Source organism: Oryctolagus cuniculus, chromosome X (genome assembly GCF_051225735.1).
Source record: "Oryctolagus cuniculus isolate XC-2025 breed Fujian yellow rabbit chromosome X, ASM5122573v1, whole genome shotgun sequence".
NCBI lineage: Eukaryota > Metazoa > Chordata > Mammalia > Lagomorpha > Leporidae > Oryctolagus > Oryctolagus cuniculus.
The window spans coordinates 130849957-130971852 of record NC_142888.1 but is presented as its reverse complement, the minus strand read 5'-3'; the positions used below and the strand labels follow the sequence as shown (position 1 = coordinate 130971852).

Below are 121896 nucleotides of genomic sequence, written 5' to 3'. Positions count from 1 at the left end.
AAGACCTCCTGACTCACAACTTGAACCGCTACTATCACCTGCTCTGGGAAATGTGTGTGCACTTTGTAAACTGCTACCAGTGTCCCACCAGTGCCCTTTGCTGGGACAGGACTTTAGGGTCCCCAGTAGCCCCAAGGAAAACAGCTAAGTCTTCCCTCTGTGGAAGAAACCTGCTTTGGGAAAGAAAAGAGAGAAGTTTCGGTACCTCGTGGGTAATTCTCATGCAATCACGAGAATAATGAGAGAATGAAATCTTGATAGTTTCCTGTATCTCAATGAGCCTTGAAAATTGCATGCATTTTTAAAATGAAGGTAGTAGCTGTATTTTTTATTTTTTGCCGTCCCCTAGGACACAGTGGATAAAAATTAACAAGGACAGAGACGTTTGGTTAGTTAGTAGGTACCGAGCTTGTAGTTTGCACCTGGACCTATACTTTGCACATAGCCCTGTGTGCATAGCTTGGAATACACAAACAGGAGGAGCCACTGGTGAAAGTCAGAGCCAGTCCCAGTCCAATGGGTGAGAGACACCTATCATAGTAGCCGCAATGGTTGCTGGGACTGATGTGACAGGTGGTGGTCCTGTCGGCCTCTATTGAGCACGTACAAGCTGGACTGTGAGCAACTCTGCAACGCAACAGTTCTCAGTATGGTTTGAATTCTCTGTTCCCCCTCCAGTCATGACTCAGAGGAGAAACGTGCGGTGGACAGGGCACAACCCCTTTATTGCAGGAGTGGGGTGGAGGTGGAGATGGGGGTGGGCGTGGCCGTAGACGTTGCCGGGATGCATCTGCGAGTGGGCGGTGCTGAAGACCGTTGCTTACCCGACAATTTCTTTCCCGCCACAAACTCGCGGCTCATTCCGTACAGTGGCGGCGGCAGAGTGGCCACGCTGCACGGGCGCTGTGGCCTGGAGGCATTCCCAGAAGGTAAGGAGCTGGGTTTGGGCACAAAAGGGAACCAAGGTTACAACAGATTCCCTCCAATGATCCTGGTTGACCTCCATGAGGTCCCAGGGGCCAGTGGCCTTAGATTCCCCTGGAAGCAGAATCCTAGGGGTCCCTGATATTTCCAGTTATCATGAGTGGCCTCAGAACTTTAGGAGGGCCCATTCTACCCCAAACCTGCCCAGACGTAGCAGTAAGGACAACTGGTTCTGGCCCTTATCCTTGAGGGAAAGTGGCTTTGGCCATTCCTGTTCTAGCCTCTAGCTACCTCTGCTGACTAGATGTGTCCCTGCTCAGAGTAGTGGAAAGGGTGTGTGAGGTTAGGAGTGAATGGGACAGCCTGATGGGTACAGGAGGTTAAAGATAATGAGGTGGGGGAAAGGAGTACAGGGAAATGGAAGTGAGGAACTTGGGTGGGTGCAGGACGTGCACATGAATGGCGGAGTGTATGACACTCGGATGGACACAGAGTTTGGCGGTTCAGTGGCTCTTGGTGAAAGTGGCTTTTGGCGCCAGAAATGGCGCTTGCGCAAGACGCAGTTTGCCGGTTCAGTGGATCTTCAGAGGTTGGCTTTTGGCGCCAGGAATGGCGCTTGCGTGGACGCAGAGTTTGGCGCCAGAGGTGGGGCTTACGTGGACGCAGAGTTAGACGGCAGGGGTGGGGCTTGCGTGGACGCAGAGTGTTGCGCCGGGGTGGGACTTGCGTGGACGCAGAGTTTGACGGCAGGGGTGGGGCTTGCGTGGACGCAGAGTGTTGCGCCGGGGTGGGGCTTGCGTGGACGCAGAGTTTGACGGCAGAGGTGGGACTTGCATGGACGTAGAGTGTTGCACCAGAGATGGAACTTGCGTGGACGCAGAGTTTGACGGCAGGGGTGGGGCTTGCGTGGACGCAGAGTTTGGCACCAGAGGTGGGGCTTACGTGGACGCAGAGTTAGACGGCAGGGGTGGGGCTTGCGTGGACGCAGAGTGTTGCGCCGGGGTGGGACTTGCGTGGACGCAGAGTTTGACGGCAGGGGTGGGGCTTGCGTGGACGCAGAGTGTTGCGCCGGGGTGGGACTTGCGTGGACGCAGAGTTTGGCGCCAGAGGTGGGGCTTGCGTGGACGCAGAGTTTGACGGCAGGGGTGGAGCTTGTGTGGACGCAGAGTGTTGCGCCGGGGTGGGGCTTGCGTGGACGCAGAGTTTGACGGCAGAGGTGGGACTTGCATGGACGTAGAGTGTTGCACCAGAGATGGAACTTGCGTGGACGCAGAGTTTGACGGCAGGGGTGGGGCTTGCGTGGACGCAGATTAGACGGCAGGGGTGGGGCTTGCGTGGACGCAGATTAGACGGCAGAGGTGGGGCTTGCGTGGACGCAGAGTTTGACGGCAGAGGTGGGACTTGCATGGACGTAGAGTGTTGCACCAGAGATGGAGCTTGCATGGACGCAGAGTGTTGCGCCGGGGTGGGACTTGTGTGGACGCAGAGTTTGGCGCCAGAGGTGGGGCTTACGTGGACGCAGAGTTAGACGGCAGGGGTGGGGCTTGCATGGACGCAGAGTGTTGCGCCGGGGTGGGACTTGCGTGGACGCAGAGTTTGGCGCCAGAGGTGGGGCTTACGTGGACGCAGAGTTAGACGGCAGGGGTGGGGCTTGCGTGGACGCAGAGTGTTGCGCCGGGGTGGGACTTGCGTGGACGCAGAGTTTGACGGCAGGGGTGGGGCTTGCGTGGACACAGAGTGTTGCGCCGGGGTGGGGCTTGCGTGGACGCAGAGTTTGACGGCAGAGGTGGGACTTGCATGGACGTAGAGTGTTGCACCAGAGATGGAACTTGCGTGGACGCAGAGTTTGACGGCAGGGGTGGGGCTTGCGTGGACGCAGAGTTTGGCACCAGAGGTGGGGCTTACGTGGACGCAGAGTTAGACGGCAGGGGTGGGGCTTGCGTGGACGCAGAGTTTGGTGCAAGGAGTGGGGCTTGCGTGGACGCAGTTACATGGCAGGCGTGAGGCTTAGGTGGATGCAGAGCTTGGCCTTGGGGGTGTGGCTTGAGTGGAGGTGGGATTTGGGGCTTGGTGGGTGGGATTTTTCCCTGGGGGTGGAGCAGCAGTTTCTTGTATTCGTGAGCAGATTCAAAATTGGCACATCCTGAGCAGGGCATTTGGGACGTAACCACAGTGAAATACCTCTGCCTTGCTTTGGACAGATCCAGTGAAGGGATCCTGATCCATCTAACCTGGTTCGGGAACTGCCTGACAGGACAGAGCTGGAGAGCAAGCTGAGTGCCTGATTACATCAGAATCACAAACTCTACACGGCCAGTGGAATCCACACTGCCAAGTCGTCAAGTAAGTTATTTTGGAAGGTGAGCCTCTGTGACCCTGGCAAAGGACAAGGGGACAAAGGCTGCCTTCCAGGATCCACACACTCTGCAGGGTAGGGCCACACCTAGGGTGACAGTTGTCTGTTTCCTGCAGCGGGACAGTGGGAACCCTTCGTTGGGTCCCTTTTCTGCCCCTAATTCTAGCTGCTACACAATATGAAACCTTAAGCACTTGTTTTTTCAGCACTCAGTCCTTGCTGCTCACCTCACCCCCATCTCCCCTTCACTCTCCCAGCTCCCTTGCTGCTAGGACATTTCCATTGGCTGGAGGATAGTGACATCACCTGTTGCTCTTCAAGTGCCTTCACCTTACCACATGACACAGCCCTGTGCTAGAAACCCATGGTCCATGCTGTTCTCAGTAAGCATAGTAACACTGTAGTTTCTGCACCTACCATTCTCAGATTGCACAGAGCTCTGGCCACCTTTGTCTTCTGTGGGACATTTTCTGAGAAAGAGAACAGCTCCCAGTCTCCTGCCAGCCTTTACCCCAGCAAAGAGATTTCCAGGTCATCTAGACCCACACAAATCCTCTTCTGACAGGCAGCCTTTTTTTTTTTTTTTTACAAGCAGAGTTAGACAGTGAAAGAGACAGAGAGAAAGGTCTTCCTTTCTGTTGGTTAACCCCCCAAATGGCTGCTAAAACCGGCGCACTGCACCAATCCAAAGCCAGAAGCCAGGTGCTTCCTCCTGGTCTCCCATGCGGGTGCAGGGCTCAAGCACTTGAGCCATCCTCAACTGCCTTCCCGGGCCACAGCAGAGAGCTGGATTGGAAAAGGAGCGACCGGGACAGAATCCGACGCCCTGACCTGGACTAGAATCCGGGGTGTCGGCACCACAGGCAGAGGATTAGCCAAGTGAGCCACGGCACCGGCCACAGGCAGCCTTTGTCAGTGTCCCTAGGCATCAGTCCCTGCCTGCTGACAATGGCCTTTGTCCCACAGGCACCTGCAGCACCTACACGCAGCAGAGTTCCCAGACTTCTGAGGAGGAACCCACAGCAGGAGGAGGTCAGTAGGGAGGAGTAATGTAGGGGAGTTTTGGCTGGAGAGACCCTCCACACTGTCCCCTCTTCAAAGTGGTTATAAGAGCCCTGAGAAACAAGAACTACTCTGGGTAAGGGGAGGAAGGGGCAGAGGAAGGGCTCTAGGTGGTAGGTGGAGGGTGGGCATTAACAATGTTCTCATCCAATTTGCATTTCAGACTGTGGAAACCTGTGGCACTTCTGCCTTCCCACTTGACGTTGGCTCAGAATCCTTTGAGTCCTGGTAAAACCCAGAGCCCACATAGTGTGGGAGTAATGGCTGTGAGGCTGTTAGAGGATTGGTGCAAGGGCATGGATATGGACCCCAGGAAGGCCCTGTTGATTGTGGGCATCCCTGTGGAGTGCAATGAGGCTGAAATCCGAGAGACTGTGAAGGCAGGACTGTATCCCCTGAGTGCATATAGGGTGCAGGGCATACTGTTCAGGAGGGAAGACAATGCTAAGGCAGTATTCATCGAATTGATTGACACCATCAATTATGCTACCATACCCAGTCAGATTCCGGGACAAGGGGGCACATGGGAAGTGGTGGTCCATCCCCGCAACTCAGATGATGAGTTTCTCAGTAGGCTCAATTGTTTCCTGAAAGATGAGGGACGGAGAATGATAGATGTAGCCCAAACCTTGGGATATAGCAGCTTCCCCTTGGAGGGCATGGGGCCGAAGCCTTTGGCCCAAGTCCAAGAACCAGTTTTGCAGCCCCTGAAAGAAAGCATGTGGTACAGAAAGCTGAAAGTATTTTCGGGAAGCACTTTGCCAGGCCCAGGTGAAGAGAGCTTTGACACCTGGCTGGAGCAGGTCACTGAGATGATGCAGATGTGGCAGGTGTCAGAGGAGGAAAAGAGGCGGCGCTTGCTGGAGAGCCTCCGGGACCCTGCACTGTCAATCATGCGAGTGTTCCGGGACAGCAATGACTCTATGACTGTAGAGCAGTGTCTGGAGGCCCTGAAGCAGATCTTTGGGAGTAATGAAGACTTTAGATTCGCCCAGTTTCGGTTTCTTCAGACCTATCAGATGGTTGGGGAGAAGTTTTCAGCCTTTTTGCTGCGCTTAGAGCCACTGCTGCAGAAAGCAGTGCAGCATAGCCCTGTGTCGATGCAGAGCACAGACATGATCCGTCTCAAACACATCCTAGATCAGGGCAAGATGAACATTGGCCTGCGAGGCAAGCTGGAGCTCCTAGATCAGCAAGAGTGTCCTCCCACTTTCATGGAGTTAATGAAGCTTATTCGAGATGATGAGTGGGAGACCACCATGGTGGTGACAAAGGAGAAGCAGAAGCAAGGAGAAAGGGGCAGCAGGGCTTCTGGCAGACAGGCAGAAGCAGATTTAAGTACCCCTGTGTCTCTGGTCACCACACTGACAAGGTCTTTTAGTCAGAAGGGCACTCAAACCATGCAGGAAGAGGCTACCCCATTGCTAAAACGAAGGCGGCTGCGTCGCTGCCAAAGAACAGGGAAAGTAGGCCATAAGCAGATGCCACAGGATGCAGTAAGGGAGTCGGGAAACGAGTCGGGGGCTGGGGCCATGAGCCATCCCGAGCCCTAGGAAGCATAGGCTCAGACCCAGGCACTCCTTCCCATAGCAGGCAGAAGACACATATTACAAAAGGGAAGGGGGAACCTAGGAAAACAACAGAGGACCTCAGTGAGGCAGAGGGACAGGGTAGCCAGACCCAAGCTGAGACCCCTCATCTTCTAACATTTGATACAGACTGCACCAACCAAGACCCAACAGTGTGCAGCTCAGGGAGTACCATGAACAGGGCTCCCAGTGGTGGGACAGGTGAGCAGGAAGCAAGCACACTCAGCAGTTGGGGCAACCAACTTTATGGTAGGGACAGCAGTGATGAAGAAGTTGAAGTGCGTACACGTAGGGACTCTGGCCTGCAGCTTGCTCCAGTTGCTTGGTCACCCTCAAAAATCTACCCAGTGGGCTATGAGCTATGGGTGGTCAATGAACCCCAGGCTACATGGGCCCCAGATGAGCCTGCCCTGGAGCTGCCCCCACCAGAAGCTGGTGTTGGTGAGGAAGAGTTGCAAGGTAGAGAGTTAAGGCCTCGGAGGGGAGCCCGCAGGGTACAGCCTGTCTTAAGGATGGTCTACACTGCTCTAGGGGAGCCCCAGGAAGGCAGCACCCTTGAGACTCTGCGCAAGTAGCAGCTGCAAGTCAAAAGGCTTGTAGCATGGGCATCAGTGGGTATGCAGGGAAACTTCTGTTATAGGGGAGGGGGAGGAAGGAGAAGAGGAGGAAAAAGGACTCTGGCGGGGGGAGGGGAGGAGTGTTATTTTGTTCAGCTTTATTTGCACAGGGCCATTGGAGGCTTGCAGAGAGGAGACAGGGAGAACCCAGGCCTGGAATGGTGAGCCAAAACTCAGAGGCTGGCAGGCAACACCACAGCCTGACAACTCAGGCGGCCAGTTTGGAAATGCCCCTGAGGGCCTAGCACCTGAAGACCTCAGCCACCCTCCCGGGCCTGGGAGACACAGGGTGGGGTGGGGGGAGACCATATCAAGGGTGCCAGCTGCCTGGGGCTCCCCAGGGGGCCCCCGACCCATTCACCACCCCCAGGGCAGGCTGCTCCCTGTCCTGGGGAGCCCACCCTTACTTGTGTAGGCCCCGTAGTGACCCACGTGTCAAGTCAGCATCCCTTGCCGCACCGACCACCGTTCTGTGCAGGCCAGGAGGTGTGTGTGTGCCCAGGCTGGAGGTCCTGGCCTGTGCGGCCTGTGCCAAGGCCCTGCCCATCCCCATCGCGTGTGGTGAGCCCCGCCTCTGCTTTCTCGCTGCAGACGTAAGCCACTGCCGCTTGTTCTTGCAGAGTGTGTGTGTGTGTGTGTGTGTGTGCACTTACCTGAGCAGCTCCTCCCCAGAGACCCCGAGCCCAGTCCCAGGAGGCAGCAGGAAAGACAGCCGAGGGCGCAGCCAACCGATGCTCCCACTGTGATGGTGACCGCGATGGTGGGGAGAGGAGGAAGAACTGAACCGGCGATGGACTGGGGGCTGCGTGAGGCTCCACAGGGACTGTGCTCTGATGTTGCCCCCCGAGTTAGTTGTGACTCAGTTTCCCAGCCTGATGTGACATTCCCTGTAGTGTTTCCTGTGTCCCTTGACTTCCCGTGTGGGCCATGGGCAGGACCATGCCTAGCTGGTCAGGGGACCCCTGCAGTGACTGCGTCTTGTCCTGGCGAGGGGCAGATCCTGGGGCCCTCGGGTCGGAAGAACAAGACGGGAGGCCTCCGGTGTGCAGGGCAAATGAGGAACCCTGGAGGAGGGAGGCCCAGGACCCATGGCCTCCAGTGGCTGTCAGGAGTTGCCCTCTGTCATCGCCCCTTCTCTTCAATGGCTGCAGTGTTTCTGTTCAATAAAGCTTGTTTAATGTTCCAGCTGTCTTCCCTCTGCTGTGGGTGTCTCAGGGGGCGGTGGGCTGGGATGAGTGGACAACAGTGGCCACGTTAGCACTGGGGTACGTGCTGGGCAGCATCTGTGCCTCAGGGGCTGTGGGGTCCTCTGAGCTGGATGCAGCCTGGTGACTGCATGCTAGTGAGCGTGGGTACGGGCTGGTTCCATTCCAGGTGCCCTCGGGGTGCCCCAAGGAATCACTGGGTTAGCTGTTAATGGGTGAGCAAGGCACAGCAGGCAGGATCTGAGGCCTGGCATTCCTGGCAGTACTTTGAAGGGCTCAGGGCAACCACACCGGTCAGAAAAGCTTCATGTAGAAATCAAGGCTGGCAGACAGTCAATGATGTGCCCCAAAAGGGCCCAGGCACGAGGTCAGGTGCCCCTGCCATGGGAGGATTGGGGAGGAAGGACCGGGAGAGTCGCTGTCCTTTTTGAGTCCTGACTAGGAGGGTACCCCCTCTATACCCTCTATCCTGGCATCAGATGTTGGGCTGTGAGTGGGAGGTTGCAGATGGGCGTGGGGAGAGCAATGCTTACCCGGGACACCTGAACACTGGCTGGAGGGGCAGGAGTTTCCAGGGAGTGTCTTGTGGGTCACAGAGAAGAGCCCGGAACCAACCATCTTTAACCTTCCTGAGATTTCTGTGACCCTGCAGGCTTCTAGGGCCAGTCTCAAGATGCAGGTGTGTTTTTTATATATATTTATTTATTTTAAGGCAGAGTTAGAGAGATCCTCCATCTGCTGGTTCACTCCTCAAATGGTCTCAATGGCTAGATCTGGGGCAGATCTGAATCCAGGAGCCAGGAGCTTCTTCTGGATCTCCCATGTGGATGCAGGGACCCAAGCACTTGAGTAATCTGCTGCTTTCCCAGGCACATTAGCAGGGAGCTGGATCAGAAGTGGAGCAATTTGGAGTTGAACTGGCGCCCATATGGAATGCCAGCACTGTAGGTGGCAGCTTTGCCTGCTCGGCCACACTGCTGGTCCCCTCAATATGCAGTTTAACTGTTAATAAAAGCCTTGGGAGATGATGACTCTGGATTGGGCTCCTCCCTGCAGGAGTGGAGCAATTCCATTGACCTGAAAGTGGAGTGGCCTTCAGGGCTCCCTCTGGGCCCACAGGCATCCTCCAGACATTTTCAGGAACAGAGCCTCCGACCACTCCCATGGTACAGATGGCACAACCAGTCTGCAAAGCAGGTGAAGAGCCAGGCCCAGGTACTTGGCTCTGCCTGAGCAGCCTGCAGCGCTCCCCTGCCCCCCAGCACCTGGGCGGCCCATCCAACCGATAGGAGCTACAGACAGTAGGGCTGCGGGATGGAGGAGTACTAGGAGACAGTTTGCCCACAGGCAATGGGGATGTCAGTGTGTAGTAGTGAGTAGCAAGTCAAACGGGCCGTGCCTGCTCCTCCTTTGCTTAGCCTTGGCCCGTATTGCAGGTGCTTTGGGGTGTATCCCTTCAGGGCACCCTGCAGGAACATGGTGGCCACCAGTTGTTTGTGCTCTCCCTGCCTTTTCAGGAAAAGCACTATCCACAACATGTCTACCCCATGAGTCTCAGCAGAGCCATAGTGACTGGTGACTCCAAAATCCTTCCAGAATTTGGAGGCAGGAGCACAAGAAAGGGATTAAGAGAGGGGCTGATTGTTGCCAGAGCCTGCAGGTCTCATTGTCTCTCCCTGTTGAGAGTGTGCCTGTGTGTGCTGTGGTACCTGAGCAGGTGTGAGTGTGTGAGTGTTGCATAGGAACGTGTGTGCACGTGTGTGGGACCACGCATATTAGTATGAGTGTGTGAGTACAGCTGTGCGAGTGTGGGAGTGTGTCATAGAATGTATGTGAGCTTGTGTGTCACTGTGGGTGTGAGTGGGTGTACGATGAGCGTGGGTGGATGTGAGGGAGTGGGGCGGGCAGCTGAATGGGTGTACACACGTGAGAGGCTCACTTGGTGGGATCGCAGTCGCTGAAGGGGTGTCACGAGGAGGTCGGGAAGGAGGCAGCCAGTGGAACAGGCCTCTTCCTCCCCACCCCGGAGCAGGGGGACCTCCGGTCTTCCCCAGATGCTGGGCTCTGCGTGGGGCCCTGTCTTCTTCAACCCTGCCCGGGGCCCGTTCTCATCTGCAAAGCTCCTGCCTTACACTGTGTTCGACTACACGGCCCTCCACACGTACTGTGCGTGGGGCCGTGTGTGGCCTGGGACCACCAAGGGTCTCCCCTGGGCTCCCAGGGGCTGAGCTGTGTCTGACAGCGAGGCAGCTCCCTGGGACTGGAGAAGAAAGGTAGAGGAGCCCCTCAGGACCCAACTCTGGGACAGAAGCCAAGGTGAGAGGACCCAGAGGGTCCCCTTACCCAGCCTGTCCCCTGACCCTGGTGGACTGAAGTCTACTTTCTGGGTTTGTCCCTTGGCCTTCATTTGATAGCCATTTCTAGGTATGATGCTTAATTGAAAATAAACACAGTGTATGCTCATCTACCACCTTATGTCATCATGCAGGTGGACAAGAATAAGGCTAAGCTAGGGACAAGGCTGGGACTACCTGTACTTTTCCCACCAGCTCTAATCCTCAGTGGCCTTTCTGGGATCTTGGCCTCCACATGCTCCCAATTCTTGGAGCATGGGTGTGGGACGTTTATTTGCCACAGAGATGAAAATGTCCTGTGGCCATCACTTTGCAAGTCCACATGGCAGAGGAGACCTGGGTAGTCTGGATCAGGACAGGCCACGGGAATCAGCTCTGCTCCTGTGAGAGACAGGAGCATAGCCTAGCCAGAGACTCCCGGAGACCACCCCATTCCCAGCCCTCAATACTCACCACAGGGCAATGTGAACTCTCTTCTCTTACCTTTTCCTTTGCCTGCTCAAATAGAATCACCACTCCAGGCCCCTGTTTCTGTCACCTCAGAGTGGGCGGGACAAGGACCAAAGCCCAGGAATTTGCCAGCTACTTCCTAGGCCTGGGAATGTTGCTTAAACTGTTTAGTTTGTGTACTTTGTCATGACAGTCCTTGCAAATGAATATAGCCCTCCTTCTCCATAAGAGGAAAGACTCAGGGGGGCGGTGCTGTGGCACAGTGGGTAAAGCTGCAACCTGCAGTGCTGGCATCCCATATGGACGTAGGTTCGAGTCCCAGCTGCTCCACTTCCAATCCAGCTCTCTGCTATGGCCTGGGAAAGCAGTAGAAGATGGCCCAAGTCCTTGGGCCCCTGTACCTGTGTGGGAGACCCAGAAGAAGCTTCTGGATCTTCTCTCTCTCTTTCTCTCTGCTTCTCCTTCTCTCTCTGTGTAACTCTTTCAAATAAATAAATAAAATATTTTTTTAAAAAAGAGGTAAGATTCAGGAATGTTTTCCTTATTTACCTATGATGAATACATACATGGACCCACAAAATTCCCATTTATATTCGTCAGAGCAGAACCAAGAGGAAATGACATTTAGATACATAAAGATTGACAGACAGTGAGACAGACAGATTATGGGAAATCAGCACAGGCTATTTTGGAGACTAACAAGTCCAATTAAATGGCATTTTCAAGTTAGGGAAAGGTTTCTTTTAGGTCTTTCAGCCATGCATTAAGATTCCTAGAAACAGCTAATTAGGAGCTGCTACCATAGTCCTTGTCTCCTCAATTAGTAAAAGCTCCTCTTTCTCAGTTGCACTCGAGATAATAGCTGATGTCAGGCAAAGAAAGTAGCTGTGGAACCAAGTTCAATGACCCCCAAGTTCTCTGCTCAGTGGCAGAAGTCCTCTGAGTGTCACATCTTCTATCTTTGGATAATCCTTTTTTGTCTCTGGATTGGATCAAAAGTTGGATGCTTGGATAGTGTGCAGCTTTTATTTTTAGATTATATAAAACTTGGAAACATGGTTCACTTGATAGGAAAAATGACAATTTAACAGGATCCAGGCTGCCTTCATGAGCAAGATGATGTTGTACATCTAGAGGAGTGAGTTCTGGTGTACATCAGGGAAACCTTGAGCAGAGTCCTTGAGATGTGTATTCATGATTATTAACAAGGAAGGGTGAAAGGAACCATGAGTGTTTAAATGGAAGAACTGTTATCCAGGAGAGAATCAAAGTAGCAGTTTCATTTATTTTAGGGGCTGGCATTTAGGAGAGAGATTAGAGGCCACCAGGGGCAACAATCAAAGGCAAACAGGTTTAACCAAATTGAATTCATTTTCTGAAACAGGCTGTCCACAGACAGAATGGGTTTTTAAGGGACTGAGTTCCTGGTCATTGGAAGTGTGCAATAATGATTAGGTTTCCCATGTCTGTGATGATAATGAAGGTAAGGAAGGACCCAAAACACTACAATAGTCTTCATTAAGATTTGATGAGGAGCCTTTGCTGTGGTGTGGCAGGTGAGGCTGCCACCTGCAGTGCCGGCATCCCATATGGGCACCTGTTCAAGTCCTGGCTGCTCCACTTCTGATTCAGCTCTCTGCTGTGGCCTGGGCAGGCAGTGGAAGATGGACCAAGTCCTTGGGCCCCTGCACCCACATGAGAGACCCAGAGGAAGCTCCTGGCTCCTGGCTTCGGATCAGCTCGGCTCTGGCCATTGCAGTCATTTGGGGAGTAAACCAGCAGATGGAAAACTCTCTCTCTCTCTCTCTCTCTCTCTCTCTCTGGCTCTACCTCGCTCTGTAACTCTTTCAAATAAATAAAATAAATCTTTTAAAAAAGATTTGATGAGTCTAGTTTATGCCAGTGTGTCCTATAGTGTCTCCCACCACTCTCCAAGCCCAGACCAAGTGTGCTGCCTGCAAGTCATGGTGACGAAAGCCATGCACATGCTGAAAGGTGATGGCACAGGGGAAGGCACCATCCATTTCGAGCAGAAGGGAACACATAACAGGACTGGCTGAAGGCCTGCAAGGATTCTGTGTGCATCAGTTTGGAGATAATACACAAGGCTGTACCAGTGCAGGTTCTCACTTTAATCTTCTTTCCAAAAAACATGCTGGTGGCAGCGGGAGGCAAAGGACGAATAGAAGCATGTGGGTGACCTGGGCAATGTGATTACTGGCAGCAATGGTGTGGCTTATGTGTTAACTGATCTCACTCTCGGGAGACATGCCCATCAGTGGCTGCACTGGTGGCCCATGAGAAAGATGACTTGGACAAAGGTGGAAATAAAGTACAAAGTCCAGAAATGCTGAAGTTGTTTGACTTGTAGTGTAATTGGAATATTCCCTACCATCTGATGTGAGTTCTAGTAACTCATCTGTTAGCATGATAGTTGTAGAAACCTAATTTGATGAATATTAAACACTGTAATCTTAAAGTATAATTGTGGGGCCAGTGCACTTAAGCCACCCCCTGAAACATCAGTGTTCAAGTCCTGAGTCCCATCCGTTCTGCTTCCGATCCAATTCCCTGCTAATGGCCTGGGAAAGCAACAGAAAATGGCCCAAGTGCTTGGGCCCCTGCAACCCACATGAGAGACCCAGATGAAGCTCCTGGCTCCTGGTTTCCACCTGGCCCAGACCCTGCCATTGTGGCCATCTGGGAAGCGAATCAGTGGATGGAAACCACCCCCTTCTCTTTGCTTTTCAAATAAATAAATCTTTAACAACAAAAAAAGTATAATGTGAACTTCTTCAGCCTCTCTAAATATCTGTAATGAAAACTGATTAATAATCCGTTGGAAGATTTGTATGGTTTTATAAGACTCATATTCAATTAAAATACCTGTTTAAGGAGCCAGCAATGCCAGCATCCCATATGGATGCCAGTTTGAGACCTGGCTGCTCCACTTCCCATCCAGTTCCCTGTCGATGTGCCTGGGAAAGTAGCAAAAGATGGCCCAAGTTCTTGGGGCCCTGTGCCCATGTGGGAGACCCAGAAGCAGCTCCAGGCTCCTGGCTTCAGCCTGGCCCAACCCTGGCAGTTGCAGCGATTTGGGGGTAAGCCAACTGATGGAAGATATCTCCCTCTGTGTATGTGTGTCTCTCTCTGTCTCTGTCTCTCCTCTCTGTAATTCTGCCTTTCAAATAAATAAAAAATAAATCTTTAAAGTCTGTTTGAATGGTCTGTGTGCTTTCTCAGAATTACATATGAGTATTAAACTTATTTTCTGAATTCAATTTTCATTCAACCCTGTGAATAAACACCGCATATGGTGCTTTAAAAAGATCTGATGAGTCCAGAATCCATATTTCCTGTGCATACAGTTTCTAGATCTTGCTATTAAGTATGTATTTTCTTTTGTAGAGAATGGCTTTAATAGGAGCAAAGAAGTTTCACAGCTGAATACACCAAGCTATTATACTTTAAAAAAGGAAACGTCAATACTGATATGTATAATATCTTAACATTTATTATAACTGTGCACATTAATGTGGGTTAAGCAAGTATGATTAGAAACACCAAGCAATTAAAAAGGAGCAAAAATAATGCAACCATTGCTCTTCCTCAAGTCTGCTGAAACCTGAGCCCTTTTAGACACGTAAGAGGCTGTTTTGGATTAAAATCAATACTGATCTTCCAAGCTTTCTTACAATATTTTGCATGTTGGTTCTAAAAATCACTTAAAGGCAGATTATAGCTGTAAGATGGAGAAAGCAGCCTATCTTGGGTCTCTTTCTACATTGCAGTTCACCATGTGGGCCTGCATTGGAGCCTCATGTGCAGCATCTCTCGACAAAGAAATGACTTTTCTTTAACTCATTCATTCAATACTTATGTTTTAGTGCCAAATACCATGTTGGGCTAGACTTAGGGAATCCAGGCACACATTCAGTGTGGGTTCATGAAAGAGGATGCCTGGGGGAGGCCTGATCGGGCAGTATTACCTGTCAGGATTTAGGTATCCTCTGCACAGTGCTTGGCACACACCAAGCACAGAATCAGTGCTTGCTGTTGTGATTACTGCTCCAGGAGAGAACATGGGCTCTGAAGAGAGACAGCGATGGTTCTGTGCAAGGCATGAGCACCTCTCTGAGCCTCAGCATCCTCATCTGGATTGTTATGAGGATTAAAGGCATCCCTCTGTGATAATGTCTGGGATGGGATAAGGCTTCAAGAAATGGTACTTGCTTTTCTCCCTTCTTAATCTTTCAGGTACCTATATACCTTAAAACTTACTTGAGAAGATTTCTGAATAAAGCTCAGGGAGTAGGAATTCAGGATTAAAGGTATTGATCTGCTATCAAGAGTCAAACAGGAGATATCCCTTTGGTCAGTAGCCTCCTAAATTTATATCCAATCAAATGTAAATCTAGTTGTTCAAACTTCCCAATACATAGCCATACATCTGCAGGAAAAACTCAAATATGGTTAAAGGTGGGTAGGAGGAGGCCAATAAAATCCACCATATAACTCAATCAAAAGCAACTACTCTTTAAAAGTGTATGGAAATTTTAAAAATATACATATAGCAATATATATAAATATTATATATATATTGCAATAGACAAGACAAACATTAGACTAGGCCAATCCCTAGTATTTAATGCCTACAATTTACCCACCAGGGATTGTCAACTTATCCCTCAGAAGCATCAAGGGAGTCAGAACACACTGAACCCCTTCCTTTTGCCTATGCCTAACTTTTCAGGACACCTAAACTCACTAGAATGTCAATCTGTCTTAGAGAAACCAAGATGGAATTCCTGTTCCATCTTTTTTGATCAAACCTGAAATGAGACTGTGAATGTAAAGTGCTTTCTAAGCTAGAAAAAGGTACACACACGAGTAATGATTGTCAGTAAGATATGATACTGGACATAAGCTAGGGTAAAATTTATGAAGACATAAAATGGAGGGAGGAAGTGCAGAAAGAGGAATCAGCAACTTGGGGCAACTAGGGACAGCTAAACTTGTCCGGGAGTCATCAGCTTCTGATCAACCTGGAGGAGCTGCAAGAAAACAGGAAATGCTGTGAAACCACAAACACGCATCCAACCCAGCCATGGGTCACAACCACACACCTTGGGGTGGGTGACTGCCCAGTGGATCTTCTGAAGAGAAGGTGATCAGCATGTAGCAAGCGGAGAGTCTCTTCTTCACCCATTCCCATTGCTTCAAGGAAATACCCTGCTCTTGAGCAGACCCTGGGGGCAGTCCCCCTGGGTGTTGGCATGCCAACCTGTCTTCAGTACTTTTGAAAACATGTCCTAGAGGTTTGTTTTACTGAAGGTCTGAGTTCCAAGTCTTGCTTCAAGTCCTGATCTGAAGCTATGTGCGCAACAGTGGAGGTGGTCCAAAGACAGTAGCAGATAGCCTTAGATCTCAACCTGAAGACCTTGGATAAAGTCAGGAGTAGACCCTAAACCAACTAGCTGATTCCCCAGACCCTTTCTCTTTCTAAGTCTTTAATTCCTTGTCACAAAATGGGGCTACCCATAGAGACCTGACCAGCATCACTAGGCAGCTGGAGGGCTCAGCAGAGGCGCTAGGTGGAAGGTGCTTCTTGGGTGGAAGAAGCTATGATTTCTGCAACTTTACAGTGTCCCTGGCTGGGGAGGAGGTCTGTTCATGCCACCCAAGACTCCAAAGTATCAACAGGTATAGGGTATGAGACTTGAACAGCAAAGCTGAAACCGAGGCACATTTCTCCTCCCTAATGAGTCTCTTGGCTGCTTACCCACTGGGGTTAGAGCACCTACCTAGAAGAGCTTCTCATAACATTTCCCACAGTGAATGGTGTCACGGTGAATGAAGATCTGATCCAAGAAGTCACCCATCGGTTTGCTGCAAACTCCACACTGAGAAAGAAAGCAAGTTGGAGGTCAACATACAAATGAAAGCAACAGGGGCTGGAATTGTGGTATAATGGATTAAGCCATCCCCTGCAATGCCAGCATCCCATATTTGTGCCAGTTCAAGTCCCAGCTGCTAAACTTCCAATCTAGCTCCCTGCTGATGGCTTGGGAAAGAAGTGGAAAATGGCACAGGTCCTTGGGCCCCTACACACACATCAAAGACTCAGATGAAGCTCCTGACTCCTGGATTTGGTATGGCCAGCACTGGCCATTGCAGCCATTTGGGGAGAAAACCAGCAGATGGAAGATCTTTCTATCTCTCCCTTTCTTTCTTTCTAACTCTGCCTTCCAAATAATTAAAATAAACCTTTACCAAAAAAAAAATGGAAGCACCAATGGTGAGTGAATAAATTAAGAAGGTGTGCAGGCACATGCCATGAGCTGATGACACATCCTGGACCTTCCAAGTAAACTACCAAAAAAACAGCAAAAAAGGAATTAAAACCTAAACTTATAATTCAGATGAAATAAGCACACTTTAAAACTTCACAGAAACTAGCTGGCAAGATAACCAGGTAGTAGTTAAGAACACAGGTTTTTGAATGCAGCCTGGGATTGAGCTGTGACTCTACTACTTATTAGCTGGGTAAGCATGGGCACACTACTGAAACTCCCCCAGCTTCTGTTTTCTCATGTATAAACTGGGCATGCTAGCAGGTCAAAAATCTCAAGGTTATTATGAGGATTCAGTGACATGTCCATGTAGAGCACTCAGCAAGGCACCAGGTACAAAGTAAGTGGCTCAATAAATGTTGGCAGTCACTCTAGTTATAGAAAACATTCATTATTACTTTTAAGGTCCAAAGGAAGGTAATATGAAAGTTCTACTAGGGGCCGGCACTGTGGTGCAGTAGGTTTATCCTCTACCTGTGGCACCAGCATCCCATATGGGTGCCAGTTCTAGTCCTGACTGCTGTCTTCTGATCCAGCTCTCTGCTATGGCCTGGGAAAGCAGTGGAGGATGGCGCAGGTCCTTGGGCCCCTGCACACACATGGGAGACCTGGAAGAAACTCCTGGCTACTGGCTTCGGATCGGCGCAGCTTCAGCTGTTGTGGCCATTTGGGGAGTGAACCAACAGAAGGAAGACCTTTCTCCCTGTCTCTCCCTCTCACTGTCTGTAACTTTACCTCTCAAATAAAAATAAATAAAATCTTTAAAAAAAAAAGTCCTACTAAAGGGAAGGATATTTTAGCAATCCAGCTCCTCCAACCTCAGAACTCTTACACCTGTCTCTTCAGGAATGCCAGCAGTGGACACCCCCATACACACACACACACACACACACACACACACACCCAGCACTGGAGGCATGAACAATGTGGCCTGCAAACAGTCTTGGATAAGAGGAGCACATGAGCCCCTGTGTGTCTGGATCTCCAGCCCTCTCTGAGTGACAGGCTGAGCCTTCAGGCTTTGGGCTTTCATGGGGTGCCAAGAAGGCTGGAGAATGGCTGCTAGGCTCCACTGTGTCCCTTCTGGTCATTCTTGCCAGGTACCTTTCCATGGCAAGCTGCCTGGCTATTCCTCCTTTGCAATTCCTTTCTCCAGACAGTGTTTTTAAAAAATGTTTATTCATTTTTTAATGAATTTAAAAGGCAGAGCAAGTTGAGTGAGAAAGAGAGATGGGGTGGGTGGGGGGAGGAAGAGCTTCCATCTGCTGGTTTACTCTCCACATGCCCTCAACACTCAGGGCTGGGCCAGGCTGAAGCCAGGAACCAGGAACTCAACCCAGGTCTCCTACTTGGTGACAGGGACCCAATTATTTGAGTTATCACCTGCTGCCTCCCAGGGTGCAACTAGCAGTAAGGCACTCCAATATGGGCTGCAGCATTCTAAGCGGCACCTTAACCCACTACACTATGATACCCAACCCTCCTGGCACTTTTGTTTCTTACTGTAAATTAATGAGCTCTCCAACTCATGTACCATGTTTCTATCACGTAAGTTATTGTGAACCAAGACTTGAACTTGCACTTTGCTGACTGACCCATTTACAGTCACTTCTGGGTGCACAAAAATAAAAATATGGGCTTGAAAAGTATTTCACTTAGTGGAGAACAGGGACCCCAAAGGGTTTCTATGATGCTGCAGCCATGGATATTTTCTCTTTTTTCCTAAGATGATTGAAGACACAGTTTATACAGATGCCCTGGAGCAATGTGGTGGCCTTTCCTGGGAAGCAGCAGAGCGTAGCTGAGATACCACTGGTTTTGATGTCACAATCTTGGATGGACACCCTTGCTTCTGCAACAGCTCCAACTTTCTCATGTGAGCCCCAATAAGGCAAGTTTAAAATTCCCAACTCTGCAGCCTCCTATTTCCACATGTATAGATAGATGGGAGATCTGCCATGAGTAGGCAACAGCTCCCTTTGCCCAGCATCCAGAAAACAACCCCATGTATCCCTTCACCCCTGACTGTAGACTCCCTCACAAAGTCTTCCCAGGGCTACTGCCTGCTCTGAATGCACCCTCCCCAGATGCTTTGTAATGTGAGACCAGATGCACTTAGAGTAGCTTAGGTCTCAGGTGCCCCTCCTGCTGCTCAGTGTTTCATAGGAGTGCTCTGTAATTAAGGGTATAACTCAAAGTCTCCAAAAGATTCTAGGGCTTTTCATGGAAATCTAATCAGAAGAAAAGTGTTCTCTGTTACAGCACCTGTCATATCTTTAAGGAAAGAATATATCCTACTTGGAGTCCACAAATACAACTGGCCCTCAAATGAGTCCCTCTTGCCCCTGCTTTTTTTTTAAAAAAAAATATTTCTTTGAAAGGCAGAGTTAGAGAAGAGAATATAAGAACAGAGAGAGAGATCTTCCATCTGTGGTTCGCTCCCCAAATGTCTGTAACAGTTGAGACTGGGCCAGGCTGAAGTCAGAAGCAGGTGGTGGCTTATGCACTGCATCACAACACTGGCCCCAACCCTTTCCCCCCTTCTCATCACAGTGTTCTGCTGCTCTCTATGCCATCCCCTGTTGTCTCTCCCCTGCACTCTGCTGCACTCTCACTCCATCAAACTCACCTGGAAAGTTTCCACCATGGCAAATGCAAGTCTCTCTGCTTCACTCCCAGCCCAGACAAAGTCTGGGGAATAGCACACACCCCTGTTGCCCAGTCTCAGTAGGAATGCATGAGCATTCACACAAAGTGGGAACTGCACAGCTTTCATTTTCCTCTGCTCCACCCACATTCCCACTCTCCTCTCACTTATACTGACCAAGAAAACAGAAGCAGCTACTGAAGAAATTCTTCATTCTTTACCACCCAACCTGGAACCTTCACTGTATGTGATGCATACACTCAGCACTCCCCATCCCTGCCACATGTAAACCAGTACCCACATGTCTCCTACTTAAGGCCACTGTACTGTTTACCATTAGCCTTTCTCCTGCACCATCAATTTGCTCTCCGCTGTATTGTTCCCATCAGCATAAACAAGTGTTATAGCATCTCCTCCCCACTCCCTGCTTATTATGCTCTCCTAGAAGATCATCCAGACTTGCTCACTCCATTTCCACATGTCCCAGTATCTTGAGTCCACTCCAGCCAGGCTTTGGTCCCCATCACTCCACCAAGACAGTGTTTACTGAAAACAGGGACCACGATGCTGCAAAATTCAGTGGTCCATTCCCCATCTTCATCCTATTTATGTCTTGGCAACCTCAGGATGGTCACAGGGTGACCACTGCAGCCTTCTTAAGAAATCATGTCACTTGGCTTCTGCAGCATTACATTCTCCATTACTTCTCAGCCTCCTTTGTAGACTCCTCCTGCCATTCCCAACCTCAAAATGCTAGAAAGGACATAGGGTTTATTCTTAGCCCTCCTCTCCAAACACTCACACCCTAGATGAACTCATCTGCTCCCACAGCTTGGGAAAAATGTATATCCAGAGGAATCCCAGGCCTGGTCTTCCCCTGGGACGTCAAACTTACATGCATCTGGCCATGTGATCTCCACACTTGGCTCTCCCCAAGGCATTCTTTAGCTGTCTACACTTTCACTCTTGAAAACATGCCCAAATCTGCTCCCTTTCAGTTCCTTTCATGGCACTGAACAGCATCAGCATTCTTCCAGTTAATGGCTTAAGCCTCAAACCTTGGGATCTCCTATGATTCCACTCATTCTCTCATAATGTCAGCATTATTTTATATAAAAAAATCACCCAGCCACCATTTTGCCAACACTGCTGCCAATTCCTTAATCAAGTGACCATTTTCTGTAGTTTGATCTACCACAACAGCCTCCTCACGGGTGTCCCCCACTCCAGTCTCTCCTTATTAAGGGACTTTTTAATAAGCATGAATTGAATCTTGCTACTCTCCTATGCTCTAATAGGTTCCTATTCTTACTAACCCTCTGTAGTTTCCAGCTGCATTTACAGTAAAATCCAAGCTCTGTGTCCTCCAAAAGCTACATGATGATGTACCCCCAGCTATCTCTGAACTTATCTCCTACCAGCCATCTCCTCAATAAGGCCATTCCAGTCATGCAAAGTACAATAGTCTATGATTCTGCCTCGACCGTGTGCACTTGCTGGCCCTCAACTGGAACAGTCTTTCCCCAGAAAACAGCTTTTCTCTCCCTTGTGCTACTAAGCACATGGAATCACCAATGTTTATTCCCTCCCTTGAACTTGGGAATGCATTCAGCTCTCAGAACCGCGAAGCCTCTGCGATCATGCACAATTATATATGGAGACCAAGTCTTTTCCACAGTCTCCGAATCCCTGAGCCTGCTGAGCTCTGCAGCATGAGGTTCTAAGCAGGACTGACTTTGTTCCTTACCTTAAAACAGTATTCGTGGCAGCAGATGCCAAGATGTTCTAAGGTGATCTTTGGACAGTCTCGGATCTCACAGCTGCAGTAAGTACAGATCCCTCCAGATGTTCTGCAAAATGAAAACCAAGAACCCAACGGTCAGGCAGACAGATTTCTGCTATGATGCAGCCAGAGTTAGTTTTGCTGTCAGATCCCCAGTCTGCCATGTTTCTTGTAGTGTACAACTGGCAGCAGAGATTTTTTAAAAGATTTATTTTACTTATTTAAAAGACAGAGTTACAGAGAGACGTAGAGCCAGAGAGAGAGAGAGGTCTTCCATCTACTGGCTCACTCCTCAAATAGCCACAAGAGCCAGAGCTGAGCTGATCCGAAGCCAGGGCCAGGAGCTTCTTCTTGGTTTCCCATGCGGGTGCAGGAGCCTAAGGACCTGGGCCATCTTCTACTGCTTTCCCAGGCCATAGCAGAGAGCTGGATCTGAAATGGAGCAGCCGGGACTTGAACCAGCATCCATAAGAGGTGCTGGCTCTGCAGGCAGCGGCTTTAACCTGGTGCCCCACAGTGCTGGCCCCGGCAGCAGAGCTATTGATCAGACTCGTTCTCAGTCTGATGTAGACTTCTGCATTATTTCCAAAATCCATCATGAATCTTTGCTCCAGTCACTCTTTTTTTAAAGACTTATTTATTTGAAAGTCAGAATTACACTGAGAAAGAAGGACAGGTAGAGAGAGAAAGAAAGGTCTTCCATCCGCTGGTTCACTCCCCAATTGGCTGCAATGGCCGGAGCTGTGCCAATCTGAAGCCAGGAGCCTCCTCCAGGTCTCCCACGTGGGTGCAGGGGCCCAGGGACTTGGGCCATCCTTTCCTGCTTTCCCAGGACATAGCAGAGAGCTGGATCAGAAGAGAGCAGCCAGGACTCGAACCAATGCCCATATGAGATGCCAGCACTACAGGCGGCAGCTTTACCTGCTACACCAAAGCACCGGTCCTGCTCTAGTCACTATTATAGTACAAGGGAACACTCTGACATGGCCTTCATTCCAGGCAGCTTGTCTCTCCCTGCCCCTCCACCAGGGCCTGCTATCCTCTAGAGCAGGAATACCAATGCCTTCTCTCACAGGAGATATGCCATCATATGCCCTAGCTGACCCCGTCTTAATGGTCTTCTCTTCATGCCTAGAACCACAAAGCCCTGGCCCTTCTGTCCCTACATTCTTGGATCCACACTGCCCTTTGTCCACCCAAAGAGCCTGCTTGGATTTTATGTTGAAGTCCTGGGTTGACTATCTCTCCAGTTCTAGGATTCCTGCTTTTGTCCCTAGGAATCAATTCTGCTTTTCCTCTTCAGATAGGGTCTTCTCAAAGTGTCTGCTTGCCCTGATCCAAATCAAGGATACTACCTTCCAGATATGTGAATCTGTTTCTGACAGGAGCAGTGGTGGTGTAACCAACCTGATTACCATGGGGATCTTGGGTTCACCCTAACATCCTCATGCTGGCTTAGAGCTCCCTCAAAAGCAGCATTGCTAAAAGCTCCTGTGCTCAGGGTGAGCATTTGGTGCAGTGGTTAAGTTACTGCCTGGGACACCTGGAACCCATATTGCAGTGCCTGGTTCAAGTCCAAGTTCCTCTGTTTCTGATCCAGTTTTCTGCTAATGCATACCCTGGAAGGCAGCAGGTGATGGCTCAAATACTAGTGTGCCTGCCACCCACATGGGAAACTCAGATGGAGTTCATGGTTTGTGGCTTCAGCTTGGCCCATCCCCAGCTGTTGCAGCCATTTGGGGAGTGAAACCAGTGGGTGGAAGGTCTCAGTGTCTCCCTCTCCTTTCCTCTCCTCTCTTCACCCCCCCCTCTCCCCTCCCCTCCCCTCCTTTTCTCTCCTCCTCTCTCCCCTCCTTCTCTCTCCTCCTCTCTCCCTCCTCCTCTCTCCCTCCCTCCTTTTCTCTGCCTTTCAAATGAAAATTTTAAAAAATAAAGACTTTTAAAAAGACATCCTTCTGGGGCCGGCACTGTGGCATAGTGGGTAATACTGCCATCTATGGTGCTGCCAGTGCATATGGCCACCAGTTCGAGTCCTGGCTGCTTCACTTCCGATCCAGCTCTCTGCTATGGCCTGGGAAAGCAGTAGAGGATGGCCCAAGTGCTTGGACCCCTGCACCCATGTGGAGACCTGGAAGAAGGTCCTGGCTCCTGGCTTCAGATTGGTGCAGCTCCATCTGTTGTGGCCATTTGGTGAGTGAACTGGCAGATGGAAGATCTCTTCCCCTTCCCCTGTCTCTCCCTCTCTCTGTAACTGCCTTTCAAATAAATAAATAAATAAATCTTTAAGAAAGAAAAAGATATCCTCCCCAAAAGACTCCTGCACTCAGTGAAGATCTGTTTGTCTCAATATTTTACCACCACCCATCTGAGCTCACATTCTCTGTGCATACAATGTGTGTAAGTGCAGGTGACTGGTGTTGCCCTTAGAAAGTCCATTTCCTTCCTCCAAGCTCAGCAATCCATTAGTAATGCTTGATTCTGGATTTAGTAGTTGTGCCATGAGGACAGAGTCCCCAGGGTAAGTGATCTTGCATACACTAGAAGTGGATGCCTCTTTGCCTTTGCTCTAGTATAACTGGGTGGATCATGGTTGTCTGACCAATCTTGCCTTTCTGCTAAGACTTCATCTGGTGATATGACTTACTAAGTGATGTGTGACCTCCTGTAATCTGGTTGCTTCTTCAGTCATAATGGAAGGGACCTCCTTGGCCCCATCAGCTCACCTGCCTCTATATCTGAATGCCTTTGGAGAAGTCAGAGCCTTAACTAACTCCGGACTCATCTCATTCAGTGTAACTTGTGTGAATTAAGTCTCTCAAATGCTTTTCTCTCCTGTTCCAACAATTTTAAAATAGAAATCTGTGATGAGGTTCATCTCCTGGGGACAGAGTTATGGCACAGCAGGTTAAGCTGCCACCTGTGAAGATAGCATTGTATATGAGTGCTGGGGCGAGTCCCAGCTAATCCACTTCCAATCCAGCTCCCAGCATAAGCCCAGGCAGGCAGCAGAGGATAGCCTAAATGCTTGGGCCCCTACCACCCACATGGGAAACCTGGAGAAAGCTCTTGGCTCCTGGCTTTGGCCTGGACCAGCTCTGGCTGTTGAGGTCATTTAAGAAATAAACCAGGGAGTGCAAGATTCTCTCTCTCTCCTTTCAAATAGTGTATTTTTAAAAAATTGCAAACAGATCAGACACTGCAAAGTTATATACAAAAGCAAAGAGACTTAGCATGGCAATTTTCCTTAAGAAAGCAGATATACCTCTCAGAGTACAGAGTGCTGTCATATGGGGGTTTCTTCTCCATGTCAAATGAGTCATCAGTGCCGCTGATGCTGCAGGAGTGTGATGATGGGAGAGAGCAGAGTAGAAGATGAGAGTCATGCCTGAGGGCACACTTTTCTGTGTGCCACAAGGTGAGACATGATTCTATACCACGGAGTGGCACTTGGTGCATACGGAGTGATGCCAAGGAAACATAATTCTCATGGAGAAGAGCTCATCCTCAGCGGATGGACAAGACACATGGTGGTGAGGGAGATGACAGGGGCAGGGGACTAGGATTCCTAAAACTGTATTACCAGGAAGACCCTCAGTTTCCAGGGAAGGGTAATCAACCAGCTACAATCCCTGGGTCTCTGTTAGTGAAGCTGTCATTCTCCCAGTAGAAATGTAGCAGCTCCATAAGGTAGTCAGCAGAATTGCTACTACAAGGTTGGGTGACCTGCAAAGGTTACATTGGGAAGAAGGGGTGAGCCAGCATTTCAACCCAGGTCCCAGTTCCTCCTAAGAATTAAGCTTATAATTAAACTTTCAGGAAGATAAAGTAAAAGGGCAAAATATGAGCCAGTGTTGTGATGTGGCAGATATGGCAGTGGTTTACATCCCAGCTGCTCCACCTCCGATCAAGCTCTCTGTTGTGGCCTGGGAAAGCAGTGGAAGATGGCCCAAGTCCTTGGGTCCCTGAAACCGCATGGGAGACCAGGAGAAGGCTCCTGGCTCCTGGCTTTGGATAGGCCCAGCTCCAACTGCTGCAGCCATTTGGAGAGTGAACCAGTGGATGGAATCTCTCTCTCTCTCTCTCTCTCTCTCTCTCTCTCTCTCTGTAACTCTGTCTTTCCAATAAATAAATAAACCATAATAAAAAGGGAAAGGGAGGCAAAACACAACAGGCTAAGCAATCCCCACTACTCAACAAAGCAAGTCCACTTTTTTTAAATAATACATGTTTTGACTGAATGTTCAGTTCAATTGTAAAATGAATGGAATTGTCAGAGTCTAAGCATTAACTAAAATTTTTTTTAAAGATTTATGTATTTGAACGGCAGAGTGACAGAGAAGGAGAGACAGAGAGAGAGAGATTTCATCCACTGGTTCACTCCTCAAATGGCCACAATGGCCAGGGCTAGGCTAGCTGAAACCAGGAGCCAGGAACTCCATCTGAGTCTCCCACATGGGTAACACGGCCATCTTCTACTGCTTTCTCATGTGCATTAGTGAGGATCTAGATCAGAAGTGGAGCAGCTAGGACTTGAACAGGTACTCTGATGTGGAATGCTGGTGTTGCAAGGGCTGGCTTAACCTGCAGTTTCACAATGCTGGCCCTGTAAGCATTAAATATAACAAAGCGGTAGGACTGGGAGAAGAAAAACCTGAGGATGGATACAGCTCAGTTAAGCAGCTGTCAGACAGCTGCCATAGGTGTGCCAGAGGCTTCACAGAAATTATTTCTAATCTCAAAACCTAATCAAAGAAAAACTAGAGAGAGAAAATAGATGAGTTGGGGGAGGCTGATAAGAGGTATAGGGCTGTTGTAGGGGCAATGAAGTGTTCTGGAAATGGATACTGGTGGTGGTGGCACACCTATGTGAATATACCCAAAATCACCAAATGATATACTTTTAAGTGTGAAACGCAACTCAATAAAGCTGTTGAGAAAAACTACCTTAAAAGGTTATAGATGAGAAAACAGGCTTAGAGAAGTTGAGACTGTTGCCCCAACAGTGGGAGGTGTCAGCAAAAACATCAACTGAAGGACCTGTTTCAGTGTGGGTATCCAGTATACTTCCATCTGGCATGAAGCAGCAGATGGAGACGTGATCAGTAAGAAGCTACATGTGGGGTCAGTGTTGTGGTGCAGCAGGTTAAGCCACCACTTGTAATGCTGGCATTTCTTGCTGGAGTGCCAGTTGGAGTCCCAGCCACTACACTTCCAATCCAGCTCCCTGCTAATGTACCTGGGAAAGCAGCAGCTTTGGCATGGCCCAGCCCCGATTGTTGCTTGCATTTGGGCAATGAACCAATGGATGGAAGATCTCTTTCTCTGCCCCTCATTCTCTATCACTCTGCTTTTGAAATAAATGAATCAGTGAATGAATGAATGAATTTAAAAGAAAAAGAAATTACTGTGGCCAGTGTTGTGGCATAGCAGATAAAGCTGCTGCCTGTGAATGGGCATATGATATGGGCACCGGTTCAAATCCTAGCTGCTCCACTTCCAATCTAGCTCCCTGATAATGCACCTGGGAAAGCAGCAGAAGATGGCCCAAGTGCTTGGAACCCTGAACCTGTGTGGGAGACCCAGAGGAAGCTCCTAACTCCTGGCTTTGGATTAGCCCAGCTCCGGCTGTTTCAGCCATTTGGAGAGTGAACCAATGGATGGAAGATCTCCCTCTCTCTCTCTCTCTCTCTCTCTCTCTGAACTCTTCCTTTTAATATTTCCTGAATTGATGTTTCCCTTTTCTCACCATGGAGAACAAAGCTGGTGGTGTGTTTGCCTCCCATTTCCTGGTATAAATGGCATCTTGGGGGCTGGCATTGTGGCATAATGGGTACAGCCACCATCTACAACACTGGCATCCCATATAGGTGAGATTCATGTCCTGGCTGCTCCACTTCTGATCCAGCTTCCTGTTAATGCACCTGGGAAGGCACCTGAGGATGACCCAAGGGCTTGGGCCCTTCTAGCCACATGGAAGGCCTGGAGGAAGCTCTCGTATCCTGGCTTCAGCCTGGCCCAGCCCTAGCTGTTGCGGCCATTTGGGGAGTAAACCAGTAGATGAAAGACTCTCTTTCTCTCTCTCTCTCTCTCTCTCTCTCTCTCTCTCTCTCTCTAACTCTGCCTTTCAAATAAATAAAATAAACTTTAAAAAAAAGAAAAGAAGTTACATGTGTATCAGGAATTGTTGTCACATGTGTGTTGAAACAAGACTGCCCAGCATGATGGAAAGAGTAGGGGTTGACAAGAGGATCCCTGTGATCTGCAGTGGGATGTATTAACAGTTTTCTTTTTTAAAAAAATGTATTCCCATCACTTTTTAAAAAATATTTACTTATTTATTTGAAAATCAGAGACATAGAGAAGGAGAGAGAGAGAAAGAGAGACCGAGAAAGACCGAGAGAGATCTTCCATACACTGGTTCACTCCCCAAGTGACCAAAACAGCCAGAGCTGGGCCAGACTGAAAGACTGGAGCTTCTTCTGGGTCTTCGACATGGGTTCAGGGGCCCAAGCACTTGGGCCATCTCCCACTGCTGTCCAAGGTGCATTAGCAGGGAGCTGGATTGGAAGTGGAGCAGCCGGGACTTGAACTGGAATCCTTATGGGATGCTGGCACCACAGGAGGGGGCCTAACCTATGCCACAGTGCTGGCCCCTAATTAACAGCTCTTGAAAAAAATGATGCTCTTGGAATTTCACAACAGACAGCGACAGGGGATGGTGTTGTGTCACCATGGGTAAAGCTGCCACCTGCAACATCGGCATCCCATGTGGACACCAGTTTGTGTCCCAGCTGTTCCACTTCTGATGCAGCTCCCCATTACTAGTCTGAGAAAAGCAGCGGAGGATGGCTTAAGTACATGGGTTCCTGCCACCTACTTGGGAGACCCAGATGAAACTCCTAGCTCCTGGCTTCAGCCTGGCCAAGCCGTGGCCATTGCAGCCATCTAGGGAGTGAACCAGAGGATAGAAGATTCATTCTCCTCCCCACCCCCTCTTATTCTCCCTCTCCTTCTTTCTGTAACACTGCTTTTCACATATTTTTTTTAATCTTAAAAAAAAAGACAGCAGCAAAGACAAGCAGAAAAGGATTCCATGGGAAATGGGGTACAGGATGACTTAACCATGAAAGAAGAACTCAAAAGTACCCAGTTAGGTAGAAACAGCTGAAAATGCATAAATCACATCAGCATGCAATTATGTTACCCAATCATTCAACAAACAATGATCTACAACCTGTCTTAAACCAAGACCTGGATTAGATACTGGTGACAAAGGAATGGGGACAAGATGGAGCCTGCCAGGAGAAGGCCATGACCTGGATGTCTCTGGGGCTTTCTCTTACCTGCCATAGTGGGAAGATGCTGGCTTTCTGGAAGACACTTCACTAGCATTCATGTACTCCTTCACAAAGACAATTCCTTGGCTGTGGAAGGAGCACAGCAGAACAAAAAGAGGTACGCTAGAAGAATCCAGGGGACTGGCCTTGGCCCAGAGGAAGGGTCCAGGACTAAGAGGACCCCAGCCTGCTATGAAGTAACTGAGGATACTCTGGCAAGGCCTACAGCAGAGGTATCTGTAGTGTTTTGAGCCCTAGAAAAAGGGGGAGTTCAGACTGGAGGCATTAAGACTGCACTTATATGGCCCTTGGCCAAAAGGCTGCCAAGGAGTTGAGCAAGGCATTACAAGGAAGCTGAGTCATTGACCTCCAGAAAGGACACAGGAAAGCCCCTGTGCCCAGGGAACATCTTCCAGGGTGCCAGGTATCCCTTCTTACGTGGTTGAGCTGGAGTCCAATTCACTGGGGGGAGCTGGAACATAAATGTGAGGCTGTTCAGAAGTGGCAGTGACAGTAACAGTGACCATGCAACTTGAAGGGCTTCTCACCCTGTAAAGAATGGAGAGGAGGTGAACTGGTTAACATGGAGAGCTGGGGGCTGGCGCCATGGCTCACTTGGTTAATCCTCCACCTGCAGCGCTGGCATCCCATGTGGGTGCCAGGTTCTAGTCCCAGCTGCTCCTCTTCCAGTCCAGCTCTCTGCTGTGGCCTGGGAAGGCAGTGGAGGGTGGCCCAAGTGCTTGGGCCCCTGCACCCATGTGGGAGACCAGGAAGAAGCACCTGGCTCCTGGCTTTGGATCAGCACAGCGCCAGCTGTAGTGGCCATTTGGGGAGTGAACCAACGGAGGGAAGACCTTTCTCTCTGTCTCTGTCTCTCTCTCTTACTGTCTAACTCTATCTGTAAACAAATGAAAAAAAAAACATGGAGAGCTGACATCTTCCAGGGTTTTCGGGGTCTAATCCCAAGCCTGCCCTTTCAAAGCATTTAAAATGCCAGGACCAGCCCTGTGGCGTAGAAGGTTAAGCCTCCGCCTGTGATGCTGGCATCCTATATCAGCACTGGTATGCATCTCAACTGTTCCACTCCCGATAAAGCTCCCTGCTAATGCACCTGGGAAAGCGACGCATGGAGGTTCAGCAAAACCATGAGACCTGTCAGTTTCCTGCCTCTGCTGATAGTGGATGCCTTCCAGAATATGCTGCATCTGATTTCTCTTCTCCTCAACACAAAAATTCATTTGACCCTCTGCCTGTTTGCCTTGTCTTCTTCAGAGAGTCTTCTGCACGATGGGAGTCAGGGCAGCAATGGAGTATGGCCCAAATGCTTGAACCCCTGCACCCTGGTGGGAGTCTTGGAAGAAGCTCCTGACTTCTGGCTTCGACTGGCTCAACCCTGGCTGTTGTAGCCATTTGGAGAGTGACCAGTGGATGGAAGTCCTCTCTGTCTCTCCTTCTCTAAGTCTGTCATTCAAATAAATAAAGTAATTTTTAAAAAGAAGAATGCCAGTGTTTTATAATAATGCCTGCAAATCACTCAGAGATCAACTCATGGAATACCTTGTTTCACAGGCAAGAAAACCTAGGCTGGGGGTGGGGTGGAGACATGGTCCGGGGCCTCATGTCAGACTCTGATCTTCCAGTATCTGCCGAGAACTCTTGACTGCGGCCAGGAGCCTTGGCCTCTGTGACTCCCTCCGAGTGGAGTCAAGGAGCTTTCAGAGATGTGACAGGAGGGGGAAGAATTACAAGACACAGCTTGGCTCACCTCCTCACTGGATAGGACAGTGCCTTACTAAGACCCCCCACCATCACCGACGCAGCCCTGACTCCCATCCTGCAGAGGACTCTCTGAAGAAGACAAGGCAAACAGGCAGAGGGTCAAATGAATTTTTGTGTTGAGGAGAAGAGAAATCAGATGCAGCATATTCTGGAAGGCATCCACTACCAGTAGAGGCAGGAAACTGACAGGTCTCATGGTTTTGCTGACCCTCCATGCTTTGGTCACAATGCATGGCCCTTGGCATGGAATCTGATTTTTGAGGCATCTAACAAGGCCTTTCTTTGGCTAAGCCCTTTACAGGCTCTCACTGTGCCTCCCCCACTCGCAAACCCTATACCCACTGCTGCAGTTGCCCACTGCACTTGAGGGCATTCTGTTGGGCACCAGCACTGACCACCCTGTGTAACTTCCAGCTCACATCTGTCCAACCTCTAGTAGTCTTGGGCTACCACTATGGACACACAACACAGGCCTGGGCTGATTTGAGCTTCTCTCCAACATGCTGCCACTCAGGTCTGTACATAGTTGCCTTCCTCTGGTGCAGGCTCTGAGGTATAACTCCCTTGTTAAATAATCCAGTGCCCAAGACCCCATCTAGCATAAGAGTGGGGAGGGGGGCCGGCACTGTGGCGTAGTGGTTAAAGCCCTGGCCTGCAGTGCTGGCATCCCAAATGGGCGCCGGTTTGAGTCAGCTGCTCCACTTCCAATCCAGCTCTCTGCTGTGGCCTGGGAAAGCAGTAGAAGATGGCCCAGGTCCTTGGGCCCCTGCACCCATGTGGGAGACCTGGAAGAAGTTCCTGGCTCCTAGCTTCGGATCAGTGCAGCTCTGGCCGTTGCAGCCATGTGGGGAGTGAACCAGTGGATGGAAGATTCTCTCTCTCTGCCTCACCTTCTTTCTCTGTGTAACTCTGACGTTCAAATAAATAAATCTTTAAAAATAAGAGTTGGGAGGGAAAAGAACAATAATGACCTAGAACCTGACTAGTTGCCCTGCTCACAGTCTTAATCTACGTCCTCTCATTTGCAACTCAAGCTCAAGCCATACTAACTGATGTGAAGATCGCCTGGATGTGCCGAGCTCTGTCATGCCTTTACAGACTTGCCACTGTGGGCTGGGTGAGACAGCCTGCCTCAATATACTCTATCGCCATTTGTCTATTCCCCTATCACCCTGGGATTCAGGAAAGCACCATGGAGATGGAGAAGGGTCCCCTGGGAAGCTGGAAAGACAGATGGAACATGAAATGCAGAGCCAAGGAATGAAAGGATTGAGTATGAGAGGAAGGCAATTAGACCGTCTGCTGACCGAACACCTAGCAAGGATCAGGCATCCTTGGATCCATGTCCAGCAGAATAGTCAAAGGGAGAGAAGAATTAAAAGGGCGAGGTAAAAACAGATCTCAGGATGATCCTGCCCCCTCCCAGGACTACCATGGGAGTAACAGGAGCCCTCCAACAGTCCCCATCCCTTGTACAATAACATCTCACCTCCTTCCCAATTGCCTTCTCTCCCTAACCTTCCAGACCCTACAAAACCCAGCTCCTGGCCCCTCCTCAACTCATTTCCTATCTGCCAACCAACCTAGCTACATTACCCTGTGCCTGGGTGCCCCTCTATCAGAGTACCAACTTATTTTGGTTGTAAGGCAGTTTCCATAGCCCAGCAATTGACAGCACAGGCTCTGGGCTCTGACTGCCCAGGGACTAATCCTTGTTAAGCCATTTCCTGGAACCAAGAGATATTAAGAGGCTAGAGGTCACAGCAAGGCAGGTAAGGGGACAAGAAAAAAACAGTCACAAGGTGCCAGAAATGAGGGAATCTGGAAAATGATAAGTTCTGAAGGCACAAAAGCCAATGGATGGCCTCCTAGGGATGAATGCTGAGTCTGGGAGACAGATATGATCCAACAATTCCAACTTTCCATGGACTTTTAGAAACAAAAATTGACAGAATGCTTCAAGATGGTGTATAATCTTATACTAGATTGATTGTAAAAATACACGTTCAAAACTCACGGCTGTTTTAAAATGTGACAAAAATATTGCACAAATTCACTAGGTCTTCAAAGTTGGGAACTTCTGAGAGCTACTGAAAACAGGATTTGGTGGGTGGCCACAGGAAAGACATCAAGGGATCAGTGCTGTCCAGTACTGCTTTGCTCCTTGGCTTCATTCAGAAAACTCACAACCCCTGGTTCTTCAGGCTACTGCTGCCAGTCTCTTGCAACTACTGCCCAACCTTAGGTCACTATGGTGGAGATGAGTTATTGCCCAAATACCGCCCTTGTATGGCCATCCTGCACACAGTGCCAGAGGAACTGATCTTCCATCTAGTAACTTTTAATTATGCTCCTCAGAGATGGTTCGTGCCTGTGACAAAAGAACCCACACCCTTCCCTCAGACCAGGTTTTCTCTGCACTGCCCTGTGTCAGGCTTGCTCCAACAGGGTTGATGCCATGATCCACAACTGAAACTATGATGACCTATCCCTGCGATGCTCCCATCTGCTCTGCAGCTCTACGGCTCATTACTAGTCACACTTACACAGTGTAGTGGGCATGCCTAGCTTGTGGTGGGCTTGTCCTGGGTTGTAACCCCTGGCCAAGAACCCTGGCTCCAACAGGCAGGATTCCAGTGCAGCTTGGCCCTTACCTGCTGGCACAGCCCTCCGGTTCAGGTTCAAGGAGCTTCTCGGGTGCCCTGGGGCTGCCCTGCCGCTCTGGGACGCTGGGATCTGCAGGTTGCTGAGCGGGTGCAGTTGGGTCTTCATGGCCTTCTCTCAGGGCTCCAGGCCTCTCCTGCTGGGCTTCTCCCACCTTGGTGGCCACACTGTTCTCACCACCAGCCACGGTGCTGAGGAAGAATGAACACCCTTATGGAGAGAGTGCCCTGAGACTCGTCCCTGCTCACCCAGAGCACGCCAGCTGGCACCTCCCACAGGCATGGAGGGGTTCACCTCCCGGGTGGTGGGGCTGAGAGCAGCAGACAAGTACGGACCACACACCCTGGGGAGCAGTTCGTGTCCTCTTCAGAGGACCTCAGTATCACTGCTTTCTAAGGCAAGGTACACTTGATGAATTAAGGAAGTGTTAAAAGACAAAGTCTTCTTGCTGGAAAAACATTAGCATTCCTTTTCCGCTCAGTCCATTGCCATCCCCTTTTCCGTCCTTACCCGCCTCCAGCCCACCTGGCCCCTTAAAAAGGCCTGAGTCATCCAGTACTGTAAATCGTCCTGTAGTCGGCCAGGCGCAGAAGGCGCTTGTCCATGTGGAAAGGGGTTTCTCCCCTAGACTACCCTGGAAAGCTAGCAGGGGGAGAAAGCCGGGGAGCAAGTCCATAGCGGCGGCGGGATTCCCAAACCAGCAGTGGACTTCACAAAGAGGGGGAAGGGCCAGGAAGTTTGCAGGGCGGGTCTGAAGAGGAGCAGCCGGGCCCATTTGTGATCCTCGCGCACCACCTCGCGGCCAGTGTGCGCAAGGCAGCAGCAGAACCCAAGCCAACACCTCATCACAGCCCGGATAACCATTTTGTTGGTTGACGGTCTAATTTCCCAAAGGGCTCGGACGCCCTAGCTGATGGTTGTAGGAAATGGCGGCGTGCGCAGGCGCACTAACTACAGTCAAACGCGGTCCTAGACGCGGGGTCCCGGCGCGCGCACGCGCGCGCTCATGCAGACGGATTGCTGCGGCCACTTTGTTTTCAGAGCTAGGAAGTCATCTTCTTTATTGCAAGATATATTGTTATGAGTTTATATAGTTTTCATCTCATTTTTACAGATGGTAACGCTGGGTTAAGGACCCACTTGCAGCTAATAAATGATAGGATGGGACATCCCTTTTTGCCCCCATCGCTAAACTTGATCTTGTGACCGTTGCTACACTGACAGAGACACTAAGTAACACTTATTGTAGTAAGTAGGCCTTATGGTGGGGTGGAAGCAGACACCAGGGTTCATCAGTTAAATGTACCATTTAAAAGGCTGGCACTGTGGCTTAGCCGGTAAAGCCAATGCCTGCAATGCCAGCATCCTATAAGGGAACCGGTTCCAGTCCTAGCTGCTCCATTTCCAATCCAGCTCTCTGCTACTGCACATGGAAAAGCAGTAGAAGATAGCCCAAGTTCTTGGGCCCCTGCACCCTTGTGGGAGACCTGGAAGAAGCTCCTGGCTCCTGGCTTTGGATCAATGCAGCTCCAGCCCTTGAGACCATCTGGGGAGTGGACCAGCAGATGGAAAACCTCTCTCTCTCTCTCTCTCTCTCTCTCTCTCTCTCTGCCTTTCAATTAAATAAATAAATCTTTTAAAAACAAATGTCGCATTTAAAACAAAAGTCCCTTTCAACTTCAGGTTCCCATACCACCCCCACACAGTCCCTTCCACCCACCCAACTCTATAGAAAGAGCTCTCTGCACTCACTCTTGTTACTGTTTCATTCTCGTTTTAGCATTCAACATTCCACAGAAGCTGTTAGTGCTTCTCTGAAAATCTGTGCTGGACCCCTGCCCTTCCCCCATATGATCTTACAACACATCTTGCACACCATAATGAGCCTACTGATCAGAGGCTTGGGTGTCCTGGCATTGTCTAAGTGCTATAGAAGTTTATATGGACTATCAATGTCTGTACTTCTTTGAGGGGGTACCAAAATGTTGTGCAGAAGGAACAGCTCTTTTTTTTTTTTTTTTTTTTTTTTTTGCCCTTCCATGGCAGCACACTAGCTGGCCTCCTGCTCCTCTGGCCATTCCTTATCCTTGCCTTTTGACAGGTTTCTCTTGTTTTGGCCTACTTACTAATATGGATGTTCCTATGGGGTTGCAACACCAACATCTTCTCTTCTTACTTTATGCATGCTTCAGGAACAATATTATCCATTTTTATGGCTTCCATTGCCACTGACATACACAGGACTCCCAAATGTCCTTTTTCATTCCACACTTTGTTCCTAAATCCCAGTCCCATTTATCACAGCATCTGTCTCCTGAGCCTCTTTTTCTTTTCTTTTTTAAGACTTAACTATTTATTTGAAAGGCAGAGTTCCAGAGAGACAGAGAGACAGATCTTCCATCTGTTGGTTCACTCCCAAAAGGCCACATAGACTAGGGCTGAGCCATGCTGAAGCCAGGAGCTTCTTCCTGTCCCTGGTGCAGGGACCTAAGGACTTGGTCCATTTTCCACTGCCTTCCCAGGCACACCAGGAGGAAGCTGGACTGGAAATGGAGCAGCCGGGACTCGAACCAACACCCACATGGGATGCCAGCACCGTAGATGGCAACTTACCCACTGCACCACAGCACTACCCCAAGACCTTACCTCTTACATGTCTCATAAGTATCACACCTAACATGCCCTGAATGTATTTTCTTATTTCCCCTGGTTGAGAGTCTAAGTGAAAGGAGATGGCATTTTTTGAGATAAAGAACACATGGGAGAAGTATAACTGGTGTGCATTAATTTGTTTTATTTAGGTGAGAAAGATTGTGTTGTGAAAAATGTTTGAGACAAGCTGTAATTTGGAATACTGCAGATGTCTATAAGGCAACCCTGTGGAAGCACACTTAGGCATACCTGCCACTCATTAACAGCTATGTTTCCTCTTGTTCTTCAGGAGTTTTTGGCCAGAATTGGTTACTGCCTGGGGTGTTTATAATTGTATTTCTTATACTCTCCTCTGCCTTGACCAAACTCTACGCAGGCACCTCTCCTCCCCACATACCCCTGAACTTTGGCTTACCCTTGCTTCAGGTAGCAATTCAGAACATGCCACACTCATCAGCTTATGCTGAGGGACACATCTCCAGTCAAGCTATGCCCATCAGGTTCTCCCATGCTTGCCCAATTGCCTCTTAAAAGTAGATACTTGCTCTGCTTACCTATCTCTTTCAGAGAAAAAAAAAGGTCTTTTTCTTTGCTCAATTTTATGATGCTTGTAAATTTTAAGGTTGCAGGATTATTCCTATCATAAGTCTTTCCCAGATAAAATTTTTCCTTATCTATGTCCAAAATGAATGAAGGGACAAACGAATAGTGGATGACTGATTGTTGCCCTCTTATTTCCTGGCTGTGCCCTTTGCTTCTGCTTTCTCCCTTCTCAGTTCTCTCAGTGACTCAAACGTTTTCCCTTATACAAAAGGGTCTTCACTATTGCTGTGATAAACTTTTATTAAATTCAAGTATTCTTTTATATATATTTTTTTCCTTGCAGAGTACTAGAAGGTGGGTATATTGTGTTTTGTTTGTTTGTTTGTTTGTTTTTGTTTTTTTGACAGGCAGAGTTAGACAGTGAGAGAGAGAGAGACAGAGAGAAAGGTCTTCCTTCTGTTGGTTCACCCCTCAAATGGCCGCTACAGCTGGCACTGCGCCGATCCGAAGCCAGGAGCCAGGTGCTTCCTCCTGGTCTCCCATGAGGGTGCAGGGCCCAACCACTTGGGCCATCCTCCACTGCCTTCCCGGGCCACAGCAGAGAGCTGGACTGGAAGAGGAGCGACCGGGACAGGATCCGGCGCCCCAACCGGAACTAGAACCCGGGATGCTGGTGCCACAGGTGGAGGATTAGCCAAGTGAGCCACGGCGCTGGCCAAAGTCAACTATTCCTCACACAAGGAACCAATATGGTTCAAGTGACTAAGGAGTCTGTCTCACCAGCAAAGTCATCCAAGAAATCCAACTTATTCTTTTTATCCCAAAAATTACATTGTTCTTCTCACCCCCAGTCATCTGAAGTGACTGTTAGTGGGTTATTCAAGTTAAAGCTGAAAGCAACAGTGTCCCATATGCTAAGGTCTTATCTTTAGTACTGATTGCCCTATGATTCTCTACTGCTGGGTCATATCAATTTCCTCATATGAAACAACAGCTGCCTGCCATGAGAAATCCATATTGTCTGGGTTTTTCAAAGATTCTAATCTTGTCAACCCAGACATTCTATTGACAAGGATTTTTCCTATCCTCCATTCACTCTCCTTCACAAGTTCTGCTGGTATCACTGCCTACATCTCAGGAAGCTCTCAGTCTGCCTTTCTGGCATAAAGGAAAGTGCACCCGGCTTTCCTCCTAGTGCATCCCCAGACTGGGGATGAGGCAAGTCTTGCTACTTGGGACTGTTAAAAGTAACTGGCCTTTAGTCCCTCTGGCCCCAAAACTCCAAAGACCACCTATCCAGAGCCATGGTATAATTCACCCTTCCCGGTGAATGGCATCTGGTCTACTAGAGATGCCATGCTAGTGGTCAAGCTCAAAGACTGGAAATAGGGGACCCAGTAGGTCTAGAAAATGGACTTGTCTAGAGCCATAGTCTAGCAGCCTCCAAAACTTGGACCCCTGAGAAGAAGTGAGGAAGGGCACTTTCATAGCGGTGCTCCCTACCTTACAAACACAGCAATATGCCAGGGCAACCTACCCAAGCCAGCCTTGTAGGAGCCTCTACCTGAAAGCCTGAGCATTGCCTATTTAAGTATGCTGCCTTGGCCCACGATCTCCATGGACTGGGCACTTGCTTAGTCAGTTCCAGGTAGCACAGAAACAGATTGGAGACAACACATAGTCTATCCAGCTGCTCCACACAGAAATGTTGCTTTCTGAATTGACATTTGCCTCTCCTTTTCTACTGCTTCAAGTCTTAGCTGTTTGCCCAATTCTCAGTTTATTCTACTTAGTTTATAATTCTCTCTGTGTCCATTTTCAAAGTTACTACTAAAGTCTGGGCCCCATCATGTCTTCCATGGAAAACTGCACCCACTTCTTGGCTCTTCTCCCTGCCTCCGCTCTGCCCATCTCCAGTCCACTTTTTTCACTATCACTGTAGAGACCAATCCAAGGCACTAATCTCACCATAATCCCACTTTGTTCCTTTCTGGCTGATTTTTGTCCTGCAAAGAAAGCCCAAAGTGTTTACTATGGTATAAGGGACTAACCTTGATCATTTATCCAACTCCTCCACCACTTCTCACCATAAACTACCCAGATCAAACCAAAGCATGCTCTCCAGTTAGCTGTGTACACTAGCAGGAGATTCCCCACACCTCCTCTTTGCCACCTGGAAAACTTCTTCAAGAAGACCTCGTGACACTTCTGTGCAGCCTTCCCTGATTCCACAAGGATGGCCAAAGTAGATGCTCTTTCTTATATGTGCCCATTTTAACTTAGCATACCTCTAGGTCAGCACTTACCACTGTTGAGGGCTGTGACCTCCTTGAAGACAGGAATCAAATCTTATTTATCTACATTCCCAGTGTTTAGTATATGGCTTGCATTGTGTAGTTACTAAGTACAATTTGGTTTAATAATGGAATGCATACCTTATTAATTCAGAGCAAAAATCAGACTGTGCACATCTGTCTACTCAATACCTGTCCTGCCTCCCCACCAACATCCAGCGCAGAAACAGAGCTGCCTTCTTCCTGCCCAAGGTTCTAGGACTGCACGATGACCACAGTGATCCTTCTCCTTTGAGTTTGTTCATGTCTCTTGGAACTCTGCTTACCCCACATGTAGTTCATCTCTTGAACATATAAACATGTACATGTTGCTGCCACCTCAAGGAAACCATCCCACATTCATGGCTTTATGGCCAACATTTTAGAGTTCTACACCTATGAACTACACCTCATATTTTCCACTCCCTCCAGAATCCACCATAATCCAACCACATACTTCCCTGTTCCCCCATATTAGCAAATCTCATGAGCCTATTTCAGGGTCTATAGCACATTGGAAAATTAGCTCACCCTGGTTTGGTTTCCAAACTGTAATTTTTTCAGAGTGCATTTTTTCTTGGTTATTCTATTTAGCTAAAACTTGCCTTCTCAGTACCTCTCCACAATGCCTCTTCCTCCTCAAGACCCTTTAGTATGGTTTTCTACAATTAGAGCCCATCTACCTTTGTTTCTTTCTTATCTATTCTCATTTTATATCCTTGGTTAGGGCTTTAGGGAGAAATAATACATCCTCTTTTTTTTTCTTTTTGAAACAAAAGAGGCACAGATACATGTCAGATAATGGAGGTAGGTAACTCTCAGATGTACAACTCAAAAAGAAGGCTCCCTCTGCATCCCTGAAGCACACAGACCTCTCCAAGGGAACTTGTAGAGACAGAGAAGCAGGAAATATGCGTTTTATACACATTGGCTTCCAAATAGATTCTCTGATCCACCTCTTATGCTCTTGCACTTGCCGCCTAGCAGCTGACAACTCCCAACTCCCAAGCTCCTGGTCAGATGTTTGCTCGACTCCAGATCCGTTAATTCAGTATCCCACTAGACACTGTTGCCTGCATCCCCTACAGGCACTTCAAATTCTGTGTGGGCCAATGACCTTATCAAATCTTCATAGCAACCCCTCCATCCCTCACGCTCAGCTAGTTCCCAGCACCACCCACCCAGTCACCTAGTGCTGCAATCTGGATCAGCCTTAGGTACTGCTTTTCCCTCACTGGTACCTGTAATAACCCAGTGACACTTGTGGCCTCAAAACGGCCCCTTGTTCTACACAAGAAGTCTTCTAACAGATCTCCTGCCTTGTCTTTCCACACCCCCATCCCAGGCCTGATCCTGCACAGGGCAGTGGAGGGATCGTCCTACAATTAAAGTCTCCACAGTTTCCTCTACCTGGAAGTCTTTATCCAGCATGTCCTTCAGGCAAAACCCTTCTTCATCCTTCCAAGCCCAGTTCCAACCTTACTGCACCTATAACGAAAGCTTTCCCTGGCACCATGACCACCCCTCAAAAACCAAAATAAAAACAGAACTGATCACCTCCAGCTTTGTCTAGGGGCTACACCAATTGGAAAAGTGACCAGTAGTGACACTCAGTGTTTGTGGATTGGGCCCCTCCAGGCTTGAGACCAAGGAGTCAAAGATGTGTTGGGTACTCTTAAATTAGAAAACCTGGCCCTAAAATAACTTTGTAGAAGCCCCAGAACCATGAGGATGGATGAGTGGGGCCCCCACAGATTCCACCATTGCTGCTCTCCTTGGGCAGCGAGACTCTTGGCTCCCTCCTCTACCATTTCTACCTTGTGTAAAGAGATTTTCACTTTGATCTGCAGAAGTGACAAGTGCTTTTTGTTTGCATTCCTGGAAACGACTGAGTTATACAAGCCCACTACATTGTAATGATCTGTTGTTTCTTTAGTATTGGAACCAGGAGGCTATGTACCTTCCAGAGAACCTTGACTTGGAAACATGCCCCTGCCCCTCAACACACACCACATGATCACCAATAGTTACAGTCATCCTTACCCTGTCACTCACATCCCACATCACTCACTCACGCCTTCTCGATCATGCTGCTTTCCTCTCACTATGGCCTGCTCTCTGCTTTGCCTTGTCATTCTCATTCATTCTCTCTCTCTCTCTCTCTCTCTCTCTCTCTCTCTCTCACTTTACACACACAAAGAGCCCTCAGCCTACCTGGGATCCTAACCTGAAGTGCACCTGCACACTACAAGAATGTCTTCCCTTCTGCCTCGTGTGTTGGGAATTAGGACAGACACCTCCTCCTATCACTGTCCACCCCAGCTCCTTCAACAACAGGAATCCCATCCACACTGCTCCAGGTTCAGTGAGTCACCACAGCTCACTCACAGGGCAGAAGACCAAGCACCTGTGCATATAATGTGTCAGAATTGGCATGGAGTTAGAGGAAAAATACCTCCCACCTGAGGTGCAACCACTGACAAGAAAAAAAAAAAAAACCCTGGCTCCAACAGGCAGGATTCCAGTGCAGCTTGGCCCTTACCTGCTGGCACAGCCCTCCGGTTCAGGTTCAAGGAGCTTCTCGGGTGCCCTGGGGCTGCCCTGCCGCTCTGGGACGCTGGGATCTGCAGGTTGCTGAGCAGGTGCAGTTGGGTCTCCATGGCCTTCTCTCAGGGCTCCAGGCCTCTCCTGCTGGGCTTCTCCCACCTTGGTGGCCACACTGTTCTCACCACCAGCCACGGCGCTGAGGAAGAATGAACACCCTTATGGAGAGAGTGCCCTGAGACTCGTCCCTGCTCACCCAGAGCACGCCAGCTGGCACCTCCCACAGGCATGGAGGGGTTCACCTCCCGGGTGGTGGGGCTGAGAGCAGCAGACAGGTACGGACCACACACCCTGGGGAGCAGTTCGTGTCCTCTTCAGAGGACCTCAGTATCACTGCTTTCTTCTTGCTGAAAAAAAGAAACAGCCTCTATTTGTAATAAAGGAAGCTCAAGACAAGAGCTGCAGGCAAGTAGATGCGATATCACCCAATAACCAAGGGGAAAACATCCCATTGGTACAGTGCCTCTCCGTTTTGCTTCCATGCTGATAGTACAGATATCAGAAGTGGTATTACCCACCCTACCTGTGCCTGTAACATATACTCTTGAGCCAAACACAGACACCGAAGGCCTAAAGAGCTCATCTCCAAATTCTGGGAGACAGCTGTACCGTGGACTTAATCAGAGTTCTATCCTGCCCCATGTCCTCTGTAGAAGTAAGATAATAGGGGTGTCCTCACCAAATTTTGTGACTAGAGCCATGATTCTCCACAAAGTGCAATTTGAGGTTCACTACAAGTTAGGGACTAATGGACTACTAAGACTTTTTTCATCCTAGCCCTTGGTGCAGGGCTACTATCATTTAGAGATGTAACCCATCTGGGTTATGAAAAGGAAATCATAGTCAAACACCCACAGCAGGCTCACCAGTGTAATATCCTGCCGGTCTTATTCTTAGATGCTAAGTGGTTAGAGACAGGCTAGGTAATCCTGGGAGTAGCCACCACTGAGGTCTTAGAGTTTGGATTAGTTGGTTTCCCTGAAGCCCTTCCTTCTGAATGTAACTGGATTAAAGCTCCAGTACCCCAATGCCGCCACTGCCAATTCCTAACACAACCACATTCTTTACACAAAGCAGAATGTCCCCATTCTACTCCTGTACTATCTCTACTAGACTCTTCCACTGTTTGACAGTGGTTGTCAGCACTGTGAAAATTGCCTAAAGTTTGGCTGCTAGTCGTGCAGAATGAATGCAAGACTGAAAGCCCACATTTGCAATCTAATAAGGAAGAAAACTGCCTGTTTTGGATATGAAGTCTGGTAACAAAAGTTTAGTGCGAAAGAGATGACATACTTTTTTTTATTCCTGCTGGGGTTCTGCATTTAGTTTTAAGGTTTTATAGAACTGGCTTTTGACATTTATACAGCACTTTGTACCAAGAAATGTCCTACATGCTTTATATATGCAAATCCAGTTAAACCTAACAGCAATGCTATATGACAGGAGCCATTAGTTCCACTATTCTACACATGAAGACACTGAGGCAGACAGAAGGTGAGTAACATGCAGAAAGTCACACAGATACTAAGTGGCAGAACTTGGATTTGATTCCAAGCACCCAAGTCCATACTATTAGGGTATTATACCACTTTCCTTTGTATACGCAGGACTAAGTAAGCATTAAAGCAGAATTCGTAACGTTTGGACCAGTTGAAATTAAATTCCTTTATAACCTACGAAAAATAAGGTTCCACTGCTCTGCAGGATTTCAACCCCCCAGTCCCACCCCCACCCTCCACAATCCCTCACCACTGAATCCCAAATCCCAGGCCAGGTCTGCCCAAAGGTTAATCATGGCCAGAGGATCCGGTTGCTCTCCCCACACAACCACACCTCCTGCCCCTGGCCAGTTCTGAAGACCAGTATACAGAGTCCAAGAGGTGTTGGTGCTAAGACCACCTGACAAACTAGAGCCACAGAACTCTCCTTCGACTCCTTAGGGTCACTGTACTCTGCCTTCCTGTAGCCAGGGCCTGGGTGACCGGCAGTTGTCCACGCGCAGTCATCTCAAGGCCAGTGGGGCCATCATTGCCCATTTTGCTGTGAGTCGGGGTGGGGGTGGGGGTGGGCAGGAAAAGCTTAAGAGCCCTCAGGGAGGGGCCGAAATTAGCGGCCAGGATATTTGTGGTCCTGGAGCGCCACCTCGTGGCCGGTATGGGCACGGCTGCAGGAGAAGCCCTGTTGTGGCAGATCTCGTTCTGGACAGCCATTTCGCTTGGCGGAAGGTCGCACTTCCCCAGAGGGCATTGCAGCCCAAGCGCGCGAATGCAGGAAATGGCGGCGTGCGCAGCCGCACTCACGACAGCTGTACGCTGCTTTAGGCGCGTAGGCACTTACGCTTAGAGGCGCACAAACGCCCTACCGCAGCCTCTTAAAGGCGCAGGCGCGTTCAGAGTCCTCCAGTCGGCAAGGACACGCGCAGACGCACACGTTTCCTATCTCCTTAACCTCTTGTATGCCTTTTTTTTTTTTTTCCCAAAAAAAGATCGCGAACCCTCCAGAGCAAGACTACTAACATTTTGAGCTGTGTAATTGTGGGGGCGGGCTGGGGAGGAGGACACATCATGGGATTTTTAGCAGCATCCCTGAACTCTACACTTTAGTAGCCAGCAGTACCTCCCACTTTCCGTTGCGACTACCAAGATCTCCGGATATTGTTAGCTCTCCGGTTAGTGGGGTGGGAAGGTCCAGAAGATGCCCGTGGTTCAAACCCAAACAAATCAGGAAAATTTTTTTAAATACTTCCTGGGTGATTTTTCAAATGTAGCAGGAATCAAGATGCAATGTGATCTCGAGAAACTTTGTATTGAGTTTTGCAAACTTTTAAACACCAGAGGAAAGTAGTTCGGAGCCTGGGCTCTAGAGTTAGCCAGATCTAGACTGCTACCCGCTTTGCTTCTCACAGCACTGCACCCCTGGCTTTCCGTGGTAACCACCTGGAAGTTATGGGTGTGGGATCTTGAGAATAGTCTCCAAAGACTTCCTAAATTAGCTTTCTGTAGTTTCTCTTGAGGTTTTCCAGAGACCCTCTTAATTAGCACTACCACTTGTAAGGCTCTGGATAAGTCATTTAACCTTTTTTGTGCTTCAGTTTCCCCATCTTACCCATCTCACAGGGTTGCTGGGAAGACTGTAAAGCACCTGGCACTGCACATCCCACCCTCCAGCATCTGGTTTAAGTAAAACAAAAGAAAAAACAAACAAAAGACCAGTTGCAATATCTGGAGATGAAAACATGCATTCACTTAAAAAAAGCAATCCCAAATCATAGCATGCTCCCCTTTGGGTTGAAACTTGAAATAAAATGCAGTTTCCTTATCATGCCTGATGAAAGCTCTGTTCCATCTGCATTCTCTTACCAGCTAGCCAGGCTCCAGTAATTCCACACTTTGGAACACACTAAGTACATTCCCACTGCAAGCTTAAGTTTTTGGGTCCTTATCAGCAGCTCCCTTCTCCCTGTTCTCTTTGCTCACTGCCTCGCACTCCACTACCACCATACTCGGTAGCCCTTGTTACTACCAGTCACTCTTTATCTTAGCACCCTGGCTATTTTTTTTTTTTCAGATAAGTCCTTCCCAGGAGGCACAGAGACCTGAGTTCCAGGCCTATGTTCTTCATTCTAATTAGGTATCGACCTTGAGAAGCTGGAAAGTAGCATATGAGATGCTGTGACTAGAGAGCTGTGTGCACAGTACATGCTCAAAAGTTAAACAGCTGTGTCAATCATTGGCAATAAGGTACAAAAGGCCAATCATCCCCTACCCACTTTGGCAAGCCTCTCTTCCATCGCTTCTCCCTAAGGACCTCATCACTGGCCACACTCACCTATGTACAGTGCCCAGGAAACAACAAGTTCTTTTGGGCCCTTTGTTTATCCTACTCCATCTGCTAGGAGGATTCATATTCACCTTTTGAGATTCAGATTAAAAGCCAGCTCTTCATGAAGCCATCCCAAGCCTCTTCCTTGGGTGTAGAAGCTCAGCACTGTGTATTCATGTCTTACCCCTTTGTGTCCTCCAGGTCTGCTGGACTGTCATTCCTTCTATCATCCAGGACAGCAGAAGTCAAAGTAGTACTGGAGCTGAGAGAGGAAGCACACAAGCCCACTCTGTCTCAGACCAAAGGAGGCTGGGGAGCCCAAGGTCTTCACCTGCCTGGCTGCTTTCACACAGGAAAGGGAAGAACTACATCTGCCAGTAAAGTCTGCTCTCTCAGTCCTGGCACAGACATCACTGTGTCTGATAACATCATTTAAGCCTTGGATGTGGCCTTAGCATCTCAGTTCAAGACTAGGCAATACCGCCTGATAAGACTGGAGCCACTGTTCTTCCCAGTTCCCTGCTACATGCTCCTTGCTAGCAGTATCTTTTCCCAAGCTGTGCCTCCCAGTGCCCTCCCCTCTACCACGAGTACAGTCTTCCCCTCCTTTCTTCCCCCTCCCTTGCTGGGCACTGCAGCTTGGTTCTATGTAGATTGGTGCTAGACTGTCTGGGCCAGAAATCTTATCACCTGTCCCTCTTCTCCCACTGCACTGGGTGGGTAGGTCCAGCTCCAGGTCAGGCCCCTTTTAGGCCTCTCAGGCCTCCCTGTCCTGCTGTGACCACATGATATGAAGAAAGCATAGAGCTAAGAAGTGTGAAGGATGTCCTGGAGTGCTGGGGCTGAGGCTGATCCTGAACACTGTCTGACAATGGGATTGCTCACTGGGAAGCTGCCCCGTGCTTACCTCACAGCCAGTGGTCCAGCCTTGCAGGACTGAGAGTTGGCACTATCCACCTCCTGATCCCCTGAGAAAGAGGCAAGGCCAGCAGCTGAGCCCATCCTGTGGAAGGAACCAAATGTAGTCTGGCTTCAGAACTTTGTGTCTCTTCCAAGAGAGTGACTTCAATCCCCAGTAGCTGATGGGGACTGAGGAGCTGCTCAAAGGAATGCTTGGGGCACAATACTACTGAGATGCCATAGGGCAGTGTGGCATAGTGGCTGAGTACATGCTCTTGGCTTTGCTCCCTCCCAGCTCTGTGTCCTTGGACACATTACCTGACCTCTTTGGGACCTTAATTTCATCACTGGTGAACTAGGGAATGTGAGTCATCATAACTATTCCTACAAGAGTAAATGAGTTCAGAGATTGCAAGTACTTTGGATAATACCTGGGCTGTACATACAATAACATGTTCTGGTCTTTACAAGGCCCTTTGGCCAGTGGGAGAAGCAGTGGCCCTTCATAGTCCCTCTGTCTCCACCAAGTTCATACAGACTCAGGGGGAGCTCTCTCAGTCTTCCCAGGGTTAATTTGCCTTCTCTGTCTCTCTATAAAACAGGCAGACTTATGCTCACAGGGCACCCCATCACCTGCACAAGCCTGTACCCTGCACTTGATTTAGACACTCACCAAAGTAAAAATCATAAAAATCTAGATGGGTCTTCAGATTACTTTACCTGTTGTTTAGAGGCAGGCTTGGCTTCACTTTAAGGAAACAGAGTAGAAAGCAAATACTTCTAGCACACCTGGTGGCAGCCCAAGGACCAAATCTCTGGTCCCACAACCCTTCCTTGGACAGGCTCAGAGACAGTGGTCACAGAGGCTGGATTTAGAAGTCAGAGCTCTGGCTCTATGCAGCCACTAAAAACTAGTAAAGTTAGCGAGGGAAGGGGGCTCCTGATGGCCTTGGAGAAGTAGAGGTAGCCAATTAGAATTGAGAAAGGGTAGTGGGCTGGTATCTTGTAGTTGCAGACACCAGCTTTGCCACTCCTCCCTAGTCATCTGCTCTCAACTATAAGGGCTGTAAGCACAATTTGCAGCTAAACAATGTGAACTATCTGCACAGGTAGCCTTGGTGCCCAGAGATGACTCATGCTTGCTTTGGGATTCTTTGGGGATAGCTGGGAAAGTGGCTTTGACTCCACCCAAGTCCAGGTACCCACAGCCTAGCAGAACATGCTTATTTTTTTTTTTTTTGACGGGCAGAGTGGACAGTGAGAGAGAGAGACAGAGAGAAAGGTCTTCCTTTGCCGTTGGTTCACCCTCCAATGGCCGCCGCGGCCGGCGCACCGCGCTGATCCGATGGCAGGAGCCAGGAGCCAGGTGCTTTATCCTGGTCTCCCATGGGGTGCAGGGCCCAAGCACCTGGGCCATCCTCCACTGCACTCCCTGGCCACAGCAGAGAGCTGGCCTGGAAGAGGGGCAACCGGGACAGAATCCGGCGCCCCGACCGGGACTAGAACCCGGTGTGCCGGCGCTGCTAGGCGGAGGATTAGCCTAGTGAGCCGCGGCGCCGGCCAAGAACATGCTTATTATAGCCTAGTTTATCTCACTGGGGCTATTGCTTTTCCCTTGACTGAATCTCAGAGTAGAAGTGGACAGAGAGGGCTGGGGGCAGGAAAAGGAGACTTTGGGGCTTCTGGAAGGGAAAGCAGAAAGCAGGACCAAAGAGCCTCCTAGTTGGTCCTCAGGGCCCAGCCAAAAAGTAAAAAGGTACCAATACCAATTCCTCCATCATTCAGTCATCCATTCATTAGTTTGTCCCTTCACATATTTCGTTTATTGTATCTGCCCAGTGCTAGCTCCTGGGCCTCCAGCTGGGAGTGAAGCCCTGTGCCTGCTCTGGTAGAGCTTAAGAGCCAGTGGCAGTGGGTAGAAGAAGGAACAAGTCTCAAGCCTAAGGAAGCCCAAGAAGCAGTGGAAAGCCCAAGGACAAAGGATTTGGTGGGGGTGAGAGCATGGGCAAAGCAGTAGACAGGAGCCCCAGGAAATGACTAGTGTCCCACCCCCAGCAGCCCAAGTAGTTGGGCAACTTGACCCTGGCTTGTCACCAGAAATATGACTGAATCTACCTCCCCAAGATAGCTCACCCTCCTCTTTCAGAGCTGATATCTGTTCCAGTCAAATCTTCAGGCAAGGACCCCAAGGCTCCAGATCCCATGTTGCCATCACTCAACTGTGCAGTTGGCCTATTTAGGGAAGAGAAGTATTTATTGACTCTGAATGTCCTGAGAGCAGGCATCAATGGGCAGAAACATGGGCCCTTGATTGCCATCCTGCACTGTTGTGACCAGAACTGAGCCAAGCCCAAGTTGACTCTAACAGGAAGTATTTATGTGTTTCTTCCAAATATAATGGACTGCAGCAAGAGTAGAGCTAAATAAAAAAAGAGCAAAATGGAGGAGACCCACACGTTGGGGATCTGATGACCAAGAAAGCAAGGGGCAAGGCACTTGGGGCCACTAATAAGCCACAGAAGTCAGAGACAGGGATCTCTCAGTCCTTCCTTATTCCTGTGGCTCAGAGTCTGACTGCAGGTTCCAGCGTTCCACATCAAGAAGGTCTGTGCCTTCTTTATATATTTTTAAACTTATTTATTTTATTTGAAAGGGAGAGAGAAAGGGGGAAGGGAGAAAGGAGAGGGGAGAGAAAGAAGAGGAGAGGGGAGCAGCGACAGGAGGGGAAGGGAGGGAGCTTCCTTCTCCCTGACGGGTCCACTGGTTCATTCTCCCAATGCCTGCAACATCCTGGGCTGCACCAGGCAGAAGCCAGGATCTCGGAACTCAATCTAGGTCTCTCATGTGGGTGGCAGACACCCAAGTACTTGAGCCATCACCTGCTGCTTTCCCAGGTTGTGCATTAGCAGGAAGCTGAAATCAGGAATGCAGCTAGGGCTCGAACCCAGGTGTGGGTTCTTACTCATTACTGGCTAAGAGATTCCAATTCTTCTCTGGCTTTGCTGTGTCCTGGCCATTGGCAGCACTGTTATGTCCTGGAGTAAAAGTACAATGAGTGTAGCAGATTCAGGTCAATGGAAGAAACCAGTGTGGGGCAAGGGCTGGGGTGGGGGTAGCCTGGCCTAGTATTTGGTTCTGCTCTGCAACTGACTCCTGAATGATCTTGGCATGGGCTTCTGTTCTACAGGCCTCATTAATTCATTCTTTCAACAGATAGGCATTGAAGATTTGCACTACCAGAGGCACTTGGGATTACAGCAGGAACAGGACATTCCTGGTGTCAACTCCAGCCCTTGACCCTGAACCAGTAGCCACAGAAGCCTTTCAGCTGGGTGCATATGGCCCCTGAATTCTGGGGATGACACATGCTCCCTGCACTGACTTACCTCTCAGAGTCTGTGTCAGGGCCCTTGAAGTCCTCCTCACCAGCCAAGTTTCTTTTGAGCTCCCTGGGATGTGGGGTCCTCTTGTCACCTAGAGAGGGCCTACGGAGGAAACAAGCATAAGTTAAGCACACAATAGCCACCCATGCTTAGGCAGGGGCAGTTACATCATCCTCTTATGCCAGCTGACTCTAAGGAGCTTAAAACCTACCATTGACGGATTGGCTCATTTATAAAACCTTATTACGAATGGCTGTTGTTGACTGAAGGGTTCTCATGACTTCACATGCTTTATCTTTCCACACTGAACCCATGACACGGGCACTGTTGTCATCTATGCCCACCAGACAAGCAAAACAGGGAACAGAGAGTGTGAGTGAGAAAGAGCTAGGATTGATTTCCCAGGCAATCTGACTTCAGAGTTCTGGACTATATTCTGTCAGAGTGTACGACTGAGCCTACTGTCCTAGTTCAACCATTTTTCTGTTCTCTTTGAGGTTATGAGGGGGTTCCACGTTCTCCAATACAACAGAAACAGTCATGTCATTATCTCAGCCCACCTCCTTGCCACCTCTCCTTCCTTGTCCCAGTGACACCACTTCCCACCTCCCTGGATGCACATTCTTGGTCCCCTTGCCTTTTCATTCAGCAAGTACTAAGTATGTCTATCAATACCCCCTGCTCCCATGCCCCTTGTCCTCACGAGTGTAGTGGGTTATTGGGCAAAAGCTACAAGGTTAGGGCCGGCACTGTGGCATAGCGGGTGAAGCCGCCACCTGCAGTGCCGCATCCCATATGGGTGCCAGTTCGAGTCCCAGCTGCTCCACTTCCAATCCAGCTCTTTGCTATGGCCTGGGAAAGCAGCAGAAGATGGCCCAAGTCCTTGGGCCACTGCACCCACGTGGGAGACTCGATAGAAGCTCCTGGCTCCTGGCTTTGGATAGGTGCAGCTCCGGCCGTTGCGGCCATCTAGGGAGTAAACCAGCAGATGGAAGACCTCTCTCTCTGCCTCTCCTCTTTCTGTGTAACTCTGACTTTCAAGTAAATAATAAACAAATCTTAAAAAAAAAAAAAAAAAGGTGCAAGGTAGGAGTCAGGTAGGCTGGATGGGCCTGCCTGCTCTCGACCCGGAGCAAGTTAATTAACCATTCAGGCTCTCGGTTTCTTCAGCAGTCACCTGGATCTCTATCTGAGTGCTGCCAGGCTGTCTGGGACACTATGGGGCTTGGTGAATCCTGGCTTTCCTTCTTTCTTCCTTCTTCCACTTGATGCTCCAGTTGAAAAGTATCTGTAGGGTGTTTGCTAGAGGATCTTTTTTTTAAAAAAAATTATTTATTTATTTACTTGAAAGGCAGAGCTACAGAGAAGCACAGGCACAGAGAGAGAAGTCTTCCTTCTGCTGGTTCACTCCCCAAATGGCAGCAATGGATGGAGCTGCGCTGATCTGAAGCCAGGAGCCAGGAGCTTCTTCCGGGTCTCCCACGTGGTGCAGGGACCTAAGGACTTGAGCCATCTTCTACTGCTTTTCCAGGTCACAGCACAGAGCTGGATTGGAAGTGGAGCATCCAAGACTCGAACTGGCGCCCATATGGGATGCTGGCACTGCAGGCAGCAGTTTTACCCACTACGCCATAGCACCAGCCCTCTAGAGGATCTTAATGGGCTGTTGTAGCCTTGCCACCCCAGACAAGGTACAAGAGGCCCGGTGGACTATGGAGGTTGGGGAGACAGCAGAGACCTCTGCTATGACAGAGGCATCCTTGCTTCTGTTTGCATCTCTCAGGATCACTGCTCATTTTTCTGACACTGATCATCTTAGAGAAACCAAGGAAGCAGCTTCCCATGTTGCTTTATTAAAAAATTATACTGGGTGATTCTAGATTATTCCAGCAGCAGACTCTTGCACTCATATTTTGGGGCAATTTTCATGCTTGGGTGCAGAGACTGTAGGGAGCACTGAGCTGCAACCCCTGCTGTCTATGTACCCATAGTCCTTTGGTTAGACAGATCTATGGATAAATGGACGATTGTGAGGTGGAGAAGAAACACAAGGGAGAAAGGTACCTTAGAGGAAAGGGCATTTGAGGTGAGACCAAACAATGCAGAGTGGGTGCACATGGAGGGAGAGTCTAAGACTAGGAGGGGACCAGTTTGTGGAAGTTTCATCTGACAAGGTGGTGAGTTTGGACTGCACAGTGTAGTTAAGTGGGTGAGGAAAATGACATGGTTCTTCACAATGACTCCTGCCTCCCAGGCAGATGCATGGAGGTCAATGTGAGGATGGTACAACAGGAAAAGGCTGCAGACAGCTGGGGAGGTGATGGTGGAGGCCCACACCTAGGGAGGGCAGTAGGGTTAAAAACATCTCTAATAGGAAGTGGGCAGTGGAGAAAGTAGGGCTCAAGAAGGACAGGAAAGGAACCTAGAGATCCCCAGGACTCATCTTGGATGTCACTTCCTCTGCTCAGAGCTCCCCTAGCTTCAGTTCCAGCTTTCCTAGGCTCCAGGCCCAACCTTCAGTCCTAACTCCCTGTTCCCTGCCTAGATCCCAGACTCGATAGCATTGTGAGCCCTTGTTCCCCACTGCCCAGGGCAGCAGATGGGCCTGTCCCACTTTCTGCTGGTCGTGGTCCCCCATCCCTCCTGATCTCCAGAATCGGGCATGGTGGCATTGTTACTGTGGGGTGACCCAAGGATCCAACTCTGTGCCTAGTGGGCCCCATCACATAGGCAGGACAATGTTCCAGTGGCCTCAGGTGGCTCCGGATAACTGCTGTCCCCACCCAGTGCAGGTGGCCAGTCGTGGCTTCAGGAATGAATAGGGCTGAGCTGTCACATCTGGGAGCTCCTGGCATATGGTGCAGTCAACACAGAGGGCTGACCTCACACTCATGTCTGTGTCTGCCTCTCCCTCCCCCATGAGACAATCAGACATTCCAGCCTATGGTGGGTGGTGGCCACCACTAGATCTCCAGGACCAGGCCTGCCTCTCACAGCCCAAGCACTAGCTCCATAACAGAGGCAGAGAACTCAGGTAGCTCATGACTTCCACCCACCTGTTGGCCCTACAATGGCAGAACCAGCCCCCAGGCTGTGGAGGGAGCCAGGACAGCAGCAGGATCCCCATACCTCATGTCTTCCAGGTCTGGGGCCACCAAGCGGAGTCCTGGCCTGGGTGTCATGATCTGCAGGCGGACAGTCTCCTCACCCCTCGAACTGCAGGCCAGAGGAGAAACGCAGGAGGTGCTGGTGAGAAAAGTGTCGTCCTTCCCCATCACCTGCTCCCCCTGACACACACATCATTTTTTTCTCATTTCTTCCTTGGCCTGGAGCCTTCTTGATGTTGCTGAACTCAGACAAAAGTGAGTAAAGAGCTCCTTCACCAGACCCCCAGTCCCAACTTGAACCCAGCCCTGCCTCAGACACATCAAAGAGGCTTCTGGGTAGAAATGGGATCTCCCAACCCTGATGTCCTATCTGTTGCTGTCACCCATGGGATTGTCCCCATATCTATGTATGAGTTCATGGGCTGATGGGGACTCATGGGTATGAGATGCCAAGGAAACCAACAGACCAAATTTGGAGGGGATGTGCCCAGGTGCCCATGAACTGGAGCTTATGGAGAGGGAGACCAACTCAGTCCTCCAAAGAAGGCCACTCAGAACTAAGTCTGATGTACTCTCTGGCCCCACTGCAGGTCCTGACACCAGTCAGGGTTGGCCAAAGCACTGGCAAGGGCTGAAGAGAAAGTAGAGCTCCCACACCAGACCTTCCCAGGTCCATGGAGTGAGGCTTAAGTTCCCCTTCAAAAAACATCCCAATTCACACCATAAGCACTCTCTGCCCTGGTCGGGGGAAGCCATGGTGTTTGACACAATGTGACTGGTGCTTTGAGAAAACCATTCAGCAGTCCCAAGAGGAGGAAGGATTGATGGGGCAAGGGTGAAAGTGGGGAAGCTGGCCTTGGAGTTGACTTTGGTGTGTGGCTCCAACCTAGACCAGGAACCTCTGTTCTTCTACCTCCATCCTGGGAAACACTGCCAGCAACAGGGCCTTTCCCCACCATGAAAGCCAGGAGGGGCTTTCATTCTTCCCATCGTTTCTTGTGATAACGATGATGACATTGGTATTGATTATAATGTCATTTATCACATCATAAAGTCCCTAACCTCTGGTCCTACTATGCCTCATTTAAAGCATGTGGTGCCAGGACAGGCGAGTATGAGTAAGATATCCTGGTTATCTAAGGGAGGCAAATGAACAAATTTTCAAGTCTCTGAGACTCTGCCCAAGCTGGTGCCCCTCCTTTACTTCCTTCTTCTTCCTTTGTCTTCCCCCTGAACAATCCTCTTCTTAGAGACCCAGCTTGAATGGCACCTATTCCAGAGGGGTCTGGAGTTGGGCTGGGTCTTCTCAAAAGCTATAACACATTGAAATCTAAACCCCTGAGTTCTGTGACAGATGTCATCAAAGTAAGACAAAGTCAAATTCAGTAAAGTGGGTGCTCTTCCAGAGACAGGTGTCCTTGCAAGAGGAGATAAATTTGCACACAGACACTCAGAAGAAAGACAGTCATGTGACGACAAAGGTGAGATTGGAGTAATACAGCCACAAGCCACAGTAACACTGAGGATTTTCAGGAACAAAAATAAGAAATGCATGTGATAGATTTTCCCTCAGAGGCTTTGGAGGGACCACAGCCCTGTCAACATCTTGGTCTTGGACTTGCAGATTCTAGAATTGTGAAAGAATAAATACTGCTGCTTTAAGAAACCCAGTTTCTGCTACCTTATTATAGCACCAGAAAACAAATATAAAGAATCTCAGAGAACTTCATGGAGGAGTGTGCATGTAACCTAGCAGTTAACATGCTCGTCTAACATGTCAAAGTGCCTGAGTTCAAGTCCTGGCTCCATCTCCTCACTCCAGCTTACTACCAGTGCAGACCCTGGGAGGCAGTGGTTATGGCTCAAATGAGTGATCCTGGCCCAGCACTGAACAACACAGGCACTTGGGGAGTGAACCAGCAGGTAGGAGCACTTTCTGTCTCTTAAATAAATAAAAAAATTTTTAAAAGACTGAAAGAAAAGATGTCAATCGAAAATGGATATTATGAAAAAAAAACATACATAGGTTTCAAATTTGGGGCACAAAAATAAAATCATCTTCTAATTCCATTTTCCATAAACTTTTTGAAGTTCCCTTGTATTAATTCTAAGAATCCTTCCAGCCTGTCCTTCCCAGTAACCTCTCTTCCAACTCCACCACATCCAAAAGCCTTCAACCATAGTTAAGTGTAGTCTAATTTAAGGTTCTCAGCTGTTCTCAGAGGAACACAGAGGAAAGACAGAACACTGATGTTCATCAGTGATTAACACTGATGAACACTGTGTTCTGAACACAGATCTGGATGTTTTCTGAATCCAGAGGCCCAGAAACACTGATCATCAAACGTCCAATGTGGCCCCAGTCATCTGTGGGAATGCAAGTGATGAAAGAGGGGAGCCTGGGGTAGGAGGGGATGCCTTCTATTCACTGCTCTTAGTCGCATTTCCCTAAAATACCAGTAGATGGCAATATTGGTCTCTCCTTGCATTTGAAGAACGGCCTGCAACAAAGCAAGCCTATAACCAGGAAGGCCCCACGATATCAGTGCCTAGGACAGTGCCAAGTACCTGCTATGCATTACCCTACTTAGTATTCAGGACAGCCTTGCAAAGTGGTTGTTACTGTTCACCCTACTTTACACAGAAAGACTAAGAGACTGCTCAAGATCACACAGCCAGTATAGGGCAAAGCCAGGATTTTGTCTGACGTCAGAAGCTGTGGTCTTAGTCATGGCTCCCCAGCTACCATAAAGCCAGCCTGCAAGCCGAGGGCCTGGCCAAGGACCAGGACCCAGGAGGCCCTTCCCTGGTCTTATGAGGCAGAGAACTAAGAACAAGGGGTGCTTACGCAGGGTCAGTTTTTGCAAGAGGGTACCTCAATTTGCAGGGTGTGTGGGAGCTAGTTAGGAGGAGCTGCCCTTTGGGCTATAGTGAAGACAGACAAGGCATAACCAGGACTGGGGAGGGACAGAGCTATGATATTCTCCTCTCCCACTCTGCCACAAAGTAGCCTTTCCTGGAGGAGCTAGAGGCTGGGTTGAGTTACTCACACAGCTTCTCACACAGCCGGGGAGACAGGAGATGAGTGGGGAGGTATTGATGGTGGCTACCTGGCCCAGTGCAACACCTGATGGCTTGTAGAAAAACGCTCCTCATGGCCGGCGCCATGGCTCACTAGGCTAATCCTCTGCCTGTGGCACCGGCACCCCGGGTTCTAGTCCCGGTCGGGGCACCAGATTCTGTCCCAGTTGCTCCTCTTCCAGTCCAGCTCTCTGCTGTGGCCCAGGAAGGCAGTGGAGGATGGCCCAAGTCCTGCACCCGCATGGGAGACCAGGAGGAAGCACCTGACTGCTGGCTTCGGATCGGCGCAGTGCCGGCCGTAGCAGCCATTTTGGGGGGTGAACCAAGGGAAGGAAGACCTTTCTCTCTCTCTCTTTCTCTCTGTCTAACTCTGCCTTTCGAAAAAAAGAAGAAAGAAAGAAGAAAGAAGAAAGAAGAAAGAAAGAAAGAAAGAAAGAAAGAAAGGAGAGAGAAAGAGAGAGAGAAAGAACGAAAGAATGAAAGAACGAAAGAACGAAAGAACGAAAGAACGAAAGAACGAAAGAACGAAAGAACGAAAGAAAGAAAGAAAGAAAGAAAGAAAGAAAGAAAGAAAGAAAGAAAAAAGGAAAACGCTCCTCAGGACCAGGGTTAGCCAGAAATCACCTAGAAGCTACCTGGGTGGATTCCATATATTTTGTGACTGCAGAATCTGAAGAAGCAAAAACTATCTAACGCATCAAATTCAGCCTCTTACTAGGAACGTGGATCCCTGTCTCCAGCTTTCCTCACTATCCCCTGTTGTACACTTCTGGAAAGGAAGGGCTCATGTAATTCTAGTGTCTAGAGTGTTCCATAAGCTAGCCCTACTTCCATTTCTTAGAGCCAAATAGGCAAGATGATTTTGCTCCCTCTCCTCATAGCAGCTCTTTAAAGATCCCAAGATGGTAGCCATGGCCCTCATGTTTGTTCTTTTCCAGGCGGAGTACCCTGGGCTGTTCATCTCTTCCCCAATCCCCAAATTTTGGAGTGCCTTGATAACATAGGCAGTGTTTACTTTTCCCTTCTCTCTCACTGCTGCTGGTGGTTCCAACCAATTACAGACCATTTACATTTGCTCTTTCAAGTGCCCAGAGCCATGTATCTACAGACTATGGCTCTACAGGCAAGCCTCTCATGGCCTGAGCCAAACACCACATCATCCCAAGTCCCCAGTTCTCTGCCTTCCTGGCCACTCAATTGCTCTAGGCTGTCATTTTCAAGTCTCTGCCTTGCTCAGCTCCTGCTATGGGTTGAACTATGTCTTCTCCACCCCTTGCCCAACTAGTATGTTGAACTTTAACCCCTAGTACCAGAGAGTGAGCGCATTTGGAAGCAGGTTGCTTGCCAGAGGTGATCAAGTTCAAGTGAGGTCATTAAGGTGGGCCCTAAGCCAGTGTGACTGGCGTCATCATCACACACAAGGGACATGAGGGCTGGGAGACACACATACAGGGAAGCCAATGTGCACAGATCCCTAGAGAAGATGGTGGCTGCCCTGGAACACATTCTTCCCTCATTTCCCACATGAGGAACTTTGGCCTCAGGCCTTTGGCCTCCAAAAGAGGCAGAAAATAACATTTGTGTTTTTTTTGAACCATCCAATTTGTGGTATAGTCATTCCTCAAAATCTACAGGATATTGGTTCCAAGACACCTCCCTCCTCCACAATGGATATCAATATCTTTGGATGCTCAAGTCCCTTATATTGAATGCTATAGCATTTGCATAGTATCCACACACATCTCCCATGTTCTCTAAGTCATTGCCAGATGACTTATAATACCTAATACAATACAAATGCTGTTGGGACCGGCACTGTGGCATAGCAGGTTAAGCCTCTGCCTGCAGCATCGGCATCCCATATGGGCACTGGTTCATGTCCCAGCTGCTCCTCTTCTGACCCAGCTCCATGCTAGTGGCCTGGGAAAGCAGAGGAAAATGGCTAAAGTGCTTGGGCCCCTGCACCCACATGGGAGACCCGTAAGAAGCTCCTGGCTCCTGGCTTCGTATCAGCTCAGCTCCAGCCATTCTGGCTGTTTGTGGAGTGAACCAGCATATGGAAGATCTCTCTCTGTCTCTGTCTCTGTCACACTCTCTCTTTCTCCCTCTCTTGCTCTCTGTAACTTATCAAGTAAATAAAAAAAACTTAAAAAAAATACAAACACTATGTAAATAGCTATTACACTGTCTCATCTAGAGGATTATGACAAGAAAAAAAGTTTGAATGTTCAGTACAGATGCAATTTTTCCCCAATATTTTTTATCCACAGTTGATTGAATCTGCAGATATGGGAACCTATAGATACAGAGGGCTGAATGTACTTTGTCATGGCAGCCACCTTGCTGTGACAGCCAGATGATGTGTATTAAATAGTCACAGGAATTTTCTGGAATAAATGTTAAATGCCTCTTAAATACAAAATAAAGCATAACATAATTCTCCTCCTACATTATCACTTCAAAAGTATTTGAAACCATTTGTGGCAATTTTTTTCAAAAGATAAACAAGGTGCAATGAAAGATATACACCGTGTCTCTGAAAATGTATATGCTGAAATGCTAATCCCTAGAGCCTCAGAATGTTACTGAATTTGGAGATAGGGCTTTTAAAGAGGTGATTTAGTTAAAATAGGGTCCTTAATCCAATGTGACTGATGTCCTTCTGAGAAAAGAAGATCAATGCACAGACACACTCTCAGGGAAGACTCTGTGAGGATACAAGGACAGGAGGCCATCTACAAACCAAGTAGAGTCCTCAGGAGAAGCCAACTCCACCCACACTATCATCTCGGACTTCCAACCTCCAGAACTGGGAGTCAGTGCATTGCTTTTGTTGATGCCTTGCCCCCATATTGCAACCATCACCAAGTCCCCTAGATATTGTCTTGTAAGGAGCTCTCAAATCTTCCTCTCCACATCTTCAAAGGTTCTTATAGACAAAAGTTCCCATGGAGAGAGTCAGACAAACAGAGGATCAAGAGGATGGGGTGACAGGTCTACAGATGGTTGTGGAACCCAAACTGGGGAGAAGAGTTAGAGGTTGCAATGACATTAGGAGAGTCAGGACAGCCCCTGGAGTTCAGGAAATGACCTTTAGGGGCAGGTACTCTGCCCTTCTGGCCTCACTGGTTTTCCAACAGTGTCACAGAAGTGTAGCTCTCAGCAGTCACAGGTTTAGCCAAAGCTATCAATGCAGGCAGGTGCTTTAAACATCATCAACGAGGGCTATAATACTATCTGCCAGACTTAGCATCATTCAGCACCGATTGCAAGGAAGTATTGATTGTTTTTCATCCCACAGAAAAGAGAGCATCATTATCTTCCTGGATACCCTGGGGTTGGAAATCAGGGTGAAATTAGGGTCCCGTCTAGAGTGAGATCAGCGTGCTCAGCCTGTCCCTGGCCTGTCACCTCACTGTCAGACTCTCCCCAGCTGGCAGGCCGTGCTAACAGCTTACAGACCAGAGCCAGGTGACAATACCCACCTAGGCTCCTGGCTCCCCATAGGCTGGTCACACTCAGTGTGCTCTCGATCTAAATCACTCGAGACACTTTGGTCCTGCCTCCATCCACATGGTAAAGAAGACAGTTGCACTGGGGATCCAGAGCCTCCTTCCCAGGCAGGTTGAACTTGGCCAACTTACAGGGGTGCCATCAACAAGGCTACCCAATGGCAAGTGACATTGTGGCAGCTGGTCCACTCCAACTGCAAGGTTGGTAATTTTTCTCAGGGTGTTGTGCTGCCACCAGGCTCAGTGGTGCAAGGGTTAAGGTGACTCAGATAAGTACTAAGTAGATAAGAGCCAAGTACACTCTTCCTGGAGGCCAGGCTGTTTTGCTCCTTTCAGCCCTGGGACATTCAGCAAGATGGGCCTTACTGATTGTTATGCCTCATCCTGTCACCAGGTACAGGAGGACACGGACCCTGAGGGCCAACTGGGAGATGGTCTGACAGTGACACAGTGGCAGGTCTGGCAGTACCAGCCCCAGGCAGAGATGAGCGGTTGATTACCTGCTCAAGCCAGGAAACGGTCTTGCCATTGCGGATGGCCCCTGGCTCTTCTCAGAAGGCCCGTCCTCATCCACCACCTCAATCCTGTGGACAAGAAGAGAAACGGCCCAAGTAGTCTTCTTTGCTGCCCAAGAGTGTGCTGGCCTTTGAAGGATGTGTTTTCAGTGGTGACTAACTGCCCCAGCACTTCAAGGCCAGGTCAGGAAGGTGACCCAGGCTGGGGAATCGGAAACTACAGCTCAGGATAAGCACAGCATACTGGGTTGAATGGAGTCCCCCCCAATTTAATGTCCCCAGGGAATCTGTGACTGTGACCTTATTTAGAAATATAGCAGTGCCTCTTATTTGTGGTTTGGCTTTCTGTGGTTTCAGTTACCTGTGGTCAACCATGGTCCAAAAATATTAAACGGAAAATTCCAGGAATAAACAATTCCTAAGTTTTAAATTACAAGCCATTTTGAGGTGCATGATGAAATCTTTTGCCTCCTCACTCTCTCCCACCTGAGCCATGAATCATCCCTCTGTCCAGAGTGTCCACACTGTATGCTCTGACTACCTCTTATACACTGAGTAGCCTGTCCTACTGATCAGATCAGTTGTCACAGTTATCACAGTCATCCTTATTTTACCTAATAATGACCCAAAGTGCAGCAGTTGTGATGTAAAGGAGGTACCAGAACACAAAATAGTACCAGAGTCAATGTAGATAGCACGAAATCCTATATATGCACACATCATCCATGATTATACTGGGAGTCTTGGAATGTATCCCCTGAGGACAAGGGGAGATTACTGTAGGGTCTTTGCACATGTAATTAAAGTAAGGTGACATCCTACTGAATTAAGGTGGGTCCTAAATCCCACAGCTGGCATCATTCTAAGAAGAAGGAATCTGGACAGAAACACACAGTGAAAAGAAGTCCATGTGAAGACAAAGGCACAGATGCAATAATGCAGGTACAAGCCAAGGAATTCCAAAGGCTGTCAGCATTGATCAGAAGCTAGGAGAGAGGCATGGGACAGTTTCTCCATTGGGAGCTCCAGAAGGAACCAACCCTGTCAACACCTTGATCTTAGACTTCTGCTCTCCAGAACTTGGAGAACATCCATTTCTGGTATTTAAGCCACCTACTTTGTGTTACCTTGTTACAGCAGCCACAGGAACCTAACACAGCCAGTAAGAACACACCATACTTTGTCTCTTCCTTTGTTTTTCCACCAGCCCTCAGTCACTGTATTCCAGTCAGCCTTTCTGGTCTTCCATTGAGGTAGTCCCACCTCCAGATCTTTCCATTGGCTGGGCCTTCTGCCTGGAACATTTGGTTCTTCCTTGCTTTTCAGACCTCAGCTTGTTATGCCACTTCATCATGGAGAACTCTGTCCACCCCAACGAATGGTCCCTAAATTCAGCTCTCTAGAAGTTGCCTCTGTGCTCTTCCCCCAATATTTTCCTCAACTAATAACATCCCTTCCTCACTTGGCTGGAGTGTCCTGACATCCTGATCATTCCCTTTTGAACTCTGTTCATTATTTAGGACCCATTTATAATGCCACAATCAACTCCCAAAGGAATTTGTCATCATGGCCCTGGTCCTGATCCTAAGTGAGAGCAGAGAGGAGGTAAGAGGCAGGAGGATACTTGCTGGGGCCAAGGAGACTAACCCTGGATTCTTCCCAGCTGATAAAAGGAAAGAGAACTCCCAAGACAAGTCTTTGGAACAGCCTGTCCCTGGCGGAACAGAAGGAGGGGTAGAAAAACAATTCTTTTGTGTCTCAGGAGCTGCTGCTGTTTCACAGTCTTGTTAGCACTTGACAAATAGAAGCATTGGGCTGCATGCCACCAGAGGCACCCACGTGCTCACCTGGCCTGCAGACAGCAGCTCCATCCTCCCCTCCCCTCTTATACAGTGCCCACGTTATCCCCTTGTTGATGAGAGGCCTTCTTCCTTGCCAGCAATAGAATTCCCTTGATGACACTTACCTCTTCGCAATAAATGGGGCCTGTGTCTCCTGGGTAGGACTGCTGGAAAGGAAGCAGAATGGTGACATATTGGGCAGAGCCTGTGGACAAATGGCATCCTGACTGTGGTGCCCCAGAAAGTACCAGGCCTCTCTTCCATCTCTAGCACCCTGCCTGCCCTAGTGGCAGTAGTGAGACCTCTGTTTTCTAAAAGGTGTATGTGAGACTCCAAGAAGGTATGGCTGGGAAGGCCACTGGGAGTGGTCTTTCAACCCATGTTTTCACCAGCCAGAAGAAGGCTGGAGTCCTGAGGAGAGGGCAACTATCCCAGAACATGCCAAGCCCCCTGCCATATACCTTACCCAGTGCTCTTCTTGGCAGCTGACAGGACGTAAGAGTGCTCCCGAGGGGCCGTCTTCCTCACCACACTACTGGCAGCCTCTGATCTGGGGTGACACAAGATGGGGGCTAGTGATGGGTGGCAAGCTAGACGTGGGCAGCCAACCTAGCCAAGCATATACTAAAGATGACTCAGCATCATCCCAGGCAGGCACAGGAGAGAAGTCAGGTTTTCACCTTTTCCAAGGGTTATTCAAGAGAAAGGTAGAAACCGAGAGAAGGGCAGTGTGGGATGGCCCTGGCCGTGCCCCGGACACCCCTGTGTTGGTTCACTCATCTTGCCAACCCAGGAAAGTAGGTGCTAGCATCTCGATGCGTTACAGATGGGGAACATCTGTGACTTGCCCAAGAACACACACGTGGCCCATGGCAGGGTAGGCATTGAATGCCAGGCAGCTCCAGAGCTCCTGATTCTTTGACTTGTACACCCAAGTGTGGGAACTGGTGCCACCGTGGGATCTCCTTTCAGGAGGCTTCCAGAGCCAAAGATGGGGCAGCAGATGCTGGGAGTGCAGGCAGCCTAAGCACAGGAAGGACAGGCTAGATGCTGCCCCAGCCCCCTTGGTAAAGGGTAGCAGAGAGGCAAAGGGTGACAGATGACAACTACATCTGTGACAGTTTAAGGAGCTTTGTTTGCTGAGGAGGGGGAAGAGGGTGGGAAGGCAGAGTCCCCCTCCTGCCCATGGGGATGCCCAGAGGGTCCTCTTACCTCCGCTTCTGCTCATCTGAAGAGAAAGGTGCCTCCTCTTCCTCGGCAGCCCCTGAGGTTGAGCTGCGCCTAACATTGTAGGGTGCCCTGGGGGAGGGGGTGAGGCAGTTGTGACTCATCTTCCCCACCTCCCTATGGTTCCTGTCCCAGGTTGCCTCCTCAGCAGCTTGACTTCCCAACTTTTACCACCAGCACCATACACTGGTGTTGCTCCATTGAGAGCCAGCTCTCTCGTCTCTCCCTGTTGCAATCCCACTGCCCAGAAGTGCCAGCTGCTCCAGGTCATAGATGATGCAGGACAAACAATACGAAGGTGCAGCACACTTGGGACCCGCAGGTACATCTCATGTTTGTGTCCAAAGTCCCCCCTCCCTGGGAATGTAGTAGGAGGGGCTTTGAGAAGGACCCCAAGGGGTGCTCCATGGGCAACCTCAAAGGTTTCTTATCTAAGAAGCAGCTCAGATTTAGGCACAAACTGCCATCCTAACAGGCTACCAGGGCCCACAGCATGCAGAGAGCCTGAGACCAAGAGGGCTCAAGGGTAGGCCTTTGAAACAGACAGAGGCACTACCCTGTGGCCAAGACTCACTGACCTTTCCTCCAGACCTGTGGGGCTGCTTCTACAAGCTCCTTGCAGTCCCTCAGGTCAGAAGGGTAATGTGCATGGCCACTCAATTTTTTCTGGGACTTGTCATGCTCTGGTGGACTTCAGGCTACAGCTGCAACTGATAGGGATGTCAGGCCAGTGCTCTCCTTGGCCTGTGCTGGAACGTAAGTGGCCAGCTGCTCGCAGTGGGCTCAGTTTTGGACTTGTTCCTTGAAGGAAGGAATGGAACTGGGGCCTCAATGGCATACTCACAGCTTCTTGTAATCCTCGGTGGTCATCTTATAGCCAGAGGAAGGAGTGCGGGCAGAGCCAGTGGTAGCTCCTCTCACCAAACCGGCGGCACTGCAGAGGCAAGCAGTTTCCATGGACCCACCCACAGGCCCCATCTTTCTTCTGGATTTACCGGCACAGTCACAGCCTCTTTTCTCTTTGCTTTCAACCCTGCTCCACACTCCAATCGTAAAGCAGCCCCAGCTGAGCCCCATGCAAAAAGCCTGGTGGGCTCTCATCTGTGTCTTGTCTTCTCTTCTCCCAGTCCCTTTGACCTTTTTGTTCTGATGGATCCCCAGGTTCAGCCTGATGCCAAAGTGTTTGCACAATATACTACCTCAGCCTGCTGGGAAGAAGTTGGACTACAACACACAGTTCAATGCCATCAGCAAATCGAGGGTGTCACCTGCCAGACTAGGAGGACCCTGGGCCCAGGCCCTGCAAGGCTCCTCTCTGTCTCAGTGACCAGTACCAGGGGACTGGCCCCGGAACAATGGCACTGTTAGTGGTCCAGGGCCTCCAGGAGGCCCACACATCCACCTGAAAGCCTGCAGGCCTTGCTGTGCACCTGCATCCCACCCCATCCCATCTTCTCTGTACAGCCTGCAGTACACCCTCACACCTCTCCACTGCCTGGCTGGACAGCACCCACTAGACATACCTTTTCGGAGCTCCATTGGATTTGGGGAAGTGCTGCTGGGGCTGGGATGAGCTGTCTATGGGCTTCGTGAATACTCCCCTAAAAGAGACCCCAGAAGATGCTGTTGAGCTCCTGAGAGAGGCTGAAGGGCTGAGAAGTCAGGGGGTGGTCCTGGTGGACATGGAGAGGCAGACAGGGTCCTGTGGTCACTTACCGGATGATATAGCCAGTAGGCGCCCTTGTGTTTGGAAGCCTGCCAAGGGAAGAGGTGAGAAGTGAAGTCAGGCTGCATTGGAGGTCTCAGGCTGCATTGCTTTACTCTGCCCCCATTTATAGCAAAAGGGATTGGCTGATGGGTGTCCTAGTAAAGCAGAAGCAAGGGGAGCCAGTCACACCCATACCCTTAACCATGGTACTTGCCCTGCTCTGTTTTTCTTGTGCTCCCTGGGGGAAAGTGCCCATAGATGATTCCTCTGTGGCCAGGACTAGCATGGCCCTAACTTACAATAGGTATTCAAGAAGGTGTGGTCCATGGCTGGGCATTTGCTCCAGATGTGTCCCCTCCAAAGTCTGACTTCCTGCTGGCCTGGTGAGCCTTGTTGTTCTCCTGAGAGTGAGCTGTGTTCTCAGGGCTGAGCCAGCTCAGCCTGGAACATCTCTGGTCAGAGGCCATAGCAGGCAGAGGAAGCTTCAGGAGGGTCCAGCTGCTCTTCCTTTCCCACTCCTCTGGAACCTTTTTTCCTCTGACTCCTTGGATGTCCACATCACAAGTCTTGAAGGAAGTTTGAGAGCATATCTAAGCCTTGGTTAGTTAGCTAGATAGCATTAGGCTCCAGGATCAGGGACCTCCTTCTTGGCAACAGTGGAGGGGGTTCAAGGAGACCAAGCAAAGAGTTGATAGCGAGGAGTGGTCAGGGCTGTAAGTTTTAGGCTCAGGGGCAGGAGATAAGGGTAGCCTCAAGGAGTCTTCCTTAAAGTTGGGTGAGGTAACCAGGACTCACAACAGAGAGTCCCTCTGTCCAGCCATGGAAAGTCTTTGGGCTGGAGCAGTGGAGGTTGGGTCTAAGGGCAATGCAGAATCTCAGCTTTTTCCATCTCCACAGACTCTGTCCTTAACAGGGGATGGCCTTCTGGAGGTGGCAGAGTTGCAGGAATACTTGGAGCAAAAGATAATGTACTCCATTCTAGCACTATAAGCAGTCATGACTGAAATACCTGTGGATGGCAGAGGCTAAGCCCATGGCCTCTGGCTGGGCCCCCAGTTAGGCTTTATGTAGACTTCAAAGGAGTCCCACTCTGGCCCTGACTCGATGCCCCACGATGTGCTTTCCCAATGCATCTCAAAGCAAACCCTTGGGTGACAAGTGCATCCCCTCTCCCTTCCAGCTGCTGTCACTTCCTGTACTGTCACCTGCGAAGCCCTTGCACCACACCCACCACCAACGATCAATTGGAGCAAACTGGAAACCACAATTTCATGGCCCCCCTTTCCCTCAGGACGTGCTTTTGTTTAAGAGCCCCCTGGACACTGTTGCAGAAAAGTACTGAAATAAGAGAGGCCACATCCCCTTGGTCAGCTGTCAAATATGTCAAGCTGAACTTGGGGGACACTTGGAGCACCCTTGTGAGTCTTCCTGGCATGCTGATCATCAAGTGTACTTGGCAGTCAGGAGTCCTGCAGGAGGCAGTTACGTGGGACTCTCAAAACTGCCCACAGCACCTCAGTGTCCCTGTGGGGAGGTGGGAAGGGGGTTTCAGAATAACAGTCTTCCTTTCAATGACCATTTTGATGTCAATTGAAGCTGAAGCTGTGGAGGCCTAGCAGGGAAGTCAACTGTCCCCGTAGCCACGCAGCACAGCTAGCAGCCTGGACCTAGGGACTCCTAGACTCCCTTCCCTATCTTCCTGTACATTTGAAATGACTCATGGTAGACCCTCCATGCCCCTTCTCAGTGCAGCCTCCTCCCTGGCCTCCTGCTGCAGAAGAGTCCCTGGGCACCAGCCACTGGACATCACTTCTTACCTGGCCTTTGAGATCTCTCCAGCTGATGAAAAGGATGTGGCACGAGTCCGGCCCAATGGCAGTTCACTGAGGAAAACAGAGATTCCACAGGAGTGGCTCCCAGGCTCCCTACCACCTGTTTTATCCCATGGCCTCCATCCTATGGGCCACCTGTCAAGCCCCACCATTCCTGCCTCACCTTTCCCTTCCGTGGCTCACCTCCACAGGTGCATGAGCACACACAAGCAACTGTACTTGGCGACTTTCCCACCCTGGGACCTTGTTCTGGTCTTGTTCTCAGCTGGATTGCTTTGCCCCATGTTCTTCCCTCCCCAGTTGGTATGTGACCACATGACCTAGCTGAGCCCTGACTGGTGGAAGCGCCTCAGCATCCCCAGGTGTGTTTGAGGCCCTCATGTCACTGTCACCCCTCCTGACCTCTTAGACTTACATGGTGCGGCTTTCTGATTCATCCTGCTTGGTGATCCAGCTCTTGTCGCCCTTCAGTGTAGTGCGCACTTTCATCTGCTTGAGGACGTTATTGCGCTCCTCCTCACCTGGTGGCAGAGGCTTTCCTGGCAAGGGCAAGGCCAAGCAGCCTCAGAAAGGAAGCCCCAGCCCCAGGACCGTGGGTCCTCCCAATATACTGCTCTCCCTTGGCTGCTCAGATAGTGCCCAGGCCTCACCTTTAGTGCTGCCTCCAAGAGCTGAGATACTCATGGTGTTGGTGCTGCAAGTCCCTTCGTTGTTTCCACGAGGCTCCTAGGGACAAAGGTATGTACTGCTTGGCACTTCACAAGGGTCACCATGTGGTCCCTGGCATGCCAAGATCATCCAGACTCTCCTTTGGGCTTTAGGAGGGGCAAGAGTTGGCGGAGTCCTGGATGGTGGACAAGAGCCAGGGAACAAGCACTCGCTGGACCTGCCACTGCCAAGTGTCCACCCACCTGTCTGCTCAAGGCTGCTCACCTGAAGAACATGAAGTTCATGAGCAGAACATGAACCTTCCTCCAGAGTCCTAATGATCGGACTCTGGCCCTGGGGGCAGGTGGGTGGAGAAAGTTGGCAGCAGGGAAGGTAGGTGCTGAGGACCAGCTGCTCTGGGGTTGTTTCGTACCCCTTAGAAGCTGTCTGATGACCTGGAGTAGGTCAGCTAAAAGCCTCAGTTTCCTCATTAGTAAAATGGCTATGAGGACATAATGAGTCAATGTTCCCATAAGAGCCCAGCACCACCTGGCACAGCAAAGACCACTGGACCAAACAGCAGTGGCTTTCAATTTATTTTTGCTGGGAGAGGGACATTTGCTGGTCCCCAAATCAGCACAAAAATGGCCTTGTGGTGTGCAGCCCTATTTGATTTGGAAGGAGGCTCCACCTCCAGTGCAGAAAGGGCAGGGTCCCACTGGCTACTCCCAGAGGCCCTCAGGGACCAGACAAGGGCATCTTGTTAAGGCATCTGTACCCTGGCCCACAACTGCCCTGTGCTCTGCTTTCCCTCCTTGCCTCCTCCCTGGACCAAGCTGGCCTTGAAAGCCTTTATAGCATCATGAAGTAGGAGACAGAAGGCCTAGATCATGGGGCTACTCATGGTCCTGCAAGGTTACAGCCAGCCCTTTGCACCTCAAGAGAGAAGCTGAGGGCTCAGTGTGTGGGCACGACAGTGAGCAGGACCCTGGCTGTGCTGACACAGTCCCAAGGCAGGGCAGCCTCTCTTCCTGGGCTTTCTACCCTCTGTGCCCTTCTGAGCTGAGGCCCTGATCAGCTCAGCACAGCTGCTAGCTGGCAAGGCCTGTACATGTTTCTGTGGTGGTCATGAGCACACTAAAATGGGCAGGGCAGGGGGCAGAGAGCAAACCAAATTCTCTTCACCAGCAAGAGCTGGCTCTCCCATAAACTGAACCAAATCAGCAACCCAGGCGGCCTGAGCCTGCCACATGCCAGGAATGGCACTTCATCAGTGGGAATGGAAGCCCCAGGTGCTCAGCCCTTGCACTGAGGCTGCCACATCAGAGTTCTGCTGAGTGTTGCTCATTCCAGAGGTGATCCTAAAACCTTGCATGCCCAACTGTCCCCACCCTGACAACCTGTGGAGTGACTCCACGAGGTGGGGCACATGAGTAGAATCACTGTCTGTGGTCAGGCCTGTGCAACTTGGCCCCTGGTTCTTCCTTCAGCTCCTTGCCTGCAAGAGAGGCCCTCTTCCCACTTGGTCTTTAGGTTCCTTATAACTCTACTAAGCCATATTTGGTGGTGTAACTTATTTTGTGCAATGCACATCAAAGGTATATTTGTTTCCAAGGCCTAGGGGACTACAGACATCTGCTTGCACACATGAACCTGGCAAGCAAGTGAAGTTCATCCACAGTTTGGGATGCTAACTCCATCCTAGTAACTCATCAGTTTCCCCTTAACAAAGCTAATGGCCACATTGCATAGAAGCTTCCTGCTACCACAGAACCAAATAAGCCATTTCCAAAATTAGGACTCACATATGTGCAGAATGACAGAGGCAGAGGGGCTACTGGCAATTCCTGAGCCAAAGTGTGGGGTGTGTGTGTGTGGCATGTGCAAGAACCCAGAGTGAAGAAGGGCAGAGCTGGGTAGGAACACCACTGGTCCCCTCATACAGTTAAGACCTCCATGTGAAGACCAGGGCTGCTGTTTCCACACTGGCTCTTTTCCCTTGGGCCTGGCTGCATCTCAGAAGCCAAATTTCTTCTCTGACCTCCTCCTTGCACTGCCTCCTTCCAGCAGCACTCATCAGCCCCTAATCCCACTTGGCCACATCAGCCCACATGTCTCACTCAGCTGCTCACGGTTCCTTACTGTTTCTAAAACCAGGGACAAACTCAGCAGTCCCTGGCCCAGCCTCCTTTCTCCTCAGCCTCCTTCAATATCAGCACATGTTGCAAGCAGGCCACATGTCCGAGACTCCCAGTACCTTTGCTCATATCAGTGCCCACACCTTGAACATCCTCCCAGCTCTCTTGTCTCTCCCTCAGGGCTCAGCTGAGCTAACCACTCCTGCTCCTGCAGGCACTCCCCGGCTAAGCCCCAAAGCCAGGCACAGACTCAAGCACCCAGAATTTGTTGACCCCGATGGGACCTGCTCCTGCACCAGCCTTAGCAAGGACAAGGCCCAGGTATCCCGTCACTCCAGAGTGCATAGCCTGTACTGACTGCCCTTCTTCACATCCCAGTGTCCTCTCCGTGGCCCCCTGATCAATGGCAGTCTGCAAAGGTCATACTGGGGACCAGTCAGAAGGGGGTTTCCTAAGTGGCTGCCAGGTGCTGATGGTGGTAAGCCTTGCAGAGTACAAGTCTCTGACGGGTAAGTCTGGGAACTGCTTATCCTAGACCTAGGGAAGAAATAGCATGAGGAGAACATGGATGTATACAGGAGGGGATCGTGCCAAAGCTGAGTATGATGGTGAAAATCTGGCAACAGTTCAGTGCCCAACATTCATCGTTATATCGCTGTCATCTATTCATGTATTCAAGCAAAGACTATGCGGCTATTACAAAGGGTCATGGTCCCACAGCTGTTGCCCAGAATGTGCTCTCACTGAGTCTCTGAGGGCAGTGATAAGGAGAAGTAAATTCAGTCAGCCTTGGGCAAAGCTTCTGGGGCCTGTGTGTGGGCCTTTCTGAGTCTCCCTGCCCTCTCCCAGGACCCTACCTAGCTTGGAAGAAAACCCAGGCACTGGACTATTCATCTGGGGTTGACCCTTCTGTGGGGCCCTAGGAAATGCTAACAAGGTTATTGCCCACTTCATGGACTGCATACCCTGTGCCAGCTGGACACGGTGCATGTTCAGTTCAAATATCAGGGCTCTGGAGCCTGGCAGCACGTGTGCATATGTCATCCCAGTGTTACTTTAACCCAACTGAGCCCTACACCACATTCTTAGGGATCAGAGCCCTGGTGACCCTGATAGCACCCCCACACAATGGAACACTCACTACAGCCAACTCTATTGCTTCCTCCAAAGTGGGACACTTGGCCTTAGCTGCCAATTCTCCCTCATTGTTGGGGGAGGATGCTTCAGCCACATGATGGTGGGCCTATGTCCCTGAGTTTAAGAAAGCAGCCCACACAGCCCCACAGTCCTCAGGTCTTCTCATGCCTTAGAGCTTGTGCCTGAGATTCAAGATCCAGAAAAAGTACAAGCAGCAGAAAGAGAGAAACTTCTGGGACATGTGGGGAAAACGGAGAGCAAATATTCCACAGGTAGCTCCTTTTGGGAGTGGGGCTAAGGACCTCCTGCCTGTCCAGGCTTTCCAGTCTTCTTTCTCTGAGAATGTGAGCTTCTTGTAAAGCCTACCAGGCCACCCTGTCCCATTAGCCCTAATAAGGCAAAAAGGCTGCCCACTCTGAGAGCAAACACTGCTCTCTGGGCTGAGGCCTCTGCTCACAGCTCGGCGCCTCTTCTCATTTTCTGTGTCTAAGACTCCTTGTGTACCAAAATACTCCCAAACTAGAGTGTGTGCCTCTGCCTGGGATTTTCCATTCCACAATGTGGGTATCCTGATGCTGGTTGGTATCTTCATTTCCCAAATGGCCCAAAGAGTACATTTCTGACCAGGATGGCATCTCTGTGGCCCTGTCAGCACCATGGCCCCATTTCTACTTTGATTGGAAAAAAGACTTCTGGCTCTTGGAGAGCTGCCATATCACACCACTTAGGGCATGGTCTGGGCTGCTAGTGGAACAGTGGGTTTACCTGACTCCTTCCACCTGAGATGTCCCTCATGGCACACCCTTGGAGCCTCACTAGATATGGCTCCAATACACAGTATCCCTCCCTGGGCCAATTCTGAACAAAGTCCTGCGTTCAGACAATACCAGCCTGTCTCAGGAAAACACAGCCCCAAGTCCAAGTCCTTCTAAGCAGGCCAGACCACCTCAGGCACTGGGAAGGCACCCCCAGCCCACCCTCTGGGCCCTTCATCTCATTTTTTCTTTCTCTTCTATCAGCCTGCAGATGGCTCTTGGAGCAGACTGGGCCAAGAGTTGGCAAACAGGGCAATCAGGAGAAGTCTCCCTGGCAGTGCTGTCAGGGAGATGAGGACAAACCCTCCCAGAATTCAGATGGCCTCAGAATGTCAATGGGCATGCTCCCTCTCCACCTTCCTCTGGGCTACTGTGGCCTCTCAAGGCTGTCCAATAACCTTCAAGGGAAGGGGCCCTTGGCCCTAATTGGATAGACAGAAATGAGGAGCCAATGAGGTAGCTTCAGGGAGCCTGTGATCCTGACCACAGAAATCCTGGTGTCGTCAGAGGCTGTCAGCAACTGGAATAAGAGTAGGAGCTGACCTGGGGGTGGGGAGCTGCTGCACGCAGATTACAGCAGGCTGGTGGGAGCAGTGAGATCAGCAGCAATGCCACAGCTGCTCAGCTGGTTCATGAGGAGACAGAGATGGGGACACCCTGTTGCTCCACAAGGATGTGCTCTGCCTCCAGGACCAACTCAGAGAAAGTTTTCTAGAACTGCCCTGTTGCCTGACTCCCCATGGGAGGCACCTCCCAGAGGAAACTGCAAATCTCACGGCTGTTAGCTCAGGGACACAGCCTAATCCCATTCTTGGTCACATTGCACTAATCATGGAAGCAAGAGAAAGCCATGGGAGAGAAGGAAGGTGTGTCCATGGAGAAAGATCAGCTGGCCCAACAGAGGGGCCATCCTCCTCCAGACCAAGCCCCCATGGCAGCCCACTCCAAGACTACAGCATCCTTCCTTCTGGCTGACCTCTTCCAGGAACCTGGAGAGAACACTGAGGGAGGCAGTGAAGAAGCGAGGCCTTCCTACATAGGCCCAGCCCAGCCACAACCCCCAGTGTGGCTTTTCTGTGGCAAGAGATGGTTCTGGGAAGGGAGACAGCAGGCAGGGTATTTGCCTTTTCTCATCCTAGGAGTCAGGGGAAGAGGATGGCTCTGAAACTCAGCAGAGAGGTGCTGGATTCCAGGAAGAGGCACTGGGATAAAAGAGGAGCAAAACAGCTTTTGGTCTCACTTTCCAGGAGCACCAAACATTGGTGCATGTGAATGAGATACAGCTAGAGGGAAAAAATGATGGAGATTGTGTGTGTTCTGCTGCTGGGCAAGGGCTTTATTCCCAGAGGTGAACTGAGCCCAATAAGCAAATACAGACGTGGTGAGTGACATATGGATGAAGCCATCAATGCTGAAGCTGCCCATTGCAGGAGCTCATTGCCAGGCTAACCTTAGGCCATGTTTTAAGAAAGCTCTGCCTGCATGTGGCTCTATAGCCAAGGGCCCTGACAGAAGCACAGGCCCAGAATGTAGCTGAGGATCAGTTCTTTTTCAGCAGAAACCTGAGCACTCCCATCTGGTCATGAAAGAATTAGCAAAGACAGGGATCTTAGCCCTGTCTCCATGAAACTTGTTCTTACAGGTGGATGGACCTGGCTGATCTCTCAGCTGTGCACTGCCAGGGGTCTCAGAGAAGGCAGACAGACTGTGGGAAAGAGACTACATTCTCATCCCAGCTCTGCCATGCTGGGCAAATCCTTTGTCTCCCATGGGGCCTTGGTTTCCCACCAACGGAAAAGCAAATTTTGAAAGGGAGACCCCCAACTGTTCACCTGTTCCTTACAAGAACCCAAGGCTGGGCAGTTTCCTTGAGTGGAGTCCCTGCAGCCTTCTGTGCTGGTCCAACTCAACCTGTTGACAGCCAGAGATGGGGACGTGGCCTTGAGGTTGCCCTGATCTCAAAATGCTCCTGGACCAACCTCTGCTCATGATTGCTGCACAACACTCCACACAGTGCCCTTGGCCAGTGGGGGTTGGGCCTTTGCTGCGGTGCAGCTTCTCCCTGGAGAGTGCAGTAGAAAGTACAGTGACGGGCTGGCAGGTTCCACAGGCTGCGCTGGGAAAGGCACTGGGGCCTCCACAGCACAGCTCACCACATGGAGTTTAGGGGGCTAGGGAATGCTCTAAGTTGGGGAGTACGACCTCCATCTTCTGCCCAGGTGCCCTCGTCCAGTTCTTTCTCAAGGCATACACTGTCTAAATCCAAGCTGTCCAAGCCAGCACTCAAGCAGCCAGCCCAATTCACTGGGCCAAAAGGGCTGGAATGCTGAACTGCCCCAGTTTCTGAAGCAGCCTCCTGTGGCCAGCTCTCGTGAATCAGGGCGTTCTGATTCCCAGTCTTTTGCTCTGGAGTTTCAGCAGCTGGCTGCTTCACCAGCCAGGTTGCTTTCCTCCAGCAAGGGGATACAGTAGGCTCTGCAGTGGATGCTAAGAGCCACAAGGTCTTCAGCAGTACAGGGGGGAAGGGGCCCTTCAAAGGTGATTTAGAGACCTCAGGCAGGGCTAGGCTTGCCAGAGTGACAGCCGAGCAACAGCTGGATCGCATCCGAGCCCTTCAGTTGGCCGCTCACCACACAGGTCCCAGGAGCCCCAGGCCGGGCCCCTCTCTCTAGAGCACACACAACTTGCCAGTGATGCTCCAGTCCCGGGGGCTTCTGCCTGGAGTCCAGGGAGGCAGCTGGAAGGAGGCTCACCAAGTGGAAAAATACAGTTGGAAGAGACTTGGGTTGCAGAGGGAAAAAATGCAATCTGGAAAAAGAGCGCCTGGGGGGTGGTATTTGTAAATGCGCTTTACAGGTAAATGACTTCTACATGAAAGTCTGTGATTTCACCTCCCCTCCATCCTGCCCTCAACACCCCAGAATCCAGACTTCTCGGCGTCAGGGCTGGAGGAGCCCTGGGAGGCAGACGTCTGAGCCAAGACAGCTCCCTCCCAAGGCAGTGGGGAGCTGGAACCCTGAAGGGGGGAAAGCAGCCAGGGCCACCTACCACTACTGGAGCCCCAGAATTCCTCCTTGCTCTGCCCTATGCCCATTTCCTAACTCTCAGAGGGCTGAACACGAGGGAGTGTTCATGAGGACTAGGCTAATGCTGAGTTGACAAGCATGCAAGGCCATGAGGGCTGCTGGGCAGGGCCCTTGGAGATGTCTCTGTGGATAACAGGGGACTGGGTAGAACCAGCATGCTGGAGAGAGCGGGACCCCCATGCCCTCTCACTCTAAAGAGAACCCCTGACAAGAGGAATCTGCATGAGCTGATCAGGGTGTCAGCTCCTCAGCTGTAGTAGCCTCCCACCAGGCCCTGGCTTTCTCTTCCCCCACCAGCACCTGTCTGTGAAGCCTGGGAACCAAGGTCTTAAGCCAGTCTCACACAAAAAAGGCTATCCCATCTGCAGAAAAGGCAGCTAGTGCCATGCAAAGGGGCCCAGGGTTCACGGAGGCCATCCTCAGCCCAGCTCTGTCTCACCCCCTCGGAATACTCACACCCTTGCTGCTACTACCCATTCAGCCTTGGCCAGAGCAGGGCCAGTCACAGGAAGGCATCTCCACTTGCCCCTGGCCAGCATTGGCCAAGGTTAATTGCTTTTGTCCTATTTACAGTGATCACTAGTGAGGCTCAAGGGAAAAAAAAAAAAAAACCCAACCGCCCCCGCACCCTGTTCCCCAACAAAATCTCTGCTCCCTAGCCCTGAGGCGGAGCTCCACCTCCTCCCCACTCAGAGCCTCTGCAGCCTTCCTCTCTCCCTCTTTCTCAGCTTGGAATCCCCTTAGCTTGACTCTTACCTCTATCATTGTCCCCAGTTTTGGAAAAGAATATGGAAGGCCAGAGAGGAGAGAGCATTTGCCCAAAGTCACATTTTCCTTTCTGCACCAAGCATTTCTGGGAAGCTACTGGCCAGCCTGGGTGCTGGGGGAGACAGAAAGGAGCCTGGAGGAGGAAAGCAGCCCTGCGAGGCCCCGCGAGAGCACTGCATTTCCCAAGGAGGCGTCCTTGGCTCAGGCCCTAAAGAATGAAAGAATGAGTAGGAGCTCTCAGGCAAAAGTGGTGAAGCAAGTCCTGGTTTTCGGGTTTGTTGTTTTTTCAGGCTAAACCCGGCACTGCCTGATGTAAGCATTTTTGCCAGGGATGCCCGTCCCTGGGATTGGAATCCTTGTGCCGGCCCTCTCCATAGCAACCCTTCGCCACATCAAGCTCTCAGGGAAATTGACCCAGTCATCAAAAAGTGGCGTGCTGAGCCAACGATCACAACGACCAGACCGAGGGGCCCCGACCGAGTGCCAGACTTGTGCCCACAGATGAGGCCGAGGCCCGGGACCACCAGCAGCCACCAGCAACAGCTGGGGGTCAGCCCACCACTGGCCCCCACAGGCCAGATCCTTTCTCCAGCCCAGAGTGTGGCTCCTGAGCTCCTCAGCCTTCTCCAGAGCCCAGACATTAGCTGTGCAGAAAGAGGGGCCCCTCAGCAGGCATTGACGACTGGGTAAGGAACCACCCACTTCCCTGCTCCCCAGTTCTCTGGGCTCCATCTGCAAATGAGAAGTGAGCAGCTCCCCACAGGAAAAGCCCAGACATGGTTTCTGAAAGGGGCTCCTGGGTCCCTCTGGCGGCCAAATTCCCCTGGGACATCTGCTTAAGCTGCAGATTCCTTCCCGCCTCCTCCCCTCTGAGTCTGAGTCTGCACATTTGCCTTGCAGAATGACACCCATAGGGCCGCTTGTCCTTTCGTTTTCCAGTCTTTTCTCTGCCCAGACCTGCCCCTTCTGCTTCCCTGTCCAGACCTTCTCAATTTGCAGTCATCTCTGTGCCCAACAGGGAAAGTGAGCAGGAAACACTGGCCAAATGCTTCACGTGGCTCCCTCCCTGCTCTGCAGATGGGACTTGAACAAGTCTGTCTCTCTCTGTGTATCTGTTTCCCTTTAGAAAAGTAGACCAGCTCCAGGCCTGCATACCTCCTGATCCCTCCTGGCCACCAGTGAAGAAAAGTCATCAGAAATGTGGCAGAATGTCCACACTGGGAAGACTTCAGCAATTGTCTGCAGGATGCTCATAACTTTTCAGAACACTTCAAATCAATTTAAAACTTAAATATAAAAAGTGAAAACAAAACAGCAAGTGAGTCAGACTTTAGCAGGCATGGAGGAATTGACATAAGAATTCAGTGTTCTGTACCAACTCACTTCACTGTGGGCAGACCCTGTGTGCATCACCAGTGGACACTAGCAATGAGTTTTCTATAGTTTTTTTTTTTTAATGTGAGGCTGGCACTGTGGCATACTGGGTAAAGCCATCACCTGTACTGCCAGCGTCCCATATGAGTGCTGGTTCGAGTTCCGGCTGCCCCACTTCCTATCCAGCTCTCTGCTATGGCCTGGAAAAACAGTAGAAGATGGCCCAAGTCCTTGGGCCGCTGCACTCGCATGGGAGATCCAGGAGAAGCTCCTGGCTCCTGGCTTCGGATTGGTGCAGCTCCAGCCGTTGTTGCCATCTGGGGAGTGAACCAACAGATGGAAGACCTCTCTCTTTCTCTCTGCCTCTCCTTCTCTGTCTGTGTAACTCTCACTTTTAAAATAAATATTTTAAAAATGTATTTACTTATTTTAAGGGCAAAGTTACACAGAAAGAGAGAGGAGAGACACAGAGAGAGGTCTTCCATCTGTTGATTCACTCCTGAGATAGCCACAATGGCCAGGGCTGGGCCAGGATGAAGCCAGGAGCCAGGAGCTTCTTCTGGGTCTCCCACAAGGGTGCAGGGGCCAAGCACTTGGACCATCTTCCACTACTTTCTCACACACATTAGCAGAGAGCTGGATTGGAAGTGGAGTCACTGGGACTCGAACCAACACCTCTATGGGGTGGCAGTGCTGCAGATGAAGGCTTAACCTTCTACACCACAGCGCTGACCTCTAGCAGTGAGTTTTCAGGTGTTTTCCTTCTTCTTCCCAATCCAGTCCCCACCTCACTCCTTGCCAGCATGGCCACTCTGCCTTGAAAGAGTGCCGCAGGCCTCTGGCCCTGCAGAAGCTGCTCCTGACTTCAGTTGCAGGACACGCTGCAGTTTGTACACTTAAGTAGTGGTTGAATGGGGTAGGGACCCAGTTTGCCCTATGAGTTCTCTTAACCACCATACTGTAGTGACAACCACCCTCACCTGCTACACACCCTAGAGATGGTGATGGATGGTGGATAATTCACATCCCACTCCATTTCACAAGTCCCTAGACAGCTCTGTGAGCCTTGGTAGTGATGACACTAACCTCTCCAGAGCGTCACCTTCAGGCAGGTGGGTCCCCTAGTGCACTGCCTTTGTCCTGGCATTAGCCAGGTTTCTGCTGGTTCAGTGGAGACAAATGCACAGCCCTTGTTCCTGTCTCAACCATAGTGGTCTAATGCCTGGGGTACCCAGAGCACCAGAGCCCTGGGAAGCAGCTTTCCTCTGGCACTGGTCCTGTCCCAGGCCACCAGCAGCCTTGGGGCTCGGCAAGCAGAAGGAAAGCTTATGATACACGTGACCTGGTACCTCATGGACTGTGGCTTGAAGCAAGAGCCAGACTAAGTCACCTGTGGAAGCTTGAGTGGAGAAGGAAGTAGGAGGCTTCAGCTTCCAGAATGCACTGAGCCACAACTGGGGGAGTTTCTTGGCATACAGTTGAGGACAGTTCAGGGAACAGGTGCTGATGCCTATCACAGCCAGATGCTGGGCCCAGTGCTGGGCCCCGCTGGATTTCAGGAGGCTGCAGGGACCCTGGGCAGCAAGGCAGAGCACATAAGGCAGGTCGAGGATGGTTGAGGTAAGGTGGCTGTTCCCGGACTCATTGCCCTCCTATGGGAAGGACTTTGTCTGGAAGCGGGCCTTGAGCTAGCTGAGCAGGAAGTGAGGTGAACCATTTCAATTCAGAGGGCAGCTCCTTACTGAGTGGCCTAGCCGTGTCCTCAGGCAGACTGCCACTCCTCGAGGCGGGGCGGGGGGCTGCTTTCTCTTTGACTACTCACTGCCTGCCTCTGGGTGCAACATACATAGTGGGGTCTTTGGTAGAGCAGGAGGAGGCAGAGTCAGGCAACCCAACAGGCTCCTGCTTCTCATCCCCACCCCTCCAGAAAGCCTTCCCTGAGCTTCACAGCTACAGGTGCTTTCCCGCTCCCCGGAGGTTTGTATGCAGAGCTGCAGCACCCTATGTGGGCTTGTGCCTCCTCTCTCTGACCCATATGACCATCCACAGGGTGAAAAGGAACAGATCACCTGCTGTGTGCAGCTGAGCAGAGCCCCTAGCCAGAGGCTGAGACTTGATAGATGGAGGGGGTTGGGCAAGTGAGATGACTGTGCTCCTTCCCTTCCTGGAGTGACTCAAAGGTGATGAGGGGAACCACACAAGCACCCAGGCCCCCAGGAAGCCGGCCGCTGATCTGTGCATCTGTGTCCTGGGCTTTCAGCTGCTCTTGGTTTTTCAGATGAGGCAGTAGAGGTCCTGGGAAGGAAGAGCCTCCCCTGCCTCCATCTGCAGCTCTGCAAGAGCTGGGGAGGAGGGAGTAGAAAGGGAACTGGGCTCTCTAATACAGACCTGCTCTCCCTCAACTGTTAGGGACTAACGGCCTATGCCTCCAGCCAGGTGTCCTGAGCAGAAATGCAAAGGGCTATGTGACAAAGGCGAGGCTGAGTTCAGGTGCCAGAGGCCTCGACCTGCTGTCTCAGGGTTCACAGAGTGTAGGCTGAGCTTCCTGACCCCCTGCCAGCTGGAGTCCTGGGATGCTGCTGCACAGTCTTCCACAATGTCAAGGCCAATTGCAAATGGCTCAGTGGGAACACAACTCCTAGTGCACTTCAGAGGCTCCAAAGCCCTGGGACATGCACTACCTACCTTACTAGAGTCCTCAGCAGCCCTGGGTAGGAGGTGGTCTGGTCCCCCATGCACCAGTGGAGCTGCCCAGGTGACTCCAGCTCCAAAGGAGAAGAGCAGACAGGAGGACCTGAACTTTCAGCCTTTCTTTGAGGCAAAGTATCACCCTGCCTTTCCAAAGAGGACAGGGCTCTTGGCTTCCCCTGCCCCCATCCAAACAATCCAGCCACAGAGCTGGCACACTGCAGATCCCGGCGATAACACCACAGTGACACTTGATTCGGCGCCTTCTGTCTGAGCATGAGCAGCTCCCTTTCCCGGCCTTCCTAGCAACTGCTTGATGCCCAACACATGCCCGATGCAAAGCCACCCGTGAATCCCCTGTGCTAGGTTCCAGGACGAGTGAGGGGTTCCTCAGGGTGAGCCAGTTTCTCGATTTTCTCATCTCTACAGTGGACCTGGGGAAGCCGAAGGATCTAAGTTACCTGATTCCTTCAGGCCTGCTACTAAAGGGATTAATCCAGAAAGGGCAAGGACAGAGGGACCAGGCCAGCAAGGCGGCTACTTGCCTCAGCGGGCCACTCTCCCTCTGTGAGTAGCTTCTCTCTCACAGTGAAAGCCAGAAAAGTAAAATCACTGCCTTTCCTGGGGTAGCCCAACAGGGAGCTTGGAGCAGATTAAAGATTAAGGATGGGGAAACTGAGGCCCTGACTTGTCCCCAGCTGGGCATAGACCAGGTGACCTCCCCACCCCCCCCACCATGACTCCCTGCCAGACCGCGTCCGACGGCGACTCGACAGTCCTACCTGGCACAGGTGCCTGGTCCGTGGGGTAAGAGGAGGGTCTGGTGGGTGCGGGGTGCGGGCTCCCTCGCGTGGGCAGCGCCCGGCCGGGCCGGGGCGGCGGGCGCGGGGCACGGGGCTCAGCAGGGAGCTCTCAGGGAGGTAAGGAGGCGCGGACTGGGCTCCGCCCGCAGGAGAACAAACAGGTTTTCTCCGGCCGCCGGGAGCCTCGCCCCTCGCCCCTCCCCTCGGCCGGCCCCCTTCCTCTGCCCTCTCCTGGGGTAGGTAGATGCGCCTGGCACATTCCGAACATTCTCCCGCCAGTGTCCTCAGCCTGCCCGCCCCTTCCCGGCTCCGCCCCGCGGGGCTGCGGGAGAAATCAAGGCCGGGGCTCCCCTCGCCGAGCCCAGAGCGAGCTCCAGGAGGCTCTGCCTCGGTGGAAAAGTTCCAGACAAATTCCTCCGGGCTCGCCGGCCCCAGGCCAGGACGCCTCTGCCACGTGAAGGGCCCCCGCTGCCTAGTTGTGTCCCTGCCCGCGCCGGACGCGATCCGGCCCAGGCTCGGGGCCAACGACTTCCACAGATGCTGTCGGGTTAATTCTGTCGAGAACTACTGTTCCTAGATCCATTTTACAGATGGAGATCCCAGACAGGGGCGGGGAGGGGGGTGGGGAGGAGGCTGGCGGCTGAGATCATGCAGGAAGTCCCGGAGGCAGGGAAGGAGGAGAAGAAAGCACAGGAAAAACTTTCACCCTGGAAGATCTTCCTGCTGGGATCTGGGGCTCCCAAGGCACAGCAAACGCGGCCACCTCGCCGACTGGGCAAGTGGGACATAACCAGGGCTCCAGAGGCAATGTAGCTTGCTTCCTGTCATTCATTCACACTTACTCATCGCTTGCTATGTGTAAGGCGCTGGGCTAGGATACAGGGAGCACCAAGAAATCCCTAAGCCTCTTAGGTGACAGACAACACAGCTCCAGCAAAGGCATAGAGTTGGCCTGGCAAGGTGATAAGAACAAGGCCACCATGCCCTCTTCCATCAAGCCCTGCCAATTCCATGTCCCAGGGGCCCTCAAATCCATTCACTTCTCTCCATCCACACGCCCAGCCTCCTCTGGCTTCCCTGCCTCTGGTCTTGCCTTCCTTCCCTGTCGGTGTCCACACAGAAGTCAGTTTAAGAGCTCGCATGTGTGGCCAGCGCGACGGCTCACTAGGCTAATCCTCCTCCTTGCGGCGCTGGCACACCGGGTTCTAGTCCCAGTCGGGGTGCCGGATTCTGTCCCGGTTGCCCCTCTTCCAGGCCAGCTCTCTGCTGTGGCCAGGGAGTGCAGTGGAGGATGGCCCAAGTACTTGGGCCCTGCACCCCATGGGAGACCAGGAGAAGTACCTGGCTCCTGCCATCGGATCAGCGCGGTGCGCCGGCTGTGGCGGCCATTGGAGGGTGAACCAACGGCAAAGGAAGACCTTTCTCTCTGTCTCTCTCTCTCACTGTCCACTCTGCCTGTCAAAAAAGAAAAAATGAAAAAAAAAAAAAGAACTCACATGTGTGAGTATGATCATATGGCTCCCATGCTCACAACTCTTCATGGCTCCCCATTGCTCAGAAGAAAAGCCAAAGTCCTTTAGATGGCCTCTCTGTCTCTGCAGGTCTAGTCATTCTCCCCTTTTGGTCCCACATTCCAGTCACACTGGCCTCCTCCTGGCTTCTGAACACATCACAGTTCCTCTCACCTTGGGGTGCTTGCTCCTGGTATTCCCCTACCACCCAGTTGAGTTAACCACTTCCTTCTGTGCATGCCTCTAGTTCCCAGAGAGAACATCTATCTAACATAGTAGCTGTCAACCTTTATTGTTCTAGACCTGGAGCTGTGGGAAGGGCAGGGCCCTGTCTGATTCATCACTAGGTCACAGCGATCAGCACAAGGAGTCTGAGGAACTTGCAGAAGGAAGGGAAAGAGCAGTGATTGAGACTCTGGGAGCTGTCCACATCCTTCTCTTTTGGGGTTCATCAGAAAGAGGAATTCTTAGAAGTGCTATGTATGCTATGTATGAAGTCACTTCAGTTCATCTCTGTCACTTCCCATCAAACATTTTCTTGCGTCCAATATTGAATACCCCAGTGTAGAGGGGCATCTAGTGGCAGCCATGGATTTGGCTTGGCATCTGAGCTCCTAAACATAGTCACTATGTGGCCTAGGACATGCCGTACTGCCCCTCTGAGCCCCTGCCCCATCAAGATCCCCTAACTTCAACAGGTAAGACGTCAAGGGATCGGATGCAGGGATGAGCAAGAGGGGCGTTCTTCTCTCACAAGGCCACCAGTGGGAAAGGGTAAGCTTGCTTCTGAGCCATAAGTTAGCATGGGCCTGCTGGGGAGCATGAGCAAGATCGCTGTCCAAGGACACAGCCAGCCAGTGAGGGCTACCCTGGGCCAGGCTGCCTCCAGGCCTTGAGCTCTTCTAATGTCCCAGGTGACTCAGTCCCTGCCCAGGCCAGATCTGTCATGACAGCTACAACCAAAAAGACTAGCCTTTCCTCGACTCCTCCCTCCCTGCCAACCTGCCAGGCCCTGCAGCTGATCTTGCCTGCAAACGGGTTTGACTCGAACGGTCACTGCCCTGCCCTGCCCTGCCCACCTGTTCATTGCCCCAACAGAATCTTCCAGCGATGCTTTCCAACCCCACTCCCTGCCAGGGCTATGTCCAGTCACCTCAGTTAGGCTTCTAGGTCACTGCCAGCGTCTTCAGCTTCCTCGGGCATCAGACACGCCCAAGTGACATGGACCTAGATACACCAAGCGCTCTCATCCCAGCAGGACACTGCACAGCACGATCCCTTTGGAATGATATTTCTTTTCTAGGGACACCAGGGGACCTCCCACTCATTCTCAGTTTCCTTGTTGTCTGCTTTAAGTCTTTCTTTCCTCCCCTCCCCCTCCACCCCTACTGCTGCCCCTCTTAGTCTAGGACAAGGCCCTGGTGACTGTCAGCTCTCTCCAAATTGAGCTCTACTCCTGCCTGGCCTGAGCCTAGTCCTGTCCCTCCTTCATCCTCTCCTGTCCTCCTGTGCCTTAGCCCCTAGTTGCAGCTCCAATACTGGTCAGCGTCTCTGGCTATGGCAGAGTTCGCCCGCAGCCCCCCAGCTTGGGCAATAGTACCACCTTCAGGGTACTACATCCCCGTTCTTGACAAGCAGGCCTCCAGCATGACACTGATATGAGGGTGCAGATGCTGACTCTGAGTGGAGTAGGCTTGGAGGCCACAGGCTGAGGAGATCTGGAAGGTGGAGGCAGGAAGTGGCAGGTGGTGACCATGTGCTGAGGGGGCTACATTGCTGCAGGCAGTGGGGAGGAAGACAGATGCCTATTTGGAAAGAAGTGGTGAGGAGTGCTCTAAATGCCCCCATTCTGATCTGCAGGGCTGAGCCTAGGACTTGGCCAAGCCATTCTAGCTGAAGTATTCCCAGGACAGGGAGAAAAGATGGTGGGTTCCTGAAAGCCAGCAGGCCCAAAAGCCAACAGAGGCAGTGAATCCCCCACCAGAGGGAACTATAGCTGAATGCTCAACCCTCACTCTACACTTGACCAGATGGGGAAAACAGACACCTGGAGATGGACGGAGTCTCTGGTGCTCAGGTTCACATGTGGGGAGGGCTGGGCTCCTGCTTGGGCCATAATCCCTTCCTTCCTTCTTTCCTTCCAGGAATCTGCCTTGCCACCTTGTCCCTTGGACTCCCAGCAGGGTGGTTTTCCTGAGAGCAGGGGTCCCTGGTGGGGCTGCATCCAGGACAGGCCCTATGCAGCTCCAAATCTGTGAGGCCAGGCCTCTGCATGTGTAACCAGCTTCCCCTCAGCATATGGGAAGAGCCTCTTAGCCACCAAGTCTTGCCTTGGGGATCCCCTGCTAAATGCTCCTACTGTGCTGCCACTCTCACCCTGCTGAGATACCAGTCACAACCATTCTCAGCTGCATTGGCTCCCGGTCTAGTGGAGGAGGCAGACCTGTCCCACACCAGGGGGCAACCCCCATGCCAGACCATTTGTTTTGTGGGCAGTGGCACCACTGAGAGTCACTTAGGAGCAAAGAACTGAGGAGAGGTTGTGTGCCTTCTCAGAGGGGCCATATTCTAACCTCTCTTATCCCTATGCCTGGGCTCCTGCCGCCCTTTGAATCTGCTGCTCTCTGCCATCAGTCTGGCTCCCTGTGACCTGATGCCCCAGAACACAGCCTTTGCCGTTTGTCTTTGGCTCTGAAGCAACCCCAGACCAGGCCTGCAGAGCACGAGTGTGCGTGTGGAGCCAAAGCCTCGCTGGCAGATAATCCCTGCATGCCCTGAAGAATGGCTTTTTGCTGCTTTAAGAATCATCTACAGATCGGAAAAAGAATGTTCTAATTGGAAAACCTCCCCGCCATGGTTTTCCGGAGTTTTAGTACAGTTGGCCGGCAAGGAGGCTCCTGGGATGAGGAGGAAGGGAAGTCATGAGGAGGAGACAGTGGGCTCCCTGCCCAGCGCCCCCTCATCCCCCGAGCTCAGCTCAGCCACTGCCGGCCCATGAGGGGCCGCACAGAAGGCTGGGCTTGTCTTCAGCGTGGGGAATCTGGAAGCTGTCTGGCCTCAGCTGGGAGCTCCTCCCCTGAATGGGGGCCCAACCCTGGCCCAGAGACCCTGCTGCCGCCCCAGAAGCAGCCCAGACTCCTGGACTCTCTGGAAGGACTGATTCCTGGTGGGCATTGTGAGCACTGCCCTGAAGAGGGAAGGTGTGCAAGCTGCTGTCTGCTCAATAGATGGGAAGGCCAGAGTTGGGGCTGGGGTTTGTGAGGTCTCCCAGAGCTGATTGAGGCTCTAGCCTGGGAGACCGGCAGGGAAGTACGGCTGCATGGGAAGCCTTGAGGGAGAAAAAGCTCTGACGCCAGGCCCTGCTGAGCCTGACAACCTGAGGCTGTCCAGTTGCAAATTTGCTCCTTTAGGTTAAGCCTTGCCCCTTGCATTTGGGAAATGCTCCTCTTGGAAGGAGACATGGAAATCTACGTCCTCTTCACCTGGGAGAGACCAGGTTACCATGACTCACCTCTTGTGGGATGTATGCTTCTTTATTAGTCTTTTCCAGAAATCTCTTTCTTCAAGGGGCACATCCCTTGACAGACTACAGCATGACCATGGTCTCTGACCTTCAAGGTCAGACCTGCTACTTTTCTTCTTATCCTTCTGCCCAAGTTGCTGCTAGCCAAAGCTTCGCCACCTGCTGTGGAAACTCAGCTCTTCCCAGCACAAGGGAAAGTACTGGTTCTCATCACAAAGGATTGATCAGCCTGGCTGGGGGACACACTTGGCTCCTATTCATTGCACTTGGCCTCAGTAACCTGTACTTAGAGACCATGAGTTCAATCACATGGCTGTACACTTCCTGGCATTGGCCCATCTGCTCTTACTCCCCTTCCTCTCATACCTGTGTCATTTCAGTCCTTGGGGACTGCAGCTCCATAATCTATTTAAATTTAATGAATTCTAATGAAATAATATTGGAAATTCAGCTCCTTAGTTACACTGGCCACATTTCAAATTCTCAATCACCCCATGTGACGAGTGGCTACTGTGTTGGGAAGCACAGACAGAGGACACAAGCATCTTGATGGAAACTTCTACTCTACTCATATTGACAGCGCTGCTCTGTATGCTCTGCTTTTCACTGGGGCCAGACTCCCTCCACCAAGAAAGTAGGGAAGGCTCTTCCTTCAACCACATCCACATATCTCTGGATGGATTAGCCTGTCCCTGAATAGAAACCTTTCCTCCTATGAGGCTCAGGCCAACTGGCTCTAATGCCTACCATTCACCACATAGGCAGGTCTTCGCACTGGGAGTGAGAAAATCATTGGGAGGATGATATGCTAGCAATGAAGTGGGCTAGTGAGTGTGTGACTTAGCCATCCATGGCTGTGGATAAGCCGTCCCAAACTCTTATGCTTCCTGGGTTTTTCACTTTGACTTCTTGTCAACTCTACTGCAGCCACTTTTCTCACCAGGTGCAGCCTGCTGTCACCTCCAGAATCTCTAATACAACCTTCTACTTTCTTACTGTAACCTCCTCTCTGACCATCAGGCTTCTTCAGCTACTTCAGTTTCAACTATCTTTCAAGACCTTAAGGTCCTCTTGTCTGTCATCTCCTCCACTCTCTTTTCATACAGTTGCCCATTGCTTTCTTCATTCTCTACACTATCAGTTTAAAGCCCATCACTTCAACCACTATCTTATCAGCATCCTAATCTTCCTCTGCCTTCTGTTACCTCTAGCTGACACAGCATCAAATCCAGACAAATCTGCTTTCTTCATGCTTACCCCGAGACAATGAAGCATGCTGGCTATGGTCACTCAACTGTGCACAATGGTGCCAGTACAAATTCCTGGATACTGCTCCTTCTCCCCTTCACAAAGACTTCTGTCTTTGTAATCGGCCCTTTCTCTTTATTTGGAGCATTCTCATTAATATTTTTTTATTTGACAGGCAGAGTTAGACAGTGAGAGAGAGACAGAGAGAAGAGAGAAGGGTCTTCCTTCCATTGGTTCACCCCCCAAAATGGCCACTATGGCTGGCGCTGCACCAATCTGAAGCCAGGAACCAAGCACTTCCTCCTGGTCTCCCATGCGGGTGCAGGGCTCAAGCACCTGGGCCATCCTCCACTGCCTTACCGGGCCACAGCAGAGAGCTGGACTGGAAGAGGAGCAACCGGGACTAGAACTGGCGCCCATAGGGATGCCGGCACCACAAGCAGAGGATTTACCAAGTGAGCCACGGCGCCAGCCCCCATTCTCATTAACATTAAAAAAAAAGAATCTCACTTGGCCCCACTACCATCTCCAGTTACTACCTCTGTCCCTCTAGTGAGGAAAACTCCTCAAAAGAGTTGTTCAGACTCACTGCACATACTCCTCTCATTTCCCATAAACTAATTCCCATCAAGATTTCAACTCTACCACTCCCTCAAAATTACTCTTGTCACCGATCTCCATGTTGCCAAACCCAGTGTTCACATCTCTGCCCTCACTTACCTCTTAGCCACAGTCAATCACCCCCTCCTTCTGGAAAAACTTGCTTCTCTTGGCTTCCCTGACGCCCTACTTATCTGGTGAAATGACAGTTAAGAATACAGACTCTGGAACTGGATTGTCTGGGTGCAAGCACTAGCTGTGCCAATGAATAGCTGTGCAACCTTGGGCGACTTACTTGTCTTCTCTGGGTTTCAATACAGGAGAGCATACCATCTGTGCAATAAAAGAGAGAGTACCAACACTTGCCTGCATAGATCACTGTAGAGATTATATAGTATAGGATATAGAAAGTGAATAGAGGGTTTGGCACTGTGGCATAGCAGGTAAAGCCGCAACCTGCAGTGCCGGCATCCCAAATGGGTGCTGGTTTGAGTCCCGGCTGCTCCACTTCTGATCCAGCTCTCTGATATGGCCTGGGAAAGCAGTAGAAGATGGCCCAAGTCCTTGGGCCCCTGTACCCATGTGGGAGACCCAGGAGAACCTCCTGGCTTCTGGCTTTGGATCAGCACAGCTCTGGCCGTTGCGGCCATTTGGGGAGTGAACCAGTGGATGTAAGACCTCTCTTCTGCCTCCCCTTCTTTCTCTGTGTAACTCTGACTTTCAAATAAATAAATAAATCTTTAAAAGAAAAAGAAAGTGCATAAAATACAGCAGGTTATGTGGCAGTGCTCAATGGATATTTGCTGTTGCAATTATTGTTACTTGAAATCAGCACGTGGAGGTCTAAGAGGCAATTCAAACTGAACCTGTCAAAACACAATTCTTTTTTAAATGATTTATTTTATTTATTTGAAAGAGTTACAGAGAAACCGCTGGTTTGCTCCCCAAAATGGCCGCAATGGCCGGAGCTGAGCCCATCCGAAGCTAGGAGCCAGGAACTTCTGGATCTCCCATGAAAGCACAATTCTTGTTTCCCCATCAGACAAGCCTCTCTTCCCTTGCTCTTTCTCATTCTCTCATCTACGTATCCCTCCCACATCCAACTAATCAGTAAGTCCTGATTGCAGCTCTATCTCCAGAGCAAATTTGGAGCCTGATCACTTCTGGCCCCCTTTCCCTGACACCTCCTCCTGGTTTCCTGGTTTCCTGACTGCAATGGTTGCCCCATTGCATCGACTCTCTGCAAAGTAGGCAGAGCCATTTCTCCCTGCCCTCTCTGTCTGGGTGATAGGGTGACTCCATTTTCATCTGTGTGCATTGGGAACGTGGGCACTATCTGAGATTACTTCTCTCTGTCTTTCTGCCTTAGCTCCAGCCTCTTCAAGCTCTAAGCTGCTGGCATACTGAAGCCACACTGGACCTCCTGCTGATCCCCACTGCCTGGTGTTTGACTACTACACTTCTCAGCAGAGTGTCTCTTTCACTCCTTTCCTCCACAGCACTCACTATTCCTGCCTCTCTCCTGCTTGCCTCCTTGGTGCTTGAACTACATCTCACTCACTCTCCCACTAGAACGCCTGGTGCAGTGCCTGAGTGGGCACCCAAAAAACATCTGCTGAATGCTTGAAGGAAGGGATAAAAGTTGATTTCAAATATAGTGTACCATCAAAGTGCCATTTCAGATTAGTGGATCAAAAGTATATCATTCAAGGTATGATGCTGGAATACTGGTCATTTGAAAAAAAAATAAGCTGGATTTCCCACCTCACACTCCACACCGAAATAAACTCCAGATGGCTCAGAAATTTAATGTAAAAAAACGAAACCATAAAAGTACTAGAAGGAATCCTGGGGTGGGGACGGCCTTTCTAAGTATGTCATGAAAACCAGAAACCATAAAAGAAAAGACGGAGAAATTAAAAACTTCTGTATGGCAAAACCTACCATAACTGTCATTAGACAAATGACAAATGAGGAAGAGTTATTTACACCACGTAGGACAGCAAGAGGCTTAATCTTCCTAAAATAAACGCAATCACAATTGTAAAATGGGTCAGCAGGGAATGGGAACAAACAATTGAAAAGGAACAATTAACATATGATGGAAATGCAAATGAAGGCAAGTGCTGGCACCCCAGCCTCTAGTTGGTAAAAGTGAAAACTGATCTGCAAAACAGTGGGTTCCCTGGGCTGTGGGAAAATGGGCACTCTCATAGCCCAAGGGCCTTAGGAGTGGACCTATAAACCAGTGGGGCTTTCTGGGCACTAATCTAGAAATCTGTAACCTAATGGGTGATAAGAACTTCCTTTGATCCAACAATATCAACATTTTAAAATTCTCTTATTTATCTGATATATATATATGTATATAATAGTACATATGTATATTATAGAAACTATGATGCATATAAATATCTGACCACCATGGATAAAGTTCATTCTGCCCTCTGTCCATGGGAATGACCCATCCTGGTTCAAATGAAAAGTTAACTTCTCTGCTTATCGTTCTAGACCCCACCTTTTGTCTCCTACTTAGATTAATATTTCTGTTTCTTTTGGACCATCAGTTGCTCCCTGTCTACTGGATCATTCTGATCATCAAGCAAACAGGCTATTAATTCTTCCCACCATAAACAAACAAGCAAACAACTTTCCCTTGGCCGCATCTTCTACTCTGGCTATATCCCATTTGTTTCTCTTTTTCTCTTTACAGTAACAACCCTTGGGAGAATTATCTATACTCAGTGGCTCTGATTCCTCCTCTTCCCTTCTCTGGTTCACTCCCACCAGTGCTCAGGAATGGCTCTTGTCAGCGTTGCTGATGTGCTAAATCCAATGACCAACTTTTAACTCACATTTTACTGGATGTTTTAGCGACATTTAACGCAGGAGATATTGCTCTCCTCCTAGAAACACTTTTCTCTTGTTTTCCAGGACTCTTCACTCTCCTGCTTTCCCTCCTACTCCACTCATGGCTCCTCTTTAGTGGTCTGTGGCTCCATCCCATCTCACATTACCTCCCTCAGCCAACCTCTTAACTTTGGAAGGACCCAGGACTCAGTCATTGGGACTCTTCTCTATTATACTCATTTCCATGGTGATTTCAATCTATGTTGTAAATTTAAATATCATCTAGGGGGCTGGTGTTGTGATCTAGTGGGTTAAGCTATTACCTGTAGTGCTGGTATCCCATGTTCCAGCTGCTTTGCTTCTAATCCAGCTCCCTGTTAATGTGCCTGGGAAAGTAGCACAGGACGGCCCAACTGCTTGGGCCCCTGCACCCACATGGGAGACCCAGATGATTCTCCTGGCTCCTGGTTTCAGCCTGACCTAGCTCTGGCCATTGCAAGCATTTGGGGAGTGAACCAGCAGATAGATGGTCTCTCCCTCTGTCTCTCCCTCCCTCTGTAACTCTTTCAAATAAATAAATAACATCTGGACACTAAAGACTTCTAGGTTTACATTTCTAACTCAGGCCCTTTTCTTGAGTTCCAACATCTCTTGCATATCTATTAGGTATCTCACTCTGTGCCCCAAACCAAATACACTAGCTGGCCCTTCCAGATCCATCCTCTTTGCAGCTGTCTACCATATTTGGTGGCCATTCCATTTTTCCAGTGGCTTGGACCAAAAACCTTCATCCTTGACTCTTTTTCTCATTTCCCACATCCAATCCATCAGCAAAATCCTTGGGCTGGCTCTTTCCAGTAAGTCCATAATCTAACCACTTATTCCCATAGATGGGTTGTTTGCATGAACATTGCTGCACTGAATATTCTTGTACACATCTGATGACATGGGAAAGAAATTCTCTATACCAGTGGTTCCTAAACTTTGGCAGGCATCAGAAGCCTCCAGAAGGCCTGAACAACCCTGAGTGCTGCATCTCACTCCCAGAGATCCCCATTCTGAGTCTGAGTCAGGGCTGGACATTTGCATTTCTAACAATATCCCAGGTGAGGCAAATGCTGCAGCTAGGGTATATTATACCCAGAAGCAGAAATGCCAGGTTGCAGGGTATTTATGTACATGTTCGGCCTGACAACACAACATCAATTTTCCTGCCTAGGAGTCCCTTGTGCTCTACACCCTTGCCACCACTTGGTGTTGTCAGATGTGTTATGTTTTTTTTTTCAATATGGTGGATACAAAGACTTAGCTCATTGTGATTCCGAATTGTGTTACCAGTACTCCCAATTTAAGGTATTTATTCTCAGATTGTAACAGTATATGCTCGGGGTTTGGGGAGATAGGGACCAAAATGCTTTTTGCAACACTGAAACTGGTTACAAACTAAGTTTCCACCAACAGATACATTCAAAGTTTATAAGAGGATCATACATGGCTGATCAAAATGATGAGTTTATTTTTTTAAAAGATTTATTTTATTTGTTTGAAAGAGTTACAGAGAGAGGTAGAAAAACACAGAGAGAGGTCTTCCATCCTCTGGTTCATTCCCCAAATGGCCACAACTGCCGGAACTAAGCCAATCCAAAGGCAGGAGCCAGGAGCGTCTTCCAATTCTCCCACATGGGTGCAGGGGCCCAAGGACTTGGGCCATCTTCTACTGCTTTCCCAGGCCATATCAGAGAGCTGGATCAGAAGTGAAGCAGCTGAGACTCGAACCCGCAGCCATATGGGATGCTAGCACTGCAGGCCAGGGCTTTAACCTACTGCACCACAGCACTGACCCCCAAAATGATGAGTTTAGATCTCTAGTTATGGATCTGGAATATACCTGTAATATATTATTGAACAAACGGGGGGGGGGGGGAAGTGGTTTGCATAAAAGCAATAAACCTGACAGCATAGTGAGATTTCATTTCTGTAAAATTGTCCAAAGGCATTTGAATGTTAACATTTGATATTGTCTACGAGTTGGATTTTAAATCATCATTATTTTTATGTTCGTTTTGTATTTGCAGTAATGTTCAACTTTTCAAAAATGTGTACATCTCTTTTATCATTAAAGAAGCAATTTTCAAAAGTACATTTTCATATTTCTCATATTTGCATTATCTGTAGAAAGTATCCAGGAGGTTTCACATGAAACTGATCATAGTGACTGCCTCTGGGAAGTGGGTTTATGTGGGCTGAGTGGGAAGGTACTCAGAGCTTTCTCTTTATTCCTTTCTGTACTCTTTGAATTTTTATGACAGCGTATTACTTTCATAATAAAAAACACTAATAAAAACAAAAAAGAGAGCTATTCTTAACATGCAAGGCAGCCCCTTCAGCCCCTGCCACTGTGGGCCCAGCCCACCCAGCCAAGCTGGGGCCCCTAAATACTTCACAAGGAGCCCACTCAAGTTGTGCCAGACCTCCTCTGGCTGGGGAGCTTTTAAGCTACGGGCCAATGCCAGTTGCTGGGCTGACCAGAAGAGAGTTTCTCCTGCTTCTAGGGGCTGGCTTGAGCCAAGAGCAATGTGTCACCCCCATAAAGCATGTGGCTGTGGGCACCGCCGCCCTCCAGAAGGCCCAGAGAGAAATGATTAACTTAACCAAGGAGCCATCATGCCGTCAGAAGCTAGAAAGCTCCAACCACAAACCCACCTGGGTTTCTGACCAAGCACTTTCACCTCTGTAAACGTGGGACCTTGGGGGGAAAAAGTGTGCAAAATCAGAAAGGTGTGGAGGCAGTGACTGTGAGCTGATCTACCACACAGTTGCATGACGGAATCCGGGGCTGCCTGGAGCTGTGAAAGAATTAATTACATGTAAAACATAAAAACCCAAACTTCACAGGGCTTGCACCGAGCACTCTGTGTGACAGGATATAGTCGTAGCTTCTCAAAGGCCACCAGAAAGGGTACCTCTTCCTCATGTAGCGCTTATGAGCTATTGGCTACTGTTAAGTCCATATACATGGCCCTGTCCCTTTGTGGAGCAGAAGCTCTGGGAGCCACAAACCATGTATATTTCTAAACTCAGGGTGAACAGTCACAAATAGATGTCCCCTGTGATCACTATACAGTCTGCCATGGCCCACTATGCCAGTCTGGGTGGTGATGTGCAGAGCTGGGATCATGTTACCTATCTGAAAGTTGTGCAGGTGGCAAAGCCTGTAGCATTCTAGGCCAAGGCATCCACCTTGAACACGTGTACTCCTCCCCCTAGATGTCCTTGGAGGGCCTACATTCTCTTGAATATACAACTTTTGATCTTTAATAAGACAATATGAAGCGAAATCTCATGATGAGCCGCAGATGTAACCAGCCTTCAGCTGTCCTGGCATGATTGTATTTGGTCATTCTGAATGCTACTGTGAGGATAATGTTTGTTCACATGTAGGAGCCCAGTAAATACTTGATGTATTATAAAAGCAGGTTGAGGGACTGGCGCTGTAGTATAGTGGGTAAAGCTGCCGCCTGCAGTGTCGGCATCCCATATGGGCACCAGTTCTAGTCCAGGCTGCTCCACTTCTGAGCCAGCTCTCTGCTATGGCCTGGGAAAGCAGTGGAAGGTGGCCCAAGTCCTTGGGCCCCTGTAGTCGAGTGGGAGAACTGGAAGAAGCTCCTGGCTCCTGACTTTGGATCGGCTCAGCTCTGGCAGTTGCGGCCATTTGGGGAGTGAACCAGTGGATGGAAGACCTCTCTCTCTCTCTCTCTCTCTCTCTCTCTGTAACTTTGCCTTTCAAATAAAAAAATCTAAAAAAAAATCATGTTGAATTGTGTTTTTAAATTCATTTGTTAAAGATGTATTTTTTAAAGATTTATTTATTTATTTGAAAGAGTTACACAGAGAGAAGGAGAGGCAGAGTGAGAGGGGGAGACAGAGAGAGAGAGAGAGAGGTCTTCCATCCGCTGGTTCACTCCCCAATTGGCTGCAATGGCTGGAGCTATGCCAATCCAAAGCCAGGAGCCAGGAGCTTCTTCTGGGTCTCCCACGCGGGTGTAGGGGCCCAAGGACTTGGGCCATCCTCTACTGCTTTCCCAGGCCATAGAGAGCTGGGTTGGAAGTAGAGCAGCCAGGACTTGAACCAATGCCCATATGGGATGCTGGCATTGCAGGGGGTGGCTTTACCCACTATGCTACAGCGCCGGTCCCCTAAAGATGCATTTATTTATTTGAAAGGCAAATTTACAGAGACAGAAGGAGACAAAAGGATCTTCAATTCTCTGGATCATTGCCCAAATGGCCACAAATGGCCAGGGCTGGGCCAGGCCAAAGTCAGGACCCTGCAACTCCACCCGGTCTGCCTCATAGGTGCAGGGGCCCAACCACTTGGGCCATTCTCTACTGCTCTCCCAGGCACGTCAGCAGGGAACTGGATGGGAAGTGGAGCAGCTGAGACTTGAATCAGCTCCCGTATAGGATACTGACTTGCAGGCAGCGGCTTAACCTATTGAGTCACAATGCCAGCTCCTAAATTAATTTTTTAAAAGTCGCATGTACAAACCCACTGTAAAATATGGAGATCATGTAGGGTTGTATGAAGGCCCCTGAAGGCATATTCTCTGTCTTCCTCCTTCCCATGATATAGGGCTTCGGGCAAATCCACATGTGTGCCTTAGTACCCACCATGAGCCAGGCCCCAAACCCAGTGGCTCTTGTCTGGCAGGAGAGACAATATTGCCACCAAGTACTGAAGAAGAATGAGTACCCAGAGGTGGGAGGAGTTGCTGTAATGGGGCCGGGAAGAGGGCCTGTAAGTCCCTTAGAATAATAAAAAGAAGACATAAGAATCCCAAATGTTGTCAAATCAACACTAATTGGGGGTCACAGCAGCTCCCAGGGGTCTCCTGTTGCATCAGCTTAGGAAGGAGGGGAAGAGGGCAGGAAAACAGGACAGGCAGGCCTCTCCCTCCCCATAAAGTCAAGGTTCCACATAAAGTGCAGTAAAAGTGGAGTCATATTTGTCCATCTTGTATTAGCTCATCTTGTGGCCACTTTGATGTAGGTTTCTTGCAGCAGCAGAAATGTTCCTACGTGGCTGGGGTATACTTTCATCTCCCCTTTCCCTGGCCCCTGCTCTCAGCTTCCACCAGGGAGGCCTCCACCAGCCCTCTCTGCCCGAAGACTGGAGGAGTTCCACTGCTTGGCGCATCCCCATCCTGGGACAGGTGTTTGCATGCATTATGCCGAGGAATGGGCTTAGCCCAGAGGGAGTTGGGGCTGGGAAGGAGACAGAGGGGCTTGTTTGCATTGGTTACTTGCACAAATCTTTGATTTTGGAATTAGGCATGCCACATAAATAACCAGGGGAAGGGAAGGAAGCCCCCCGCATCAACAGCTCTCTTAGGAGTGGGTGGTGAAGTCTGTTTAGGATGCACTGAGGCTGAGGGGAGTGTGGGACAAGCAAGGAAAGACATGGCAAGGCAGAGGCTCTCTGGGGCCATATGGAGGAGACGCCAAGTGTTTGGGGGCAGAGGTAACTCCATGGCAGCAATGGGAGGGCATGACATCACCAGAGTAGTATGGGAAGGGTTAAGTATGTGTGGAATGATCCCAGAAGGCTGGGGAGGAGCCCCAGGCAGCTCCACTGCAAGGGAGCTGCCACTAGGATGGAGCCTGCAAAGAGGAGCAGTCACCTTTGGCAAGACTCATCTGGGTGCAAGGAACAGAAACCTACTCCCTACATGATGGCCTTTCCTTCTCCCCCAGAGTTTGGTGTAGCAGGAGGAGCTTGGAGCAGCCAGCCTGTCCCGGAGGCACTGATGAGGGGAGATTAAATTGGCTGTGAGATTGACATCTTAATCTGGTCTGTTTTAGTAACCACAGGAGACCTGAAATTTCCGAAACCTGCCCAAGAAGCTGTTAATATATAGGCAAGGCCTTGTGGCACAGTGGAGGGAGTGATTAGAGGGTACACAGTTAGCTTTTTATGTCCAGGTGCTGTGCCAAGTCCTTTACATAAATAAGTTCATTCCATCCTCGCATCAGCCCTGTGAGATTAATACTGCTATTGTCCTCATTTTACAGATGAGGACACTGAGGCACAGAGAGGCCAGTACACTGCCCCAGGTCATACAGCTGGTGAGTGGTGGAGCTGTGATTTGAACCTAGGCTGAACTCTTACATGTATGCTTATCATCTCATTGGGTGCAGAATGTTCAATTAACTACTTACATGTGGAATTAGGAGGTGTTTGTGGCTAATGATAGCCATAATGATGCTAATTACTGAGGACTTACCACATACTGGGCATTGGCAAGGCCCAGGGTTGGGGGTTGGGGGGACAAGGACATAGAGCTTCTACACCCTCACTGGGTGTGCCACCCTCCCAGTGCCTCAGTGTGGTCATCAAACTGGAATCTCTCTGAATACCATCATCCTGGGGTTTTTAGGGAGGTTTCATTATGTAGACGTTGTGTAGGCACCAATTTTTGCCATGTTCAAGTGTCACATGTACAATTATTTACTTAAAATACATCATTTTATTGATTCATGTTTAAAATTTACACATACCTAAAGATAAACTTTAACTACTAATACAGATAAAAGACTAGTATCATTTGTCATAAATAGAAAGTAGCCATAAAATGTATAATAAAAACCAAATAATGTATTATCTAGCTCTGGTTTCCTGATGACTGCTTTGAAGGGAGACCTGTTTTCTTATTGTTAAAGTGGGAGATTCAGCAGGTGTTCAAGAGGCTCAAGATACACTAGTAACACAGTGTAGGGCAGTTGCAAAAAGATGGGCTTTTCAATAAATAGTGCTGGAGTAACTATCTACAAAATATCTATGGATCCTTCTTGCACACCAAATTTTAAAAGAGTTGATTCCAGATATACTGTAGATCCAAATGTGAAATGTAACAAAGCCTTTATGAGAAAGCTTTTATGAGACCATTTTTGTAAATTTGGAGCAGCCAAAGATTTTTTAAACAAGGCAAAAAGGTGGGAAGTGTGAAAGAAAAATTTCAAAAATTGAACTAAATTAAAAAGAATAACTTCTGTTCATCAAAATGCAGTTTTAAGAAAGTGAGAGGATACTCAAAATGTGAGAGGAGATCTTCACAATATGGACATTTAACAAAACCCTCATCCAGGGTTTTGCCCATAAATAAACAAGAAAGACATGGCTTGGGATACTATCTCATATAATAGTACCTGAGTTTGAATCCTGGCTCTGCTCTCCATTCCAGCTTCCTACTAGCGTGCATCCTGGTAGGCAGCAGGTGAGGCTCAAGTGGTTGGGGTCCCCGTCACCCACGTGGGAGGTCCAGATTGAGTCCACTCACTCCTGGCTTTGGCTCTGGAGCATCCCTGGGTATCATGGGCATTTGAGGAGTGAGCTCATGAATGGAGCTGTCTTTCTCTCTCGGTTTCTCAAGTACATAAATTCAATGAATATATATATATATATATTTTAAAAGATTTATTTATTTATTTATTCTAAAATCAGAGTTACACACAGAGAGAAGGAGAGGCAGAGAGAGAGAGAGAGAGGTCCTCCATCCACTGGTTCACTCCCCAGATAACCGCAATGGCTGGAGCTGCTCTGGTGCGAAGCCAGGAGCCAGGAGCTTCTTCTGGGTCTCCCATGTGGGTACAGGGGCCCAAGGACTTGGGCTATCCTCCACTGCTTTCCAGGCCATAGCAGAGAGCTGGATCAGAAGTGGAGCAGCCAGGACTCAAATCAGCACCCATATGGAATGCTGGCACAGCAGGCAGTGGCATTACGCACCACGCCACAGTGCCGGCCCCAATGAATATATTTTTTAAAAAAATTTAAAGCAGGTAAAAGATCTGTATAACTCCTTCATCAGTGTAGACCAATGGTTCAACATGAAAAGGTACTCAACGTCACTATTTCTCAAGAAAATGCTGATTAAAGCCATGAGGCCATTAGCTGGTGTTGTGGCATAGAAGGTTAAGCCTCTGCTTGCAGTGCCAGCATCCCGTATGGGCGCCAATTTGAGTCCTGGCTGCTCTACTTCTGATCCAGCTCTGTGTTAATAAACTGTGAAAGTAGAGAAAGATGGTCCAAGTCCTTGGGCCCCTGCACCTACGTGGGAGACCCAGAAGAAGCTCCTGGCTCCTGGCTTCAGACTGGCCCAGCCTCAGCCATTGTAGCCATTTAGGGAGTGAACCAGTGGGTTGAAGATTTCAAGATCTCTCTCTCTCGCTCTCTCTCTCTCCATATATTTGCATTTTAAATAAATAAATACATCTTTTTAAAAAATATAAGGTGGAAACTTAAAAGATAGAAACCATGAGGGTATTTCAAAAACGTATGGAAAAATAAAATTAAAGACATGTTTATTTTAGTGCAAGATATTTTTAAAATTTAAGCATTTTTTCCATAATATACATTTTTTTCATGAATTTTTCAAAGCTCCCTCATACCAAGTGTTGACAAGGACGCGTGGCAACTGGAATGTCTGTTGTTAGACATCGGGGCAGTGGTTCTACTGGTTTTGGCCTGGATGCTTTTACGTGGATATGTTTTCTTTGTAGCCATCATCAAGTTGCACACTCAGGTGTGAGATGCACTTTTTAAGTCTATACAGTCATCTCTCCATGTCTGCTGGGGACTGCTTTCAGGACTCTCCACAGATAGCAAAAGTTCATGAAGGCTCAGCTCAAGTCCCTCACGTAAAATAATTGTGCAATCCTTCCATATGCTTTCAGTCATCTCTAGTTTTCTGATAATCCCTAATAGAATGTGAATGCAATGTACAAACACTGTATGTTTTAGAAGAAAATTATTAGAGAGTTAAAAAGCATAAGATGAACAGACTCTGAGGATTTTGACTTTTTTAAGTTTTCCTTTGTTTTGTGTTTTTTTTTTTTTTCCCCAAAATTTGAAGAATTGAAAGAGGAGAATTGAGCAGGGGCAGTCTTCCTTTCTTCGTTATTGAATACAAGTGGTCTTTGTACCACAGACAAGATTCAGGTCCATCTGCTGGGACATATAGGAGAGGTTTCCAGTGGGCAATGCTAACAGTGGTTATCCCTAGCACATGGTGCTCTGGGCCACTGGGTGGAGGACAAGGGGGAGACCATAGGGAGTCAGGGAAACGGGGTGGGGCTGTTGCTGTCATTCAGGTTAATTAGTGGCAAAGCCAAAGGCAGGACTGTAACCCTAGGCTCCTGATTTCATCCACTGCAGCATATGCACTGTATGTCCACCAAAAACTCTGGCACAGCAGGGACAATTCCAGCCTTGTCCCTCTTCACCATGTCCTGTGGACCATGCTCTGATTCTTCCTCAACTCCAGCTTCTCGCTTACACTGAATCTAGCTTCCAGGAGGCTCCTGCTTCCAAGCTTTGCAAGTAGGTGCTTGCTTAGATAAACTCATGGTCACGTACTGGGGTCCTGAGCACCCAGAACAGAGAGATTCTTCTTGATTCTACTAGGTAAGGAGTGCAGAGGCCTTTAGGGTCACAGGGGCTCATTCTCAGCAATATTTGAAAGCACACAAACTTTTGTACATTTTGTTCAGCATTGCTAATAAGATGTGGAGACAGTGCAAGCGATGTGGTTAACACACACACACACTCCATTACAGAAACCATTTGTGCTGTGCATGTTTGACAGGCTCGGTGTGCTCACGGCTGGCCATTTTCTGAAGCCTGTGGTGCTGAGGTGAGTACAAGGCCCTCCTTGGCCATGTTCCTGGGATGGTTGTGAAAGGCACAGCAAGTTACCACAAGACAAGGCTCACAGCCCAGCAGTCACTAACTTCACTTGTGGCTAAATCTGGGCACAGAATGGGGATGATGTCACTAGGGCTTCATGTTATTTCATCCAATTAACTGAGAGTTAATTAGTATTTCCAAAGTGCTTTGAAGATGAGGAGCACTGTTTATGCCCAGTTGGGGTGGCAGTGGCAAGCTATGAGAAGCAATACAGGGAGCACTGACAGTGGCAATGATTCTACCTCTGACTTGTGAGGCTGTTATGAAAGTGTCTGAGTTTTCTAGGGTTGCTAGAACCAACTACCACAAACTGGGTGGCTTAAACAGAAGAAATGAGACCAAAAGTCTGAAATCAAGGTGCTGGCATGGCCAAGCTTCTCCAAAAACTTCTAGGGAAAATCCTTGCATCCTCCAGCTCCTGGCAGCCCCAGGTATTCCTTGGCTTGTGGACACATCACTCCAATTTCTGCTTATGTTCTCATTCTGTTTTGGGTCTATGTCTCTATTTTCCTGTTCTTATGATTTTGGGGGAAACTTTATTTATTTATTTATTTGAGAGGCAGAATGACAGAGAGAGTGAAACATTGGCAGAGGGAGGGAGAGAGTGAGAAAATGTGTGTGAGAGGCAGATCTTCCATTTGCAGGTACTTCCCTGTTATTCTTTTTTAAGATTTATTTATTATTTGAAAGTCACAGTTACAGAGAGGGAGAGAGGGAGGGAGAGAGGGAGGGAGAAAGGGAGGGGGAGAGAGAGAGAGAGAGATCTTCTACCTGCTGATTCACTCCTCAAATGACCACAATCACAGTGGCCGGTGCTGGGCCAGACTAAAGTCAGGAGCCCAGAATGCCATCTGGGTCTCCCACATGGGGGCAGGGGCCAAAGCACTTGGATCATCTTCCGCTGCTTTCCCAAGTCCATTAGCAGGGAGCTGGATCAGAAGTGGAGCAGCCAGGACTTGAACTGATGCTCATAATGGATGCCAGGGTCACAGGTGGCAGCTTAACTCTCCATGCCACAACACTGGTCCCTTCTTTCCTGTTCTTATGAGGACACCTTTATGTTAGATCAGGCTCACCCTAATGACATTATATTCACTTGACTACATCTGCGAAGACCCTTTTTCCAATAGAGTCACATTCATAGGTGCCAGGGGTTACCACTTCAATATATATATTTTTAAGATTTACTGATTTTTTATTTGAATGGCAGAGCTATAAAGAGGCAGAGGCAGAGAGAGAGAAAGGTCTTCCATCCGGTGGTTCACTCCAGAAATGGCCACAATGGCCAGAGCTGAGCTGATCCAAAGCCAGGAGCCAGGAGCTTCCTCTGGGTCTCCCACATGGGTGCAGGGGTCCAAGGAGTTGGGCCATTTTCCATTGCTTTTCTAGGCCATAGCAGAGAGCTGGATCAGAACTAGAGCTGCTGGGACTCAAACTGGTGCCCATATGTGATGCCGGTGCTACAGGCAGTGGCTTTACCCATTACGCCATAGTGCCAGCCCCTCAATGTATTTTTTGGGGTGGGGGCACAAAGAAATGCATAACACTGCCCATCTGGTCTCCAGTGGCTAATGGTGGCATCATGGCTATGCATCTCCCTCACTCCTCCTTTCCTCAGAACAGGAACCTAGGAGTGACTGAGAGGGACAAATGCTTCTAGAAGGAGCTGAACAGAAGAGTCTAGAAGAGGATTGCTGTTATAATAGCTCTTCTTTCAATGAATGAGATTTACTTCTTGAAAGACCTTGGGCAAATTTCAGGCCCTTTTTGACGGTTGGCCCCTTCATCTGAGTAATGGGTAGAGGGGTTTTGGCCTAGGTTTCACTTTTGTTTTCAACAATATTCTGGAAGACCAACAACATCTTTTCAAAAAACATATTTATTTGATAGGCACACACCGGGTGGGGGGAGGGAGGGAGGGAGGAAGAGAGAGAGATTGATTTCCCATCAGCAAGTTTAGTACCCAAATGGCTTCAACAGCTAAGGCTGGGCCAGGCTGAGACCAGGAGCTCAATCCAGGTCTCCTATATGGGTGGCATGATTCCAAATACTTGAATCACCACAACTGCCTCCAAGGGTTTGCATTAGCAGGAAACTAGAGTCAGGAACTGGGGCATCAAACCTAGGTACTCTGATGTGGGATGCAGGCATCTTAACCAGCTTTTTGACCCCAGGTCAAATGCCTATCCTTAGGTTTTAAATGCTACAAGAGGAAGATCAAGCAAAGTGTTTTCTGAGATATGGCCCCAAAAGGCAGCTGGGAAGGGCCTGTCCTGTTCCCAGGCAATCCCAGACTGACTTGAATCCATGGAGCCTGGGTTGTGGAGGATTCCTTTAGCCCTGGATCATTGCTGTTCTCTCATTGTAGCTGAGTTCTCATACCAGTGGCCTGCCAAACAGGGAAGGCCTCCTCTGGTTCACCTCCCCAACCATCACCTTGTGCTTTCTCTTTACCACTGTTCAACTCAGTTCCATGGAGTACTCATGCTGGGGTGGGGAAAGGCAGGCTTACAGTTCTGATTCCTGTGCTAGTCCTTCAGGAGTTACAGGTAGGCTTCCAGCAGGCCCTGTTCTGAGGACTTGTTAGTGTAGAGGAGTTATGTACGAGAGCCAGAAATCCCAGGCTAGTGTGATGATGGAGAAAGTCCCAGACAGATGCAGAAGGAGCTTCATGCCAGTCCAGTAGAGAGATGTGGGCCTCAGATTTGAGGCCTAGATCCAAGATCAGAGGTCCAGGTTTCCAGCCTGGAAGCAATGCTGGGACAAGCACTTGCTTACCTGGGCCTTTGGATTCTCAGGTCTTTTGGATCCCACTCTGAAGACCCACATACATCTCTCAGCACCCTCTAAGTCAGCACCATTCTTCTGGTGACCTCTGTCTGGGTTTTGCAATTATTAGCTGGTGCCGAACTGATCCAGTGAATGATTGGAATGGTTTTGGTAGACAGGGCTGAAGAATCCAACATGATTTATTCAAGATCTTTAGCCTGTCAGAAGCCAAGCAGGAGCCTTGTGAAGTAGGCTGGAGCGTCAGGTAGGCAGCCCTTCAGCTCTTTACCCAAGGGCATGCCTCTCCTAGCCAGCTTGACAGGCTGCCCCACCCTGGATTTGTGGCAACTAAACCTGTTAGGACTTGTCTGCCCTTAGGATTTCCTTGAGGTCGGAGCCCAGCCTCATATCTAGGCTCCAGTACCTTCTGTGTCTCAGCAGCCTGTTCAGCACCCTCCTCTGCCTGCGTCTCCCCCTGGTGAGCAGGGTTCAGACTCAAATTCATCTACATAAGCTAGTTCTGTCTCTTCTGCGTTGTTGTTTGGGTTTGGATGGAACTTCGTGCTCAACTGGTTTTGCCAGGCAAACCTCAGAGGACGAAGACACTCACTCTGTTGCCCCACCAGCCCACAGGAGCCCCTTTCTAGGTCTCAGGTAACTTATTAGTCACCATGGTAGGTTGAATAATGACTCCCCTCAAAGATGTCTGCATCCTAACCCCCAGAATCTGTGAATGGATTTTAAATGTCAAGAGATTTTGCAGATGTGATTAATGTGAAGACCTTGAAATGGGAGGTCAATTCTGGATTATCTGGGTGGGACAGAAATGTAGTGAAATGTAGCCTTATAAGGATGCAGGGAACGGTGTTGTGGCACAGAGTGTTAAGTTATTGCTAAGGATATTGTATCCTACACTGGAGTGCCAATTAAAGTCGTGGCAAATCTGCTTCTGATCCAAATTCCTGCTAATGCATCCTTGGGCCCCTGCCACGCATGGAGTTCCTGGCTCCTGGCTTTGGCCTGGTTCAGCCCTAGCTATAGCAGGCCTCTCTCTCTCTCTCTCTCTCTCTCTCCCTCTCCCTCTCCCTCTCCCTCTCCCTCTCCCTCTCCCTCTCCCTCTCTGCTTTTCAAATGCAATGAAAATAAACTTTTTTAAAAAGAAGGAGGCAGAGGAAGATTTCACTATAGAAGAGAAGAAATATGAACACAGAAGCAGATTGGAGTGATGCACTTTGATGATGGAGGAAACAGGTGGCCACTAGAAGTTAAAAGTACAAAAAAAGATTCCTCACACAGAGTGCCAGTCCTGATGACTGTTTGATTTTAGCCCAGTGAAGTTGATTTTGGATTTCTGTGCACAAAAATTCTAAATAAAAAAATAAAGCAATGTTTTAATCCACTGAACTGGTTTTGATTTTACAGCAACCATAGTAAGTGAATCCATCCAGTGTTCCCATGTGGTGCAGAGGCAGTGTGTTCAGGTAATCCACTCAGGATTATCCTGAGGGAGTACAAGGCCATGGTAAAAGCATGTCATGTTAGAAGGCTACCAGCATAGGGTTGAGGTCCAGTTCTGCCTCTAATTAACTATGTGTCTTGAGAAAGGGATCTTGGAGGCTTTAGGCTTCCCTATACAATGTAGGGGCTATAATAGATCTTGTTGGACTCAACAGGCTTGTGAGGATCTTCCTCAAATGCCTTCCCATCAAAATCACCAATAAACCTAGAGTAACTATGTTATGACTAGCACTGTGAGGGTTGGGAGCTAGAGGTGCACTCAGAAGGCCTAAGAGAATCTGCTCTGGAGAAGACTACCAGTGAGGAAGGATGTAGGAGAGTGAAGGCAGGATATGAATTCCATGGACAGGATGTGAAAATCTCTTTTCAGCACAAGAGTGCTAGCAACTAGGATGGTGCTTCCTCATAATCCTGCCTTCCCATCGCTACTTAGTAGAGTTGTAATCAATTGGAATTCTTTCCCTTCCTAGATCAGGAACTTAGCAGTACAAGGACAGGGACCAGAGGCAGGGGACCAGTGGGTGTTGGGGTCTATGGCTGTTACTTGAAGTCATAGGAACACCAGAGGAGAGAAGGGTTAACGATAGGACGGTAATCAGCAATGTTGGGTGGTACAAAGATGTTGAGGAAGCTGAAGATCATTACCAGTTCCCCAGGACAGATATAATCTTATCATCTCTGTCTTGTGCTACAGAAGTAGTTGCCCACTGGTGCCCTGCCTCTCTCTGGTCCCTCTCATTGTACTCTCTCCACCATCCAGACACAAATGTTGCTATGTTACTCTCCAGTGGGTGATCAAATCCTTGATCCTGCAGCCTCATCTCCTGCCATTTCTAGCCACAGTGCCATAGTGGTTCTCTCAGCCCATTCTCCTCTTCTCAAGCTGGCCAACTTGCTCATTCTTCCAGGGCTGGCTCAGGGGTCTCCCCTTCCTTGTCACATTTCCTCTCATGACTTCTCTTTCCTCTGTGAGCAGACAGGCCTTCATTAATTACTACTTACTAGAAATTTAAACTGCATGAAAAAGCACATAACAGGGGCTGGTGCTGTGGTGCAGCAGGTTAACACCCTGGCTTGAAGTGCCGGCATCCCATATGGGCGCCGGTTCTAGTCCTGGCTGCTCCTCTTCCAATCCAGCTCTCTGCTATGTGGCCTGGGAAAGCAGTAGAAGATGGCCCAAGTGCTTTTGTCCCTGCATCCGCATGGGAGGCCTGGAAGAAGCTCCTGGCTCTTGGCTTCGGATTGGCGCAGCTCCAGCCATTGCGGCCATCTGGGGAGTGAACCATTGGATGGAAGACCTCTCTCTCTCTCTCTCTCTCTCTCCCTCTCTCTCTCCCTCTCTCTCCCTCTCTCCCTCTCTCCCTCTCCCTCTCCTCTCTTTATGTAGCTCTGACTTTCAAATAAATAAATAAAGCTTAAAAAAAAGAAAAAGCACATAGGAAAATCTATCATCTTAGCCATTTTTAAACAAATTTTTATTTATTTATTAGAGGCAGAGACTGTGAGAAACAGGGTTCCTGTCTGCTGGTTCACTCCCCAAATGCCTGCATTTGTTGGATCTATTGGGCTGGGCTGGACCAAAGCTGGGAGCCAAGAACTCAGCCCAGGTTTCCCATGTGGGTGGCAGGGACCCAATCACTTGAACCATCACCTGCTGCCCTCCCGGGTCTGCATTAGCAGGAAGCCAGTCAGAAGTGGAGCTGTATATCAAACCCAGGCACATATGTGGCCACCTAAACTAGCATCTTAGCAGCCAGGCTAAATACCTGCCCCATTTTTTAAGTCTATTTTTAAGTCACAGTATTAAAAACATTTACATTGTGATGCAACCATCACCATCATCCATCCATAAATCTTTTTCATCTTTTCTAACAAAAGTTCTGTAATTGTTTTTTTTTTTAAAGATGTATGTATTTATTTCAAAAACAGAGTTAGAGACAGAATGAGAGACAGCTCTTTCATCCTCTGGTTTATTCCCCAGATGGCTGCAATGACCAGGGCTAGGCCAGGCCAAAGCCAGGAACCAGGAGCCAGGAGCTTCTCCTGGTTCTCCCACATGGGTGCAGAGGCCCAAGCACTTGGACCATCCTCTTCTGCTTTCCCAGGAGCGTTAGCAGGGAGCTTGATCGGAAGGGGAGCAGCGAGGACTCGAACCAGCACTCATATGGGATGCTAGTGCTGCAGGCCATGGCTTTAACCTGCTTTGCCACAGCACCAGCCCCAAACTTTGTACTTGTTAAACACTAACTCTTCACTCCTCTCCTCCATCCCTAGACCCTGGCAACCACCATTCTACCCACTGTCTGTATGGGTTAGAGGGCTGCCAGCCTAGGTTTGAGGCCCAGCTCTGCCTCTAATTAACTATGTGTCTTGAGAAAGCCCCAGGGATTGCTCTAGGGACTTCATCTATGAGGAATCATACGGTATCTGTCCTTTTGACACTGGCTTATTTTACTCACCATAATGTCCTCAAAGTTTCATAGATACTCTAGCATGCTGCACGGTCTCTTTTTTAATGTTGGATAATATTCCATTGTATGGATAGACTACATTTTGTTTATTCATTCATGCATTGATAGACACGTGGGTTGCTTCCACCTTTGGGCTATTGTGAATCATGCTGCTGTGACATGGCTGTACAACTATTTTTTCAAGACCAGGCTTCAAAGTCTTCTGGCTATATATCTACCAATGGAAATGCTGGATCCTACGGTGACTTTATGTTTAATTTTTTTGTGGACATTATGTTGAGTAAAATAGGGCAGTCACAAAAGGACAAATACTATATGACTCCAATTAGATAAGGTCCTTAGAGCAGTCCAGTCTACAGATACATATCATTTTTCCATAGTGGCTATAGCATGTCACATTCCCACCAAGAGTTCATAAAAGTTCCAATTCTTCATCAGTTTTTTTTTTTTTTTTGACAGGCAGAGTGGACAGTGAGAGAGAGAGACAGAGAGAAAGGTCTTCCTTTTTTTGCCGTTGGTTCACCCTCCAATGGCCGCCGCGGCCGGCGCGCTGCGGCCGGCGCACCGCGCTGATCCGATGGCAGGAGCCAGGAGCCAGGTGCTTTTCCTGGTCTCCCATGGGGTGCAGGGCCCAAGCACCTGGGCCATCCTCCACTGCACTCCCTGGCCACAGCAGAGAGCTGGCCTGGAAGAGGGGCAACCGGGACAGAATCTGGCGCCCCAACCGGGACTAGAACCCGGTGTGCCGGCGCCGCTAGGCGGAGGATTAGCCTAGTGAGCCGCGGCGCCGGCCCAGTTTTTCTAATTTTTAAAATTTACACCTAATGGGTGTCAGATGGTATCTCATTGTGGTCCTGATTTTTATTTCCTTAATGATTAGTGATGTTCAGTATATTTTCATATGCTTGTTGGCTTACCAGTCACTGTTAAGTGGAGGTTGGCAATCTTCCTGTGAAGGGAAAGATGGTAAATATTTAAGCTTCATGAGCCAGATGGTCTGTGTTGCAACTACTCTGTTCTGCCATTGTAGTAAAAAGGCAGCTATAGACAATACATAAACAGATGGATGTGGTTGTGTGCCAGTAGAATTTTATTTATTTACAAAAGCAGGCGGCACACTGGATTTGATTCTGAGCTCATAGTTAAGGAGCACTTGGATGATTTATTTCTGCATTCCATTGCTTCTGTGGGACTATGAGCTCTCTGAAGGCAAGGGCTATCTTGCTCACTTCTCCATTCCTTTGGATATAATGAGTACCCAGTTAATATTTTCTGAGTTGATATTTCCCTCTTCCTACCATGGAGAACGAAGCTGGTGGTATGTTTGTGTCCTAGTTCCTGCTATAAATGGCATATTGAGGGGCCAGTGCTGTAGCATAGATGGTATAACCACCACCTACAGCACTGGAGTCCTATGTGCGCGCCATTTCGTGTTCTGGCTGCTCCACTTCTGATCCACCTCCCTGCTAATGTGCTTGGGAAAGCAGCAGAAGGTGGTCCAAGTGTTTGGAGCCCTGCAACCTCGTGGGAGACCTGGAAGAAGCTCTGGGCTCCTGGCTTTGGCCTGGCCCAGCCCTGGCCATTGCAGCCATTTGGGGAGTGAACCAGTGGATGGAAGATCTCTTTCTTTCTGTCTCCCCCTCTTTCTGTAACTCTGCCTTTCAAATATATATATATATATTTAAATAAATATATATATATTTAAATAAAGCATCTTGGAAGAGTTACTAGGAGATAGTGCTGTATAGGAAAAAGGCTTAGACTTTTGCTTTCTTCCTTCCTTTTCTCCCCTACCCAGGCCACTTTAGAGTTTTCTGGGGCATGCTATGGACTAAAGGAACTAATATGAACAACTCTTCTGGGGCTCAATGGATAAGAGACTGATCAGGCAACAGCAAGGCTCTTTTTTAGGTCCACCATCATTTAAAGTCTTTCATAACCAATGACCAGGCAGTGCTGGTGAAAGGAGTATCATACTGAAATGGAAGTTCCTAGTGTCTCCTGATATGCTTCTTTCCTTTCTCAAAGTTCCTACTCGCATTTTTTGCATATTTCATCTTTGGGTGCCTCAGATTATAGCCTGACTCCAATCAGATTGGTATTCTGACTGCCTCTTTCCTCACATGGGCCCCTTTGCTGCATTAGGGTGCTTGATTCTTAATGGGTAATATGGGGTACACTGGCCTGGGGGATTTGGAGCGTGTGGTCCAGTCCTGACTGCTAACTGCCCTTCAGCGTCCCTGGCCATGGCTTCTTTTTCTCTGGAGCTCCCCCAGCTGGCCAATGTGGGAATTGCTGGCTTTCTCCCATAAAGGCCTTTCTAAGCTCTGCACACTTACCGGGTACCTTCCCTGGAATCCAAGCCCCTGACCCTTGAGAAGTGCACTCTTGGCACATCGGTCTGGGCAGCTGAGCTGATGGGTTACTGTAGGATTGAGAAAGCGCTTTGACAGGTTGGAAGCCAGAGGGAGACATGTGTGGCCAAGCTGCAAGGACAAAACATCACTAGAGATGGAGCTTGAAAGCAGAGCAGGAGAGTTCTGGGCCCAGCAGAACCACAGGTGAAATGGAGCTGGGAAAGGAGGAATGCTTCTGAGGAGGCAGGAGTTTCTGGGGGAGCGGGAGGACACACTCCAGTATAAGATGCACTCACTTGGGTTGGGTCGGGGGAGAGGAGGGAGGGTGAGGGACACTTTTCTACTGGCAAGGGCTGTTTCACATGGCAAGCCAAGAATCTCTGATAGGAAGTCTGGGGTTCCTTGTCAGTGGTAGAAATATGCAGCAGCTGGTGGGCTGTGGCCAGAGTTCTCAACCATGTCTATCCTAAGCTGGTTCCAGCACAGCCGATTTTGGAGCCAAGGCCTTAATAACGGAACAGTCTACAGACACCCCCTTAGTCTCAGTCCACACTCAGCCAGGGATGCTGATGAAGTCTGGGAGGCCCTGGGCTTGTCTCTCCTGAACTATCTCCCTGAAACCTGCTTCCCCACAGCTGCTGGCCTATCACTGGTTCATAGGTTTTACCAGGCCACAGTCCTCTTTCAAAACCTGGTGCAAAGTCATGTGCTGTCTCTTGCCCAAAGATGCACACTGACATCCCAAAGGGCATATCCAATTTATGGAGGTCAAGAGCTCCTGGGTCCACACAGGAATGTTGGGCCTGTGATTTCTGCTCCAATCCATTCCACTGGCTGCTCTCCGCCCCATTCCTCTGGCTCTTGTTAATCTGGGATTCCAAGGCAGGGAGGTGATTGCCTGCATTCCTTGAGCACTTGCTGTATGCTGTGGGGCCTTGGTTGGCTCTACCCTCAAGCAGTTCCTGGTCCAGTGAAGGTGGGAAAACATCCCAACAGAGAACATGCAGAATGAGGCAGAGATCAAATGCCACAGACTCAAAATCCAGAGAGAGGAGATGGTTTCTATTTGGGAGGATCTGGCTAGGCTTTTTGAGGATAGGAGCTGGCCATCTGAACCTGAGGACTCAGGGAAGAGGGTGGAGAAAGGGACACTGCAGGCAGCCAGGACAACTTGCATAATGGCATGGATGATAGGGCATGCGCAGGAAACTGTGGCTCAATTTGGCTGGAATGCAGCAGGGGTGAAGCCCATGAGAAGGAGCTGGGAACATGGGCTGCTTTGGTTGGAACACTCTGGAATGGCAGAGGCCACACTGGATGCAGACAGATCAGCTTGGCTTGTCCCAGCATACCTGACCTACATGCAGGCAGGACTGGGCGCTGAATTTGGTCAGTTCTGGTGCAGAGGGAAGACAAACTGAAATGGGAGATACACAGAGCTAGCTGTCCCCAAGTTGGGAGAGAAAATGCCTTTCCTTGGCTCTGATTCTCTAGACAGGATATGCCATGGGGGCCAGGTACAGGCCAGTGTCTAGGCTCTAGGAAGCCATTAGCTATCAATAAGTCAGGAATGGAATGTGTGTGGTAGTGCTCAGGACTCAGGCCTACAAGCAGGGCAAGTTTAGTCTTGCAGTGATCAGGCAAGGTTCAGTGGTCTGGAACCATCCACTGGGTTTGTGAATACATAATGCCAGGCCCACCCCCAGTGTGTTAGGTCAGTAGGTCTAGGGTGAGCCCTAATAGTTTCCATTTCTAATGAGCTCTGAGGGGGAGGCTGTGGTTTCCTGGCAGTTGGGGTTTCTCCAAATGGGATGGGGTGGGAGGTGAGATAAGTCTAGGTCCAGAATGCAGGGAAATACACACAAAGGTCAAAGCACCCTCCAGGCAGGGCGGGCATCTATCTGCTTGGCTAGCTGGGGCTTGGGGGTCTCTGGAGGCCCCAGCCTCTTCCTAATTAACCAGTCTCATCTTTGGGATCTGAGTGGATACAGCTTCTGTGACTATTATGCCCTTTCACCTGGGCCAGGCCACAGCACTCTGTACCTTCCATTCTTGGAACTTGGGGCAATTTTGAATTATGTATTGATTTTGGGGACCCCACAAGCATGTGTGCTTCAAGCGATCAGGGGCTGTGTCTGTTTGAGTCACCACTGAAGGGCAGGGAGGGCACCCAACAGGTATGTGTGGATTGAATGAGTGAATAAAACTAGAGTGGAGAAGAGGTTTCCTGAGGAAATAGAAGTCAGGGATGGATGGGACCATCTAGAGTTCAACAAAGAACATTTTTAGCCCAAATAGTTGCTAGCAGTTTTTCTTAGCAAACTGTAAGGACAAAGCCAGAGGACCAAACTGCCCTCAGCTTCCTCCTTCCAGCTTTCTTAGAAAAATACTCAGCCCAGCCCAAAGTGCCCATCTTTCTGGGCTGAGTTCTGGCCCTTCGGCAGGTGCTTCTATTTGCAGCTTCATTTCTGTTCCACCAATGTGTCACAGCTTGGGTCTGTTACTTCCTGTCTGGTCTCCCAGGATTTTGCCCTCCACAGCTGGAACCATCACTGATTTCCCATACCTACAAGATAATTCCCTGGAGCTTGGCATCCATGGCTCTTGCACCCTCTTCAGCCTGCCTGACTTCCCATTGCTTCCTGCCCCTCACAGCATCCCCCCAATCCCAAACCTTGCACTTCTGTCCTTCAGAAGCCTAAGCCAAATCAATGTCAGACACACCCTTATTTTATGTGCTGTTAAGAAATCCAACATGCTACTAATTAAAGTACCACAGGCAATTGACTGTGAGACTGCCCCTTGAGCCTCAAATGCCAACTAGGGCCCTGCACCTACTGTTTTATCCTACCTGAGCCAATTCAATGTGCCACCTGCCCTGAAGAAGCCATGTCTCCACCCTCTCAACTGATACCACTTGGTCACAAATATGTGTATCATTTCTTGCCTGGTACTACAGGGACTTGTGAATGTCTCAACTCCATTACTCTGTCTTAGGCAGATCATGTCTTATTTATATTTATCTTACATCTCCCCACACCTAGCAAACTGTCCTCAGGCAGAGGTGATAGTGAGTACCTCAAAATGTCTGCGGAAAAATAAAATGAAATGGTAAGTTTATTTCGGTGTAAGAAATTTTGAAATTCATGCATAATTTTTTCATAATATGCATTTTCCTTGTTTTTGAAAACTCCTCATATATGGGGCTCGCATTGTGGCACAGCAGATAAAGCCACTGCCTGTGACACTGGCATCCCATACGGGTACCAGTTCATCTCCAGGCTGCTCTGCTTCCAATCCAGCTCCCTGATAATGGCTTTGGAAAAGCAGTGGAAGATGGCCAAAGTGTTTGGGGCCCTGCCACCTGTGTAGGAGACTGGGATAAAACTCGTGGCTTTGGCCTGGCTCAGTGCTGGCCATTGTGGCCATCTGGGGAGCAAACCACCAGATGGAAGAGCTCTGTGTCTCTTTATCTCCCTCTTGCTCTGTAACTCTGACTTTCAGAATAAGTAAATAAGCATTTTTAAAAAGAAAGCCATATGCATGGATTTCAAATTTTTTGCACCAAAATAAACTTATTTTTAACCCTATTTTCCATTATCTTTCTGAAGTACCCCTGTATTCCTAAAACAGATACTATATGGGTTGCATCACACCTTCATTTTATTGCAACTTTGCCAGCTATCTCTCTGTCCTTGGGCACAGGTGGAGAAAAAGAATTCTTAAAAATTTCATTTCAGTTAATCTGAGAAGAAACCAGGTTCTGTAAGACCATCATCAGGAATTAGAGAAGGCTGGACTACTACATGTCCTTTGGAAATTGGCTAGAAGGAGTCTATGCACGTGAGAGCAGGAAGTAGCCCTTTCAGTATCCAAAACCCCAAGGAGATAAAGGTGGCTCTCTCCTCTCTGGTCACTGCCAATCAGCCCCAGTTCCCACATTAAGATAAGAACTGAAAAGTTAACATAGCATGTCACTGGGCCACTTCACTATGTTGTCACTAGAAATGACAACAGGACCCTGTTCATAAAGAGAAGTACAGATGGACACACCAATAGGAAAGGTTGTAAGGAAGTGAACAACCAGCAATGCTTTTCTCCCAGGAATCCCCATCCCCAGGGATTAGGAGGGTCACACTTAAGCTTGTGTTTTTTCTTTCTTAAATATTTTGCTCTAAACTCTGTCAAATGCAATGTATATCTGAAGTCTCACCCAGGTGTTTACAACTTCTGCTTTTCTTCTAGTAGTTCCTTGCATAGTCTAGCAGTTTCTAAGCTAGTATTGGTTTGCATGGGAACAAATTTGGTTACCCACCCTAAATCAGTAGATGGGTTCTTTATTCCTTTTAACTGCCTTGACTATGTAAAATGACACTGGAATGAAATGGGTGACTTCCAAGGTGTTCTCTGTGATAGGAAATTCAGGAGAGAAACAGAGAGCGAGAACAAAACAGTAGAATATGAAGCTGCCTGCTTAAGAAATGTAAGTCCAGTCCTATGAAGGAAGGAATATCTGTTGTTTTTGCCACCCTCAAAGTCATACAAGGGGCAGGTGTGCTTTCATCTAACCATCAGGAAGAGTCATACACTCAGAAAAGCTAATTTGAAAGCTGTTAGTTCATTGGCCCACAGGGGAGACAGTTACTGGTCCCAGGTCCCTCACTTGACTCTCCGTAGGTGGTGGAAGCTCTGCACAGTCTTCTCCACAGCGTCGTCCATGGTGACCAGGGGCCGATAGCCCATGGCCTTTTTGGCTTTTTCACAGCTGTAGTAGTGGAATGTGCCAGCCAGTGCGACCCGCATTGGTGTGAATGTGGGCTGCAGCTGGATGACAGGACTGACGATCATCACCAGCAGGGACAGTAGGAGGGCCAGGTAGTAGGCCACCCAGTAGGGGATGTGGTACTTGGGGGCCTCATAATTGAGGCCTGTCAGGATGCGGGACAGGAACATCCAGAAAGGGATGGGTTCATCATTGGTAATGTGAAAGGCCTGGTAAGAGAACAAAATGTTAGAAATACCTCATAAGCTTGGTGTGTGTGGGGGGGGTGCTGCTGAGCAGGCCACACTTGAAACTTGGAGCTCAGCCCCAAGCAGCTGGCACAGCACAGAACTCATATTTTGGGAAAGCACTGGCTATTCCATTCCCCTCATCTACCGCTCCAGCTCTTCTGTAGGGTGGCCCCAGAATGAGGCATACATTCAGCCCATGCAGACTGTATCCTCATGTGCTCAATTGTCACAGCATTTCATGGGGAGTGGTCTTAGCTTTGGTAAGTAGGCCACATTATGGGCAGAGAGGGAAGGCAATGAAAGTTGTTTCTGTGGGCCAGGGTTTTTTAAGTGAAGCTTAGACTGCACTCAGGCAGCTATATTTGTTAATTTACTAATTGATAATTATGGTAAAACTAATCTTATCTTGGATGCAACAGATGGGTGGGGAGAATAAAAGATAACCAAGCTCATCAGCTTCCAGATTTTGGCTACCCTGAGTGATATGATTCTTTCATTGATATATGTTCCCCCCGAGAGGGCATAAAGTGGATCTACCATGACACCAGATCACAGGGCAAAAGCAAATCCCATGGCAAGGAGAAGAAACAGGAAGAAAGGCAAACATGTAGGGGCTGGATGAGGCAGGCACTTTACCTTCCCACCAAGGGCTTCATCTTTGGAGAGGTGTTCTGCAGCCAGGATGTGTCCATGGACCACGTTCTCAACGAAGGTGAAGTCCACCAAGTTCTTCCCATTCCTGCACAAGAAATGGTTCAGTCCATGCTATGAGACCCTGTACATGGGGCCAAAAATCTTGGTATTTGAGAGACTATGCCCTGCATGAAAGTTAGTATTTGCTTTGGCAATGCCAGCCCCTGGCATACCTGGATGCCCACAACAGCTAAAAACGTGCAGGCACTGTAACTCCTGGGACATTCAGGGGTAGTGGAATATTTAAGGATCAATCAGTGAATCTGGAATCTTGGTGCCCTGCCCACCTCATTTGAGTGTGGCCAACACTGGTGCTGTTTGCTCCAGCTACAATCTGGGTAGCAGCTCTTCAACCTCTTCCCAAGATACGCTTGGTCAGTCTTGCTTTGGTCTTATGTTTTTTTTTAAACCTGTCTCTTTATAATCTCTCAAAGCGAGAAATCAGGGCAGCAGTGAGGCTTAATAAGACATTGGGAAGTGGCGGAAAGCACAGGGATGAGAGGGGGAAAGGGAGGAGGGAGAAGAAAGAAGCGAAGAAAGAGAAGATATATTTGGGAGACAGCCACACTCTGCTGTCTCCTGTGGAGGTCCTACCATCTGCATGTTCCTGGAGGAGTAAGGTAATGCTCTGGACCAATCACTTCTCCTCTGAGCCTCAGTCTCCTCAGTTTCCAAACAAGAACACATATATTTTCCCAGCCTACCTGACAGGAGGCAGTGTAGTGGACGGTGTCCTGCCAAAACTCATGTTCCTTTGGAACTACTGAGTGTGACCTTATTTGGAAACAGGATCTTTGCAGATGTAATTAAGTTGGAGTGCTACTGCAGTGGGTTAGGCCCTTAATGCAACATGACTGGTACCCTTATATGAAAAGGGAAATCTGAACACAGTTTGTGAAACTGGAGGCAGAGATAGGAGCAATACATCAATAAGTAAGGAATGCACAGGATTTCTGGCAACACCAGAGGCATGGAACAGATTCTTCCTCAGAGCCTAGAAGAAACTAACCCTGCCAATACCTTGATTTTAGACTTCCAGCCTCCAGAACTTTTGTTGTTTCAGGCACTAAGTTTGTGGTAATTTGTTGTATTCCTCAGACCCCTATTCATATGTTATAATCCTAACTCCTATTATGTTGGAATTGAGAAGTGCGGCTTTTAGGTGGTAAGCAGGTGATTCATGAGCTCCTGAATGAGATTAGGACACATCCAGGTACCATCTAAAAGGAATGGGCCCTCACTAGACACCAAATCCACGGGTATTGGGATCCAGAACTGCAAGCAATACATTTCTGTTGTTTGTAAGTGACCCAGTCTCAGGTATTCCATTCTAGTAGCCTCAACATATAAGACAAGTCATGTAAGAAATGAGGGAAAAAGCTGCCTGGCTACTGACAAAGTGCTCTGCGAATATGAGAGATCCTGTTCTGCAGCCATCAGGAAGAGTGGAGAAGAGCAGCTGGGGGCCTACTCACCCAATCATAAATTTCATCTTGCCATTCCTGGCTGCCTCAATGAGGATGGGGACCAACTGTGGGTCCCTGGGTCCAAAAATGCCATGAGGGCGGATGGCTGTGGTTAAGAAATTCTTCTCAGGATCATTGGCACTCAGGACTGCCTGAAGGAGAACAAGAGAAAGAGTGTGTCCAATGCAAACTCACAGGTCTGAGCCATGACATATGGGCCCCTCCACTAGGAGACAGAGAGGTGACATGCTCTGTTGGTATGCAGGTCATCGAGCAGCACTCTGCCCTGGGCTGACAACTCACATCAGGCACCAGTATAATTCTGAGTTACCTCTCTATCCCAGTCACCCTCCAAAATCTGAAAATACAGGAGAGATAGCTAGGTAAAAATCAGGAGGCTCAAGTCGGAAGGCTAGGGTTTGGGTTCAAAAGCTAAAATACATAAATGCAACCAAAAGATGTGCCTTGGCAGAAGTTTGTGGAAAAGACCCAAGGGTTGTAGTTAGTGAGCTAGCCATGGACCTCCGATGGGGCTGCCATCACAAGCTATGGGCATGGCAGAACTCAAAATCTCAAAGTACAGCCACAAGCCACACAATGACATTTCAGTCAACAGCAGACCATGAACAACAGTGGTTCCATACAGAAAATCACCTATTGATATTGTACTTGTCTTAGTTTGTTTATGTGTCCTCTATGATGTTTGCACAATGAAAAAATCATCAAGAATGCATTTTTCAGAACATGTCCTGGTTGTTAAGTGACACATGACTTTATTGAAAAACATGTTTTGTCTCAAAAGTAAACAAAACAAAACAAAACAAAACAAAAAAACCTTCCTGAAGGATTTGTTACATCATTGCTAAAAACAAGAATCATAAATCATAATAGTACTTAACCTAACAGGGCTGTATACTGGCTAAACAAGATGATCCATGGCAATCGCTTCAGTATATGTACATGTATAGTTACTGTTTTATTGCATGACCTAAGATTTCCACTCCAGGGTGGCAAAATGTTTATGCATGTTTTGGTTCTAGCAATTTTAAACTATTGGTTGATTCCTAGATTAGTAACCCCTTTGGTTTATTATCAATATGAAGACTTTAAACCCAATAGCAGGTGTCAATCTTGGCTGAAAGGTGACTATCAGTGAGCCATTGGTGGAGTCCACAGTCATCTATAGACTTTGTTGATTTCCAGTTGTGCACTCAAAAAAGTCATTGCAAGTGAGTTACCTATAGTCTGAGTCTCAGCTACCACATGGAACTTCTGGGTCTAGATGGGCTTCATCCCAATGCAGGGGTCCCAGGTACCTTGGATGAGAGTACACAGGGTCTCAAGCATGACTGAACTTCTTACAGGGCCCAGAGAAAGCTTTACTGCTCCGTGGATCTAGTCTGAGCAGGTGAGAGCTCCAAGGAGCAAGATGGACTATCCAGAAGACAGAACTCCAGCTGGCCAAAGGTCAGACCTCCACTCCCTGGTTTTCAGAGGCCCTCATGTCCTGTTGACCAGTTCTGCTGGGACTTTCTGAGCTGAAGGCATAACCAACGGTGCAGAGGCAGCTGCCTGTTAGGCAGCCAGTTCAGTGCTAAGCTCCAGTTCACTGTGTCTTGGCTTCAAAAGGATGCCTCAGTGGGTAGAGCATGCTGAAAATACCTGGGAGAGGAAAACTCACAGCAGCCAGGTAAGGCAAAATGTCTGCAGTTCAGGACAACCTCAGAGTATCAACATCCTGCACCTGGAGCCAGCAGCTGTCAGGGTCACTGGAGCCCTGGCAGCCTGAAGGCGTAGTGGCTACTGCTCCACCCAGACTGCTGCTGAATCCAACCAGCCAAAACTCAGGTGCCTCTTGAGGATGCTGGTTTGCCAAGTGGAAAAGTACTTTTACTTAAAAAAGCCAGATCTTTCTGTTGTTTATTTTTTAAAAACGGAGAAGGCAAGAGTGCTATTAGAAAGGTATGTTCAGCCAGAGCTGTGCCTGCACACTGGGGATCATCACAAATTGCCCCTGCTTTCTGATGCCCACAGCCAGCAAGCAAGGGTGTATGGCAGGGTGGGGCGGGGCTGGATGCCTAGGCTTTGGAGACAAACTGTGTGGTTCAGCTACCTACTAAGTTCTGCATGGCCTCAGGGAGGTTCTGGATCTCTCCGTGCACCAATGTCCTCAATTTATAATCTAGTGACCCTAGCAGTACCCATGAAGTTTAAACAAGGTAGTTCTTGAAAAATACTCAGAACAGTGTCTGGTTTCATTAAGCTATTATGTTCTTACAAATATTTTTCTTCACAATATACAACCGTTAGATGGCTACCCAATCAATTAGCTGTAAGGTACGTACTCTCTCTTGTAAGATCTTAGTCTCTGTGTAGTAGTCAATGGGTTTCATGGCATAAGGGAGGTCTTCCGTTCCATTCTTGATGTCACTGCCCTCAAAGACGACACTGGCACTGCTGGTTAAAATGAGTTTCTGGAGGGAGAAGATTTTTTAAAAGATAACAGTCAGGAATTATCACTTTCAAACTGACCAACAGCTGCCTATGAAAGAGAATGAAATGGCATCTCTTCAGTAGCCTCATACAAGGCACTGTACAAACTGCTTGGTGCCATGCCTTTACTGTTTAGCCTTCTTAAAATAATCCAAAGATCACCATCTTTTGTAGTTATGGGGATTCCAGATGCATTATGGTCACACATTATAAAACAGTGGCTTTCACAGTTTTTCTGGTTTGTTTCTTTGTTTTTGAAATCTCATCACATCTTAGGGACAGAAGAGACTATCACGGTATCTCACTATGGGAGTGATTCTCCACGGGGGAAAATAGCCCACAAACTGTGTGTTGGAAAAAGACCACTGATATCAGGGCATTTCTGATACCAGAACAATTCTGATACCAACCTTGCTATGTGAACACCTACATACAACTGCTGAAGAAATTCTGTTCTTATGAGGGTCCCTGGACCCGCAGCCTGTGGTTAAAAGCAGCTCATCCAACAGTGGACACTACTACCTCAAATCATAGAGTTCTTTACTGTATATTCTTGTTGAGCCAGGCCAGCGGTGATGCCAGGGACTGGCTGATCATACAAAGGCAGTGTGTTAGGAGAGGGACATCTTCCCCCATCACCCCACCAGCTCACTACAGGCTTTTCTGCCAACCACAAGGCACCTGTGGCATGTGTCAGTGTGAGGGAGCTGCTGCATTCAGTGACTGATGGCCTGAAAAAGTGCTCCCGAGCCCAGGATTTACAGTAATGCAGCAACTACAACAGGGTGGGTGTTTGTGTGCCCTTAGGTTTGGTTTACCAGAAATTTCTATTGTCTAAAAGTATACGCAACTTATTTTGTTTTGTTTTTAAATACAATCAGGGTCTGGAATATGGCTTGGAAGTTACTCAGTTAAACACAGAGTTACCATATTTAGCAATTTCACTTCTGGTATATACTGTCCAAAAAATGAAAAGTGGGGACTGACACAGATATTTGGACAACGAAGTTCATAGCAGCAAGATTCACAATAGCAAAAAGTAAAAACAGCACAAATACACATCAACAGATAACGTAAACAAAATGTGGTCCATCTGCACAGTGGAATATTATTCAGCCTTAAAAAGGAAGGAAATTCTGAAACATGCTGCAACATGGTTGAATCTTGAAGATGCCATGCTGAGTGACATGAGTCAGTCACAAAAGGAGGTCCCTAGAGCAGTGAAATCCATAGAGATAGAAAGTAGAAAGGTGGGGGCCAGAGGCTGGGGGGAGGTTGTTTACGGGGCATAGAGTTTCAGTTTGGGATGAAGAAAAAGTTTTGGAGATGGGTGCACAACAATGTGAGTGGTTTAGTGTCAGTGAACTGAACACTAAAAATGGGCAAATTGGTAAATTTTATGTTCTATACATTTTATCATAGTAACAAATACAAGCAATGTCTGAATTCTGCAGCTTCTTCATCAAAGACTGATAAGCCTTAGGGGCCTCACGTGATCTATTTGTACACAGACTAGGATAACTCCAAGTGGCCTCGGTAAGTGGCCTTTCAAGACATCAGTGACTTAGAGGGCTCTAAGAAGCGACCCTGGCAAGGCCCCAACCATCACATGTTCCTGACAGCACTCACTCCAGTTTTCTCCTTACCTGAACCCCAGCTTCTTTGCAAGTTTCAATGACATTCTTGGTGCCAAGGTAATTCACCCTATAAAAGAGTTCCTTGTTGTTACTGGATGGTGGGGGTGAAGCGCAGTGGAAAACTGTGTTTACGCCTTTCAGAGCTGGGTACAGGTCCTGGAAAAGCAAACAAAGACAAAATAATCACTCCTGCTTTGGACAGGTCACCAGTCTTCTCACATTCTCACTCTCTTACAATCTGTGACTTTGTAGGCCTTCTTGCCTTTTTATAATTCTGCAATTGACACAGGAAAACATTCTTGCAAAAGACTCAAACAATACGGAAGGAAATGGGCTAGAAACCAAGTTGGTCCTTTAATTACTCCCTCCCCTTTAATAAGTTGCCAATAAAATAGGGGTTTGGGGCCTGAGAAAACTGTGGGACCCAGACAGAGGCCGTATCTCTCTGGGTGTTTGGGATACCTGGGGGGAAGGGTGCACGAAACTCTCCAGGAAGGAGAGCTTACAGATAGAAGTTATGAATCATGTGACCCAAGTCCTAACCATTAAAGATGATGGAACTACCACTGCACAGCTGCATTCCTTCCTGTGAAACTAGATATGACGCAACAACCTGAAAGAGATTTTAAAATAGGCATGTGTAATTTACTGCGAAAAGGAACCACAGCTCCTGTCAAAAATGCTGACTGCAGATCTGTGGCAGGAAATATAAGATGAAGCAGGAACACCTTGTCATACCAGAAGTAAGGAAGCTCACCAAGACACGGTGGTCACATTCGAATGAGTCATAAAGAAGCCCCCACTGGCCAAAGAGGGGATGATTTGATCACCAGTAAGAATAAGGACTTTTTTTTTCCTGAAACTGGTCAGCAGACAAATAATCAAATATGAAATCTACATATAGTACAAAGATTTGAGCTGCTAAATGAAGAGAGAATGATAGCATCTTACCATTTTGCCAAACCTTAATTCAATAACAGGATTTAGGTATGATTCATGATTGTCACCGAAAGATAGACAACTGTGACTTATTTGCCTAGATTCATCAACTGATGCTCTGCCAGTTTCCTTTCTCTCTATACATACACACATGATTTTGTTAGGAAACCACTTTGCCTCTAAACTCTTTACTAGGTATCTCCTAAGAACAAAGACATTCTCATGAATAACCAGAAAGCAATGTTCACACTCAGAAAATTCGAAAAGATATGACACTCTCATCCAATAATTACTGCATATTCAAATTTCCTCAGTTGTCCAGATTATATCCTTTATAACCACTTTAATTTTTTAAATTTTCTGTATTTTGAGAGGCATACATGAGGGAGGGAAGGGAAGGGGGAGAAGAAGGGAGGGGGAAGGAAGGGAGAGAGAGAGACAGACACTCTCTGTCTACTGGTTCACTCCGCAAATGCCTGCAATAGCCAGGATTGAACCACTTTGAAGCCAGAAACCTGGAACTCGTTCTGAGTCTCCTATGTGGGTTGCAGGGGCTCAAGTACTTTAGCCATCACCACTGCCTCCCAGGGTAACCATTACCAGGAAGTTGGATTGGAAACAGAGCCAGATCTCAAACCAGGCACTCCAATATGAGATCTTAACTAGCATCTTAAACTGCCAAATACCTGCACCTAGTTGTTTCTATCTTTGGGTCTAGGATCCAATCATGGATTATACAAGGGTAGTTCAAAACATTTGTGGAAAAATGCAACTAAAAGTTTAGTTTACTTTGGTACAAAACATTGACATCCATGCATATGAGGGACCTTCAAAAAGTTTATGGAAAATGCATATTATAAAAAACAAACAGGTGGGACTGGCGCTGTGGCGCAACGGGTTAAAGCCCTGGCCTGCAGCACCGGCATCGCTGGTTCAAGTCCTGGCTGCTCCACTTCCAATCCAGCTCCCTGCTAATGCACCTGAGAAAGCGGTAAAAGATGGTCCAAGTCCTTGGGCCCCTGCACCCACGTGGGAGACATAGAAGAGGCTCCTAGCTCCTGGCTTTGGATCAGCCCAGCTCTGGCCATTGTGGCCAACTGGGGAGTGAACCAGCAGATGGAGAACCTCTCTTTCTCTCTGGCTCTACCTCTCTCTGTAACTCTGTCTTTCAAATAAATAAAAAATAAATCTTAAAAAAATATTGAAGAAAAACCAAAAGAAACAGGCATGGATTTTAACATTTTTTGCATCAAAATAAACTTGTCTTTTCATTTTCCAAAAACTTTTTAAAAAAGATTTTACTTATTTGAGAGGTAGAGTTACAGATAGAGAGGAGAGACAGAGAAAAAGGTCACTATCCACTGGTTCACTCCCCAAGTGGCCCCACAGGGTAGAGCTGGGCCAATCCAAATCCAGGAGCCAGAAGCTT

The 121896-nt window shown here is 49.2% G+C and overlaps 3 protein-coding genes across 24 annotated transcripts in view; 1 reads left to right on the top strand and 2 right to left on the bottom strand.

Annotated features, from left to right (window-relative positions):
• Nucleotides 1-809: 809 nt before the first annotated feature.
• Nucleotides 810-7733, top strand: PNMA5 (PNMA family member 5). Its single transcript, XM_070066510.2, has 4 exons — nt 810-929; nt 3126-3267; nt 4247-4312; nt 4506-7733. Exon 4 carries the CDS (start codon nt 4603-4605, stop codon nt 5893-5895), a length of 1293 nt encoding a protein of 430 aa, XP_069922611.1. The 5' UTR covers nt 810-929; nt 3126-3267; nt 4247-4312; nt 4506-4602; the 3' UTR covers nt 5896-7733.
• Nucleotides 7734-14051: 6318 nt separating this feature from the next.
• Nucleotides 14052-80000, bottom strand: ZNF185 (zinc finger protein 185 with LIM domain). Of its 21 annotated transcripts, none has more exons than XM_089323832.1 (25): nt 79617-79732; nt 75928-76058; nt 66831-66906; nt 66596-66719; nt 66166-66231; nt 64357-64395; nt 64164-64241; nt 63485-63574; nt 62626-62712; nt 61880-61963; nt 61539-61577; nt 59558-59641; nt 52487-52573; nt 49361-49459; nt 48108-48206; nt 45982-46077; nt 45259-45336; nt 41191-41391; nt 33111-33311; nt 29116-29226; nt 28684-28764; nt 24603-24674; nt 21305-21407; nt 16362-16460; nt 14052-15611 (listed from the first exon to the last, which is right to left on the bottom strand). In XM_089323832.1, the coding sequence occupies exons 2-24, from the start codon at nt 76024-76026 to the stop codon at nt 16362-16364; spliced, it is 2193 nt and encodes a 730-aa protein (XP_089179958.1). In that variant the 5' UTR covers nt 76027-76058; nt 79617-79732; the 3' UTR covers nt 14052-15611. The 21 variants fall into 21 exon arrangements, with proteins under 21 accessions (XP_089179958.1, XP_089179957.1, XP_069923512.1 ...); XM_089323831.1 differs by having other exon boundaries at nt 61539-61580; nt 79617-79730; XM_070067411.1 differs by lacking the exon at nt 75928-76058 and having other exon boundaries at nt 61539-61580; nt 79617-80000.
• Nucleotides 80001-112547: 32547 nt separating this feature from the next.
• Nucleotides 112548-121896, bottom strand: part of NSDHL (NAD(P) dependent 3-beta-hydroxysteroid dehydrogenase NSDHL) — a 26592-nt gene continuing 17243 nt past the window's right edge. For both annotated transcript variants that reach the window (XM_008275015.5, XM_008275016.5), the window contains 5 exons: nt 119538-119684; nt 117744-117872; nt 115408-115550; nt 113876-113978; nt 112548-113218 (listed from right to left, as the gene is read on the bottom strand). In XM_008275015.5, coding sequence (XP_008273237.1) covers nt 112886-113218; nt 113876-113978; nt 115408-115550; nt 117744-117872; nt 119538-119684 — 855 coding nt within the window. In that variant the 3' untranslated portion in view covers nt 112548-112885. The remainder of the gene's footprint in view (nt 113219-113875; nt 113979-115407; nt 115551-117743; nt 117873-119537; nt 119685-121896) is intronic.

Excerpts from the sequence above, each read along its gene's own strand:
- PNMA5 (XM_070066510.2), top strand. The coding sequence starts at position 4,603 with ATGGCTGTGAGGCTGTTAGAGGATTGGTGCAAGGGCATGGATATGGAC.
- ZNF185 (XM_089323831.1), bottom strand. The coding sequence starts at position 76,026 with ATGAGCATCCTGCAGACAATTGCTGAAGTCTTCCCAGTGTGGACATTC. Across the intron at positions 61,581-61,879 it reads GCTGCCAAGAAGAGCACTGG|CAGTCCTACCCAGGAGACAC; the intron begins GTAAGGTATATG and ends CTTCCTTTCCAG. Across the intron at positions 52,574-59,557 it reads CCGTTTCCTGGCTTGAGCAG|TTCGAGGGGTGAGGAGACTG; the intron begins GTAATCAACCGC and ends TCTGGCCTGCAG.